This window comes from Taurulus bubalis (genome assembly GCF_910589615.1).
Source record: "Taurulus bubalis genome assembly, chromosome: 8".
NCBI lineage: Eukaryota > Metazoa > Chordata > Actinopteri > Perciformes > Cottidae > Taurulus > Taurulus bubalis.
Window position 1 is genome coordinate 11,178,322 of NC_136596.1, and position 137,551 is coordinate 11,315,872.

A 137,551-nucleotide genomic window follows, 5' to 3' on the forward strand; every position below is an offset into this window, starting at 1 on the left:
GTTTAACGTGAACTATCTAACGTTAATCCCACATCTCTATACTGGCAGCGGTCTCGTCAGCTGCTGGTCAGTAATGTAAACAAACAGTCAGGTGAACGTGACAGCTCCTTGGCGTTCACGCGGCTGTATTATAAAATGTGTTAATGTAACTGTTACGTAACAGTTAACGTTAAGTTAACATATCTTGACACTGTCTTGAACAAAACTAATGTGTTTCAAAGATAAAGACAACAAACACATCCTCGAGGCGACACGAAGTGAGCGCTGGTTGAGGTTCATGCTAGCTCTGTTAGCTGAGTGAGGTGACCGGACCGGACCGATGACCGGACCGGCAGGAGGTTTTCCGTCGTTTGGACGTTTTAGCAACAGTCACAGGCAACAGTGGACTCAAACTCACCGACAACTTTACATTTAGTTAACGCAGAGGGTTTGCATTTGTTGTTGAGCCGCTCAGTCCCACTATCCAAGGACAGCCTCCTCCTGTCAAACGCGACCCCGGTTATGTCGTGATGTCGGACATATGAGCATCGACGTGTTGACGCTCACACACGGCCGGAGTAACGGACAAATGCAGGTTTTAGACAACGATAGTATCACAAAATTGTTTTCTGTAAAGCTCGAGTTTTTAAAGTGGGACGAGCAGACAGTGAAATACGTGGACACAGCGTCCCGGTCCACTGTCCGTGGAAGGAATATCACTAATATATGAATACAATCCTACATTTTCTTCAGATCAGTATTCCACAGATTAGCATACATGAGTTATGAGTCTGTTAAGATATGAATCAAACAGTCTCTGAAGCACCACATATAGTAGAAGAGAACCGAATCTTCCTGTATAAATGTCAGATTTACAAGGAACACCTGAAGGCGACATGAAACAACGTAGCATCATCAGGTCACCGCCCCCAATATTAAACTGACGTCACGAATTTGTAATGCTTTTGATTATTATTATTAATAACCCCAAATATATGTTTTTTTGTAGTTTTTATTTACCAATGAATGATATAACGGATGATTATGCAGGTCAGAATAAATATTTTACATATTTACAAAAACCTCTGCAGTACTATTGTGTCGAACACGTCGAATAAATAGGTGAATATTCAGCTAAGAGGATATATAGAGAATATTCAACTACACCACGATATGTGTAGTGTCAATCAATACAGCATGGCTTGCTTGCAATACTAAACAGATCACGTGCTCTGCCGAACCCAGACATGTTAATGATTGTTTTGGACTGAGATATGTGACGGTATTTGCGATATGTGGCCTCTATAACCACATCATCGACACCCCCATTTTTGGTAGGTTTACTATGGTTGTATTTCGTTTTGCTGTCTCATGTGAGTGTAACATAAAGAAGATGCATCAATAAGGAATCCCTTGACCTTGAATTAGAGTAATATGTGCGGTTTATGTCCCTCTGTTTCCATGAAAACATGTATATATTAATTAACTAAATGAACCTCATGGCATTTGTAACACAAGTTACTTTTTGTCAAAAGTTGTGGTTTAATAGACACACCCAGTCCAACAAAGTGTGAGAAACATGCAGAGTAATGAGCCTTAAGAGCAATAGGAGGGTGTGGCTTTTTTAAACAGAAAGAACAGATACGCTTGAACGAGTTTGCCTTGCAGAGCGGGGCAGGAGTCACGATCCTGAACAGACAGCCATTTACTTTCACTCTGCTGGGCAATAATCCAGTTGCACAATCCTACTCCCTCTCTCCCTCTCTTGGGCATTCCTTCAGCAGTTTGAAGCAAGACTTTGAGGGGAAGCGGCTTCCAGCACAGAGAAGTAACCACACAAGAGAAAAAGCTCAGGAGAAACTACAACTCGCAGCCATGAAGGACAAAGTGAGGAAAGGAGGAAGAAATCAGGCCAAGGCTGGTGAGGAAACCCTGCAATGTTTTTTCTTTTCTGCTCCTCTTTCGATGTGTCTCTTATGTTGTTACACTTTCCTCTTCCTTCTTTTTCTGGTGCTTCCCCCGCTGGAGAATGTGAGGCGGGTGAGAGATTTAGCACTGCCCTGCTGCTCTGAACATGGCTGGTGCAGTTTCTTCACCAACTTTTCAATCTGCTCCCCACTTTAAACTGTTTTGCTACATGTATTCACACAGACGAACGCTGAGATCAACCTGAAATCCCTAGACAAACTGTAAATTCTCAGTTATTTTAGGACAACGAAGACAAAGATTAGCTTGTATTAAAATATCTGTATACAGTTGTTTAACCTATTACAAAAACCTTCCATCTATTGTCCAACCATCTTATCTACCTCATAATTGTTTCTCCCTTTTCCACATTCTTACCTTGGCCTTTCAACTTCTTTGAACTTCTGCCACTCCCCTTTCACAAGACAAAATGATTGAATTAAGGAAGAGTAAGTGTTTGCCCGTCTTCAAGTGGGATTACCTTGAATCTTTGAATCTGTGCGCATATAATTTAACATGACTTTCCTACACATAGAGAAGGAGTCTTTCAGCGTGTTTAGTTCATAGCAGATGTTCTCAATTTTACTTTCAGCCAAAAAACTCTTCCCATATAGAGAATATACACAGGACCCCCTAAAGTATGTGCCTTGGAATAATTTGATGTTGTATCTTTCTTTATTAAACTATATTCTATGAACTATTAAAGATTACAATATAATGCATTGATGTATGAAGCCTTTTATGAAAATAGATGTATTCATTCTTTGTATCCTGATCATAAATGAATGAATCTGAAGACTTTTTACAGACTCCCTGGCAAAGTCCCATGGACCCCTGGGGGTCCCAGGACCCTACTTTAAGAACCACTGGTTCATACTACAAGCTAACCTCAGAAATAAGTGCCAAAGTAAACTCAACAGGGCTAAAAAAAAAAAAAACTACCTGTTGTAGTAAAGCAGCAATCCCAGTAGAGAGGAGGGACCTTCTTCCAGCCAATTGTTAACAGAGACGCAATTTTTTGGGGGCTTTCCAGTGGTAAAGTAGTCCCAGATTGACAGCAAGAGCTGGGGATTTACAGTAGAATGAATTACAATCTTCAGAGATTAGTGCAAAATGAATATTTTGCTTTGCTGTGTACATAGCAATGGTGTTTTATGTGTATGTGCAGGCATCCATGAACGCAAGCTTGCTCTACTGCCAAGCTTTAGGTTTGTTAGTTTACATGTTTGTACATTCCCCTGTCTACTCATGTCAGCACTGGGTGTGGTTGTCCCATCACTCTGGGATGACATGAAGGCCAGTAAAAATAACAGGTTTAGTCACATTGTAGGTTACGGCACACGCTGGGACCTGCCCTCCCTCTGGTTCTGCGTGTGTGTAAAAAGACAGACACACCCCACTTTCCCCTTACAGTTACTTGCATACATTTGCCCTCAGGCACTCTCACACACACAGACTGTTCACTCCAGCTCACGATCCTTTGAGAGGAGATTAGCGTTATTGTTTGATTCTCAACAAGAAACTCTTCTCATTTATTCATGCGTTTTTTTGGAAGCAGCGTAGCTTTTCGGGATCAGTGAGCTAGGAACTATCCCAGCATGTAATGAGCAGAAGGCAGGAAGACAAACTAAACTATTTTCTTGTCCAGTGCGGTGCTCTGTGGTTATCCTCAGTTAATTTTGGTTCTCCTTCAAACAGATGAAATGAGCCTGGTTGGCGGACAGGATGCTGTTGGCGTTAAGCAACATGAGGACACATCTTTCCCTGTGAAAATCCAGGGAGCAGGAGTCGAGTCATTTGAGCTGCAGGTACAAAGTCAGACTGTTGTTTCCATTCTGTCCCCTCGTATTCACTCATTTGAAAATAACAAGATGGAAACCAACAGTTTTGCGGGAACTATTCTCATAGATAACATATTTATTATTGGCAGGTTTATGATCTATATTTTGATGTGTTAAACCATGTATCTATGTAGGTCCATGGATTTTGGCTTGTTCAAGATGCAGTAATGAATCTGCTTTCGAGGAATGAGGTGTGTCCACGTTCCAACTTGTCGCTGGCACTCGCTGGTACAACTCTGGACCCGCTTACAGAGCTGCAAAGCCTAAAGGGGCTGAAACCAGGAGCCATCCTTCGCCTGGTGGAAGGTGGGTTTTTTGAGAGCCTTCCCTTTTAGTTCAGCTTTATGGTCAGTCTATATTTTTAGCATGCGTTTCTTTAATAGCTTGTCAGTACTTATGTAAGTTTAGTCTTGCATGCATTTTAATAGGTTAATGATGTTCTCAATATATATTCATTATCTTCATAATGAGTTTTGACACAGTTGTTAGAATCTTCAGGCAGTTTTAGCTTTTTAATAATAATCTAATAATACTCCATAAATTGTTGTCTGGCCTTTTAACAATATAGTTGTATACTCTCTTACATGTCCATGTATGTTTCTACATATCTCGGGTCATTTATGGTGTAATATTTAATTATAGAATTGAATGGAATAATCCTGTCCATATTTTCATCACACCCATCACCCGTTCCATTACACACACACTGAAGTCTCTCTCACCTCAATGTAAATAGCTCACTCACCTTTTATGAGTCATCACAACAAGGTTTATAGTTGCAGAGATAACAAGTGTGTGCCAACCAATTATTCAGTTTCTCACCAGCTAACTGTGACTGAAACAAACTATTCTGCAGCCAAGCTGTTACTATGTGCAGTATATATCCTGTCAGACTTGTGTATGTGTATGCATCATTGATTAATTAGTACCCAAGTGCAAAATATAACAAACTATTAATTTTGTCCTAGAGTAGAGTATTTGTCCTGTTTATTATGGCTGTTTAAAAAGAGTGTCCACCGTTTCATGAAGGCCATGGCAATCTCTCCAATACAACTGTGTGTCTTTCCAGAACCCTACACCGCCCGCTCAGCCAGACTCCATCTGGCTCGTGTGCTTGACCTGCTGAGAGCATCTGGACCTCAGGATGCACTGAGAGAAGGACGCTCACCAAGCCTACTGGAGACACTCACATACACACCAGGTACACACACTGTACACACTAAGACAAAGGGGTAATCCAAAGATACAATTGGCAAACAAGCTCATACTGAAGATCTCCCTTTATAACCTGTGCAGACTCCAGCTTGCCGAATGGAAAGAGCCTGAAACGCTCTTTAAGCAACACAAAAACAGAAACAACCAACCAGGATGGAGCTCTCCATGAGAACCTCCTCCCTGGTTCCTCAGAAAGACCCCTCATGGCCCTGCTTCCACACAGCTCCCAACTAGAGGTACGTAAATACCTGGAATCTTGTTTCATTCACTGTTTTATTCACACAGACACACTGACTCATTGTGACTTTATATCCGTCTCATTAGTTGCCCAGCTACCTGAGAGACTTGTCTCTCAGCTGTTGGAACCCGGCTCCAGGACACAGGAAGCTGCAGGGAGACTTCCTGTACATCACTGTGGTGACAATGGAGGGACGACGGTGTGACGTCACATCCTGTCCTAAAGGGTTCTTCCTCAATAGGTAAAGATTTTTTATTTATTTTCGTTTCATGGTTGCAATAACTTACAGTAGAACATGTATGAAAGGCTAATGATGGGCGTAGCTGTCTTATTTCCACTATGTTTAAGTCCACTTATGTATAAATGATTTAACTTTAACTACATGAATGTTTCAGTTTAATTATCAATTATTTTCTCTTCACCCTTCTTAATCTCAGATCTACAGAAGAAGTGTTTGATCCTCGTCCTGCACAGTCTTCCCCAGTTTGTCACAGTTTCACCGACCTGCTCTGTCACATCAGCCCTGCCTTCAAACAAACTTTGACCACGCTGAAAAATAGGTTACTACTTATACATTAAGGGAGCATAATTACTACAGTATTTTGCCAGAATCCAGAAACAGTGGGGTTTCAAATTCAAATCATTAAATGATCATAGTAACTGATATTGTAAACCTTTCTTCCTTCAGGTCTCAGTTACCTCTAGTAGAAGGGATGCCCACTCCTTACCCCACTCTGAGCTGGCTTGGGCCTCCCTGCGCCTCTCGCACTCATAAAAACACCTTCAGCCAACTTGGAGTGGATGAACAGCTAGCAACACAGGTTATTTACGACATAGCATATTGTTTGTTGCTGTTCATTGTGTAGCGTGCTGGTGGGAGTAATGTTTTGTGTAACTATGTGTGATATGTGTAGGCTCCAGACTGGAATGAGGAGTTGCAAGCTATTAGAGATCTTCCACAAGGCAGTCTAGAGGAGCGCCTGCAGAGGGACAAAGCTCTGCTCCAGGTAACCAAGAAAAACGGTTCTCTTATAACAGGACTCTTATCATCTGATTTCAACTTCTCCCCCTCTAATCTTCATTCATACCTTTTTTTTGTTCAGCTTAACAGTGCATTTGTTAGGGCTGCGATGCAGGGGGCAGAAACTGTTGTTGATGGCTTTGTGGATCCAGTGAATGGAAACCCCGATGACCCCGCTTTCCTGTGGGGCGGCCTGTTCATGAGCCAAGGGGCAGCAAGCACAATCTTTGGAGGGGACAGGGGTCGCAGGTGAGAGAAAACCACATGATCGATGACAAGATACAATAGATGTAAAGCCATTTGCTCTTAAATTGTATACATTGTTATATGGCTGCCAAAGATTAAAGGAGGTTTTGTTTCACTTTCAGAACAACATTGATTTTCTCACTGATTATCCAAATGTTTGCTCATCTTCTACTTGCAGGGCTGCTCAGAGGCTGGAGTTTAAAGGAGTACAGGCCTACAGTGACATCGAGGAGTTGCGGGGTTTGCACACTCTACCTACGGCCATTGTAGACTACAGAGGAGTACGTCTGTCTGCTCAGGGTCTAGCCCCTGGGTTGGAGGGCTCAGAGCAGGACCAGGCAACTGCTCCCGCCTCAAGGTAGTGGACCCAAAAATTCAACAATCCACAGTTATAGTGGTGTCACACTGTGAGGCAGACATTTTGGTGTTTCCAAACTAATTGTCTTCCTTATTTTGCTCTATAGAGGTTTGCTGTACGGGGTAAATGCAGGACCCCAAGAATCCCCCCAACGAAGACGGCTCCTAGAGCGCTTGGCTCAAGCTGCCAAATCTCTTTCTCTCCAGAGACATATTGTTGTGGGGCCCAACGATCACAAGGTACCACTGTTCACCTCAGTGGACGCTCAGGGACTGTTGGGCGCTGATGGGAGGTTCTACATACTGGATGTGTTCAGGACCTTCCCAGCTGATGCCAACTTCTGCCCAGAGGTGGAGGCAGAAGGCCAGACAGTCACTGAAGAAGAGGAGAGTAATACAAGCTGTGCAGAGGACGAGGAGAAGAAGGGTTGTGTAAAAGAAGGTTGGCCTGAGAAGTATCACTCAGACTCTGGGCTTCCAAGGAGCTTCCCTCACGGACTCTGTCGACTGAGGCCAGAGCTGGTGCAGGCCTTCATCCAGCACAAGTGAGTTATACATGAAATGAAAACACTTTGAACTCAGTATTAAAAGTTTTTCCATCACGTTGAAGTTTTGATTTTTGCTTTGTTAAGACATTCCCAGTTCACTCAGCGTGTCAGGAAGACATTGGACGAGAATGGAGGCTTTGAAGAATGTGCAACAGCTTGTAAGATGTGTTTTAGTAGATAACTAACTGAATGGAAACCAAAATTAAAGTTAACACATCAAGAACTGTGTCCATTATATACTGTGTATTTACACGACAAGTGTTCCTATACCTGCAGGTGATTCTCGAGCCACTAACGCAGTGCGAGCTGCTTGTAAAGAAGTGGGCTCAGTCAGCAACATCATCTTTGAGATGCGCTTGAACCCAAGCATCTTCTCTCCAGGTACCATGAGAAACTGCATACACACTAACGTGCACAGTCATATCTTTTGCTGGAACACCGTATGACACACATCCTGTGTTTTGTGTTTAGAAGTATCCTTCCCTCCTGGTGAAAGTGAGTCAACAAAGCTGCAGGAGAGGTTACTGAGGGAAGCTGCTGCTTTCATCATCACACATCAGATACCAGCCTTTGTACGTGTTTACATACAGTACTACAATATGCACATCTACAGAAAACATGCAACCGACTCACCATCTGTCTGTTTGTGTGTGTGCAGGTGGAGTTTTGCCGACAAAGCAATGAGGCACCAATGGATGGAGTCTCTCTGAAACAGGCACTACACCAGAGAGGCATCAATCTCAGATATCTGGGCCATGTAATCACGACCATCAGCCAATCAGAAGACAAGGAGCGCCTGAGGCATATAATGGTGTGTTTGATTTGCAAAATAGTCAAACTTAGCCTTGGTGACTTAATCGCTTTTATAACAACTGTGCTTTATAACACTCTTCTTTTCTTTCTAACCAGAGATTGGTCATAGGAGAAATTTTCACCCGCTCAACGAGAAGAGTGTTCAACAATTTCCTCCAGGTAATTTGCAGTATTCTGTACAGAGCATTCCTACTAATTCTTGTGTTGGCACACCGCAAAGTGAGGTGAAGGTGTGTGTCCCACACTGAACTGCAGCCTTCGGTCATGTCCTTGCAGGGTGTGGACGTGCCTAGTCTCTCAGCAGCTGTTAGTCACTTCCTGTGCTGCCTATTTGTTCCTCACTTCACACCAACACCTGTGTGGGATGAGACTAAGAAGAAGTCAAGGCGGCGTGGCCGAGGGCCCGGGGCCTCTGAAAGCACACCCTGGAGCATGCTCGCAGGGGCCGAGCTGTGGAACCTGGTCTGCCAGGATGCTGCTGAAACATATAACATCTCTGACAGCCTTGGGTAAGGACTTTGTTTTCTCCTTTTGTTTCTTAGTTACACAATGGCTCAGAGTCAATGTTAGAATAACTGAAATTTTTACTTGACAGCTCCGGTCCGAACCACCTGGTGGAGCACTACGGCCTTCAGAAGCTCTCTCTGCTCAGGGAGTTCTGTTTAAAGACTGGAGTACAGGTAACCGTCACAACAATACATATATTATTAATGATGTAATGTTCACTGAGAGGAAATTGCTAAATTCCAGAGACACTGTATAATTAAAGGGGAAAGTATGTTTGTTATTTCTGTGTCTTCACCAGTTGAGACTGAGAGACTACGTCCTTGACAATCAAAATAAAGCTCCCATTGGTCCAGATGACATCCTCAACATCTTCCCTGTTGTCAAGTACATCCACATGCCAACTGTGGATGCTTCAAAAGCATACAGAGCTGCACAGAACTTCATCCAGAAGGGTGGGTCAATAAAGCCGGGTCATTTTGCTGCAGATCTGTAATCTTTGTGCTCAATGTGTGTTTTAGAACACAATCTAAATAAAAAGTGCAACATTATTGTGTGCTCCCCAACTGCAGGTCTGCTGGATCAGGCCCATGAACACCTGAAACAAGCAACCTACTTGTTTGGTAGGGTGTGTGATGACCTGCACGCTGAGGCCTGTTATTGCCACAGCCTGTTGGCCAAGGTGGCCTTCGTCCAGGGCAAGCCAGCTGAGGTAGGCTCACTGCACCACAACTTATTACAGCTACATGCACACGTGTTGCAGCAACATAAAGCAACTAAGGAAAAGGCCAAACTTTCTGTCTCAATTTCATGAAGCAATGAAGTGATTGTAATTAATATTAATATACATGAAGCTGGCCATTCATTCTTGTCATTGCTGCGACTTTCTGTGCTCTCAAGGCTCGCAGTGTCCAGCTGAAAGCAGTGGTCATCAGTGAGAGAGTGCTTGGCTTTGACCATCCAAACACTATCCACCAATATGTGAGTAAAGCGACACATTTTTCATCCTCAGGTATCGCTACTCGAAATAGAACCACTGGTCACTGTGGAATAGATGTATCCTAACTGTACCCCTGGGTTCATTACAACACATTTCTGTCGGGCTTTTATGCCATATGTGCAAAGTGTGATTATTAATATTTTGTTGTTATGTGCAGACCCTCTTGGGTGTGTATGTGTTTGCTGGAGGGGAGACGGCCTTGGCCCAGAAGTGTCTCCTCAGAGCTCGTCTGCTAATGCTAACAGTCCACGGAGAGGACCATCCCTACACCGCAACACTGGATGTAGGTTACAACAAGCACACAAAGGGCTTTTCACAACCTCTTTATAAACAATTTGTACTTTTTCGACAATGAAAACCCTCTCATTGTTTTTTTGCAGAGCTGTCTTGGGTTGGTGCTGACCGGAGATCAGAGAGGGAAGTTCCTAGAGAATGCCCTCAGACTCAACACCTCCTTCTTTGGCCCCTCACATCTGCACACCGCTCTCAAGTAAGACACCATATTTTGTATAAAAAGTAGGGTAATTTTGTCCCTATTTCCTAGCATCCTCACAATTTCACTCTTTGGTTTCTTATCTGTGCAGTCAGCACCTGTTGGCCCAGTGGATGTGCAGTAAGGGAGACTACCGAAGTGCTATGAGCCATGAGAAGGAGTCCCTCACTGGTTTTACCTCCATGGTCAGTACATCAGCATGTGCGAGCTGCACCTGACAGAGATTGGTGTATGTGCATATCATCTTACGATCATTTTCTCTCTTAGTTTGGAGAGGATCATCCTCAGTCACGCTCCAGCAAAGAGTTTCTGTGCACTATAACCAAGCAAGCGGTGAAGGTGGAACGCTCGCTCAGACAGGCAGGAGCTGACTGCATGGAGCAGACAGTGGAGGTTGGTCCAGGAGCTCATGTGGTCTCTGACACCATCAGCTTGTTTGAACCATACAAGGTAAAACAGTGTGTTTACTGGTGTCCCTGTCCTCTCTGTCCTCAGAGTCTAAATCCCACTTCTGACACTATGCTGGAGCAAATGGCTCTGGTGACAGGGATCAGGAGCCTTACACACAGGTAAATATGCACAAGCTTAAAACTTGTTGAAGCACTGTGTTGAAATGTAGCTTGGACAATATTAGTTTGTTTAAGCTGATACTGTAAACCATCTTAAATCACCTTTTCAAACACATTTGGCTACAGCAGCATGCATGTGTGTTGTAAAGAAAGAAGCCACTCATGAATTCATTGTTTTCACAGAGACGGACTCCAGGAGTATAGGAAGAAACACAACGAACTAAAGGCAGCGGTGGCAAAGGAACTGGGATTCATTGTGACCAACAAGCTCGCTGCCTCAGAAACTGTGAACAGAGAAGAGAAAAGCTCAGCTCAAGAAACAGGAAGCAGGAAGGAAGCAGAGGATGGAGGAAGCCCAGCGGTGGAGAATACCAGCGAGGGCCAACAGGAGCAGCCAGTGGAAGAGACCTTGACAAAGAGTGCTGCCACAGCTCCAGTTAATGGTCATGTGGTGGAGCCAGCTGAAGTGAAAGGGCATGAGGAGAAAACAGATGTAGATGCAGAAGACGGTGACAGAGCAGCTTCAGATGCTGAGGTCAAGATAGTGAATGGGGAGTCAGAGGTCAGGGCTGCAGGACAGGAAGCTGAGAACAGCACACCAAATGACGTAAACAGCAACACATCCAATGGGGAGATCAAATCTGATGCAACAGTTACTGAGATGAAATCAGTGTCAGATGAGGTTAATGGTGACTGTGACATCCCCGTAAGCCCGCCAGTCCTGAAGAGTAAAGGAACCTGGGCAGATGTTGTTTCAAAAGCCAATGGAGGGAGAGACATAGACACAGCAGACAACATAGATCAAGTCACTGCTAATGGAACAGCTCAAGAGTGAAAATACCAGGAGATCTAGTGTTGTAGTCAAGTTTTTCCGAAGTAACTGCTGTAAGATAAAACTTTTTCAAGATCATAGATGCAATTTGATCAAATGCATATGGAGCTGGCAACAGAGAGTGAGATTTTGAGTATTTGTTTTGGAGATGTTAATGCCGATGCTGGGAGAGGTCTGTACTGCTGAGTGCTGTTTTTTCAACAATAAACTTTTTATTCTGGTTCACATGTGAAGTTGCTTTTTGGGGGTATTTGCACCGTAGTGTATCGTTGCATGTAAACGTGATGTTATAGTATGATGCTATCAAACCACCTGTACAAGTGATGTACCCAGAACAACTCAACTGGAAACTAATCTAAATGTATAGGCTGTAAGAGCCATATTAGACTTATAATAAGATGTGTTTAGTGATGTGGGAACAAACATATTAAAATGCCCCTTTAGTTACGCTACTGACTACGTCATAGCAAAATATCCCTCAGTCGAGCAGCAAGGCCGAGCTCCTCCTTGTGGCACAAGCAAGACTGTGGCAAGCGTGTGGCAGGTGTCAGGACTGATAATATAAATCCTTAGATTATGCAGATATTCTCCATTACTCTTCATGTCTATTAAAGTTCAGGTTAGCGAGGTCAGTATAACACAGCTATGCAGCTGGAGTTGGTTGTGTCTATGAAATGTCCAGTTCTCAAGGGAAGTCAGTCACACGCCTGTGCACTTCAACACCCACAACTGTTTATCAGTGTATTGACATTATGGAAGCAGACTGGTTGTTGCACGGTCCAGTCTTGTGAGAAAAGATGAGAACACAGGATTCTCCTCCTTTTGACAGGATAGAGCGAATCAAATGTTAGGACGAGGCGAAACGAGGCGAGACGAACCTGTGACGATAACCTGTGTATGAAAAGGCCCCACTTCCGTTTGTGGGGCAGTTGTTCTGTGCCCAACCTGCGTGTTGGCTGCACCACTCACTGCTTTTGCAATTGCAGATCATTTAGTAAATAAATTTAGAGAACGAGAAGTTGTTGAACACACCAGGCATCCAATAATTGACACACGCACAGGACTGTGGCACCTCTCTGACTAGTCTTGGCACTCCTGTGACAACCTACTGACACCTAACTGACGCTAGCCACTTCCAGTAATTGCACTCGCTGTCTCTTTCTTTTTTTTTTAACCGTTGTGCCAAGTTGAGCACAGAAGGAATCTTGTAACTTTATTTTTTATGAGTAAACCTTCTAAAGTGAAGTTACTTCCTCTGAAGACTGATTTTGCGTCAAGCTTGCCAATACACAGACTGTAAGAATAGCGGTAATGTAGATTATCAGCAAGCAGAGCAGGCACTTTCCAGGTGGGCCAACAGGCCTTTTGGGCTTAAATGTTTTGTCTGACCGGCTCGTAACAAGATCAGTCTTTTTCTTATTTGACACTAGGCTGGCCCAATCACATGTTTAAATCCCTGCCTCTTTGGGCTCAGTGGCTAAATCAAACAGTGTGTCTGCAAAAGTAAAAGTAAAGTGTGCCAGTAGTAAACACCAAACACAAGAGAGGTGCAGCGAAACAAAAGGTTCATTTGAGATGAGCCAGTTCTGCGCAGAATCGATCAGTGGCGATCGGCGCGCAATGCATGCCGGTTAGATTTGTGTCCGTGGTCAACAATATTCTGATGAGAGCAAGGTGGCCGCTGATTTTAGAGCCAGGCGCCGCAGTAGCCACATCAGAGAGCTGATTGACTCTTAGATCTGACAGCAAACACCACGTGTTGGAGAAAATTCTTATTTTATGTGTGGTTGTAATACTTAACACTCGGTTGTTGACTAGTAGTCAAGAGTTTAATCTAAAAACATATCTTGTATGGTTGATAATACAAAATCGTATTTAAACAACACACATCAAAACCAGTAGTAATGTATTTCACTGGCAAGGGATGCAGCTACATGCACATTTCTACATAAATATATATATAAACACATATGAATACATCCAAACGTGATCTGTAAACTACAAGTAGCCTAAAGATCGGAACTAACAGGAAGTCATTTTTTTCTGGGACTTCCTGTGTATACTTTGAAGGCATCTGAAAACTGCCCGACTTGACCGCAGTTTTTTTTCAACGCCCTCTGCTGCTCACGTCTGGATTCCAGGCGAGGCGCAGCTCTTTCGAACGAGCCTGTTGACGGGCCCTTCAAGCAGAACCAGTTCTAGATGCGCAACAATCCCTTGAGCTCCAAATGAAGGCCCTAAAACAAACTACCATGATAGTATTGCAAGATTCAATCCTCAATTTGAAGCAGGACTCATTTATTTCGAAAAAACTGCTTATAAATTAGCAACAGTAGAAAACATTAAGTAAAATGTCCATTTCCTGAATCAGCTCTGTGTTTCCCTCTGAATTATCTCCAAATCAGAGCAGTGTTGGTACTGTGGTTCAGGCGGCTCTGCCCAGGTGGATTGTGGGAGTCTGTTAAGGCTGCCGGTGGGAAAGGTGATGACTGCAGTGTCACTGAAGACATCAATCAGACGGGATGGACAGGGCAGCTGTCTCTCCTCACACACAGACACTGCCTGAGTGATGTAGCTGTAGTCCCGCTTGAACTCTCTCTCAAGTGTTCTGTTGGGACGACAGACAGAAAACATCACCTCTCCTCTCCTCCACTTTATTAAACATCATCGCCCTCATTCATGTCTTATACTAACCTGTCCATCATGCCATTAAAGCTGTTTCCAATGATTATCATCAGAGGAAGACGTTGCACACTCCAATTCTTCCACAGAAGGTTGTTGTACAGGGCTTTCCCACAATGCATCAGGTAAAAGAGCGTGGGTTTAGTCGCCAGACATTTCCCCTCCTGCACAATAAAGTGAAAAAGAAAACACTGATTTCCTACCTTACGCGCCCACCTTACGTAAGATATGAAAATCCACTTGCAGCGACCTGAAACTTGCTGGAGATAAGTCCTGTTAGGTTCTTTATTTGTGTAAATTAATCCCCTTGGCAATGCTGTCAAGGGTTTGCAAACACACAACAGCATTTGTACTATTAATTTGTTCTCCATGAAGTATATCTGCTTACCGCTTGTTTTGTTTAACTTGTCTGACAAGGCAAGGCAAGTTTATTTGTACAGCACATTTCAACAAAAAGGCAATTCAAAGTGCTTAAGTAAGTTAAAAAACAAGAGTTGCCAACAACTGACCTCATTCTCTGCGAGTACAGTCAGACCCAGCTCTCTCAAAACACTCCTCTCTCCAGATGAGAAAGCAGGATCATAAACAGAGCAGTCCTTCAGTGGAATCTAAGGGGGAGGGGGGGCAGTGAGACAGGTCTGAAAATGAACAGGATCTCATGGTGACGGTTTGTTATATCGTTGGATAAAAATATCCTTGAACCTGTTCTGCGTCCAGCAGCAGCAGCAACATGGCAAGCTGGAAGCGAGCTGAGACACAGGAGGAAAAGGAGCCAAGGCCATAACACACACACTCCAGCTCTTTGCTCCCCAGCTGGTCTGCGGGGGCCTCATTGTCCCTGTTCTCTAGAAGTTTTGATAGGGCTGCGGATCCTGCCTCTGAAGACAAGAGTACTGAAAGGGTCACTGGTCCGCAGGTCAAATGATTACACAAACAAACAAAATATGTATTAATAATTCCACTTGTCCAACTTACTCACTTTTCCACTCATTCCAAAATTCCTCGCATCTTAGCTCGGACCTACAGAGTGGGAGGATGAGCAGAATTACTCAACTCCGCATTAAACATGAATAATATTCCAGAAGACTGCTGCATAACTGGGCTTGGACTGCTTACACTGTGTCTCGTATTCGTTTCACAGTTTTCCCGATATCCAGCTGCTCCTGGCTGCATATTGAGGGCACCTGAAGTGATTTTGATTTCCGCGCTGCACCTTTTCGTCGCCGAGCCACTTGCCACTCCTCTCCGGTGTCCGACATGCTATTTCACAGTTGCCTCATTTATACATAAGCAGACATGTGACAAAATAAAAACAAACAAAGTTCTTATTTAAGTGCGGCCATGGGATGGCGAGTCTGAGGCAAATAGGACTGTTTTGAGTGTAACACACGCAGATCCTGTTCCGGTGTCATGACACATTTTGTATCCCTTTTTGTCAAATTACCGGTACATTTTAGTGAATAAACGAACTGTAGCATAGATAATCACAGACGAGTAGTGACAACAACTCACTATGAAGTGAGTGAGTTGTTGTGTTAAAAAATGATTCACTGTTTCGAAGCGTTTGACACAAAGTGACGACACCTGCTGGCCACACTTTAGGTACTACATGTGCATGTGATTATGTAGTCTGTGAATTAAACCTGAGAAACAATAGTCAGTGCATGAGTCAGAGAGGAGATTTTTACTGCATTAGCCTTGTAAAATCAGAGGACATTTGGAGTTTTAAATATAGCAATTTTTGAATTACGGTAAAGCCCTGATGTAACACACTGCGTACAGTGGGGGGCAGTACAGATTATATACGTTGGTTTGTGATCCGCCATTAAATCAGAGAAGGAGAAGAAGCGCAGCAGCGGAGGACTTCATGGGATAAACAGGGTACAAAGTTTGGTGTAACACCGGCATTTACGGCGTCAACCGGATATACTTGTGTATTCGTAAAACATGATGTGAAACGAATACGATAGTTTAACTTCCATTACTGTCACAGAGGAATTAACATAAAGCTGATTTCCGGATAACGAACGTTTCAGGTGAGTTACAGAAAACCGTGTTTGAATTATTCCCCAACACTCACGGAGATAGAGCGAGCCGTTTAACTAGCTTACGTGAGCTAACGTGAGCTAGTGAATAGTGTATGAGCTTGTCTTCACATTGTGTTTCCTCCACTGAGGCAGATCGTTGTAGATCCATGTGACGTTAGTTGTTCAGGAATGTTTACGAAAAGTACGTTGATGGTGTTTCACAACTAGCCAGCTATTTGAGATTAGGCTGTTTGCATCTTTCTTTGAGTTAAAATACGCGCGAAATTGTTGTTGACTGTTGGGCCAGATGTACATTTTATAACGTTATAAATAAAGCATTCAAAATAAACCAAATTTACAGGATGGAAACCGTCTCGACGCCTTTGCGAGCTTTCAGCCACCTCTCTTGGCTTTCATCAGTACTTTAACCGTCTTGGTACTTTGTTTATTGTGATGTCCAGAGATGTCCATGTCCCATCTGTATGGGAGGAGAGAGGAGGAAGAGGAAGGTGTTGAGGTGGAGAGCTTCGAGGTGACAGACTGGGACCTGGCCAATGAGTTCAATCCAGAACGTCGCAGACACAGGCAGACCAAGGATCAGGCCACCTATGGCATCTGGGCTGACAAGGACTCAGACGAGGACGAGAGGCCTAGCTTCGGAGGCAAGAAGTAAGACCTGGGTTTATTTTTGTTGCTGCCCCAATACTGTTGTGGTACCTGAATCTGCACCCAACCATAACCCTAATTCCAAACGGTTGTCTTTGCTCTGGCTAACCTAAACCCCAATGGGGGAAACACAAATCTAACAGGGAAATGCTATCCAATGGGGAACCTACTCAAGTATCCATTGTAGTCATCCCAACAGAAATAGGCCAACTCCTTTATTTAAAAAAAACATTTTCCAACCAAATTGTATTTTTTATTTTTTTTTCTAGATCTAAAGACTACAGTGCTCCAGTAAACTTTGTGAGTGCTGGTCTGCGTAAGGCTGCAGCTGAGGAGAAACTGCAACAGCAAAAAGAAGAAGCAGGCTCCGATGATTCTGAAGATGATGGTCCTTCAGCTCCTTCAGCACCTCCCCCTCCTCGTGGCACCGCACCCAAAAAACTCCAGATGGTAAATTGTGTTGTGTTTATATAATTTACCCACTGCAGTGTATTCTGTCACATTATTCAAAAACAATGTATTTATTTATTTTTTGCTAGGGTAATTTCCGGGGTAGCCAGTCCCAGAGGTTTGCAGGTGGCATACAGTCTGGTAAAGGCATCGGTAACTGGGAGAAGCACACAAGGGGAATCGGACAAAAACTTCTGCAGAAAATGGGCTACCAACCAGGCAAAGGCCTGGGAAAGAACGCCCAAGGTGGGTCTGAGGAGGCTTTGTTGTGAACATTTAGTAAAAGTATTTTACAGGATTTTCAGACTAAAGTTGATCTACTCTGATTTTGAACTCTCTTATTACTGCAGGTATTATAAACCCCATTGAGGCAAAGCTTCGTAAAGGCAAGGGAGCAGTGGGTGCTTATGGCAACGAGAGAACACATCAGAGTCTTCAGGATTTTCCTGTGGTTGATTCAGAGGAAGAGGAGGAAAAGGTAAAAAAAATATTTTTATTTTTTTTAAATGTTTCCTCTTTTTCCAGCCACACTCTGTTCGATCAAATGGCATAAGTAATATTGTAAAGTCATTCAACATTATTCTCAATGTGTAGGAATTTCAGAAGGAGTTAGGCCAGTGGCGTAAGGATCCTGCAGGGTCTGTAGGAAAGAAGAAACCCAAGTACTCCTACAGAACCGTGGACGAGCTGAAGGCTAAAGGCAAGCTGGCAGGGCGCAGTACAGCGGCATCAGCTGGAGAGTTGGCACAGGTCAAGGTATGTTTGCAAAGAGTTTTATAAACACTTCTTTGTGTCTTTTCTCACAGGTATGTTATCAGGGCACTTTTGAATCATGCAGAATGTTATAATAAGCATTAGGGTCTTGAGTTAAATGTGCCTTTACACTTCGTACAAGCCCCTGTGGATGACATCATAATATGAATGTAAGAAAAATGGTCAGCTGCCATTTTTGTCTCTGAATCTTATTTTCCTCATAACTGTTCCCATCTTCAGGTAATTGATATGACTGGAAGAGAACAAAAGGTTTATTACAGTTACAGTCAGATGTCCAACAAGCACAGTGTTCCAGATGAAGGCCCACCAAGCTTGTCCACTCAGGATCAGAAGGGATCTGGCTTTGCGCTCCCTGAACTGGAACATAACCTGCAGCTACTGATAGACCTCACAGAACAGGACATATTACAGGTATGAAGGAACCCAAAAAATATCTGCCAACTCTGTACCACTCTGCTGCTTCTTCTTCCACATACTGACACGCTGTCTCTTTTGCGATCTTATTTTCCACCTCCTGTAGTCCACCAGACGTCTGCAGCATGAAAAGGATGTCGTTGTGACTCTGAGCCACGAGTCACGAGCACTGCAGAGCAGACTGGATGCAGAGCAAGATGCCATTCAGAGAATTGAGGCCGTTCTGGCATTGGTGGGGCGTTTTCCTTCTGGGGAGATGGCGCCTGGGGAGGCACCCACTCTGCAGGTGCATATACAGTGAACACACAAAGACAAACCATGACAGTTATCAGGCTGTTTCAGTTTATTATTACATCCATATAGGTAATTGTTTTGGTGCGTTCCTTCTCTTTCTTCAGGAGTGCGCCCAGATCTTTGAGACTTTACAAACAGACTATTATGAAGAATACAAGACTATGGGATTGGCAGACTTGGCTGTAGCTGTTGTTCAACCATTACTCAAAGAGAAACTTCGCTCTTGGGACCCATTGAAGGTATGCTTTTTGCAACTAGCTTTTTTCCAAGGTACCTTTTTATACCGATCACTTAGTTTCTCTTCAGATTGTACTTTCATTATTTCAGGACAGCTCTTTTTGTCTGGAAGACATCGGTCAGTGGAGAGCAATCCTCGAATCTAGAGACTTCCATAGCAGTGCCCCAGATTCAAACATGGACCCTTACCACAGGTCATTTTAAACACACAAACTAAGCTGTGCTCACACATTTACATTATTAGATTATATTAGCAAGGTGTGAAAGCTTATTTTTGATGACTTATGTTTGGGACATGTGTGTCCTGTCTTTGTCGGTCCAGATTGTTGTGGGAAGTGTGGATCCCAGTGATGCGGCCCTGTGTGACAGTCTGGCAGCCTCGTATAGTGGGGCCAATGGTGGACTGTGTGGAAGTATGGGCTCCTATTCTCCCCCTGTGGATCCTGGATCACCTGATGGAGCAGTTGATCTTACCCCGGCTACAGCGAGAGGCAAGACACCTCTCCACTTAAAGACACACTTACTTAGACATAGAGAAACTCGCATGTTTTTGATCATTTCATATTTGTGGATTATTAGCTTCTACATGGGGGATCTGTTTTTATTCATTTCTGTTTACTGTTTGATAGGTGGATACCTGGAACCCTTTAACTGACACAGTCCCCATCCACTCCTGGATCCATCCTTGGCTGCCTCTGCTCCACTCACGTCTAGAGCCTCTTTACCCACCAATCAGGAGCAAACTATCCAACGCCTTGCAGCGATGGCATCCCAGCGACACTTCTGCCCGCCTCATCCTGCAGCCTTGGAAAGATGTTTTCACACCAGGTGCATGGGAGGCCTTCATGGTGAAAAATATCATCCCTAAACTCGGTATGTTTTTATCAGCCTTAAGATGGCCTTTTCCCTGCAGTCTTTTCCTTCCATGTCTCTCCTTTTGGCACTGCTTTCTCTTCATATGACGGCTTCTGTGTCACCTTCTCAGCTCTCTGTCTGGAGGAGCTGGTTATTAACCCTCACCAGCAGCAGATGGAGCCATTTCACTGGGTGTTGGACTGGGAGGGCATGTTGTCCCCCTCCAGCCTTGTGTCCCTGCTGGACAAAAACTTCTTTACAAAGTGGTTGCAGGTCAGTTGATCTATTTCCAGAGAACGAAAAAGTAAAAAAGATGCACTTACCGCATTTGATTATTGTTTAAATTGGATGAAATGTTTTGTTTTTGTAAATTTGTTATGTGTTTTGGGTTTTTCTTATTTTAGGTCCTGTGTTCATGGTTGAGCAACAGTCCTAACTATGAGGAAATCACTAAATGGTACCTGGGCTGGAAAAGTATGTTTAGTGACACTTTGTTGTCACAGCTGCTCATTAAAGAGAAATTCAACGAAGCTCTGGACATCATGAACCGCGCAGTGTCTTCAGGCATGGGTTGGTATTAATACACAGTCTCAGAAAATAAACATATAAAACCTATTGAACAACATTCCTCTTTGAAATTATGATCATGCCGCCATTTTTTCCTCTGCTTCAACACAACGTACTATAGCACTCTTTATTTTCTTAATTATCTACAGGTGGATATATGCAACCTGGTGCACGGGAGAATATTGCCTATCTAACACAGACCGAGAGACGAAAGGACTTCCAGTATGAAGCGATGCAGGAGCGCAGAGATGCTGAGAGTGTGGCTCACAGAGGCATCAGTGCTGGTGTGCCGACTAATTTTAAAGATCTTATCCAGACTAAGGCAGAGGAGAACAACATTGTCTTCATGCCCTTAGTGGCCAAACGGCACGAGGGAAAACAGCTGTACACTTTTGGCCGTATCGTCATCTACATAGACAGAGGGGTTGTTTTTGTGCAAGGAGAGAAGACTTGGGTCCCCACGTCTTTGCAGAGTCTGATAGATATGGCCAAGTGAGGGTGGACTGACTGACTGATTGATTGATTCTTTGTCCTGCTAAGCGTTAAACTGCATTGGTAGAGCAAACGTTTGCCTTTTATGTTACTTCAGTGTGCTGATCCTTGTCAAATGTGTCTTAAAGTGTCACTAGAACTGTGAATAAATACAATTTGAATGTATGTGGCCTGTTTTTGTTTTTATCAGATGTAAAATGTTCAAGTACTGTACTTTATTGTTCATATGGGATGTATATGATATTGGTTGGTTTTCAGAAGGTTTTGCATTCACCACAGGCAAGGCACTTCCCTCTACCCACACTACTTTAACTTTAAATGTTATGTTTTGATTATTTTTTTTGTTATGATAATTGTATTGTACCTTTTATAAACTTTCATCATTGTCAAGAGGACTAAAGTAATATTTGTTTTTACTGTAGTGCAGGTTTTTTTTAAATGACTTGCAATACCGGTTATTTCCTTTAGTGGAGGTGGCAGTGTAGCTGATGGTTCCTCTTTCTAGCCAGTCGGGTTTTTTGTCAAAAGCGGGGATTCCGTCCATCTTCGTTGCTTTGCTGTTCAACAAAGTATCCAGTACATGTGCATTTGCGCACAATTCTTTTTATAAAGCAGACGAATTTTTCCAACAAGGAGGTATGTGGCTTTTATACAGATCACACCAAACATACAATACATTGACGGTAATGTAACTATGATTGCAAAGCTGCCTTTATGAACCGACAAGCTAACAACGGCTAGCCAATGAACTAACGTTAGTCAGCCGCTGCAGAGCTAACGTTAGCTAGCATGGTAAAAGAGAAGCACTGTGGGCAAGTTACGTGACTGTAGCTAGCTAACAGTTTAGCTACCGGTTTGTTGTATAAAGCCTTTATGTTCACTGTCTTTATCCAGACATGTCGTCGGAGGCCCTGAAGAAGCGAAAGTCAAAGGTTATCCGCAGTGAAGGAGGAACCCCAGAGATAAAGCGAGGTCGCGCAGAGGGAGAACCGCAGGTAACGAGGGTCACGGAGGGCAGGGAGACACCAGCAGACGACTGGGGCAAAGTCTTGTCAGCAGCAGCAGAAAAAAAAAGAAGAAATACGCCTCGACAACACCAATGAAGCCGAGATACAGAAATCCAAACTGTCGAGCAAGTTTGTTTTGAAATGTAAACAACGTTAGACGCAGAAGTACGAACATTTGGATTTGGGATTTGGATGAAGGTCTTCATGTGATTTGAAAAGCAGAACTCATGTTGATAGATTCAATATGGTTTGATGTACCACTATTTCTAAGCACCAACGGTAGATTGTTACCAATCAGATACAATACACATATGAGTTATCAATGTTGAAGTTTAAATCTAGTTCAGAGTCTGGGACCTGACTTAACTCAGTCACTTAGCACTTCCCTTTTAGTTGTGTTGTAATGGATTCAGCACTTTCACGCACAGCACCAAGAAGAGCGGGCTCAAGTTGAAGCATGATCGACAGTGGTTCGATCAACTGTTTATTGATGTAGGCTTTTCTTTCTTCAATTTTCTAGGATGTGCGAGTGTACAGTGAGGAGGTGGAGCTGGATGGCAGGGACCCTGAGCAGGACTTCCTGCAGTACAAAGAGTCCTGTGAGAGTTTGGCCACACTCATGAGTGAGATCCAGGAGCTGAAAGCCAATGGAGCCAAAGAGGGTGTAAGAATGAAACATTTAGGATAGTATGCACATCCAAATGACTCATAGATTTATTGTCAATTTTTGTCAGACTAGTTACACATCAGTGATGTGCTGGCTTTATACAATTTGTGGTAATGATGAATCTAATACATCACAACATTGTATATATGATTCTGTGTCTACACCACAATGATGAAGTCTAACTAGTTTTGTCTGTTCTCAGTGTGCTGAGGTCGAGCAGAGGCGTATGCAGAGCTGCATCCACTTCATGAATCTGAAAAAGCTCAATCGTCTGGCTCATATGCGACTAAAGAGAGGCAGAGACCAGACCCACGAGGTAACTCACACAACCTTCAAAGGCTGTCCAAATTCCATGAGATATTAAAGGAAATATCATTTATTTTATTTACTACATTTAGTTTTGTGCTGATGAGGAAAGGCAAGTTGAGCATCAAGAACGTTGTTTCTACTTTTAACAGCTAACTGCAGTAGCTGCCACTGTCGGCAGATAAATCCTTTACACCCTCGGGTTTGTTTTTCATTTTGACTTCATTAATCCATTTTTTTCTTCCTTCAGGCAAAGCAGAAAGTGGATGTGCTGCACCTTCAGTTACAGAACCTGCTGTATGAAGTTATGCACCTTCAGAAGGAGATCAGCAAGTGTCTGGAGTTCAAGTTAGTACAAAATATATCCTTCGACTTGAGGTCAAGGTAAATTACTACCCATGCAAATATGCTGAAGTTACCCATTTTTATATACAACAAATATAGTTTAAGAAAGATTTTAACATACCTTTCCCTGATCCAGGTCTAAGCATGAAGAAATAGACTTGGTGCCTGAGGAAGAGTTTTACCAGGATGCGCCACAGGATATTTCCAGGCCTCAGCTCACAAAAAATGATCCTCACCAACTCACACTTGCACGACTGGACTGGGAGCTTGAACAGCGGAAGAGGTATGCAAACTTGCTCAAAACATTAGTGGCATGCTGCTGTAAAAACAAAAACGGTCTTAATTATTCAGGAGTATAAAGCAGCGGTTAAAAGTGTGTGCTTGGATACAGGTTGGCAGAGAAATACAAGGAGTCACAGACCACAAAGGAGAAGATTCAGAAGAGCATCGAGGTCAAGAAGGAACATCTGACAAGCTTGCAGCCAGGACTCAATGCCATCATGCAGGTACTGTTTGGGTGCCATATTACAGAGGTTTTGATGGGACCACACTATCACTGTCTTTGTTGCAGTCGCAGCAGCTCAGAGTATTGATTTTGAAAGTGTTTCAAAAATGTATTGTTCTTTGAAGAGTTATGATATTGACTGCATAATTTATTTCTTCATTGAGGTCTTAACTGCTATACCACCAATGGACCTCACGTATGGATCCCCTGAATGACAATATGATTTTGGCTCTCCTCTTTCCCAGGCCTCTATCCCAGTGCAGGAGTACCTGTCCATGCCTTTTGAACAGGCTCAGATTCAGACAGAGGTTGCCCGTCACCTGCCTCCACCTCTCTATGTCCTGTTTGTTCAAGCCAATGCCTATGGCCAGGCCTGTGGTAAGTCGTCAATAGAGGAAGGAATAGCTTATGTTTAAAGACATAGTAGAGTTTATTTTATGGGATATAAATAGGGTTGGGTACCGAGAACCGGTGCCAATATGGCACCGATTCCAACACATCCGGTACCTACCGGACCGAAAAGCAACGCAGATTTCGGTGCTTTCTTCCAGTGCCTGAGCCGATTTTAAATACTTTTTTTTTTTTTTTTACACACTACTCTGTAATGTTGCACGGTATATAGATACTAAAAAGGTAGCGCGGTACCCGCACGTTAAAAACGATAAGATGTTGATGTATCGATACTATTAAAATAGCGCGGATCAGAGCGAACTCCGCTTTCTATTGTCCGCCTGCATGCAGAGCGGGGCTCGAGGGGGCGGGGCTTCCAGCGCTCACACACCACACATAGCGCGCGCACGCAGAAATCGCTGCAGACACGAGCTTTTGAACGTCAACTCTCGGCTTGCTGGAACAAATCTCTCCCAGTTGATAGTAATGATAATGTGGAGTCCAGTAAAGCAGCAGTTTGTAGAATCCGACAGTTTCTGAGTTCTGTTGCACACGGTCCCATCAGGCCACCTGATGCTTGTGTCTGTTCTTTTTTTAAATATATATTGTTTATAGTTATAAGTTAAAAGGTTTGAAGCTGCAGTTTGAAGACAAGTGTTTTGTATGTATTTATTTATTTATTTATATTTATAGTATACTTTAAAAAGTTAATATATTGTTCAATTTGAAGAAAAAAAATTGCCTTGGCAATAAAAAAGTATCGGTTTAGTCACCGGTATCGGGAAAAACCCAAACGATACCCATCCCTAGATATAAACCCTGATTGTCATTATTTATTTCTGTTTCCATGTCAGACAAGAACCTGTGTATCTCAATAAGTGGTGATGTGGATGAGGCCAAGGCCCTGTCCAAACCTCCAGAAGATTCCCAAGGTACAAACACTACTTTACATGTATACACTTAGCTTTGGTGTGCAGTTCATCTTTTGTTTTACTTAATGCTACTTAATATTTCAAGATGATGTATTTGTGAACGATGCATCTCCAACCTTATTTATTTATTTATTTATTTATTTATTTATTTTTTGTCCAGATGATGAGAGTGACTCGGATGCAGAGGAGGAGCAGGAGAAAACGGTGAGTCTTAGGCTGTACTTCCAACACGCATATTAATACCCTCAGGTCAGTGAGTTCAACGATTTCTTATTATATCCGTCTTTGCAACGGAAGCACAAATTGTTCCAGCTGTCATACGTTGTGATGAAGTAAATGTGTAGTTTGAATAAAATGTGTTTTGTTGCAACCTCTGTCTGGCATATCTGCATATGTTTGATTGGCTTTGTTGTCCACCTCAGTGGAAATTTGTCTTGTGCTTCTCCCAAGTACAAGGTACATTCACTTCACATAATTTAAAAGATACATAGATACAATAGTGAAAATGAGAAGGTTGCAGCAAATAAGCTAGATAAACAAAACAAGAGAGCAGGAGACCTTCCAGCCTTTCATTTGAAATGTAGCCTCCTTTTATCTATAACAATATAAATCAATATGTTTCTCCTGGAAGCAGATATAATATTATGCTAATTGTTTTTCTAATTGATTTGATATGTCACAATGTCAAACATGCAGTTTTCCTTGCTTTCTTTATCTTCATCTTTTTTTGGGGATTGCTTTTGATTGACAGAAGAGAAGGCGGCCAACTACAGGTGGCCAGCTGGATGACAAGAGACGGGAGATGCTGAAAAGGCACCCTCTGTCCCTCTGCTTAGACCTCAAGTGTAAAGGTAACTCATTCTACAGTCTTGATGACTTCAAATTGTAGTGGCTGCACAAAATAGGTCTGTGAATTTTGTAGCACATTTACTAGTCATCTGTAATGTATCCATAGCTGTGCTGTGTTTTGTGGTAACTCCACACCTACCAGATAGGAAGTGAAAGTGTTACCCAGTCTGCTATGATGTCATGACGCTATTTGACCCTCGTGTTCCCTCTGGTGGCAGTAAAAGGAATAGTGACTATAGATTATAGGGATATCTGCATTGCAGACGTAACTCTACCTAAAGGGGGGGGGAAGAGAGCGAGAGACGCTTTCAGCATTGTGGGTCTGCAGCACCTACAACATGCTGTAAGCAGATTTTCTCATCACCAGTCGTTCTCTAACCTCTGCTTGTGTTTCTACTGCTTCTCTCTCCCCTGTTGTCTTCACTGCTGCCAGCTGCAGCAGTCAGTTTACTGCAGTAAAAGCAAAAGGTGTCAGGGAGTGTCACTGAGTTCACTGTGATTGCAGAGAGTGGAGCGTGAAAGATGACCATCAGCACAGTGTGTATCCCCTGGGTGCTGCCAGCTGCCGCTATGACCACACCCTGTTATTGGAAACCCTTGGGGATGTTCACAGGGAGGATTCATAGAAAGAGGGGGATAGAGAGAATATTGAGCCAGTAATGGATCTGTTAATCACTGTGTGTCATCCATCATGTCTCCAAAGACGGCAGCATCCTCCATCTCTACTTCTACTACCTGATGAATCTGAACATTATGACCGTCAAGACCAAGGTCTCCACCTCCACAGACCTCACCACAGCCATCAGTGCAGGGTGTGTGTGTGTGTGTGTGTGTATTTTATCATCTCTGTCTATTGCCTGTGTTGTTTGTAAAATGTGTGTCAAGATGGATGCCTCGTCTACTGCAAACCAAATCTACTCACTGGTCTAAATAAAGTAACCTGGACTTGTGTCCCTGAGATTAAAGTCTAATGATGTCTTCTTTTGCAGGGACCTGCTGAAATCAGACACTCTACTCAGCTGTCTCTACACCAGCGACCAGGGACGCGAAACACCCAATCCAGCTAATCGCTACCAGTTTGATAAAGTCGGGTGAGGATGTCAAGTAATTAAAGCAAATGAGAAGATATTAAGCGAATCACAAGCCAGCGGAATTAACCAATAATTTCCTATTAGGATTGTTTCCTTTGCTGATTATGTGGAGGATCTGGGCCATCCCTACATGTGGGTTCAGAGTCTAGGAGGACTACATTTCCCCAAAGATCCTTCCGAGGTGTGTGTTGAAATCAAGTATTATCCCAGATGTGCACAGGTTCTGCGAGTTACATCCGCATCACGTTGATAAATGCTCATGTTTTTCCAGGGTGTGCGTGTTGGCAGTTCTCTGAGTGCCAGTCACATGGAGAGCACCATGAAGCTGCTGAGGGGACGACTCCTGTCCCGATTGGCTTTGCACAAACAGTTTGCCTCTCTAGGTACGTTATTATGTAAACAACCACGCATTTAAATACTCCTGAAGAAGAGATGGGGCATTTTGACTGAGTTTGTTTCTGCTCCTGTCCTCAGAGCACAGCATCATCCCGGTATCCAGCGAGTGTCAGAACCTTTTCCCTGCCAAGATCCTTTCGCGTTTAGCTCGCTGGACCACGACCACTCAACAGGATTACATGGTGTGCACACATAAACACACATATGCACAGACCTGTTTTAAAATAAAACAATATTCATCATACAGGACATGTCACACTCACTATGATTATTTAATCTTTCTTGGTAGGATCTGTCATATACTCGTCATGTGACTGCTGCTGGGCTAGCAAATGAGACTGACCTGTACTTTATGGCTGTGGTGGAAAGGGGCACAGGTAAAATACTAGCACTGATGATAGAATTGGCCAATACTTATACATTGATTTTTTTTATGTGTGTCTTTTAACCCACCTGCCTTGCTCTTTATCCTTCTCAGCTCGCCTCAATGCCGCTGTGGTAATGAATCCCCGTTACCCAGAAATCTCTCCTCTTTTCTCACTCTCCCTCAGCTGGAAGGGAGAGCGAAGTGGACGCACCGACGACAACCTTCGAGTATGAGCATTTTTCAATATTGATTACTTGAACACATACGCTTGTGCTCTGTTGATACACAAGCTCATTTTCCGTCTAAGTGTTTCAGGCTCTAACTGACTCATCTTTTCCTTTTTTAGGCCATGGAGAGCGAGGTCAATGTGTTCAAAAATGAACTGCAGGGGCCCCGACCAGGACACCAGCTCCTGACCAATCAGTTTTCACGCCTGTGTGTGTGCCTGGATGTGTATTTGGAGACTGAAGGACAAGATGACAGTGTGGAGGGACCGCTAGAGTTTCCCAGAGAAAAGATGTGTCTGCGCACTGTCAGGTACACAGTCACAAGAAGCTATTGGGAGACAAGATGTGGTCAAAAGACAACTTGGTATCTGAATAGATTTACTGTATCTCTGACATCTCGTTCTTTTTCTCAGGGGTCCAAATCGTCTGAAGCCATTCAAGTACAACCACCCTCAGGGATTCTTCAGTCACCGCTAGAATGGTCCGTGTGATTCTCAATGCTGTACTTCACAACTCTAACTCCCTCAAGCTTATCTTTGTGGCTCTTTGACACACAAAGTATTCCTTTTTAAAAGTATTTGTACCTGTTTGAAAATAAAAAAAACACCATGTTATTTTCTTGATTGGCTGTGTGTGTGTCCATGCTTTGTTGTGCATTTCCCAGTTGTATCCCCCTCCACCCTCACCTCTCTGTGCTGCTCTATTTATAGGCACTAGCTGATTATTATGCCATTGTGGTTCAGTCCTACAGCGAGCTGAGTCATTTCCCCAGAGAATTATGTCCATGGAATATGATATTTTGTAGTTGTTTCATCCTGCATACTTTAATGGAAGAAAAAGGGCTTGTTATTCAGGATGCTGATGTTCAAGGATTACTCTCATTTTAGGAATAGATATTAGCAGTCTACAGAAGTGTACGGCAGAAATATCACTCATTTTCTTTTACATTGGAGTGCTAATCCAACAGGATTTAACTGAATCCAGACATCCACGCCTCAAAGATTTATGGGTGTTTGTAATTGGAAGACCCACTGGGGCTGATTACTAGTTGAGTTACTACAATCAGGGACTCTCTTCATACGTGTACCTTCCTAGTTTTAGTTTAGTTTTTTTTATTATCTCATTCTCAAAAACAAATTCTCTTCAATGAAATGGATGTTTGACTAAATCTTTTCGATTTGATTATTTATGGGAAAATTGACTGAGTAAAAGGGCACATTCAAATTGAAACTAGCTTGTCTTGGTGCTACAACTTTATTTCCCAAAGCCTTACCGAAAGCTGATGCGGTAAGTATTATTATTATTATTATTATAATATGAGTAACATTCAAATGTTGTGACTAGAGAAAAAGACATTTGTAACTTCCACCTGTTGTGTTTTGGGACGTGGTTGATGATCCCATTAATACAAAGCCATCTATTACGTGAAAAGAGATAGAAATCAAAGAGAACCCTGAAATCCTACCAATGTCAGCCGAAGTGTATCCAAAAAAAGATGAGGAAATGCTTTTGTAACCGACTGCTGCACTCATTAATAAACCATATACAAGCTTAGCTATACCTTTTCTGTGGAAGAATAAATCATGGCAAATGAAAAAAATGACAGGATTTGTACCGTTAATTTTGTATGGTTTAAAAAGTGATGCTCTGTTCTGTATTAATCTAATGCCTGCTCATGGTACTGGGTGGTGTTCAGTGTGTGAACTTTCCTCTTTGGTGTGGCAGAGCTGGAAATAAAGAGGCAAAACTGAGTGTTCTGTACAAGCAAGCAGCAATGCTCCTGATTTATACATGAGCGTGGTCTCTGGGTCGTGAGGACGGGTGCAGTGGCTGCTGTGTACAGCTCCCCCTCTCCTCAGCCGCAATGCAGTGCAGTTACTCGCCGCATTTACCTTTCAGGCCTCAAACCGTATACGATTACTCTCAACACTTCTCCTTCATAAATCCTCACGAGGTCAATGTGCTATTGATTTTTTTTTTTTTTGCAGAAGTAAACTGATTAGCCCAAAAGCCTTTTGTGTTTGATTTTTCATTCTTTATTTATCTGTTTCATATTGCATATTCTCAGCAGTTTATACGTAACACATACTCATCATTGTCCTAGCATTGCAGACCAGTGAGACGTTGCAGTTCACCTGTCAGGAGAAGCTGCATTAAGGTGCACAAGCAAAATTCAAGTCTGTCTTAGTGACGTATCTGTAAATATAATATAGACATTTGTATCTCCTTAAATATACGTGTTTATATTCAATATCTGTCACAATCTTTAGCTTGACATTATTTTGACATCTCTACCCTTGAAGGCCTGTGTAGCAGTCCGCGTCAGCGGGATTCATTTTAAATGCACTTGTTATTCGTTAAGGGCAGTTGTCACATTCAGATAAAGAGTTAAGAGCATTCTGCATTCACTACAGTCATACATCAGAAGCATCGGGGGCGTGTAATGGCCATACTTGGGGAGCACAAGGTTATTTGCTACAGAAATCACTATTGCTTACATACCATCACCTGCTTTGCTTTGGACATTAAAGCGCCGTCTGAGCAGCTGGGTATATCCAGCCCCTTTCTCCTCAACCCCCCCTCCTCCTTCATAGTTCTTTGGCATCTCCTCCTCCCCTCATGCCTTGAATCACAGCGTATCAGTCTCACTTCTTGGCCTTCTCCTCCTTGCTCTCCTTTGTCTCCGTGCCAGAAGATTTCTCCGCCTTCCCTTCATCCTTTACCTCCTTACTCTCTTCTTTGCTAGCCTCCTTTGTTGCCTCTAGCTTCTTCTCATCTTTCTTGCTCTCAGTTTTCTCGGGTTCACTTTTAGGCGCAGACTTCTCCTCCGGCTTCTTCTCCTCTGGCTTCTTCTCCTCTGTTTTTACAGGCTCTGCCTTAGGGGCAGGCTTTGCCTCCGGCTCGGCCTTCTCTGACTTAGGAGCAGAGGGTTTCTCCTCCTTGGCGGGGGGAGCACTCTCTTTAGGCTCAGACTTGGGAGCAGGTTTGTCCTCTGAGGGCTTGCTGGGAGCAGCTGGTTTCGAAGCGTCATCCATCTTTGGCGCTTCCTCTTCCTTGCTCTCTTTCTTTGTATCAGCTTTGTCTGCCTTCTCTGGCTCTTTCTCCTTGGGCTCTTTCTTCTCTTCCTCCTTCACAGGTTGTTCTTTCTCCTTCTTCTCCTCTTTGACGGGCTGAGGCTTCTCCTCTTTTTTCTCTTCTTTAGGTGTGTCTTTGGCAGGGGCAGGCTTGGCCTTCTCTTTCTCTGGTGACTTTGGTTCAGGGGTCTTGGGACGAGGAGATTTAGATTCAGGGGATTTACTGGTCGGGGATTTTGACACCGGTGACTTTGACTCATCTCCTGCTGGGGATTTTGACACAGGTGACTTTGACTCATCCCCTGCTGGGGATTTTGACACAGGTGACTTTGACTCATCTCCTGCTGGTGATTTTGACACAGGTGACTTTGCCGGGGATTTGGGCATCGGGGATTTGGGCATCGGGGATTTGGCTGCTGGTGATTTGGATTCTGGTGATTTAGATACGGGGGATTTGACAGCAAGAGATTTAGGAGATGCAGGCTTTTCTGGAGATTTGGACTTCTCCTTTTCCTCACCTGCCTCTTCTTCCTCACCCTTCTCCTCTCCCTCCTCAACCTTCTCCTCTCCCTTTTCTTCCTCCTTCTCTTCTTCTCCCTCTCCTTCCTCCTCCTTATCTTCTCCTTCCTCACCTTCTTCCTCCTCTTCTTTGGTTTTCTCGCCTTCTTCTTCCTCTTCTTCTTTCTCTTCTTCTTTCTCTTCCTCATCCTCCTCTTCATCTGCCTCCTCTGTCACCTCTGTCACCTGGGTCTCATCTGTCTGTTCCTCCACTATGACTTTATCTGAGATCTCATCTCCTTTCACTTTCAAGTGGGAGGAGATTCTGCTCTCCAGGTAAGAGTACGGACCTCCTGCGGACACAAAGCGATTCTCCTCTCCCTCCAGTAACTTCCTGTTTTAAAGACAAAAGACACACAGTCAGCAAAAAATACTTTTGTCATTAAGAAGCCAAAATATTATTTGAATTATGTGTAAACCCAGACCCACCTATACGCAGCAATCTCAATATCTAAAGCCATCTTCACATTCAGCAGCTCCTGATATTCTTTCAGCTGGCTGCCCATCTCCCATTTGGTGGTTTTCAGCTCATTGTCCAGCTGGTTGATGGTCTCCTGCAAAAAAACAACGTGGCATTACAGGTCAAATGTCATACAGATGGTATAAAAATAAGTGAAATATTTGTGGTTTTCCATTGTGTGGGATATGTGAGATGTTTGTGTTAATTCCCTGCCTGTAGGGAGTTGAGGTCATCGTGGTGTCTGTCTTCATTTTCCATACGCTGCCTCTCCAGTGACTCCTTGGTTCCCCGAAGGGTCTCTAGCTCAATCGTGCGGCTCTGGAGCTGACGGCGGTACTCTATGATCTCCTCCTGGCTTCCACGAATTGCACCTTGGTTGGACCTAGCAGCTTCAGACAGACGCTCCATACGCACTGCAGATGTTGCATACAAAAGAATGTATTTAGAAGTCACATTTGCTGTCGCATACCATTGACTAGCTTATCCAAAGACAGTTCGACGTGACTTGCCGTCGAGATCAATTCTGCATTCTTACTCAGGCATTCATAGTTTGTCCTTTCTATTCTATAGTTTCTGAGACATTTGTCCTCAGAGAGTCTCTACTGGGAGCCTGAGTAACCTTGGCAGTGTCCATCTGTCATTCAGTAGACTGACTCAGCTCCCTCCCTCCTCCAAGCATGTTGCTGCAGTCAGCTGGACACCACACAGGGAAGGTCATTCAGTGTGCTCCTTTCACTGGTTATCAAGTCAGCATGTAGATGTGCAGCATGGGTCAATCTATAGTTCATTAAGTTCTGTGACACGCAGCTCAGATACAACCCTTCTTGGCCTTTAAAGTTGTTGATCGTGTATTTGTGCAGTACCACAAAGGTCACTATAATCATAAAGAGGATTCTCACAGGGGTTCATCCATCATCTATATATCATATCTACTTGTATAGCTTAGCTACTTGCATTCTTATTGAACTCAAATCGCCACATCGAGAGGATGCCTTGTCTGCCCACAAACAGTGACCTTGAACGTTTCTATTCGTAGGTTCAGGGTAAGAGAGACACAGTAGGGCGAAAGCAAGTACACACCCACTGTAACCCAGTGAGAGTGCAAATTAATCTTAGTCGCCTCTCTGTGTGACATCTCTCTCCTGCAGTGCTTGCCTTAAGTACATATTATCATTCTGCGGCAACGATGCACCCGCAGAAAGGTCCACTGGTTAAATTATTGATATATTTCTATATATATTTCTATGTATCAATATATATATATATACATATATATATGTATATATATATATATATATATATATATATATATATATATATATATATATATATATATATATTGATCTATCGGCATTATATAGTCATGGTATCTGCATTGACTTGTATGTGCAACCTAGTAGGTTGGGATAAAAGTTACCAGATCTTTTAATCGGAAAATATTTAGAATTCAGCATACTTAATAGCTTGAGTGTTGATGGTCTCATCCAAAAGTAAGTGCCCCTTGTAACCTTGATTTGATACACTCATTCACCTAAAATCACATAATGCATTACAATTGGGTTACAATTATGCGACAGGGTAATTTAAAAGTCCCAGGGATGACTATCGACTTCAGCACCACGGACAGAGAACACTATACTGCACACGGAAGTTTGGCTTATTTTTGTTTTAACTTTCCCCTTATTGACCCAACTCACCGTTGAACCATTCCTCCGCCTGAGTTGAGCTCTTGGATGCGTGACCGTCCAGCTGCGCGCGGATCTCTCGCAGTGCGCCGGTGACGTCCGTCTTCAGAGTGTCTCGCATGTCGAAGCTCACCTGCGCGCCATGAATCTGCTCGAGGAGCTCCGCCACCTCTTCCTCGTGGTTCTTCTTCAGGAAAACAGCCTCCTCCTCCATGGCACGAAACTTCTTGTCCAACTCCGTCCGCGCCAGCCGGCACTCCTCAACATACTTTTTCATGGTGCGCGCGGCCGCATCCAACTCTTCCCGGTTTCGCGCCTCATCATCCAGCCTGACCCGCAGGTGCTGGATGTCTTCCTCCAGGTGCTCGTGCTCCAGAGTTGCGCGGGCCTTCTCCCCGGTCAGCTGCTGCAGGAGACCCTTCAGGTCGCCCAGCTCTCGCTCGTAGTGCTCTCCAACCGAGGCGCGCCCGGCCTGGCTCTGCCGCAGAGCTGCCGCTTCCGCCTCCAAGTTGCGGTTGTGCATCTCCAGGTTGCGCACCTTGTCGATGTAGCCGGCGAACCGGTCGTTCAGAGTCTGCAGAATCTCCTTCTCGTTCCTCCGTGTCATGTCGCCATTGAAGGTGTCCAAGCCGTCCACGGAGGGTGGCTGGCTGTAGTTGAGGCGGCGGCGCTGGGAGTGAAAGCCGCTGGAGGACACGGTGGCAGGCCGAGCCTTGCGGTACGAAGTCGGGCCGAAGAGGTGGTGGTCTACCGTGAAACTCATGGTGGCTGGGCCGGATGAGAACTGACTGCAGCAACAGCGAGAGCTCTGGGTTTATATAGGAGGGAGGAGAAACTCACTAGTCAGCACCAGGACACACTCTATTTAAAGAGATATCTGCCTGCGCAGGAATATATGTACCCTAATCAGTGTAGTTATTGATGAGTTGTATTTTTACTGAAGGTGTTAATAGGGTGTTTTTCATCAAAGCAACAAAGCTTAATAATAGTTTTATAGCATGTAAAACATGTTCGAACATCAGTTTAAACTTAATTTAAGACATGTTGTGTAGAAATACACTTGGAATAATAGTTACTGTAAATGATCAAGACATGAGTCATTGTCGGCCTATCCCATACTGTCAAGTATTGCTCTTTTTTATAAACAGCCCATATCAATTACTTTTGCAAGAAATTACACATTTGAAGACATACATTTATATTTTGGGTATGCGGTGGCTAAAATCTGTGTGAACTAATTGTGCAGTGTGTTCTGCTGATGCTCTCTGTAGCTGTATTGCTGCAGTGTGAGTTTGCAGATCCACGCCAACCCCTCTGGGAGTCAACTCAACTGCTGTGCCATTGACAGACTCTCTCTCTCTCTCTCTCTCTCTCTATCTCTCTCTCTCTCTCTCTCTCTCTATCTCTCTCTCTCTCTCTCTACAAAACACCCACAAGGTGTGTTTCTCCCGATATATCCGAAACATTACTTTGAATCTATTTCTTCTTTTTTGTTGTTGCAGCAGAGTACACAATCTCCAGATGTGCACATGCAGTGGCACTGACATAAGAAACAAAAACAGCAGCAGCATTATAGTGCATGTGCACTGATCTACGGTGATACAGCACTCACACAAAACCCAACTGAGCTGCCTCTGCTGATCTAAAGGGATGTCTGTTGTTCTCACTATTGATTTCTAAAATTTAGGGTGAGTGAGTTTACTCCGCATGCCTTAAAGGAGCATGGACGGTGAATACGCCTTTCCCTTGAGACACTGTTGAAGAAAAGCCGGTTCAGCGCACAGTAATTTCTCTGTCTCAGCCATTCTTCGTCCCTGCATGCAAATACGTGTGTTGTCAGCCCAATGCCACCCAGGGGACTGTGTGACACTCAAGGCCCTAGCATGCAGCAATCAAGTCTTAATTAAGGTGCTGAAATCTTATTTTCAAAGGTGAAACACATTACATTGTATCATTCTATTTCTGAAATGTCTTAAATAGTGTGCAACATGTTAGTTTGCTATTAGTTAAATATATATGTTCCAGTGTGATTTGCACCACATCTCACATGTTCATAGGGGTGGAAGGCCATGGGACAGAAATAGCATGGATCATATCCCCTCCCTCCACTCACTTCATGTTTAATAAATAAGGGAGCAGAGTAGCATAATTCAGTTGTGACGTTATCAGGATCTTGGTTACAGTATAGCTCATGTTCCTCAATCTCTTGTTATTTGAACCAAAAGTAAACAGCTGAAGTCTACAGAAAAAAAGTCATTCTGTGTTAGAATATACCTGCTGGAGAATAATCTCAAACATGGACACATTTGAGGTTTTATTAGTGAGTGCATGCAAGAGTATATTCGTAATCTAAACAGTGTTACGCCTCACTGTTGGGGAGCTGTACAATTCAGGCCGATTTTGGACTGTTGTTGTTTTTTTTAATCAAAACCAGTCTGCGCTTTAATGTGATCATGGGTGGATTCATCACAGTAGCAAGTTTGAGGTCCTATACCATGTGAATGGCATTGGCAGAGGGATAGCAGAAAAGGAGGTGGGAGGCTCCTGCTATGTAATGACCTTGTCCTTGAAGGGATGGATGGACAGAGGGAGACAAACAGAGATGGAAAATAGCAGGATCGATGCAGAGGAAAATGTCACAAAACGTGAAACCCATCCTAAAGGGGGGAGAGAAAAAAACGTGTTTTGTGTACATGGTTGTGTGTGCATGCCTATGTAGCTGCAAGTGTGTAAGAGTATATTGTGGAGCAGTGGTCAGGACTTATGCTTGTTTTTCCATGGTAGTATATTTAGAGCTTTCTGTGATTTGAGACAATGAAAGAAATAAGGAGCTGGGAGGTTGCAGTCAGGGAACAAGATGGTGCACTAACGGGGATGATAGAGGGATGAAAAGACAGGACTGGAATTGGGTGAGAAAAGGGAGAGTCACCTTGGGAGGGACAACTAGAAAAATGGCTGTCCTGGCAGTCTTAGGGATGACTCAGCAGCAATACAATTACGGTCTTGGCTTGCGTGCACTTGCTTTGTGCTGAATACATTAAGGTGGTGCAATTGTTAGTGTGCCTGTATGTTTATTTTAAGCGCTACAAAAGTAGTAACACAAACAGCAGAAGCACTTCACAGTTGGATGGCAGTAAAAAAAAAAAGAAATCCTTAAATTGAAGTTTCCAGAACACAAGTAAAATTAGCTCTATCACAGCACCACCTGCAGGACGGCTAGCAGACTGACGGTGTAGTTTCCTGATTTGTCCACAAGGGGCAGCGCAGCTTCACTGTACTGCACGAAACTCCCTCATGTTTACTTCCTGTGTTAGATAGCTCCCCTTTGACCAAACGAGGGAAAGTTTAAAACAAACACCACGAACTTGTTCACAAAGCAGCGATATAAGATGTGATAAAATGCATCAACCACTGTCTTTATTAGAAAGATGGATCCAGGAAAACAACGAGTTGGTAAACACGTGGAAGGTAGGATGTTAGCAGAGTGTTTTCAGCGATACGTGTTTAAACGTGAGCCTCTACCACATTAACGTTAATAAATAGCCTGCCGAATATATATTTTTGGGGAAATTGCAATTAACAACCTGTCTTCTTTGGTGTATTGATTATTTTAGAAAACAAAAATAACCAGAGGTAGAAGAGGCATCCATATCTTTTCATGTAAAGTTATTATGACAATGTCATCGTATAACAGCCTGCATTCAAAGAGTATTGAAAGTAAAATATACTTCAAATATTAAAAGTAGAAGTAGTCCTTATGTAGAATAGCCTCTCTCCATGAATAGCACATGCTACATTATTATTATTATTACGGATGTATTAACATGTAAGCAGTATTTCAATGTTGTGGGTGGTTGAGATGGAGCTGATTTTAACTAATTGATATACTGCTGAGTTATACTATTTATATGTATCAATTAAATACCGTTTGTCATATGTTTTGCATGTGCAATCTCTTTTGAGAAGTAACTTAAAACGTTATCTAATAGATGTTATGGAGTAAAAAGCACTCTTAGTATTTCCCTCTAAATGTAAGTAAAGCATGAGTACCTCTAAATTGTACTTGGAGTAATTAAGTAAAGTTTCCAGTTGGCTTTCACTTCATTGTTTCCGCAGCAAGAAGCAGGAGGCGATGCTTCGACCCGAGACCAGAACCAGAACCTCACCCGTCTGATATGGTGTTCCTCTGAGTTTCACAAACTTTTAATCAAAATCCAAGGTGCTCCATCTCCTTCATAATGGTCACATCAATTTATTTTGGGGTAGTGGGATTTGATTGTAGCCACACTCGGAGGTCTTCAGGAACTCAGGCTTAATTCTGGTGGAGAGCTTGGCTGTTACCTCTATGCGTCCTTTCCTTTCCCCACGCCCTTCTCCTGCAGGTATCCCTCCTGTTGCAGATCACACACGGTTGGAGCTAACAGTGGTGTACAATGCCTGTGTGTGCTCCATTGCTCGGTCTCAGTTCTCAGAAGCTGAGCTGCTCCTCACACAAGCCACAGAGAGAGGTAGGCTGAGGACCATGGATGTAGATGACACAGGAACTCACGCCATACATTCAGTTTTGTTTAACAGCTCTGTCTTTACCAGCCTGCTCTTGTCCTCTGTAGTTCTACAGATGACAGGAGATGGCCCTGTTGCTTCAGACCCTCTTGTTTTTTGGAGAACAGCTCTCAAATCACTGGGAAACACAGCTTTGAATCCCTCCGTACTATATCTTCTCTGTCTGCAGTGGGCAATATGGCTGGCCACCTGCCAGCTGAAAACTATACAGGGATTTCAAGTAAGATCTTGTTTTTAGGCTGTGTTCCCTCACTTATGTTGTGTTGTTTAAAGCATCTGCATCTGTTTAGGCTATTGAGGTGGTTGTGATCTGTCCAATGTGGACCAAACAACTGTACTTAGTCCTCCTAAAACCAATAATCTCAGTTAGCAGTCAGTTTCCAAGTGAACTCCACCATGTTTGGTTTGTGATGTAACCAGTGAGAAGGCTATGTGCTATGGATATGCTCCATATATATGTATACATGCATAAATGCATAAGCTAATCAACTCATCATTTTAGTGTTCAGGCCATGATGTCATCTTCCTCTACATATATCATGGAACGTTGTTATTCATGATACAAATGCCTCATAGCGACTACCATACCAAGTGTAGTTGGTACCATTTACCATTCATATTCCAATCCCATAAATAAATTGAATATTTTGTACTTTTGTTTGTTTGAAGAAATACATTACAAACCCAAACTTTATTAAATGGAAGTGCAATTTCCCCCTCTCTCTTCCTGTCTCTGCCAGCAAAATGTATATTTGCCGGTGTCTAGTCCCCAACTGTGTGGTATACTGTAAAACCATACTTTATTATTTCCTGTAATGCAGGATGAGCTGTTCTCAGTGTTTGAGACCCTATCTACTGGAGTTTGGGGTGAGGAGTTGAGCGTGCCAAGTAGCAAGTCCTCTGACGTTCTTCTACTGGTGATGGACCAAAGAAGGCTTATTGATTTGTTGCAGATCTGTACTTTCATTGCCCAAGGTCAGCAACATTCATGTTTTACATTCCACATATTGAGGGAAAAGATAGTTGTCTATGACCAGATATATTTATTATATGAAGCTTAAGCAAAGAGTTAATGTCTTTATTTTTCCTAAATATATATTTCACCTTGGTCTAATCTTTTCACTTTTTTGCACTCTTGCCACCAAGAGAGAAATGAGGCACACCAACTCAGCACAGGAACAAATGTATCTCATTGCTAGCGTTTGTATTATTTTGTAATTAATAATGATATAATAATACTAATAATTAATGTATGTTTCATTAAGGTGCAGAAAGATTGAGTGAGGGCCAGAGTTCAGAAGCGCTGTCTGGTCTGCAGACAGCTTCCTCCCTGCCTGCTCCCAGAACTCTGATAGCCTGCACACACCTCCTCTCAGGCGCCTGCCTTGCCCATATGGTACACATGCAGACAGAGTTTTGACAAACGGGACAGAAACAGACCAGGAACTTCTATTACTCATTGGCAACAGGTTTGAGCATTTGCACGCAGTGAGAATGTGTGTTTAAATTTGTCTCCAGAGCCGCCCTCAGATGGCCTTGCAGTGTTACAGGGTGGCACTGGAGACAGACTCCCGGTGTGTGTGTGCTCTGTACCGGAGCATGCTAATTTACCGACAGCTTGGCAACACACAGGCTGAGATACAAGCTCTTCGTTTGCTGCACTCTGTGAGTACCACAAGTAATCAGTACGTACAGGGAAAGCAAAAAGATGCCAAATGTCTGTTAAATGTGTCTTATTGTTTGTATTGTAGAATTATATACATTATTGTTATTGTTAAGTAAAATATATTTGTCGTAGTGGAATAGCTCTCAGCAGGTGAGCCAAAACTTTTATCTGTGTACTGAATCATGAAGCCTCTCTTGTCCCACAGACTTTAATGCTGCCCTCTACCACGGAGCCTGCTCTGGCTGGTACTCATCTCCTCCCTCCGTCCTTACTGCTGCGCAGCCAATCACTGAGCAGCCTGCTCTTAGTTCCCTCTGCCCTCTCCGTGCTTCACAGTCTTGCCCTGAAGTGTGTGCTCCATGAGAGGTGAGAAGAAAGGTCGGTTACTGGTACCTCAGCAATGCTAAAACCCAGAAGACGGACATAGAGATGAGAGTAATGAACGCAGTGCACATAGTAGTTGTTAAATGTGTGCTTTTCCTTTCAGGGTGTCCGAGGGTGTGGAATATTATTTGGACCTGCTGGCTACACTTCACTCAGAAGATCAACATGGAGTAAGACTGAAAACAAACACGCAACATTATTTAACAATGAGCGTTGGGTATTTTGACATTTATATTCATATTTGCATGCTATGTGCTCCTCTTTGAGAAGTCATAATGTGTTAAGAATACCTTTATTGATACATTAATTGACTTCTGTTTGCCGCATACCTCCGTCTCAGGTGCATGCTGAGGGCCCTCCCCTTCCCAAGTTGCCTGAGCTTTACCTGCAGGCTGGCGCTGCCTTGCTCATGGCCCGACGGGCCGCTGATTGCATGGCGCTGTGCGATGAAGTCATCACTACGGCACTGGAGCTGCTGCCTGGGAAAGTGGTGTTGGAAGAGCCGGAGGAGAAGTGTGAGGCTGAGACCGGGGCTCTGTGTGCAGAGGGTGGAGATAGGGTGGGGATGCTGCTCTGGGTGGGTGCTGCCTATCTCCTCCAGGGTCACTGCCACACTTACCTGAGGGACTGGAAACAAGCTGTTACTCACTACACAAGGTCTGTCAAAGGAAATCTTTTATAATTCCAAAACACTGATGACAGGTACGAATGTCAGACACATAAGACTGTGCTCTGCATTACAGGTGTTTCAACCTGCTGGTGAAGGTGCATTTTAAAAAGAGAGGTGAGTACTTTAATTACTTTTTTTGATACTTTGGAGATTTTTTATTTATTTATTTGAACCTTTATTTAACCAAGAAGTCCCATTGAGATTAAAAATCTCTTTTTCGAGGGAGACCTGGCCAAGACAGGCAGCAGCATAAAAAAAACACATAGTTACAGACAGAAAACACAGAACAAGACAAGTTAAAAGAAACTAAAAGCTAAGAGACAGTGACGTAACAGAGTTAATTTAAGAAACATTTACATTTTTGGAACCTGCCACTATTTTCTTTTATTTTCTTCTTCTTTCATTCTAGATTTAAAAACAGTAAGTGGTATCAGTTCCCTGAGCTTTAAAACATTCCGCAACATATTCCATGATGAAGGGGCAGAGTACACAAAAGCCCCTTTTCCCATTTCCGTTCTGGCATTTGGGACAGTGAGCATAAAAAGATACATTTTACATATTTTTTTGTACGCAGCCTGCAGCAGTGATACTAAACTTGCGGCCTGCGGGCCAGAGAGGGTGCTGGGTGGCCCGCTGACCTTTTTTTAAGTCAACTAATAAGCAATGGGGATTTATTTTGTACTTTCAATGTAAATAAAGTGCCAGAGTACATAAAAAAGGATTAAAATAGACTAATAGAGCTGGTTTATGGTCCGTGCTTAGCGATGAATGTCTGTTGTGTGTTTACTAACTGGCCCTTAGCCTCCTGTCATTTTGCAAAGGTTTGGTATTCTTGCCCGACAGCTCCTCTTACATTTTAGTCTGTTGTTTGTTTAATTGCAGGTTGCCAACCACAGATTCCCAGTGCAGACATGGTGGGCATGCAGGGAACAGATCTATATATCCTTCAGAGGTTAAAGGGGCTTTCACTTGCTGGTAGGGGCATCAGCTTCACCCAGACAGACCAACTGAGGGAGGCACTGAGAGACCTGCAGCTCAGCATGCAGGCATTCCCAGGTAAACGCCACAGCTGTAACCTAACCTACAATGTAACAGTAATAATGTCAATGCAGAGGGTAGAAGTAAGTTACGGCCAGTCAAATGCACTTTAGGCCTCTACTTGAGAATTATGAACTACTATTTGAATAGTGTTTATCTGTATATCTGTAATGTCTGTTCAGAATGTGTTGGTAATGACATTACAGCAGAAGGCTCTGAATGAATGTGAAACTAACTTTCCACAAATCATCTCTGTTCTTTTATGAGGAGCAGATAAATGTTTACTGAAACTACAATTTTCACCTCTTATCTTTCAGCTTTTTATACACAATACCAACAGTCCTGCACATGTATAAGCCAAGAACTGTGTCAATTGGACATGATTGTACCGTAGAACTGTAGTTAATCTGTATTTGGTTTGTGAGGTCCTTTGTGAGAACATGTAATAACGCAGCATTTACTGTCTCAGAGTGTACAGGTGCAGGGCTGTGGTGTGGTGAGGTGCTGTGGAGGCTTGGCAGGAGACAGGAGGCAGTAGCTTGTTGGGAAAAGACCTGGAGCTTCACCCCACAATCACAGTATGTCATACAGTATGTGCACACTTCACCCCTGTCCACACAAAATGCATATCTGGTAACCTGGTTACACGTGTACAGCTCTAAATACAGGTGTGAATGTGCCCAAAACCGTAGAGTGAGGTGAATGCGGATCCATCCCCAACCATGCTTAAGATGTTTTTTGCTCAACTTAATGTACATAAAAGACGAACACTAAAACAGTTCTATTTCTATTAGTTATTCGTTAGACAACTTTAAAATCGTACAACCAAAATGCATGCAAAAGAGAAATGTTTGATTTGTGGTGGTGGTTTACCAGAATCTTATTCTGATTCTGATTCTATTCCACTGTACCTACAATATATATTAATAAGAACATGTTTGAGATTTTAACTGTAGGTTGATGCATCACAGAGGGACTACTATAATGTCCACTAGCTGTTTGGTCAAGATTGCCATGTGCAAATGTACATTTTCTTTCTTCAGCAGAGGACACACTAGAGATAAAGTCAAATATGAATAGGGAGGCTAAGACCTGATTACCAGTTGTTATACAAAATGCATTTGAATCGCATTCTGATGCCACATGTGAACTGGAGTCTGTCACATTTGGATCTAGATACTATCCGATAAGGTGCTGATTTAAGATACTAGTTCGATCAAAGATTATGCCACTAGTTGTTTTGAAGCACATTTACTGTGCTTTGATGTTAATGCTTCTTCTTACTGGTTTATGCCTTTTGTTTTGCAGGAGTCTATCGGTGTATCTACAAGAACCTCAGTCTGGCCCTTTGTTGGACTCCACGGAGCTGCGCCGCAGAATACAGGATATTGGTTCTACCTTGTCAACCTAGAGATACCCTATCACTTACTGAACAGGATCAACTGTCTCTGGCCTGTGAACTGAAACCCATACACAGAACAAACATGTATCTACTGGGACAGTGAAATGAAGCATCTGGAAAGGGCTTGCAGTGTTTGAGACTGCGAACACAGTGTGGGTGGTAAACCTAGCAGTTGGTTTATGGATGAAATGAACATTACTTGACACACAGTACTTTGGTCACTGAGGGTCTGGCTTGTAGGAAATACATTGTGTATTTTGGAAAGGCAAGTGTACTCAAGACTTTAACTTGAATAAATGATTATGTTTGTTACGGTAATGCACAAGACCTAGTATTAAATACCATATGCTGTGATGCTGCTCTAAAATGCCTCTTATATATCGATGTATCAATTGTATGGAATGCTCCTCCAAATATAACGCACAAATTAATTCTTACTGTTATTTACACGTATACTGTTATGATCACGAGTTAAAGCCCAAATTCATGTTTATAAGACGCCAATAAGACGCTTCAATAACAACGCGGTGCAAATGTATTGGATGACATAAGTTAGATGACAGGCTTAAATGACCAATTAGAGGGAAGTTGTTGAAAATAGGAACCGCCTACTAATTTATAATTGGCCAAATTGCCAAAATATTCTCGAGGACGCGAGACTCTAGAATCTCTCATTGGTTGCCGAAACTGATGGCCAGCCTTCAGCCAATCAGAAAGCCGAATGCGTGCGGGTCTTGGTATAATTGTAAAGAAGAGAACGAAAACTGCTGCTCTTTCGTGTGAAATCACAGGCAACGTTCAGTAACGAGAACCGGCTAAGCCTCTGAAACATTTAGCTATAATTTCTTTATTTATTAATAGTAATCCAGGTGGACGACCATGGCTTCGGGAGGGGAGTAAGTAAAAACGTATTTCAGTCCTATTAAAATGCGGATTTATGAACAATGGCTGCCAGCTAATCATTTTTAAAAGACCAACCGTCAGATAAGAATACGTTAGTTTATAGAAGTTAGCTCAGCTGCTAACACAGGAGAGCTAACGGGGTCAGTTACTTCAGCCTCCGCACTTTGGTCCGTGGGTTGAATAACACAACAAATACACTGACAGTTGGACGTTATCCCGATGGATTGTGGACAGTTATCGTCCACACTGTTAACGCCGTGGGCCGTTTCACCGTTTTAAACGAGCCGGCTGTGGGACGGAGACGTGACAAAGCGCAGTCATCGCTGTCGTGTTTGGTTGCTAACGTTAGCTTTAGCATAACTGTCAAGGCCTTAGCCGTCACACCGACAGGATGGCCTTCTGTGTTCATGGTCTTCGACTGGGTTCACATGTAGCTAACTGGATCAAACAACGATTTGAATCTAACGAGTAACTGGTGTAAACTCTGTTAACGGGCCAACTCTTACACTAGAGGACACGTTGACTCCTCCAGACTGAAGCCGTTCGGGCAACAAAACAAGTAGCTAAATGTAGAATGAGCCGCTAGCTACTAGCAGCTAACAGGTGCGGCTTATTCTACATTTACTTGTTTTGTTGCTTAACGGTCGTGAAATAACGCAGTGTATCATCCACGGTGCTCGTGTCGCTAGTGTCTCTTCAGTCATGGTTGCGTTGTGCCGCCAGTCTGTTTGTAGAGGAACCAGCTCAGCGAGCTGGTAAAGTTGTTTCAGTTCTTTTGCTGTGTCATCTGCTCGTTAGCTGGCCGGCTAGCATTAGCACGCGAACCTCAAAGGGAAACTACAAAACCGTTTCTAGACTTCACTTCACTGGAAACCCTTTGGCCATTTGAAACTTAACGTTGACAACTCGGGGTTAGTCCTGGTTATTGGCTGCTTTCACGTACGATAACAGCAATACATAATTACGTATTCTTAGTGTGTGTGTATATGTATATATATAATCTACACGCACTAGAATATTGGGTTTCTAGACTTGACTATTACATTAGAATTCATAATATCACGCCATTCTTATTCCTAGATTTGCTCACGTGCCAAAAAAGGGGACAATACATTAAAATGGCAATTGCCAACACAAACGGTACTCGTGCCTCAGTACTAAGTATACATGATCTCTCTGCAGACATGGTTGGGTATTGGGTTGAACATGATGCCAGTAATGATACATTTAGAGCTGTTTGGGTAAGGAGTTCAGACATTGATCCCCTTCACACAGAAAGCCGCTCTGCTAGGGGTGCAGAAAGTGTTTCCAATTCCAGTTTTTTTTTAATGAAGGCATTTTTTATGAAGTTGGTAATTATTTGTTGTCGTATAGTGATGTTAATGGTTTTGTGTACGTTATTTCTATTACCCAATTACTTACTAACTTGAGTGGCTTGGTTATTGTAGGACCTGAGCGAAACCTTTTTTAACCTGTTTTTTCTTTTGTAGATCCAAAAATGATGATCTAGCCACTGCAATTCTGAAACAAAAGAGCAGACCCAACAGACTGATTGTTGATGAGTCCATCAATGAAGACAATAGTGTGGTCTCTCTCTCTCAGGTAGACATTCAGATGGCTTCACAAATGGCTAATGTATCTGCAAATTCTAAACCCTATCATCTGGAGTTATGAATTAAGTTACCATCTGTCATCTTGATGATTTTAAATGTAATACAAATGTAGATGCACAAAACAATTATTGTTTAATGCCTCTTTAAGAACAAGATGGACGAGCTGCAGCTCTTCCGTGGAGACACAGTGCTGATGAAAGGAAAGAAGAGGCGGGAGACTGTGTGCATTGTGCTGTCCGATGACACCTGTTCCGATGAAAAGGTTCGCATGAACAGGGTGGTCCGCAACAATCTGAGGGTCAGACTGGGAGACGTCATCAGGTGGGGCAAATATGCTCTTCTTTCTTCACACAATCCTTTAAAATAAATAAAAAAATGAAGTGTTCTTAAGTCAAATCTCTCATTCAGCATTCAGCCATGTCCTGATGTGAAGTATGGAAAGAGGATTCATGTCCTCCCAATAGATGACACAGTAGAAGGAATTACTGGCAACTTGTTTGAGGTCTACCTTAAGCCATACTTTCTGGAGGCTTACAGGCCCATCCGCAAAGGTGAGTTAAAAATATAATTGTCAGAACAAATATTTAATTTGACCTGGCTGATCAAATGTTTCAATGAATGACATGTACCTCTCTTAAGAGTGGTCAAATAAAAGTTTTCTTTTGCCGTGTGAAGGGGATATTTTCTTGGTCAGAGGAGGCATGCGTGCCGTCGAGTTCAAGGTGGTAGAGACTGACCCCTCTCCCTACTGCATCGTTGCTCCTGATACAGTCATCCACTGTGAGGGAGAGCCAATCCGGAGAGAGGTGGGTGTCCTGTACACACAATGCATGGGTTAAAATCTACCAAAATTAAATTGCATTTTAAATTTGAACATCTTGTGTTTGAACATGCAGGATGAGGAGGAGTCCCTGAACGAGGTGGGCTATGATGATATTGGAGGGGTGAGGAAGCAGTTGGCTCAGATTAAAGAGATGGTGGAGCTGCCTCTTAGACACCCTGCACTGTTTAAGGCCATAGGAGTCAAGGTAAGGCAACAAGCATACACGTCTGGTCTTAACTGTACAATTTTAAAGTGAGTCTGTCACTTAAAACAATATAATGGGTTTAATGCACCTATCCTTAATTTTGTTACACACACACACGATGTGCTACAATCATACTTAAGCAGGAATAACTGGCAAATATGAACTCACTTCAGCCATATATTGCTGTGTAACTGACAATATTGAGGCACGTTAGGAGTCTTCTACATTTTAAAGTGTTAAATCACAAGAAGTCAACACCATGCATGGAACTGTATGTTGTTAGCTGCTTTTTGTAGTTGTGTCGTCATTAAGGTATTCATTTCCCCCCCTCTTTTCAGCCCCCACGTGGAATCCTTCTCTATGGACCCCCTGGAACTGGAAAGACTTTGATTGCCAGAGCTGTAGCCAATGAAACTGGAGCTTTCTTCTTCCTGATTAATGGTCTGAACTCCCACCTATTTATCCTCTATAGAGACTGATTCCTAGTCATTTTAAGACAATACTGGGTTGGTCCTGGACAGAATCCTTTATAGTTGGTTTTGATTCTGATAAATACTTATCCTAAACAAGCAAAAACCTATTTCAGTGGTTGCTTGGCTAAACTATAAGCAACCAAACTCAAATTGTGCCTCATTTTATATCATTACACTCGCCTCTTCAGAACCACCTAAAAACAGCAGAGCTTTATGAAATAAGTTCTTATCAGCTAGCTACAAGGAGTGAAATGCACATTTGTAAACTACGATTGTAAAAGAAATTGTCTCATCTCCTAAAATACAGGTTCAATTAGGAAAGTTATATTGTATAGTGAATACTCAGTTTTCCATCCTTGCACTGTATGCATGTGCCTTGGACACGCTACTAGAATGGTTTTATCTTGTGATTATACATATTTCAATCTAGTGTATGAGGTCACCGTTTCCTCTGAAATGAACATGTTTGGCTTTCTGTTTAAGGCCCTGAGATCATGAGTAAGCTGGCAGGAGAGAGCGAGAGTAACCTGAGAAAGGCCTTCGAGGAAGCCGAGAAGAATGCTCCTGCCATCATCTTTATTGATGAGCTTGATGCAATTGCTCCTAAGAGAGAGAAGGTGAGTGGCAAGAACGGAAAACTAAATGTATATCTGAATAATGGTCAGTGCCTCTTTTTTTCTTCTCTTCTTTACATGTTTTGGTATTTCACTTTGAGCAGTAATCTGTAAAATATAGTTTTTGGGCACTTAATATCACACTGATCACTTGCCAACATGCTCAAATTTAGTCCAGACACTAATGTCTAGATCAGTGATTGTCAACCACTGTGCACCAGTACACCAGTGTGCCGTGACAGATCGTCAGGTGTGCCGTGAGAAAATTTCCAATTTCACTTAATTAGTCCAAAAAAATATTATTTAGCTGCCGCAAATAATTTTCCATTGTTGAGCGTCTGAGCCTGCAATATAGTGGCTGGCCTAGTAGTTTACTATAGAACAGGTCTGCACCTTGTTCTGCTATTAAACAAACTAAACGGCCGTATGTTATTGATCCTACACGACAGCTTGTAATTTCTGGGTCGCGTCTACAACTCTTTCCGCCCCGATGCGATGCACACAGGAGAGCACACAGTGGACAGAGAGAGCGGCGAAAAATATGTTGCGTGTTTTTCACAATGGGATTTGCTGCTTTAAGCTATCACTATTTTAAGCTATGAGCTCTCATGTTTAAAGCCCAACAGTTAAGGTATTTGTAGGTCAAGACAAACATCCAACAGGCTGCAGCCTGGCGCTCCATCAATGACGTTTCTGAGGCTCTGGAAATATTCTTCCAAAAGCCCGAAAAACACACTCAAGTGACAAAGCCTGCTCACTTTGTGGTCATCATTAAAATAAATGAACACTGTTTCCTTTAAGTCAGTATTTATCAAACTGGGGCGTATTACAGGTGGGGCGCAAGAGGAAATGCTGATTTTACCGTACGCCGTTAATAGGTCACATGTACGACTCGCCGATTCTTGTCATTTCGCCAAAAGCCGATCTTTATGAGATCTCCGTGAGGTTGTCTTTTCTGCTGTTGCGTCGCTCAACATGGAGCATGAATTGAGAACGGCTGTATCAAATCTACCTCGTTTTAAAAAGAGTTATAGAGGAAAGCAGCTCACTGCAGCCACTATTAATGATACAACGTTATGCTCACACATCTGCACTCATTCTGTTTTGCAAAAAAATAGCTTGTTGTTTTCCACAATAAGCTATTTAGTTGTAACTAAATATTAGTTATTTTTTGCACGGATATAACTATTTTCATTTTTCTAACAAAGTGAACACTTATTTTTGTCTGATGGAGCAATCTGGTTTAATTGAAAGTGATTTCAATGTTCTATTATTAATAAAAGCACAGATGGAGTCACTAGTACTGTGAAGTATTACTTTGTAGTACTGTGAGGTGCCACGATGTAGTATGTCCGTCAGTCACTCCCCCCCCCTAAAGCTGTAAACCTAGGGGAAACACTGAATACTGTGACATTCTGTAACTTTTTGGGTTGTTGGTGTGCCGCAGGATTTTTTTTATTGTAGAAAATGTGCCGCGGCTCAAAAGGTTGAAAAACACTGGCATAGATAACGTTTTAAAATGTGATTTGTATGGCAACTATATGTTTTTTGTTTTTTATTGTTAGACTCATGGAGAAGTGGAGAGGCGCATTGTTTCCCAGCTGCTGACTCTTATGGACGGACTGAAACAAAGAGCCCATGTGATCGTCATGGCTGCCACCAACAGACCCAACAGCATTGACCCAGCGCTCAGGAGATTTGGTAAATTATCTGTTTTAAACATGTGTTCAGATATTAGTCTGAACTGAAAATTATTGTATACAACCCAGAGCTTCTGTGTGCCTGGTTCACTAAAGCATGTCGTCATATCATTGATAAAAATGGCTGGCTTCTGTTTATTTTGTGGGCTCTGCAGTTCAATAATAATAATAGGTAGATGGGTAATAATAATAATAGTATGTCTGTTTCTCACATTCCTGTGCAGTCTCAGTTTTTTAAAGGCATGGAATGTTTCTGACAACCTTGACAAATGGTTAAAATGGAATCTTGCCTATTCAAACACTGTTTAAAAATTGTCTATTGGTTACCTGTACGACTCGTGTACAATTTGAGATGTTACTTCTGCTGCCACATCATTTGAGCGGAGGTCATAATTCCAGCAGACTGTCTGTTTCAGTTGGAACTAATAAGTGTGTTTGAACCTCCACCACCTGTAGGGCGTTTTGATAGGGAAGTGGACATTGGCATCCCTGACGCTACCGGCAGGTTGGAAATACTCCAGATTCACACCAAGAACATGAAACTGTCTGACGATGTTGACTTGGAACAGGTTTGTTCACATGGTTTTCCTCTTGTGAGGTGGCATAACACTGCTTCATATGTCACGTGATTATTCTGTCATTGTGTCGGATACTGGACAGGAAAGCAATATTGTCCTCCCTGTATCTTGTATGTAGGTAGCCAATGAGACCCATGGACACGTGGGGGCCGATCTGGCTGCTCTCTGCTCTGAGGCTGCCCTTCAGGCCATCAGGAAGAAGATGGACTTGATTGACCTTGAGGATGAGACCATTGATGCTGAAGTCATGAACTCACTTGCTGTCACTATGGATGACTTCAAGGTATGGGCTGTGATATGGTCTTTAGTGTATATGATGCAAGTAACCCATTTTAAATTGGCTTATATTGTCCATGTGAGCCTTACTATCATGATCAATGCTGTCTTACAGTGGGCCCTGAGCCAGAGCAATCCATCTGCACTCAGGGAGACGGTTGTTGAGGTTCCCAACATCAGCTGGGAGGACATCGGAGGTCTGGATGATGTCAAGAGGGAGCTGCAGGAGTTGGTGCAGGTATGAACATCTTCCAGTAGTAAGATCATGTTTGACATGGATGGATCGCAAACTGTAAAATTAGAATGTTTTGTCTTAATGCATTTTTCTTCCCCTCCTCAAATTCAGTACCCAGTGGAGCACCCAGACAAGTTCCTCAAGTTTGGCATGACCCCATCAAAGGGTGTGCTGTTCTATGGTCCCCCTGGTTGTGGTAAGACTCTGCTGGCCAAAGCCATCGCCAACGAGTGCCAGGCAAATTTCATCTCCATCAAAGGACCTGAGCTGCTCACCATGTGGTTTGGAGAGTCTGAGGCCAATGTCAGAGAGATCTTTGACAAGGTAAGAAAGTCATTGGGGTGTCTGTCATAGAACTTAGGTGCAGAGAAAAAATAATTCTGAATTATTAATGTATGGAACAACCACATCCTTTAATGTTTGCAACTAATTTCAATCGCCACAATTCATGACTAAAAATTCAAACCATATTTTATGCGTCTGTGACGTTTCCAGGCTCGTCAAGCAGCCCCATGCGTCCTCTTCTTTGATGAGCTAGATTCCATAGCCAAGGCCCGTGGTGGCAACGTGGGAGATGGTGGTGGAGCAGCCGACCGCGTCATCAACCAGATCCTGACCGAGATGGACGGCATGTCCAGCAAGAAGAATGTCTTCATCATTGGAGCCACAAACAGACCAGACATCATCGACCCTGCCATCCTGAGACCTGGCCGTCTGGATCAGCTGATCTACATTCCCCTGCCCGACGAGAAGAGCAGGATGAGCATCCTGAAAGCCAACCTCCGCAAGAGCCCCATCAGCAAGGTGACAGTGCTTGCTTCTTAGATAAAGTGTTTTTACAATACTCCCAAGTTTATGCCAAAAGAAATATCAGGTTTGCTCATGAAACTCGTGAAAAAAATGTATTGTAGATTTCTAACTTGTACTTTGTTTTTCGATAGGATGTGGACTTGGACTACCTGGCAAAGATGACCAATGGCTTCTCTGGCGCAGATCTTACAGAGATCTGCCAGCGGGCGTGTAAGCTGGCCATCAGAGAGAGCATCGAGAATGAGATCCGTAGAGAGAGGGAGAGGCAGACCAACCCGTCGGCTATGGTCAGTGCTTCTGCATACTAATAGTGCCTCAGATATGTTGCAATTGTATAGCACTATCATTTATATATGTATATATACACTTTTTTTTTTTTTTTTTTTTTTTTTTAAAGGAGGTGGAAGAGGATGATCCTGTGCCAGAGATCAGGAAAGACCACTTTGAGGAGGCAATGCGATTTGCTCGTCGCTCTGTCAGTGACAATGACATCCGCAAATATGAGATGTTTGCTCAGACACTGCAGCAGAGCCGAGGCTTTGGGAGCTTCAGGTACATTTCTTACATTGTGTATTTAAGTCTTCTGTCTCTAGTGGCATTAGAAATAATCTGCATTTTTAATAATATGTTTGTAAATGGCTTCATCATTAGTCATGGCATTTACCTAGAATCACTGAATACAAAAGATGTTTTTTGCATAACATTTGAATTGCCAGAAACACTTGCCATATCATCGAATAATCTCCCTACAAAAATGGAAAATGACTTCTTTCTCTTCCAGGTTTCCCTCCAGTACTGCAGGCGGCAGTGGTCCGACTCATGGCTCAGGAGGAACTGGCACTGGTCCAGTGTTCAATGAAGACAACGACGATGACCTTTATGGATAAATGTATACTGCCCCACAGTGGTCGGTACCGGGATCACACCTGTACAAATACTCACCAGATTCCACATTTTTAGGACTTTGTGCTTCTTTCATGTGTTCCTTTTTTTTGTATGACTTCCCTTGGAGAAAGCATGTAGCCGCTTGGTTTGTTCTGGCTTTGATGTGGTGGGGATAAGGGGAGGATGTTGGAAATGGAAGGTGAGTGACTGATGCAGATTAGGGAGGGGGGTAAGGGGGGGGGGAGGGTGTTATTGAGTGGCCTCATTCTCAGTATATCACAAATGACATGAATGGCTTTAGTAATGGGATTCTATGCTAGACTATAAGAAAGAAAAGAAAAAACATATTGCTTATGACTTCCTCTTTTTTTTTTTTTAAATAAACAGTAGCATATAATGTATTACAAATTTGTCAAGGTTATGATGTTGAAAATAAAATCTCACAAAATGGAAGTGTTATCGGTGTCTGTCTGACACTTAATTTTAATACAGAGTTCATGTACATGCTGTCTGATTTATTCAATAGTTTTACAGTAAAGATGGATAAGTTAGTTTTCACAATAGGTAGACACTTAATACTACCGAACAATAAGAAGGTCATGAGAAGTGCGAGAGTTTTGAGAGTTTAACCTTCTGCAGTGGTTCAGAGTATTTTCCCTTCACTGATGAAACATGAAGGTGACCAAAGCTATTCGGGCAGAGAAGCAGTTCTGTTACTGATCATAGCGTTTGGACTCTTAAAGTCATTTTTCTTCACTGCAGTTTGAATAAGCAAGTGATTGGAAACTTAATTTAAGCCCTTCTACAAATATAGTCTCTTCAATATTAAATCAATTAAACATACATTTTGGATTTGTTTTCTTCAGTGCTTGACAATCATCTTCAGAAAAAGCAATCTTGCATTCCTTGATTGTAGATCATTGATCATTGAAGGGAAAATGTGGGTGCTCTGCATCCCTCCACACTCTCTTGCCGTCCCTCTGTAAGCGGAACAGAAAAGACTGAGTTAGTTGTGCTCACATTGTAGCTATACGAGGATTTGTTCACAACATAGAAAATAGATCTAGACCCAGCATCCTATTGTGCAGCTTTCCTAAGGAAGAGTATCCACTGCTCATCAGAGACTCAATCTAAAAACGGGCTGTCAGCCATGCAGCGTCATTTGAGTCTACAGCAGATGAGTTAATGTTGGACTGAGATGGCTGTGGCACGTACATAAACATAAGTCATCATTCTATAAGGGCTCTTCCTGGGACGTCCTGTTGAAAATCTTGAGGTGTCATAAGATCAGTGACTTACCTCGACAGTTGGAACTATGAAGCGCTCATTGCGGTTGAAGGTTTCAATGAGCTTCATGTCGTCTTCTGACAGAGAAAAGTCAAACACCTGCAAGTTCTCCTGGATCCTGGAGGGCGTCACACTTTTAGGGATACACACGACTCCCCTCTGAACGTTCCACCTAACAGAAAGGACACCAAAGATTTAAGCCTGAGGTCAGTGAGTGAGCTGATTGTACATCTGAGTTAACAAGTTACTTTGAAGTTGAGGCTTTGAGTCTGACCTGAGTATGAGCTGCGCAGGTGTTTTCTGATATCTCTTTGCGACAGCAGCCAGTCCAGGATCCTGTAGCACACTTGGTTCATCAGGGGAGGCCCACGGCCGGTCCCCGCTGCCCAGAGGACTGTAGGCTGTCACACAAACTGCTACTGACCTGTGGCAGAGGTGTCTACACTTAATAATAACACAACAGGACATTTTTTGATGGAATTTACCTCAAAGAAAATTCAATTCAATAACTGCAGTTACACTGACCGACAGTGAGACAGGAGATCTGCTTGAGACAAATAAGGATGGCATTCCACCTGTGGCACAATGAGAAGGTTAACCGTTTTTTAGGCTTATTTCTTATTTACACATTCTCTATTGTCAAAACTGTTTCAAATGTGTTTATGGTGGCCTCTGAGAACGCTACATTGTACCTGGTTCACCACAGGTTTGTGTCTGGCCGTGTTGATGATGTCATCAGTCTGCCTGGCGTTGAAGTTGGACAGTCCTATAGCTTTGACTAGACCTTTGTCCACTAGGCTCTCCATGGCTGCCCAAGTATCTCTGTAGTGGGTGTCAGAGTAACAAATACTACCATCTTCTCGCCGAGGCATTGACTCCTTCCCGCGCCTAAGACATCCACATACACAAAGACTCGTCAATGTCATTTCACTTTGATCTACGTAACGCTCTAACCTTGTGGAGACAAAATCCGTTGACTGTGTGCAGCTGCTCACTGAAATGCCATGGGCCAGTGGATAAGGTACAGGTCCAAATAGGATAGACCCAGGTGGGACAGACTGGTCCTGCACGCTTCCTCAACATCCTCCGGGTCATGTTTGGTGTTCCACAGTTTGGATGTTATGAACACCTCCTCCCGTCCCAGAGCCTGGAGGGAAGAGGATAATGGGCATACAAGACATTCACGTTTCAATACCTGATAGTTAATGCTAGTTTTAGATGTAGGCTTGAATCAGAGACTGAGCATTGCAGGTGGATATTTCAGCAACACTTGCTCTGATATTTACATTCAGTACCAGAAACAGAATATCTGCAACGATGTCGACTCAGTTTGTTCTTTTTATTGATTACAACTGTGTGACATGGTTGATAGCACCTGAGTGAACAAGTATGTGGATCTCGAGTTGAAATTTGTTTTGTCAACTGCTGTTTCCAAGGTCCAGAATGAATTTGTGATTCAAGCTGAACGAGAGTTTCTCACCTTCCCAGGGCCGACCCTGGTAGCCAGAGCCTCTCCCACCTCCTGTTCATTGCTGTATGCTGCAGCACAGTCAATGTGTCTGTACCCACAATCCAAAGCTGCCAGCACTGCCTGCTTCACCTGAGAGCACATGGACACACACACAATCCAAACACTATTTTTCTTCCAAAACAACAATTTCCATTAAAACAAAAGCCTGTATAAGGGCTTTCTGGTTCTACCTGTCCCGGAGCGCTCTTCCATGTGCCGAGTCCGACCATAGGCATTCTCTGCCCTGTTGAGAGAGTCACAAAGGCGCTCATGTTTCAATCCGAAGGACCTGATGGAGGGAAAGACAGACAAGTAGTGAGAGGTGTTCACATGTAGACTCCTATAAAACTGGCCCTGTCATTGTGACTAACTGTGTTAATGATTATCACTCGCATCTGAATTCATTAACTCTTGCACAACAGCATGGGTTGTGTGTGTGCACACACACTCAGCCCATCACATTCAGCCGACAAAGCAAACAAATACCAGTCGGTGACCTGATTTTTGTCCTTTGTTTTGTCACTTTCTGCTTTTCAGTGGAAATGTAAACCCTGTGTGAACCCAGCCGTAGTGCCAGAAATAGCTGATACAGGTATATGGCATTAGTCACAGCGTGGTGTCACTGCAGAACAAATCAGAGCCTTTCCATGCTTCACTAATTGTCTGCTACATCCTTACCATGTGATACACACACACACACACACACAGACACACACAAGACTTCTCACGGCACGGACACACACACACACACACTCACACACACACACACACACATTTCACATGATCAGAGTCTGTTAACACAGATCACCTACCCTGACTGCCTCCTGAGCCAGCAACAGTTCAGAGCTCTTGGTAATGCTCTAATGCTGTGTAGCAATTAAAGTGAATTAAAGTCTCTTTATTCTTCAGTCCAGACTTGTGTTCTTATTTGGGATCGCTCTGGTAGATGTCCATCTGGAGTTTAACAGGCTACGGTGAAAGTCTGCCTTCTTTTGTTGATCTATAACTCAAACTTATGGAACATGTCCAAACTAGGTCATCGAAAGAGCACAAAGTCCAACGTATATTGCCAATGTTTGATATGGCAGGTTTCCTTTATTGGTTTCTAAGACCTGATATCAGATCAGTTAGTTTGTTAGCATGCACAAAATACAGAAAAGTGCCTCCTGTGACTAGTAATAAATATGACAATTGAAGATTTAATACAGATGCATCCATGTGTTATTGTTGAAGCTGGTCCAGGTTGAGCTTGCTTTAAAATCCAACAGAGAAATGTCTCCTTGGTGGAGGATAGTGCTTTCTAAGCGCATCACGTTTCTCATGCAAAATGTTGAATCTGAAATGTATCTAATGCTGTATATTATTTAAACATAACCCTCGTGTGGTGTTCGGGTCTGTGGGACCCGTTTTCATATTTTTATCAAAAGAAAAATGATACAATTAATTACTTTTTCAAACTCAAACTCATTGGCCTTAGCTCATTTTCTGTGAAGAACATAAATCAGAACACATTTTCAATGACCACACACTGTACACCCCCCACCTCTAGGTCTATGCTCTGATCTCAGGGGCTATGCTCTAACCTTAGGGTTCTATGCTCTAACCTTAGGGTTCTATGCTCTAACCTCAGGGTTCTATGTTCTGACCTCAGGGTTTTATGTTCTGACCTCAGGGTTCTATGCTCTGACCTCAGATAGTTCCAAAATTAAGACTAGCCCCAGGACCAGAACAAGCTCATCAGCAGCCAGCAAGTGAATAAATATGGATTGAAAAAAATAATTAATTAATTCATAAACATGATCTAACAAAGGTAAAGGGCAAATATTAACCATATATGAAGTTTATATTACTTGTAATTGGGATGACGTAAACATCTGTTGAGTATTTTAACATAACATTGTGTGATTGTGCAGCGGTTCCACCAGACCCACGAACACTGGCTGAGTAAGAAAAATATGAACACCACACAAGGGTTAAGGATGATAATTTGAGGTGCAAGAACAAACCAAAGTCAGAGAAAGTCAAATAACACACTTAAGTTCACACATTTGGTTTATTTGTTTAAAGATCATAAATATTGTCAAATGCACATAAGCAGTGACAGTCTCTCAGCAGCAGCACTTTCGGCTTGCAGCCACAATCCAGCGTCCCTGCAGGCTCCGCGAGGCAGGACGCTCACACACTCAGACAAGTCATTCAAGTCTCTCCCGTCATCTCAAAGTTTAGTCTGTACCTTTTATGACATCAAAGTGCAGTTATCAACAAGTTTCATTCAAACATTTCCCCATACACGTGATATATGACCTACTAGTGCTGCCTGCATAAACCATACTCACACATACATCTTATCATAGCTATAAACTACAGTAGGAAGAGCTGAAGAGCTGACGACCCCCCTGCAATTGAGACGGAGAATGTCTGCTGCAATATTACAAAACCTGTTTCCTAAACAGTACAAGTCGAGTTTTCTACTTGAAAAAAACAGATATTGAATGTACACATGTTGAGAAGCAGTTATCAAATCACAAACTGAAACCATGAAACCAAAAAGTAGACACCAAGGTGGTGTATTTTTAGCACTGCTCACAGTAGCACCGAGACATGGCCTTCAAACGCCACAAGAGACAGCAGAATATACACAACAAAGATGGGGTTCCCAGAGAAAGCTCCACTATTCTCTTTGGACTTCAATTCAATTCAATTGTTTCATTCCTCTGGGAAATCCAACCTATACTTGTATGGCACTTTACATGCACTAGCAAAATACAGCAGTTTTGTATCAAATCTCTCCCTAAAAATGTCCTTGCTCACATACAGTTTAATATGGTCATTGACGTTACACTTTTACTTCCTGTTATTCCAAGATCACCTGCTCCAAATGTCTAACACAGCATAGGATCGTCTGTTGTGCACTTAACTACATGGCTGGTTGTGTTATTACAGTGTGTAATAACACGTGTGTGTGTGTGTTCAAATATGTGGTATGACACCAGACTAAGGCACCTAAATGTCCCTCAGATAGCAAGCCAGGCTATTCAGGTCAGAAGGGAAAGCACCCATGTTATGTGCAGATTGTATTATCTAAGCTTACACTGCGGTTATTGTACTTGATTGTCATTCCTAGATTTTAAAATGCAGCTGAGATACGCTAATATATGCAGGACTCTAAGTGTGCTGTGGTGTTAAACGCATCAGAATACAATTGATTTAAGCTAATTGACCTACACACGTTAAGCAGGATACTTTATTGGACTGAAAACATGAGAAAAACAAGTGAGGGGGGTTATGTTAAGACCGGGGTTTGCACTGAACACACTGAAGCTGCTGGTACACTCAAGGTCAAAATAAATAAACCAGACTTGAAACTTTCCGTAAAAGAAAATCCTGGAAAAAATGCTTCTTTTACAAAAATCTCACACTTCATCCTATCATAAAAAGATGAGGATCAAAGAGCAAAGAGTTGGACAGCATATAAAATCACTGATAAATCCGTAAAAAACAGAGTTAAGAAAAAGACTGGTAAAAGTCATGATTGTGCCGAGTCCGTCCTCAGCACCACTCCGTTGCTCAAGTGTGTGTGTGTGTGTGTGTGTGAGTGTGCTTGGGCCAAAACAAACACAAATAATCACATCCTGATACTGTCATTCGTCTAGGCATTCTTCCTTTATCCTCCCACTATGACGTTCCTACAAACAACAGCGTCTGTTCAGTGCTGCATGCATTAACTCAAGACATGGGGACTGGAAGGGGAACTACAGTGAGGGTCAAAAATGAAGTATCAAGGGTTGGGTTTCTGGGTTGGGGCCATTTAGTTTAGAGTGTTTGGTGGTGAGGGGTTGGTGAGTCCTCCTATGACTGGGGGAGGTGTTGTCTGATAATCTCTCTGGACTGAGGGGGAATCCTGTCGGGAAAACGAACAGAAAACTCCACAATGAGGTCGCCGCGCTGTGATGGGTTCTTGGGGAAAGGCAGGCCTTCCCCTCTGAATCGCTTCGCCATCCCTGGCTTGATGATGTCATGACAGGGCAGCGAAATGATGCGGTTTTCCAGCGTGGGAATGCTAACTGTGCAGCCACACAACGCCTGTAGAAGGAGGAGATTGAGAGGGTTAACATCTTGAAGTGACAAAGCCATGAATATCGCGACGACTTCATGGAAACATGAAGTCATCGAGATATCCATAGAGAAAGAGAGAAAGTAGACAACATCGTTTTTGTATCAACTGCAGCTTTGGGGTCTACATAACAGCATTTAGAACAGAAAACATGACTTGGCAGTGGAATTGTTTTCTTTGTGCTTATGTGTATGTGTGTGTGAGAGAGAAAGAGAGAGAGAGGGAGAGAGAGAGAAAGAGAGAGGGAGAGAGAGAGAGAGAGAGAGAGAGAGAGGGGAGAGAGACAGTGTTTCAGTGTTGGAGGAGTTACACATTGTACAGGGGACTAATTTTAGCAACGGTCTCATGGCCGGGGCTAATGAAGTGAGGGAGGAATTGGCTGAGCTTGTAAATAGTTGGAGGGCTTGTCAAATGGGCTGGCAGGACAAGTGGAGAGAACACACACACACACACACACACTAACACACACACACACACACACACACACACACACACACACACACACACACACACACACACACACACACACACACACACACACACACACACACACACGATATCCAATCCGAGAGAGCGCGAAACTAAACAAGGAGACCTGAGTTTATCACGACTACACAGGCTTTCCAGTGAGCATCACTCGCCATATTTGTGCTGAATAGAATCAATATTTAAATCCACAACTCTGTGAATGAACTTTAGGTGAATAAAATACTTTTCTTATATAATGCATTTCTAAGAAACTGTTACAGAACAATTTACGACACAAAATAAGGACAGTAAATAAATACTATAAAAAGGTGTGAAGAAAGGAAAACAGAGAGCCATTGTGGATGATCTAAAAAGTGAACAACAATTTAAGGACTAAAATTAGCCGGAAGAAAAAGAAGATATAAAAAAACCATGCGATTGTGACATAAACTTGACTCTGGCTGATGTCAGAGCTTAGCATGTCAACATGCTAACACTTGCCAATTAGCAGTGATTTATTTTTGATTTGATTTGAAACACTAGGTACAGCTGAGGTGTTTTACATGTTTTTGATGATAAACCAAAGTTTTGGGCAGATAGATTAAAAGTTAGGGGATCAGAAAAATGATTACAATTCATCCCAAGGGGAGCATAAGTATGTGTAACACATTTCTTGGCAATCCATCCAAAAGTTATTGGAACATTCACTTAAATCGGCAACTGTCGAACTCATGGTGTTGCTAGAGAAACCAAAAAGTTCCCCTCTCTGTTTTTTCCCAAAACATTTGATACCAATCACCTCGATGCAACCAGCCTCCATGACTTGATGGTGATTTTGCTTGCATTGGCTTAACCTTCCACACCCGGTCCATGTTATTACCTTGTATCAAGACTCCAAAGGGATTCTTTTTTTCTTGTCTAAGTTATTTTCAAACAGGGATGACCAAGTTCAGCCAAGCAGAGCAGCTGCTTCAGAGGACAAACAAGTTTTCCAGCCATGACATCAGTCTCCCTTTCCTCACGACATACATTAGGAGGTGATTTAGCCGGTGACTGATGGAGACTCGTGCTCATCCTCTTGTTATGAACAGCTCCATTCACTAACATGAGTCTTACACACAGAGACAGGTTGCCATGACGCTTGGCACACACTGCCAGCTGATCTGAGGGCCCACTGATTGCATAAGCCTCAGCTCAGACAACATAGCTCTAGAGACACAAACACACACACTGTGGTTTTGCTATATTTGTGAAAAAAATCTGTAGATATATTCCCAAGGGCATATCCTGACGTTAACCATCTCGGTTCCATCCTTAACTCCACAGTTTTTGATCAGCTTTTCTTTTTTTGCTGAAAGGACAAATTAGAAGTGTCCTTTATAATCCAGTGTGTCCTCACAAGGCTGTGGGGCTGTCAATTCAATCGACCTGAATACTGGTTGTTATTGCTGTATTTCATTTAACTGACAGGAGTGAACCACATGATTGCTAAAAAGAAAAAATGCACATGCTACTTTACTCCCACTGATTTAACATCTGCTAAAATGTTGGATACTTGCATTTCTAATTGATATCAGGAGGTAGAGCTGAAAAGAAACCAATTTGCCAACACAGTTAGCACCTATGAGTGTTCGGCTGCTGAGCTGAGTGCAGTGATGACAGGAGCTTGAAAAGCACTGCCGCAGACAATACCACCACACTGCAGACGCATCATCAAATGAATGCCAAAAAGAGCCAGAATAAAGATCCAGATATAGGTCGGTTTCAGGGAAATCAATGTGTCAAATTCCCGCTAAGCTCTCTAACTGCTTCTGATTGCTGTCACAGTGAAGACATTGCAGGGATGGAAGTTGCCTCTAGCAGAGTCTCCCAGGAGTTTAAAGCTTGGTCAAACGAGTTTGGCAGCACGAAATGAAGCTGCTCATCCAGGCATGCTGCAGACATGGTCCAAAACGGAGCAACCAAATATCAGTGGAATCAGACAGCAGTCGAAATAAGACAACATTTCTGCATTTGCTTCCTCTTCTGTTTTTGTCCTTTAGAATGAGCTTGTTGGCTAGGTGTATTATCTGCTGGTGCATTGAATAATGTTTGCAACAATATTTGTGGCAGGTTATCTGGTGTTTCACTGCAGCACAGCAGAGAGGAGCAGTGGAATATGAGTTCTTATTTGCTTTGGATACTGAATCAACTGACCCACTTCCCTAAATATTCCCCAGATACCACCCCCTCCCCCCCATTTTAGCTGCACCAGACTTAAGTCTCTTATCTGGCTGCCAGAGGACCAGAGGCCTTAGCTGAGGGAGTTCTGCAGTTCAAACTTAATGATTGCAGTGCAGGTTTGATCAAGTAACATCTCCTGCTTAATGCGACTTAATAAACTCCAATGTGCTCTCGTTAACTCGGCTGTCTTCATAGATGCTCTGTGTGCAGGCACCCTTGTTTACCAGTGAATTACTTCTGTAGAGTCGGTGCTGCTTTTAGAACTGTTCAAAATTGGTTTGAGTGGAAAACAAACAACTCCCTTGACATCTCCAGCTCTTTGAGAACACCTGCCATTAGGCTGACCATGAGGAGCGCAGCAGGACAGTGAGTGGCAGCACTATTATACCATTAAACCTTGTGTAATTCACAGACAGTTCAGAGCTGTGCTGGACCCGATGCCCTCGTAGGAGCGGCTAATTAAATATCCTGCCAATCACAGTAATAGCAGCCTGGATAGTCGCCACAGTCACACTGCATCCATCTTTAACCGAGTGTGTTCGCAAATAAGATAGAAGATGCAAGAGTGTGTGCGCGTGCATGCATGCTAATTCCTGTGTGTTTTTTCATTCATGTGTGCCTGCTTGCATGTGTGTTTATGGATATGTATTCGTATAGCAGTGCAGAACAAGTGAGGACGATGGCTCTATGCCGGTCACACAAGGACACCAAATTCCTGCTGCTTCACTCACACTGCAGCGACAGAGATTCTGCAGTTCACTGATCCTGCACTCCAGCAACACACATACATACAGACTCACTCTTCACTATGTTTTGTATCTGACCACCCACCCAGGACATTATCCTTCCATATGAGTTACAGTCACAGCTCTTCACCGTTTGCCCAGGTTGAGTGACAAGAATGATACAAAGAAAAGGAGCGGAAAAAGGTGTGCCATTTTTGAATATTCATCAAAGCCTTTGCAGCTCCACGAATACACTCAATTTTTGCCAAGTTTGCTCCACTGGGAATCAAACTCCCAAACGCATCTGCTCATCTACATGCAGAACCGTGACAAAGAGACAGGACAGAAGATAGAAAGAAAAGCAGATGGCAAGAGAGTAGAGATAGGTTAGATAAAAAGGGACAGACGCACCTCTTTTAGACTGATCTTGCAGTTAAAAATTATATTGGAACCGTCTCTCTTGAAGTGGACGTGCCCTTTGTCTTTAAGCAAAAAGGCTATGTCGGCAGGAATGTTCTCAGGGGTCTCGTCCCCCTCCTTTGGGAAGGTGATCTTGGTCCCCTCCTTCCATCCCTTCTTGATGATAATGTTAAGGATCTTGTCCTCTGTCCTCATGCTGCGACCATCTGGGTTCAGCCTGCGGCGGGTGATCTTCATGCGCTTGGTGCAGCCATGGAATATCTCTTCCAGAGAGACCTTCAGCTCGTGGACCACCGGAGGGTCCTGGTGCTTTTTCCCAGTCCCCAGGCGCTCTGACGGCACCCCCCTCCTCCTGCGGCCCTCCCCTGGGAAGCTGTTGTTCACCGCCCCTGGAAAGCCGAACTGTCGCCCGATGTGAGCGAAGGGGTCATCCTCATCCACGTCCATGTCCTGGTCTGCATCATGGTCGTTGTGGAAGGAGAACCCGTTAGAGCGACTGTGGCCGCGGTTGGAGCCAAAAAACATGTCGAAAGGGTTAGAGCCTCCAAAGAAGGAGGCAAAAGTGGCGTGGGGGTCTCCATGGAAGGTGTAGTGGTACGTTGAGCTGCCAGGAGCGCCTGAAGAGCTGCTGCCTCCTGTCCTCAAACCTGAGAGAGAAAATGGAGAGAGAAGAACATGAGTCCTCAGATGCACATGCACACTCTATCTAATACCTACTATGCTGAAAAACACACATCAATATGAAATCAGATACCAGACACAGGACAATGTTCAGAAAAGACTGCGTGTGGGTAGAAACAGCATCACTGATCTTTTAACAGTGCTGGAGGTGTGGAGGAACTCATAAAATACCAGGTCACTCCATCCAACACACTCACACAAATACACCTTTTCCCACACATGCACAAAACTCCTACAAATGCAAACTGCAGCAGCCGCATCTATTCATATCTCAACCACGTAATGATCTTAAGCCATCTGTCTGTCAGCACACAACACACACACACCCACACACATACACTACACTAGCAGCTGAGGTAGACTATAAGGTATTGGAGCCAGTAAGTGTTGTAGACAACCACACACACATTTTTGGACTTAAACACAAACAAGACAACATGGAAGAGACACATTATTATTACTTCAGTGACTGAAGCCCTCCACTGCGATATTAGAAGCTGTTGAGCTATTTTAATAACAACTTAATACATCATAACGCCTGCTTTCGCTCAATGGACCTAGACAGACGCAGATGAACAGATGGGGTAAAGCCCAGACATGACCCCTCCCTCCTCACCTTCCTCTCCCAGCTGATCATAGACGACCCTCTTCTTGGGGTCACTGAGTACCTCATAGGCCTCTGCAATCTCCTTGAACTTCTCCTCAGCGTTGGCATCCTTGTTCTTGTCAGGGTGGAAGCGCAGCGCCATGCGCCGGTACGCCTTCTTGATCTCCTCCTCGTTGGAGCCCTTGGGGATGCCCAGGGTCTTGTAGTAGTCCTTCCCCATAGCTGCACACACGCATACACTTTCAGGATTGGGACCCCCCCGCCCCCCCGCCCTTCAGCTCTGGCGGTGGTCAGTCACTGGTGGGATACAAGGTTGTACTGTTAGTCTGTTGGTCGGTCCAGCATCCACCTGGGAAGAGTGTTCAAGACCATATGTCCTGGCAGAGGTCCAGAGTGCACTCAAGAGCTCTCCTTCAGGGCTTTACTATGAAATCTATTTGGTGATATTTGGAAATGGAAGCTGGTTTTACCATCTGTTGCTATGGGGATGTGGTTGCTGTGTCGGTGTAATATAGTGCAGAGGGATCCCCTTCAACTGATTTATCAATTGGCTTCTCCCTCAGCTCAGCCTTGCAGGTAGCATACAGACAATACTTGGGATCATTTGTTTCACGTGCACTTATTTTGAAATGTGATTTTGCGTAATAAATACATTTGACTTTTAGCTATTGGCTGATACCACAGATGATCTGCCCCCAGATCTGTTAAACCAGCTGGAGACACACAACCTGTCAGACAGCAAACCTCTTCACTGAGACACTGCGGTGCCAGGACTCTCTGAACAAGAGAGAGCAAAAGTCCTGATACACCTGCCACATTGTATTATTATATTATATTATATTATCTGCACATATATGGCTATATATAGTCTCTTTTTGGCAAAGACCTAGCCGGTTCTCTATTACAATATATAAACCCACAATGTTAAAACCCGACAATTTAGTCACCACCGGCATTCTCTCATTTCCACCATATATTGGTTTTAAACAGACTGATAAACCCGATATATTCCCATATTAACCCATACAATTAAAAGGAAATGTTAGTGAAGGAAACAGGTTCAAAGACGTTGAGATCGGGACAACGCGAAAATAGGACGCAGATAATAGAGACAAAGGGAGAATAAAATTAAATAAAGAAAATAAAGAAACCCCTACCAGAATGCTCAACAATATCTGAAGAATATCGCCACCAACATAGTCCGGCTTCTCTCCCGCTTTCCTTCAGTCTGGATCTCTGCTGCCGCCCCGGCTCAGCTGGTCCTTATAAATTGACGTCAGGAGGATCACAGGCTCTGAAATAACCGGTGACCAAACACTGAGGCGCATCTGACGTCTCGCTGGAAAACCTCGGACAACTGCCCGTCCAGCCTGCCATAAACCTACATCCATCAACTAAAGGACTGAACTCACCGCGAACGGGATTCAGAGAGAACACAAAGGAGGGGAAAGGTCATCTTTTGATCGCGTCATGAATACCCATCATTTAAAAAGCACACTCAACTTATTAAATGAGGTTGCATTGCGAGTTTAGGAACAGCAATATTTCCTAATCATGGTTGGTAAATTGGTCAACTCCCCATCCGTGGTCATGATTTCTCCCAGTCCGATCCCCGCGGTGTAAAATCTGCTGCAATTGAGGCAGATTTATTTTAAAAATGAATAAAACAAGAGATTAGTTTTCTTACCGTCCCCACTGCTTTTTGTCCGACCGATACTGCTGCTGTGTGTGTTTGAAGTATCCGTTTGCAGTCTGGAGGGCAAAGCCAGCCCTCTCAACCCGGAGGGCTCTTTGTTCAAGCTCTACTCACAAACACAGCACCCTCCCGGAGTTACATTAAAGGTGAAGTTAGTCATGTATTTAGAAGAATTAGAAACACAGCAGTGGCGTTGCTTTGATAACTCTCCTCTTGCCAGATGCATCAGTCTGAGCAGGCATGTCCGAGGCTGTGCAGGTAACAGTCATATTTGGAGAGAGAGAGAGAGAGAGAGAGAGAGTGTCCTATAGCTGACAGAAAAAATAATCACCTGGTAAAAAATAAAGATGTGCGTGTGCGATCGTGTAGTCGTGCCTGTGTTGAGTTGGTATAAACACTGAGTCATGTGATGACTCCATATACACACACACATTTAGATCTCCTATCTTTGTAAAGACCTTAGATGTCCCATCCTACTTTCTACATAACTAAACTCTAAAATGAGCCTCAACGTTAACCTTTTTCTGAACTCTACACAGTGCCCCCAAAATAACCAATGTCTTGACCCTAGTGTTGTACCAACTCACCCAAATTGGATTTATAACCGTGACCCCTAACATCAAACCCAGGCACGCTGTGAGGCCTTCTGGTACTGACTTTGAAATGTCCTTAACTCTCAACCTTGAAAGTAACCTCACAATGAACTTTGTGCAGTGTGTTTATTACACTACACACTAAACTAGTGGAAGGAAAGTCTTAAACATTTTAACATGGAAACCCTCTTTTTTACCTGAAGACCCTTATTATAAACTGATATTCCCCAGCTTATTCAACCTAACCATACTTTTAACAGTAACCCTGTTCCCACAATCCAGATACAAACCAACATGAACTTCTTTCCAAATATCCTTTCAGTTTGTATTGTTCCTTCATTGCAAGGAGAAACCATGTATCCTGAAGGCCAAGTGTTTCTCCCTTCACTGTTCAGAGCAGATCAACAAGCAGCCCACTATCTTTCTAATAAAATCACACTCATTACAGCACTGGAGGTCTGAGTCATTATTGAAGACTTTTACCGTTAAGTAGGTACTGTCAGCGGGGCGAAGTGCTGCTGCTCTGCTGGGTCAACGCAAGAGAGAGAGAAAGAAAGTGAGAAATAAAGACTAATTAACATTTTAGTCATCACTCCCCGCTGGACCGGGGAGGAGCTGGGAGAAAAGTTGGTTTCTCAGTTGGAAGAGTGTGTCTGATTCATTCATTCACTCTCTTTCACACAGCGAGCGAGCGAGAGAGAGAGAGACATTCCTGTGTGTCCAGCTGAGTGTGTGCTTTGGCAGCGGATAAGGACGTCAGGCCAGTGCAGCTGTCCCAGAAGAGCAACTGCTCAGCAGTGGAGTGTTATTCATGTCTGTTCAGCCTGTGATGGACACAGAGACATGTACACACAGGTTACACAAAAAACTTACTCGTTTCTGTCGGAGGTTCTTGCATTACGTGTCAGATTTCTGAGAACGTAATCACATCTCTGCGATTGGCGCAGAGTGTTTATTTTACGCCTGCAGCCTAATTGTCAATGATGACCGAGGGGAGCTGAGCCACCGCATGCTGCTCTGATTGCTGAGAGTACTCAAACAGTCTAGGAACAACTATTCCTAACCAGGTGCAGGGTTTCCATGGTGACGCAGGAATCTGCCAGACAGTGATGTGTCTGCCACCAATACTCTGTCTCAATGGGTCCTCTGAGCATGTGTATATGTAGATGGATGTGTGTGTGTGTGTGTGTGTGTGTGTGTGTGTGTGTGTGTGTGTGTGTGTGTGTGTGTGTGTGTGTGTGTGTGTGTGTGTGTGTGAGAGAGAGAGAGAGACCATGGGGTGGGGCTAACGCTTGAGAGCAAGCCGTCACATAAATATCATCTGCCCCAGTGAGCTGAGAGACGGGGGAGCAGAAGGTCGATGAGACGGCGATAGGAGACAGATGAGGGGTTCACAGAATACACGAGACGCCGTTTTGGAGTGTGAAGAGGAATCAGCGATAAGCGTCTGTAAGCATCTCCCACCTCCTCTCTCGCAGACTCAGAACACCCCGTCCTTTCCACCTCCTCTCTCACGTCTACCCTTTCTGTAACCATAGAGACCACCGTTGCCTGAAGAGAGGTTTTCTCCCAGACAGATTTGGTGGTGTTAAACGAGGACGCTGGATGTATTCGTGCACACAAAAGCACACCGCTCAATTTACAGACCCCCTCCTGAACAATCCTCATTCAACTGGGGACATGTTCTGTACCGTCGCACTGAAAGAACAACAGGATGCGGATGGCAATTAAATCACAAAGACACAGTACGTTCTCGTCATAACAGGCTTCTTAGAGAAGCAGGCTTACATTTCCGTTTGACCATCTGCAGTGTTATGCATGGAGAATGCAGATTGTAAGACAGTTTTGTTGTGGAGGTTACACAATGTATCATGTGTTACTGTCTGGACCTTTTCCTTTCTTTACAGCTCGATTCATAAAGCAGTTATGTGTCCCTCCACCCGACCTGTCCAGGGAGCACAGATCAGTCTTCCTGCTCTCAGAGGCTCCATGTACTACATATGGTCCCCGATCACGGAGTTGAGTTAGTAAGTACAGCTGTGAGACATTCAGTTCCCTTTATTGAACTTAGATTTGTCTCTTTTGTACAGCCAAGCCCTGTAGTGTCCTCCTCCAGCAGCCCTGCAGACCCATTCCTGATTACTGACTCATAAAAAATAAATGCTTTTGACATTAACAGTCACCACATAACACAGGCAATAAGGCTTCAGGCTGCAGCAGCGCAGCATGATTATTATTGAGATGGCACAGAGCAACAGAAGTGGTGAACGGACGATGCAAATTAAAATGTGAAAAGTGTTGGACGTACAGCGCCGTATGGCGGTCTTATAAATCTGAATTACAATCTGCCTTTGTCCTCACATGACCTACACATTTGTTTATATAAACAGGTGTAGGAGCCAAATATGGTGTTGGAAATATCCAGACGTGTCTCCGTTTAAACATTGGGTCTAATTGTTCTAATATCCTGGGCTTAGATATAGAGGTACTGAAATCGTCAGGTGGTTTTGACCCCGGAGGAGTCTCATTCTACAAAGAAGAACATGTCTGTAAATGTTGTAATGGTAATGTAGGGTAACTCAGGTTTACAACCAGGTCACTACTGAGAGTGACAACTCAGTAGATTATAGTACGAGACTGGGCTCCTTTAACATAAGGTCAGTTATATAAACTCTCACAGACAACGGGTCCTCACCATCTATATAGTCTCATACTAGCGCCAACAACATAACACTGCAGGTCTCTTAGTAATATCAACAGCATCAGTATTACAGTCCACACACTACTTTATAAGGAAGCCAAGTAGTGTGGGACTTTGTAAGTGGTGCTTAGTGAATCTTCTAGTGCTTATTCAGGCTGCAGTCGTTGTGCCCAACAGCGACAGATGAAACAACTGCAGTTTATGGTCAAGAAGTTTTAAGTAGCTGAGCAAATTAAAATAACATCTCTTTGGCAGAAACAAGGAAAGCACTTTAGGCCAAACATAAACAATACTGATACGAATGTTCTGTTCCTAAAGATGATCACTTCTTAGAGGCAGCCCCTGTATGCATCTGTACAACATTTATGATTGAGAGATTGTAGCTAGATGCTAGCATCAACAGCCCAGCATTGAATTCTGCTTCAATAAATATGTGCAACTTTCTCTCAAATCAAGAAGAGAACAGAAGGGTTGAAGACCAACAGGCAAGTTATATAAAAAGCGACAAGGCATAAACATGAGTAGAAAGCAAAGTGCAAGTAATGATTAGAGGTTAGCACATAACATTTCTTTTGGCTCTGACTGGTTTTATGACCCTTCATTGAAGATTACCAGTCAAAAAGTATTTTTTCACAAAATGCACTGCGACCTAGCTGATGAGACATGTAGCTCTCGCTGATATAAAAGCAATCGCAATTCAATGTTACTACTTGAAAACCTTGTGCTCCAGAAAGAGTTTCTCTGTACAAGTCACCTGTCACTGTAGACTAACAAATGTCCACTTGGATCTCCAGCAGTGTCAGGTTAAGTCACGGTTAACGGATAATGTGTAGGTATCTGAGGTCAGGGTATAGGAGGTTGGCTAGCAGGGCCAGCAGTCGCGGTCCATCTCTGAGACAGTGTCCTGGGTAGCGGATGAACTGGACAGCTTTATTCACAGATTCTTCCAAGTCTGCGTACTGCTTATTGCTGGCCATGGCCTCCAACACCCCCAACATCTGCACCCACAGAAAACACGAGAAACAAAAGTTATTTTTAGAAGATAAATGCAGATAGGAAAATGAAAACACTTAATTTGCAGTGTATGCTGCATACTTGCTGTGCTTTCACAGAGAGCTGCAAGTCACTGGTGGGTTGGAGTCGAAGCTCGTTCTCTGATGGCATCTGGATGGACATGAATGCTACCAGACTGCGTACAACCACCCTGAACCTAGATGTACATTGGACAGGAATTAACGGGAGGGTTATCAACAATTACTCTAATAAGAAATAAATGTGATTTTAAAAGGAAACTTAAGGCAGCAATAATCAGAAAGGAAATTAGTGTAGATTAGGTTTTTTTTTTAGGTATTTACGAATTTTTATTATTTTTCTTTGAATGTATATGTTTTTCCTAAGTCTGTGTTTTAGTTCTCCAACATTGATCAGGCTGTACTGCATTTTATGATTTGTATTGTAATGCTTTTGCCTGGAACCCAGGAAGAATAGTCTCCACTACGGTGTAGACTAATGGGGATCCTTAATAAATAAATAAAATAAAATAAATAAATGATGAATACATATTTTAGTGTTTTCATTGGTGACTGAAATGCATGTGAGTTTACCTATTAGAAACAGGAGACCTCTTCCCCAGGCCGATTGCTCCTAACAATCCAGAGTTCTGTCTTTCTTCTCCCAGCTGAAGCAGCCTGGTTTGCAACCTCAACAGACATATGACGACTCCTGACACTTCAGTCTGTCCCACCTGTGGCTTCAGCTGCTCCGCTGACAGACTCAGCGCTTTGTGCCACCAAAGGAACAGCTTGGCTTCATCACCTGGACCACTGGGGACACACAGAAGCACACATGTCGACTTGCTAAATGGACTTTTTAAAAGCCACAACAAGCAACCAAATTAGAGAATGAGGGGTCAAACCTGGGGAATACTTGATTAGTCCATGTGTTAATTAAAGCCAGAGTCCTCCTCTCATTGGCTGCTGTGTATTCAGAGTTGAGACGCTGCAGGATGAAGGCGTAGAGAGTCAGGAAGCTGCCCCCTGATTGGCTCTCAGAAAGGAAGTCATCCACTGTGAGCTCAGGCACCTGCAGCGATGCCAACACAGGACCCCAACCTACAGACTCCTCCTCAGCTGAAATAAAAAAAAAAACTAAATTATAAGAGTATGTACAGCATACTAACATGTGCATGGGTATGCATGTGCACAGGACAGAGATATCTGTAGAACTTTTCTCTTACCGTAACAGTAAACTGTACAAGGTTTTCCCAAAATAATTGAAAAAAGTTGCAATTCTCTGTTAAATAAAACTTTGGTTACCGTGGTTGAAGTACGCTGTAATGCATGCCTCCATGATCCTCGTCATGTGCCGCACTGACGCAAGACAGCGGGAGCAAGCTGTGAGGAGAGGCAGAATAGGGAAGCCCCTCCCCTTCCTGTCCAGCCAGGTAATGACATGAGCAGCAAGCGCCTCGCCTGTTGAGACACCGACCCCATTCAGCAGAGCCAGAGCTTCGCTGAACAGACTGCAGAACGCCATGTGCCTCTGCTCCAAACCCGTCTCTGGAGACAGAAAAAAAAGAGGGGTACAATCAAAGTGATGAAAGGATTCATTACTAATGGTTGATGTTGAGGAAGCAAGGAGGACGACTCGCCTGGTGGGTTGAATGTGACGACGCTCTCCAGAAGAGACTCCAGCTGAGCCTCCAGGCTGCTGAGGCTGATGCTGCCTCCCTGCTCCAGGGTCACCAAAAACTGCACACACCAGCACACATACACTCCCGCCTTCAGCGTCTCCTCCTGAGAAGAAGAAAAGTAACACAGATTAGCAATAGATATATAAATATATGCATTACTTTCTCATTTAGAATATATTGTGCACATTATAAGAGATATTCAGAGTATGTGTCCCCAAACTAAGAGCTCCTGTCCCACAAAACAGTTTAATTCTGAGAGTACAATTTAGGCATCAAGCATTTACATTGCTTATTCATTACTACTGGTTAACATATGGTTCATCTGATCCAAAAAAAGAGATTTTGACTGATTCTTATAGTAAAATATGTTAACGTTACCAAGGAAATCCATTAATAATTTTCTGATATTTAACATTTTATGTTGGAATGATTGCATCTAGTTTCCACATATTTAGCTGTACTCAGTTTTACCTACAGTATGTTTGACAGAAAGTGTATTTTTAAGGATGGGGTTGAAATACATTGCTGGATCTTAGAGCGGTTCTGTGTCCAGTAAAGCTTAGAAGTGTGTTTTGCCACTTTGGAACATTATCAAGTGGTGTTTAAGATTTCCTTCTGCTGCTCTACGTCAAGAGAAACTATATGGGTTTAAGTGATACATTTATGTAATTTGGCTGAGTGATATAGAGCTGGCAAAGAAAACGGAATTGTTTAAGTCTAAATTTAATACGGATGTTCCTTGCCTCCCACTTTCACACAAGATGTATCTGCCTGAGGCAGAGTAGATAAAGGAGACGCATTTATCTTTACATTCTTCAACATAAGGGCTCCTCTGTAGAATACAGCCATTCAATGTCAATCATACTGTATCTAGTATCGCCATCCATCCTATGTATCAACTTTCATGAAATCTCAACTGTGAGATGATATATAACATGTATACGAAATCATCGGTGAGTATGTTTTGTCATATTTTTCTGGGCTTGAAACCTCGACTGGGCTGCCACCTACTACATACAGAGCTTAAATGTAGGAGGTTAAATCAACTTTAAAGTACTGTAGCTATAATAACTAAAAACTAGATCTTAAGAGGTTTATGTTGCCTTCATAAAGCTCAGATTTGACTTGTAAAACAAGCAGGTTTGTATTGTCCCACCCTGTGTGGAACTTCTTGAGGGAGGGGCCGGAGCCCAGCAGCACTACGCAGAGATTTCAACAGCAGTTGAAGCGCAGAATCAGCACTGAGCAGCAATGAGGGCGGGTAGTGGGTGCCGACATATCCCAGAATGCCCTGGTATGAGGACAGGTCCAGTTGGTGCCAGGGCAGAGAGGTGGATTGAACCAATAGACTGAGTAGAGGGGAGTCCTGGAGGTTGAGGAGGAAATAAATAATAATTTGAAAGTGACAAGAGGACTGACAGGGATTGGAAAAGAAAATATTATGGACTTACCGGCTGACTCAGGATTTGTTCTTCTTTTGCCAGAAAAACTAGCATGTATAGGAGATAGACTAACATGGTGTGTGACTCCTTCTGAGTACCCGTGTCCTGTAAAGTTGGATATGTTGCCAGGGTGGGAGGTGTTTGCAAGTGGTCACTTAGGACACTGACCCAGTTGACGTTGCATAACACTTCTCCCAGAAAGAGGAAGCAACTCTTGGGACTTCCTCGCTCCACCTGCAGGCACAGGAAAGAGAGAAAATGATCAAAAATCCACTCTGACTACAAAACTAGAAACAGTGTACCTTAACTGACTGCTTTATGCAAGATGCACATTCATTGCTAATCCAGCTATCTTGAAAGAAATCAGATTATCCTAAATATAAATACATGCATCTTATTAAATTTTGGAGAAACAAAGAAATGTGATACATAATGAAAATACTGTTATTGACTGCAGAAAAATAACATATTGGTAAACGTTTCAATGGTTTCCCATTCACGGATAAGCAATAATAAGCAGCATTTTTGTTTGAATTACTTTATATGTTTAAAACTGTGCAGCTTCTGTACAGCAGCCTCTAAATGTCTGTGTGGGTCTTGAGAGAGGATCCAGGAACAGAGAAGTCAAGCTAATAATAGGAGCTACTGTAGCGGTCCAAGACCGAGGTCTCAAATTAACAAGCTCCCCTGTCTAGACCAGTGTGCAGTGTAGGGGGCCGGGGGTTGGCAGTCGGAGAGCAGAGTGGCTCACATTGAAAAGCTGCTCCATCAGCTGAGTGTCAGGGTGCAGGTGTCTCCAAGGAAGGGTGCGGAGGTGTGTGTGGTACAGGTAGAGAAGGTACTCAGGTGTATGGGGAGAGGTGCAGCTCTCACAGTAGTGCATCATACACAGCCACAGTGCACCTCTCTGGCCGGGGAGCAGACGATCTGAAACATACACACAACCATATTTTAAATAACTTTAACAGTGCAGATGAAAAGAGTAGCAGCACTTAAAAACACTCACTCATGTTTTTCCTGATCCGATGTGAGGTCCCGGGATGTCGTATGTGTACAGATTGTAAAGCCCTCCGAGGCAAATTTGTATTTGTGATTTTGGGCTATACAAAATTAACTGAATTGAACACAGGACTGCTGGGTACCCACCTCTGAACCTGTGATACAGCGTGTCAGTGAGTTGAGCATACAGGCCAACCAGACATCCGGCCGCACTTGCGTCTGTCTCCAGCCAGGGGTAGCACTTGAGACTGAGACAAAGAGACACCGATATTGACATCTTCTTTGTTTTTCATTTTCCTTTCCCTGGAAAGCACTAAACTGCGCTCTACATGAATCAACCAGAGGAATCATCATACAAAACTCTGGCCTGATGAGAGACTTCATTGAGACTTTTCTAAGTTCCAACTAAATAAATATCTATTGTGGTCTTTTGTCTTTTTGGTTCATTTTGTGTGCTTCAGAGATAAGAGTAAATAATAAAAAAATCCACTGTTGGTTCATTCATCATATTCATCTACTATCCAACCGCAAAAAAAAGGGGCAAAGATAACACATAAAAAAACGTATGGAATGTGAATGTTTTTGATTCGCTGTCCCCTGTGGAGTCTGTGCTGCATCTGTTCTCACATCTGTTCCCCATCATCTAACACCAATGACTGCCTGAGATCTGAGAGTGTGGGATGCTTACCCGCCATCATCAGTGTCCAGAGGAAAGATCCAAGGCTTAAATAACTTCACAATCTTACTGTGTAGGTCCTGCAGAGCTGTGGAAGTGCAAGATAAATGTCACTTTCATACTGACAGAAACAACAAGTATTACGGTCCTCATTATGTGCTAACAATTGGCGGTTACCTTTCATTATTTTGCTGCTGCCCACTGACTCTCTGGCACAGCCACTGAGCTGTACGTTGATTAGACAACCAGCCAAATGTTCCCAGAAGGAAACCACCTCACTGATGTAGGGAGTCCAGGCTGAGTAGAGGCCAAAACTACGGAGGTCTGGCTTACTGAGACGACTCCGCAGGAAGTAATCACTCAGCCAATCAACGGTCTCATCCACCTGTTTGAAACCAATTAAATCACACAGCCTTGTTGGGTAAATAATTCATTTTTAAGCATCATATAGTATAGTGAGACAGATAAGATGACTTTTTTGCAATAATCTGTACAACAAAACCAACATTAGTTACCTGCTGAGGGGAGAGGCTGATGGAGGGTCTGTAAAGAGAAGCTGGGGATGCGACAGCACGGCCAGAGACATCAGTGGTGTTGAGTGCTAGTTCAGTTTTGCTTTTAGTATTCCGGGATGGAGGTAAGCAGCCCAGCACTCGCAGAGTCACCTTCCAGCAATCAGGATTCAGCAACTGGTTTGAGGAGCCTGGTGAGGTTTAGAAATTCCTTTGTTTGTCGAAGAAGTTGCAAATCAAACACCTAAATCCAATATTCTTGAAATAAAAATACTATATAAAAGATTTTAGGTCTCTGAATTTGCAATCATTTTCTCTCATGAGGGCCTAAACTCTGTCTTGATAAAACACAAAAATGTACATACTTGTGACGAGCTGATTCAGTTGCTTGATGGAATGATTCAGCTAACTTTAGTTTAATTAATTAATTAAATTTCTTTTTGTTGGGAAGATGAGTAGGAGGCATTCTTTCAGAAGCATGAATGTGTTTTGATGAATCACTTGAATGAGCAACAAGAGGACTAATTGCTCTAAATTGTTTTACCAGCCAATGTTTAACATAAAAATGAAAAGACCAAAAAATGAAAAGCTGCTGTTCATGCATTATAGTGTGTAGTCCAATGTGGGCGCACGCACGCACGCACGCACGCACGCGCACACGCACACGCGCACACACACACACACACACACACACACACACACACTCTCTTACTGGTCGTAAGCAGACGCAAGCAGTCACTGTAGTGATCGGGAAAACGGTGGCGTAAAAGCCAGGTCCAGTGTTTGGTGAAAAGGTGAAACGGAGTGAGAAGTTCCGGCTCAGGGTCTCGGCCGCAGACGCAGAGAGCTCCGTGGACCAACTCCAGCAAACGGGTTCTCTCCGAAAACACAGGATGTGCTTCATTCAGCCACTGAGACAAATCAAACTAGACAGGGAGAGGTTGAAGGGGTTTACTGTAACTGTGCTGCTTTAGGCATTTATCAAATTTCGTCACTGTGTTGCATCTGTGTCAAGGCCAACCTTTGTGAGCAGCATGAAAATGACATCAACACTGTCCAGATGTAAGGATGTCACTACGTCTTGGTAGAGAAAGACGAGCTGATTGGGTGCTGAATTGGGAGTGAAGAAGGGGGAAATGAGTGGGCAAAGACGCCTCTGCTCCAGGATTGTCTTCAGGACACGACCACATTCCTCTGCATTTCCCTGGATAAACACCTGGACACAGAACACGAGTACAAAGCAACTCAAGCCAGCTTCATTCCTTTAAGGAGTAACAAGGGCGAACCTGCCCATTCACAATCAGTTAGTCACAGCTGTGTCCTATTTAATCCCTAAGCAGCAGTGTTTCTGAATCATACCGGGTTAATCTAACCCATAGATATTTACTCAGTGCTTGATATAAATATTGTACTGCCCTGTGTGTGTGTGTGTGTGTGTGTGTGTGTGTGTGTGTGTGTGTGCACACACCTGTCCCAGTATCTCCACACACGAGGACAGATACTGCCGTGTTGGGGGGTGTCGCAGCGTGTCTTCACACACAAAGGAGACCATCCGGTAGAAGGCAGACACCCCAACATGCTGCACGACCGATGATTTCTGTGTCTTATACATATTCACCAGAGCCCTGGACACAAAACATGCATCAGTCAAAATGTATTGTGATTTAGTACATGTTTTTTTTTAAATCAGCACCCTCTGTTTATACTGACGTAATAAAATTCTCCGTGTGGACAGCAGCCTGGGCCAGGCTTTGAGGTGGAGGAGCCATGGCGTCGGCTTGAAGCTTCTTGACGTCCCTGCGCAGTGACGTTATCTGAGTCTGCACTGCCTCCTGCCTCTGGACACGCTCACACTACGCAGTTATGGAGACCACACACAAACACATTAACATATAACGGCAAACACATTATGAATATATATATATTATGTTAAAACTTGTGGCGAGTGGCTGGTTGAGTGGTCTTACAGTGACAGTGATGTTTGCGGGTCCCTGGCACGGCTGTCCACCCTTCCCTTTACACTCCAGGGCCATGGTGACTTGCTCTGGTTGGTTCTTATACAGTAGAGGAAGGCTCTCCAGCAGCTCCTGCTCCATCGCCACCTGTTGGGCTTCACGTGCAACTGCAATCCTGACAACAAGATTAACAAGTATTTACTAATCACAGCGTAACTTTGTGACAAACAAGTCTGTGCATTTCTGTGACTGATGATGAGAAAATGTTTTCATGTCTGCATGAACTCCATGTACCTAGCCTGCTCCTGCAGGATGCTAAGATCCTTCTGCAGCAGTTCAGTAGCAGCTTTAGAGTCAGTAAGGCAGGTGGTGGGGACTTCAGCTACTGGCGCCTTCTGCTGCCGCAGCTCTGGAGCTGGACGGGGGACTGGATGCTTCTGAAGGTTGGATAGGATACGATCCCTTGCTGCACACAGAGAGACACAAAAGAAAAACATTGAAAATAGTAACTAAAAGAAGAAGAAAAAAAATATAAATGGTTCACTTTTACATTGACAACTGAAGTAAACCATTTTGTCTAAAGTATCAATTTTGGATAAGTACCATTGTTGAGGCTGGTGTAGTCAGTGAAGCCGGGGTTTTGAACTTGCAAGAAGATTGGCTCACTCTGCACCTTTTCCCAGAGAGACAGAACCTCTCTCTCGTCATACTGCAGACGCTCCTGGTCCATATACTCCAGCCACAGTTCCTACAGCACAAATTCAAATTCAAGAGCTACATGATGTACCACTCCATAACCACATTTGACAAACCTGCTACAATTACTGTACCACATGTTTTACATAAACAAAATATAAACACACAAAGATAAACCCACCTGCTGCCGCTGCATGACCTGTGCCAGTCTGTGTGGTTCATACTCCGGAGGAAGAGAAGGAAGGTACACTTCCTGCTTCTGCAGAGTCTCATCATCCAACCATAAGGCAAATACACCAAACAACCTGTATGCAACCAATGAGCGGAGATCTGAGAGCCGGTTACCACATTAATGGTTGCTACTACCTGCCAAACAGCAAGTAGGAATGTATTTTGAGTGAACACATCAGTGCATCAGTGACCTACCTGACCAGCTCTGTGTGTAGCTGAGGAGAGGTGAGGTAAGGGGGGCGGGGATTTTCGGGGCTTTCGTCGCCCTGGCTGTCTGATGAAGGGGTGTGTGGTAGGGGCACCCTGAGGGCCTGGCTGGCAGCATGGTGGAAGTCAGACACCTCCTGTATTCTCTGTCTCAGGTCTCTGAGTAAAGCAGCCTGAGAAGAGGCTTGGAAGAACCTTCTGCCGATACATCCACCTGCAACCAGCCTGATGGACAACACAATGAGAGACAAGGCGCCTTCACATGGATTCTGCGTTATTCCTGGTATCTCTGGCTAGGGATAGTACTGTGCGTGTATGCAACATACCCATACTCAGGTCCTGGTTGTCTGAAGTAGAGCTGTAGGAACTTCTGCCAGACCAGGGGAAGGAGGGGGTGGTCAGGCGGCGTGGCTAGGGCCTGACACGCCCAGCGGTAAACCTGCAGTCGCTGCAGGGATGGTGCTACCGGCAACTTCAGCCTCTGCTGGGCCATCTGGCTCAGACACAGACGCACTGTTAACACTATCTCTACGTACAGCAGTACATAAACCAGCAGTACAGACTGCTAAACCTGACCTTTGACTTTGTATGTACTATGTTTATGTTTAGTTACAGCTCATCTCACAAATATTGGATTACGCTGATGTTGTATATTTCGCAGCATTCAAAACTATTCTTCTACCTCTTGATATAGTTTATAATTGACTATGCAGATTCATTCTTGTCTGTCTTTTCATAACCCATTTTGTACAATGTACGGCACTCTCATGAAAGCTGGTGTGATGGGCCATTTTGACATGTCATTGCAGGTGTAATTAATAACATTAATTATGTCCTTGCTCTATTTAGGCCATGCATGTTGGTTTAATGGAATGGTTGTGACACACTAAATATAACAGGACTATAACTACTTTCATTAATTACATTTGTGTTTACCCTGCTATGACATGTCAAGAGTTCTAGTCTTAGAGAAGATTCATGTTGCAGCTTTCTGAACCATTTGAAGACTTGTATTACTATTGCTTGCTTTAAACTACCAACAAATGAAACACTCAAGTTTGAAAGCAGTTTTCAAAAAAACCTGAAAATGTACAAATCCTGAGTGTCTCTGCATGTGTCAAACTGCACAAATTAGCTAATTTCAATCACCTGTGTCTGTCTAGCAACAATCAAAGGTTGCCATGGTGAGGGAAACATGGTGAGAGTCAAAAACCGCAACTGTACATTTGGTTTCATAGTTATGTCTGCAACCAGCACAATAATTCCTACATTTTTACCAGACGTTATGTATGAGTGGAAATGTGAGCAAGTTTAAGATTTTAAAGCTCCTCTCCAGCTGTGGTGTGTCAACCAATTTTAAACTCAGAAAAGGTCTGAAAACAACCTTGAAGGCAAACTGATAATTCAAAATCTTAAAAAGATATTGAAAAGTTGACTTTTGACTTTAATGGTTTAATGCTTTAATGGTTCAAAATCTTGGAAACTGTTAAAAGTTCAAATGAAGTCTGTAACCCCAAAAATGTGGATGCAAAGTATAGCATGTTTAAAAGGATTTGACAATTTTCTCCATTGAGTTAAATTGTAAATTTCTTAAATTGTTCTGAACATGTTGATATTCTAATGGTTTCTGTTGCAGAAAGTTTGCAGAAGTAATTAAGAGTCAAAAAAACTTACAGAAGAAATAGAAGTTTAAGAATAAATATTTGGATCACAACAGGCCCTTTTCAGAGCAGCCATTTTGACATGTCATTGCAGTGTAAAGACAGGTGTATTGAAAAACGTTAGGCTCGTTTGAGGTGAACTGTGCTTCGTCTGGAAAGTGGAAGAGAGCAGCGGAAGGCGTTGGAAAAAAACTGCGGTCAAGCCTGACGTCACAGAAACTGTTAGATCCGATTTGGAGGCTACTTGTCGTTTGCAGACCTCGTTCGGATTTATTCATACGTGTTTGTAAATATATATGTATGTGGAAATGTGCGTGTATCTGCATTGTATTTGTTCTTTTTCTGACCACGTGTGCCTGACGTCGGATCAAGTTGTACACAAATCTAACCAGCATGCATTGTGGCTCATCTCGAAAAAGCCTAATAATTATGCTCCCATTCTATTCAGTGTGTCAGTCATTCCAGTGAGCCAACATGCACAATACCAGCATAATTGTGCAACATTTTGTCCTCCACTAACTGTGTCCTGTATTGTGAAACATTTTTCTAAATGTTACATTTACATCTCAACGAATACAAAGCTTTTTGTGATTGTGTCTGTATACCTTTAAGGCTTGTTCTGGGGAGATGTTGGGCTCCGACAGGAGCTCTTGTTCAATACAGCGTCTCAGCTGAGAATCCTCCTCAAACATGCCCTCCATATTCAGCACCTGCCAGGCAAACCACACCTACAAACACAGACAGTCAGGAATGAGAACTTTACTAATATGATAATGAGTACTTGCACATATTGTTGGTGCTTTAGAGACCCTTACCTCCGCACTCAGGGATTGGCCCTCTATGAAGGAGGGTGTGGCATTTCCAGCAACCCAGCCAACCAGATAGGAGAGCAGACCTCGATCTCCATGGTAACCCAAGGCATTCTGCATGACGTATGAAAATGGTGAAATGTACAGCTATTGTTAGTGACACTATGCTTATTTAGTGGTCCTAGCTCACTGGAGTTTTTTTCTGATGGAAACATTTTACTGGGGATTCATCGTACAAGTATACTTTCAGAATATCATCACTCATGATCAGTTCTATCGCAGTATGAACTATAACTCATAGCTTAAAAGGTGGAAAAGGTTCAGCATCCCTCACCACCAAGCTCCTGCTCTTACTGTAATGTGCAACCCATTAATGTTAATGTAATATTTATCTTTAAAATGTTACTAAAGGCCGTTTGCAATTCAAATTCAGCATCTGCACTTGAGACCTAAAGAGTCCATAAATAATGCAAACATCTAACATGACTGAGTAAATACCTTATGCTGTTGGTAGAGAAGTTTCTGCACAGATTCCTCCTGAATGCGTTTGAATGCCGCACAGCAGATCTGATCCATGAGGAACAGCACTGTTTTGTCCCGATACCACAGGTTCTGCTGAGTCAAAATCCCCACCCAGAACTCCAGCACCGCTGCAGCACCGACACGGCCGGGCTGTGAGCTCTCCACCACGTGGCTCTGGAAGATACAACACACACATTTATACATGTACTCTTTGGAAAATATGTATGGGATAAAACAACTTAATCATTTCACAAGACGTTGTTGCTAAAATGTAAGCTATCATTAGTTTTTTGTGTGTGCTTTTTTTTTATAGTATATAAAAGTATATGTTTAGAGATTAAAACCTATTTTTAGATCATGCAGTTTATCCTGTGCACATGGAACAAACATGGTTTTGGGGTAAAAATTCCAGTGCTTATCCTTTTTAATACCCCTACTGACATAAACAATGTAAAGACTTTGCATGTAAGACTAATTCTTATGGTAATATTCCACTTATTTATTTTTTTACTATTGTAAACATCCTGAATGTGAATTTTCTGTGACGGCTGAAGACTGGCAATACATATGTCCAATAGAAGCTTGTTGTGACGGACCTGAATGACACTGTTCAGAAGTCGGACAATGTCTCCATAGTTGGTTCCTGTGAGCAGTGGTGCGACCCGGTGAGTGACCTGCTGCGTCACACCTTGAGGACACACGCTGTCGTACTGCAAGAACAACTGGATACAACTTACAAACCTGCAGTAAACAGAGGGACGACAGCAGAGGGAAGAATAATGTAGGTGGTGGGAATAAGGTGGCTTCTACAATAAATATCTCTTATGGGCTGTGTGTGATCTTTCTTACTGTGAGTTATTGAGCAGGTAGAAGCTGAGCGGGTAGGTCGGTGGTAGGATGTTGTCCAGAAGATGCACCGCAGCTCTCAGGTGGCGAGATTGTATCAGACTCTTCAACAAGCCGACTCCATCAGTGCAAAAGTGTTCAAGACTAGAAAAACACAAGAGAAGATCTAAATTCAAATTCCATGTTGAAATCAACCACACGTATCAGGCACCGTCCGAGTACACACCTATGCCCCACTGTCGTCATGGCAATGGACAGGTAGCATCCAATAGGGATGCCTGCTTTTACAGCCCTGATAACAGAGTGCATGCTGGGAGAGTGTGTAAGCTCTGGAAGTGGGTTGGACGCCAAAGCAGAGCCCGACCAGACTCCTTTAGGGTTCTGTGCGTTGCCATGGAGCTTCAGCCTTAGCAACAATTGCCAAGCCCATTGACTGAAGGATGCTTCAGGAGAAACGCCCAAACGAAGGACACTGGCAAGGTAAGACACCTAAAGGGAGAGGGGTCAGAGAGAGAAAGATGGAAAAACCAGCCATGGTGCAGGACACAAAACATCTGCGAGGAAGGAGAGGTTCATCACCTGTTTGATTCCCTCTGATATGAGGCCGCTGTACGGTTTGTCAGTGAGGTACTTTTGATAGGCTTCAGCCACCAGCAGAGCCACTTCACTGTGGAGAGAGGACGACAAGGCCAAGGAGCCATCCTGCAAGGGGAGACAAGTTTAACTATAAACCCATGATTGCACTCGTGATATCTGGACACGTACTTTTTAATGAGTCATTGGCTACCTGTGTGTAACCCCAGTTAAGACCCTCCAGTATGACGCAAGCCAGCCGGTTCTCCACAGCAGACAGAGGATGTTGGAGCAGCCAGGCTCCGATCACACATATTTCCTCTGGCCGTGGTCGCCACAGACTCAAAGGCAGCTCTTTGCACAAGTACAGGGCCACCTAACGCACACAAGAACCCAAAACTAAGTCAGAGCTGAACGACAAATAAGATACTTTCCTCTCAATGTAGACAACCGCAAGCAGTTAAGTCTTTATTGAATAGCAATACCAACCATTCCCACAGTTTGTATGGTCTCTCTCAGTCTCTCCAGAAGCACAGATATAACGTAGGGATGGGCGGTTGCTATGGCAGCCAGCAACTCCCTCCCCACCTTCGAGTAAGTTTCTCTGGTAGTCGCACTAACATAAGACACCTGGAGCAGAGATAAGAGGAGATGTAAAAGAACAAGGTACTGTATGTTGTCTAACAAAGGGACCAGGTGGATTACTGTGGTTCTATATGAAAAACACAGTATATAAAGTATCCGAGTATTCAGTAGCTTTGTTAAATCAATTCACATCTTTACTGTTTACATCCGTCTTCTAGTGTTTTCCTTGTGCAACTCATACCTGGTACATCAGCAGAGTTATGGTTGTGATGAATGCGGGGTCAGAGTGCTGAGTCGGTGTAGCCATGTGTGCTAGTGCGGTGAGGAGGGAGATGCCATCAGAGCTGTTCACTTCACAAAGCCAGTGCTCAAACCTCTCTTGGTGTTCTGGGTCTGCAACAGACACATACAAATTGAATATGATGGCGGCAATTATCAACATCGAATAAAAAAAAATGTTGTCTGGTTTTAAAATCCCAACACAGGAGATCTACCAAGTGTCTTGGAAATTAAGTTTAAGTAGTTTGAGAAACGTTTTTTAAAACTTCCTTACAAAATTGTGTACATTGAAAGATTTGTGCAGGTTAGAAGCACATGCTGGTACCTCTAAGAGCCTTAATGCAGGACCTCGTGTCAGTAGCAGTACCGAGTGTTTCCAGTTCTGCTGTCTCTGCGCACTGCATAACATAAAGGACCCTCCACAGCATAGGGCTGGACAGTGTCCCATATGGCATCTCTGACATAAACAACCAAATTCCCAATCTGTAAGAGACAAAACAAATGTAAACTCATGTATATAAATGATTCCCAGTTAAATGGAAACTTGAAGCCAATTCCTCACCGTTTGTTTCTGAGTACATGCAACACAGCTCTGAGGAAGAGATTGTCATATTCCAGCTGCAGTTTGTCCAAAGACAAAGAGTGTGCTTGAGCGCTGGATCCACCTGCACCAGTTACACTCACATACTGGGCCCAGTGGTCACTGACGTAGCACACTGTCATTCTGAGGAAAGAAAGAGAGGAGACAACAGGATGAATATTGAATGTTAAATACTGTATGTATAGTTTGACTGTATATTATTGGTGCACTGACCGTATGATGTGTCCTATTCTTTTAACTAGCTGTCTGTATCGTGCTCTGTTGTAGGTTTGAAGACCAAGAGACAGAATCTCAATGAGTGAGGAGGCAAAAGCGAAAACACGCATCATCTTCTGGCTGGAACAGGCCTGGGGTTGATACACACCTGGAAGGAAAGTGGTGCGTTAGTTCATTCAGTGAGTGATGGACACCAACAGATGGACAGATGGACAGAATCCCGCACCCTGCTTGCTCATTCCCAGCATGTGTGCGTAGAGCTGCTGGAACGGGAACTGGGTCAGCAGGGAGATCAGATCCTCCTCACAGAGCAACAACCAGCTGCTCTCTGGGTCCTCATCCTAAACACAGAGAAAATAAATGCACTTGGAGCCTAAATGAACAAACACTGTCATGACAGCCTTGATTTCACACCTGTTTAACCTGCTAAAAGTGTTTTTAAGGCATGACGCAAAGTGGAAGCTGTTTTTTTATTTTTTATACGGGATCTTGACATATTACTGTTTTGCTAAATAAAATGTGTCCCAAAGGTTCCCAAAACAAAGTGCTTTCTGAGCAACACATTTGCACTGACAGCAGTCGTCGTTTTATGCCAGAAGACTGATATTTAAAACAGTCAAAGGTGTTCAAATGGCATTGATTTTACAACAGCTTAGAATATGACTCAGCACAGCAAAACAAAGACCAGAATTGTGATTTATAAATTAATATCACATTTTCTTGACATGCAGACTTTTTAACATTACAGCATCTATATACATATATACCTACAACTGAAATTGTCCATCATATGAAATTCACCCTGTTTTTTTTTTTAGATAATTCTTGTTTTTTTTAAAGCGTTTTGTTTGGCCCGCCATGGCCCATTTAAAATATACCTCAGGGCCCGTTTAAATATACCTCCTCTCCCGCTTCATCAACTAGTGTCCAGTTTCCAGACTCAGGTCCAGAAGCTGCTGAGCTCTGGCTCTCACATGGCTTCAGATGTCCCAGAAACTCTGCACGGTGTCTGAGTCAAAACACAGGAGCCACTGGTTAGAGATGTTAAGTTGTTAGACCCTGAAAGGATGCACACTCATGGAAAACTAAAGACTTAGAGCCGGAGTGCAGAGTTCACGGTCAGTGATCAGTAGCTTAATTAAGGGTCTCTGATATTTACCCTGCAGGCGACATTAGGACGGCCAGAGCTTGCATAAAGGGCAGCACTCCACAGGTGTTCCCCCAAACTTGAATCTGAGGCAAAAATTGGCAAGACAACTTCAGTCACTATGTACATCCAATGCCATGACAACACTAAATGATGTCTCTAACTAACCTGAAGGAAGGGTGCAGCCCACTTTCCAACCCCAGCAGGACAGCATAGAAGATGACACAGCAGGTACAGGTGCTCTCCGGACCCTCCAACATGCAGCAGGACCGCCACCTGGAGAATTGACCAGAACCATGTAAGTAAACACAGCAACTCAACCAATGGAACAGAGCAAGGGGTGTGTGTGTGTGTGTGTGTGTGTGTGTGTGTGTGTGTGTGTGTGTGTGTGTGTGTGTGTGTGTGTGTGTACCAATCTCTCCAGCCAGTGATGGATGTCTGTCTGGAACTGTGTGTCATCCAGGACTCTACGAGTGAAGCTAAACAGGACACTGATGGCCTCTTTCAAGGGCTGGAGGGAACAAGGCTGTGTTTGGCTGCCAGAATAATCTGATAACAAAAATATACACAAAGTTGATTGACGGTCTACACTTCACAGTAGGATTATGCATGAGAAACATGTTTGTAACAGGCATGTTACAGCCACTCCATGTCATTTAGAATGTATACGTCTCTCACCTTTCAGTAGACGATACAAGTAGGATTCCACCTGGAGGCGTGACAGTAGAGCAGTGTATGCATGTAGCGCCACCTTCTGATGGAGCAGTTCACTGCGGGCTTCAAACAGTCTCCTCAGCTCAGCCAGCACACTCTGACTGAACTCTGCCTGCTGGAAGCGGTGGTACCCACACACCTTAGACTGATCTGCACACACACCCTGTAGGGAAGGGATTACATTGACGGTGTCATTACAGCAGAAGACTATGAGTTCATAGTTATCTCTTCACACTGTATTTCTGCTTTTTGTTTTCACCGCCACACCTGAAGAGTAAGCTGTTCATCTTTGAAGCTCCAGAGACGATTCTGTGTGCTCTTGCAGTCGGAGGACTGTGTATGTAGCAGTGTGTGAGATTGGGTCAGCTGTCTACGACAGCGCCAGTAATTCTGCAGAAGTTCGGTCAGTTCGTGGTTCTCCTGCCGGGCTAGAGCACAGAACTGGGCAGCACACACTTCGACACCCTCTAACCAAGCTTGCAAACCTCCAGCGGGCTCCCAAACACTCAGCTGCTCCAGCGAGAACGGCTGTAGAAGAAAAAAAAAGAAGTGAACTCACATGTTAATACATGTGTAACTGTAAGGACACAATGATTTCAGTCACATAATCGCCATGTTATTATCTAGGTCGGGCCAAATTTTACAAAAGAAAATATCAGAATATTTGAATATTGAGGGATGACAAACTTTAGAGAGAAAATAACACATACTGTGGATATTCTCAGGTAAAGGCAGTTATTGTTCAACCAGCTAGAACAGTCTATCTATAGAACAATAATAAGCTACACTTTAAAAGCAGGAAACTTACATTTAACTGAAATCAACCCATTACAATAACCATAAAACAGTTAGCTATTATCATGGCAAATGTACTGACAGATTAAAAAGTCTGCTGAAATGGTGAATTAGTGTGCAATTACATTTGAAAGTTAACTTATTTTATCATTAATTAGTTTATGACTATTATTTTGCCAACAACAAATACATTCTTCATTTTTTAGAAACTGAGCCAAGTTATAATGTTTTACCTTTTAGATGTTGTCGTACTGTTTCAGGGAAACGACATTGACAATGTTTTAAAACTGAGGTGTTCGACAACAAATAAAATGTATGTATAACACACACTATATTTAAACTTACTCTTTTACCATTTGAAAAACCCCACAGCTGTACTCATAATCTAATGTATTGTTATCTCTTGGTCTATGAGATTACCTGGATTTCTGGAGCTGTCTTGGGTAATTCTGGGTAGAGTTTGCTTCTAGAAAGTTCTGCTACAGACTCCACAAGCTGCAAACTTGGGGGGGAAGATTCCTGCTCAGGAAGCGCCAACACTGCAGGTCCCTTTTCCCTATTTTTCACAGCTTCCTCACAGAGCTGTATCACAGAGCCCTCCTCCAGTGTTGGGAGAGAGGGGTACAGTGCAGGGGCACTCGGGGCATTTGGGATCTGAAACTGAGTTGAAACCCACAGCTGATTCCACGACTGTGTATCTTTTTCCAACTCAGTGGTCTGTGCTGCAACTTTAAGCTCAGCCCCATGAGCGGCCACCTCGTCCTCTTCCTCGTCTTTTGACTCTGTCAGATGCACTGTGTCCTGTGATGTCTGAGGTGACTGTAAAGTCTCAGTTAACACTGATGTTGATAACGTATGTGATGAGGAGGTCTGCTGTGTCTCACAGGGGACATCTGATGGCTGTGTTGTGGTCTCAGGGGGTTGCTCCTCCAATGGCTCCTGATATGGCAGACTGAGGGGGACATCGGTGAAGCCAGAGGTGAAGGCCTCATCAAAGACAGCGGAGGGAGCTGTGGCTCTTTTGTCTTCCTCTGCCTGCTTCTGCTTCCTGACCAGCTGAAAACATAAAACAACAATCAGAGAAAACAACATAATTTACAACTCAGCATATGCTGTAGCTACTATGACAAATAGTATGTGAAAGCACAAACACTATGACGAATGGGGCAAAACTATTACATTATTTAGACTCAGCCCAGTGTCCTAAGGATTAGCTCTATTATTTAAAAAATGAATAAATTATTTATTTGTGGATGCTGGGCCTTTATGTTTGGTTTCCATGTTATGCAGCTTTTTAAGTTTCCTCCTAATTTCTAAAGACACACGTATGTTGTATTGAACACTGTAAATAGTCCACAGTTGTGAGAGTTTGGGATTGACTGGTGAGACATGTCGAATGTTGAAATGGGCTTTCCACCTGTGTGACCTGAAAAGAAGATACATTAAGTGTCAAGGACTTGTTTAATCACCTGAGTTTTTCCGCTGGTTTTTGCCTTGGTCTTCTTTGGTCTCGCAGCCTCCATCTTTAATGTCTGCTCACATCAACTTGTTCCACCTACCGAGATCCCCTTGACATGCAGCTGACTGAGATGTCCTCTGATGGAAACGAAGCTGATCAACTGACATCAAACAGTCCTCACATGTCCACACAAACAGCAACCATTAACTTAGCTGGATTAGTAAGCGAGGTCTATCTTGTGATAAGCAGCCAGTGGCTGGCTGTGTTGCAAAGATAAACACTCGCCACGGGTTGTAAACAAAGCCCTGCATGGAGAAAAGTCTCTGTCGGAGAATAGCAAGGCAACAGCTAGCATGTATTTTAGCGTAGACGCAATATCTAGAGAATACATGTTTGTAAAAACGAAACCAGTGCCTGATGATAAACTCCACGTAGCTAACGTACACAACTGAAGACGAGTTGACAAGGCTCAACTCAGCTAACGCCAAGCTTTCAGCTCATTATTAAGTCATTTATTTACCAGCAGCTCTAAGTTTTCAGTTGTGTTGCTCACATGATCAAAATAAGACGTTAACACGTCGTCCCGTCTGCTGGTCAGCTGTCATTTGTTTTGTTTGTTTCAGGAATTCCGCAATCGCGGTCACGTGACAACTCCACCTCTCTACGGAAAGTCAGAGAGCCCAAACTGTATATTATACAGACTACGAACACAGTAAACACAACCGAAAAGCACACTGGCTTTCTGAAAGGTAACACATGCTACAGATGGACATCACTCTTTAATGCAGTGTGTCCCAAACTGGGGGGAAAAAGAAAATAAAGTGTTTGTATAATATATTTATTGTCATACAGTCAAGTATGAGGTTACTCAAAAGCACAGACATTTTCTATACATGTTCAACAGGCCTGAACTGAGTTATTGGTGCTGTCGCAATAGCTTTTAACTATTAGTGACATTAGAATCTTAAAACATTTTCTGTCGTACAAGACAGTACATGTGGCTGGCAAATGCAATTACACTGACTTACTACATACTTCGAAATGAGATGCCCATCATCTTCCTCAAGTGGAATGACAAGATGATGGCAGACCTTTAAGATTGACAGAACTTGTCGCCTGTGTAAAAAGAATACAGTTGTTGAAATATCCCTCAACACATCAATGATAAAAATGGCTAAGAAATTGTAGAATATTTCCAATTTATGGTTAACCTTAAAACATACAATGACTTCATTATATGTTCTCTGAATGGACTACTCTATTTAACTAAATTAGTTAAATCTTGAAGGTTTTGTCAACATTTATAAGTTTAAATGGAAAGAGGACGAGAAGGCGGGCAGGATTGAGTTTGGTTAGTAATACTTGTCAAGAAATCAAGATATCTTATCCAAGAGAAAGATCAAATCAAGACATGTCAGTCACACAAATAAACAGTCCTCCCCAGTGCAGAGTTCCCTTTGAACCTTGCAAGACAATCGATCCTGTCATCTGGTGTCATAATTGTTTACTTTGATCTCAACAAAGGTGATTATATACAAGACAAATTATAATAACAATTTTAAAAGTAATCTAATTACACTGAAATTAATAATTGCTCAATCATGTAGTCTGTAATAGACTTTAAAAAGCACCTTACCATTACCAGCAAATGTTCATATGAAGGCTCAAAAAGGTCACAAGTCAAAGGAAAAAACATTTATTTACAATTGTATACTACAATGATAAAAAATAAAGAAAAAAATCTGTGAGCACGGTCAAGGACTGTTAGGAGGAGGCTGTGTGTTTGCGAGAGGTTTGACAGGGTGGTTGCTTTGTGTTTTTATGGAGGGTTGGTGAAGGACTGCAGGGTGGGGTTATCTGGACTTCTGTGTCCTGGCTGTATAATGTTTGTAAAGGAAGTTGTTCTTGCTTGTATGTTTGACTCAACGCCTCGCTGAAGGCGTCAGGTGTGTGGTGAATGTATGCTTGACTCAGAGCCAAACTGAGGATCTCTGTCTTTTCCTTGTAGAAGCGCAGCTCTATGCCTTGACGGCGAGCCAACACCAGCTCCCTCTGCACCACCTGCAGCTCTTCCCCGAGTCGCCCCGGTGACCTCTGCTCCCGTTCGAGCCAATCCAGAGCCATGCTGCTGCGTATATACTCATCAAATCCTCGCTGAGAGTAATAGGTAATCACACTCTGAGGGGGAGGAAAGAACATAAGCAATCATCAGAATGTAGCAGCAGATGTTAAAGTTAGCTGAAACCAGGGATGAGATATGACCTTGGCAAGACCTGTACCTGTCGAGAGCACTGCCTATCCCTCAGAGCCTTCAAGGTCCCATTCCACTGCAACAACTGGAATACTGTCATCATCTCCTACAAAGGGAACAAGAGGGGGAGAAAGTCGGGGAGAATGAGACACACACAGACACAGAGAGAGAGAGAGAGAGAGAGAGAGAGAGAGAGAGAGAGAGAAAGTATTGTGCAATCCCTTAAGTAATGACTTGAATAACAAACCCAAACATCCAGCTCTGTGTACATAGGTCTGACAAAGATAACATATTAGCAAGGTATTTCTTGAGCTCACACCATAACTGTGGATGATTGGTTTGAATAGATTTTGTAAATCTCTATGCACCAGGTAGGTTTCACCCTGATTTATAAAACACTGACTGTCTCACTGACCAGCTGCCATGTGTTAAGAGCTAGTGGCATTAGTGTCAAACATAGAAAGCCTATACATTAACTGAAATTGACCTAATGAGACACAGATGGAAACATAACACACAAGTTGTCTGGGGTTGAAGTCCATGTTGTATCTGCGCATCTGTTTCCAGCTTTGCATCCACTCAGTGCTACTTATTGAGGATTCTGTATGACTTCCAAGATAACACCTCCTGGATTGACTGCATGTATACATCATCTGAAGCACCGGCAGCCAAATACCTTATCACTGATGCTGAGTGTGCAGAGATTGTAATGTATGTGTGTGTGAATACATTACATCGTGTGTATGTACAGGTGTGCACGTATGGAGGTGTTTATATTACTTGGAAGCTCTTTAGCAGGAATGATAATGGACCCATTTCCTTCTGCCAACAACCCTCTTACTGCAGACGTATGCTTATTTACACAAAGGTAGACATATTAGATGTTTCAGAGCATGACTCCCTGCCTGGGTCTAACTGAGGGTGAGATGGCATGGGAATAAATGACCAAAACCATTCTGGGGGAGCAATGATAACAATGGCGGGTGGAATAACCCCCCAGTGGTTGTGATTATTGTTATGTTTGTCTTAATAATTCCTAATTCTGTAAAATGATACTGCTTTAATTGGGGTCCAATTATAAATAGACAATTTAAGATCCCTTAGCAGCAAAGTACCCCTTCACAAAGTCTGAATCCTTTGAAGTAAATATATATTTCACACAATTAGCACATGGTTTATGAGCACAGCTAGAAGAAAAATAGGCTCTGGCTTTCTGTTTTACCTGAAACTCCAGCATTGTCTTTCCTATGTGGGAGTGGAGCAGCAAACTGTAGGTTCCTATGCTGGTGCTTGAGTCACAAGCATCTCCTACAGAGACCTTTACAGAGACAACAGTGCAGGTCAACATTTACGTTGCAACTAAATTCTTGTAATAAAAATGAAATACTGTGCGTTTGCACTGGTTCACACTCACGGCACTGTCTGTGGCCGCCTGCTGCAAACTCTGAGTGATGAACGGAGGGTTGATGCGTCGACACGGCAGCTCGTTCACAAGTGAGTTCATCAGCGCCACACGAGCTGCATCCCTCCGAGCTTCAGCCGGAGTCTCACACACCTGCGGATGAGGAGACGATGAACATAACGGGTTAAGATGTGAAATAGAGTGCAAGAAGAAGTGAAACGTTGTCAAGTCAAACAGAAGTTTCTAGGTCTGCTGATATATGTGAGCCTAAGGTTGACTGGTTTGAGTGAACAAGTTTCGCCCACTTAGTCAAATTGTGATTTTTTTTACACTTCATTACAGCTAATCATGGGATCAGACCTCAATTCATCAATGAGATTAGAACATAAGAGGCATTCACAGATAACCAATCACATGCCTTCTCTGAGCTGGGGGCTGCTGTCTGGGTCACAATGAGCCCATTGAGAGGCATTGTTGGATTTAAACGGCACAACATCAATTTAACTACATCTTAAACGTGTTTGTGACTGTGTGCTTATCCCTACTAAATGACCTTCAAGTGTTGCTTGTAAGCTCTTACCTCTGACAGGGAAGTTGATGTCAGACAACAAATACTTTTGGTCAGAAAACTGTTTGTGTGAATCAGGGACTGTTTTATTATTTTATAATTTAGTTTAGATCTAGTCTGTGCTGTTGCAAAATGAAGAGAAACAATTGCAGATTAAACTGTATTAATACATGTATGTAAATGTAGTAAATAATAGTTAATTTGAAACAACTGGTGTTTCCACGCTCTTTGCAATTTCACCGTCAAGAGAGAAACATCACCTGCATTATGTATCTTCACAATACTTGGAGTTTATTTTTGGTACTTCCAACGTCATGGAGGACGTGTGGAAATCCTGCTAGGCAGCACAGATGATAATAAACACACCTTATAGTTACCAAAGCAGCTTCCTCCTGGCAAGGTGACATAGCAGACATATGGAGGACCAGGGGCCGGGGCAGACTCGTACAGCAGCAAGCTCGCTGTGTGGATGGCCGTGTCCCCAACAGAACCATCGGATTCACTGGAGGAATCATTTAACTGACCGGTCTGCCTCTGCTCCCAGAAGTTATGGAGCATGGCCACTACATTCACTGCACATGTATAATAAGGACACATGTCTAAGTGAAGAAGGATTAACTTTCATTTGTAAAATATTTCTATATATAACAGTTTCTTTGGTCTCGCTCTGAGTAAACATGTAAGAATGCGTGTAAATGTTAACGTAAATATAAAAGCCACACATTTGTAAATCAGACAGTGTTTGTTTAAGTAGAATTAAGAGCTGGAAGTGGCAGACCATAAGTTATACAAATCAGGATTTTGTAACACTTTGAGCTTATTCTGACCCTGAAATCGGTTTAAACGTTTCCTGCGTCCTTCACTTTGTGCCAAACTATTGGCTGTAGCTCAGGCTATGGCAGCATGGATACGAAGACTGACACTTGTTGAAGGAGTACTTTGCAAGAAATATAACGAAGTAATGAGAAAACAATCGGTTACAACAGTTTGATTCTTTTATCTAAAACAAAAAGATATGACCATTTCCTGTTGAAAGCAACATCAAAGCTCCTCAGTTACTCACAGTCTTTGGTTGTGGCGTCAGTCTCACTCTGTGACAGGTATGACATGATGCTCTCCTCCATGTCACTCATCTTCATTCAGTGTTTACTTCCACAGCTGCACAAATAAAATCAGTCCACTTTTCTCATCAAAATGATCCACCAAAACAGCACACATGACGCTAGAAATGAACAACCGACTCCGCCACCACAGCTCAGGATGGGAACATCACAAGGAATGAACTCAAAATGTGAAAGCCCATCTCCTCCTCCCCTGTGTGAACATCCCACCAGGGTTTCTTATTTGAAGCGGACCACCTTTGTCACCCTCGCTGCCCATTAGCTCAGAGGGCCCCTCACTCTTTCTACACACACACACACACACACAGAGGTGCCGAGCTGGAATGCTGAGCCCCTCCCCTCCGGCCATGCAGCTGGCTAATCCCTGAAGAGAGTTGGACAGTTAGAGACCTGCACAAAGTTGCCAAGTTAAACCACAGATGGCACAATGTGCCACCTTGAGGAACAGGAATAATATGAATGTGTGTAAGGTATATTACTGGAAGCAAATGTGTATATCAAATACACTCAGTGCCCTCCATGTTAGGGACAATTCTACCCAACATGAAGTGCATAAGATGTGTGGGGGTGGGATACTTTTGACTTCACACACTAATTTGAGACCACAGAGCCCAGGGTCTGAGCTCCATTCACCCGCTTCAATATGAATGCCCATTGTTCAAGTCTGAATTCACACACTCTCTGAAAGCCTCTTACATATAAATGAACCAAATTCTGAGGAAGTGGTTTCTTAGCTCCCAAGTCCTCTTCTTTTACATATCATGCCTCAGTTGAGTTTTGTCAGGGTCACAGAGCGTTGGAGTATGCATGTCCATTGCATGCTGAATGTGTTGGTGTGTTCTGGAGCATGTACGTTCTCACATGCTTTTATCAAACTCTGTTTCTGATTGGTTGCTGGGAAGGTGGAGATAGCAATTTATTCAAGCTACTATAATAGTTGGGAGATCTTTGAATAGACTGAGAATAAACACAAGGTTTTCATTAACTTTCATTCTGTTTGATTCTTAAAGCTACACTCCCATGAGTCCTTCAGCAGTATACCCAAAATTAACCTGAAACGACTCATGGTAAATGTTACTTAATATATGTATATCTATTGTTTCCATCATGAAGTTATTATAGGAGCATAAACTAAATATAATATGCTAACTTGACTACCAAGCATGTTTAGCAGAGGTGCATATGATGTCCTGTCAGAATTAATTATTTCTTCTGAGACCATTCTTTTGAAAAAAAAAAAACACAGAAAAACCCACCTCATTATTAATTTAAAAGGTTTATTTATCAATCATACAGCTTCATTATAAGGAGTAAATATTTAAATGACACTGTACGTTTAACATGATAGTTAACTACAGTTCAGATAGAAAAACTGCTTGTCTTCTTGACAGTGATGATCTGCTGAATGCATAGTTTTCTCTCCTCCCTTGTGTATTTCACATTGCAGTATGGAGCAGTTGAGGTGTTGCAGAGACACTAATGCTGAATTTTTCCATCGAGGCATTTTCAACTCTTCAGACAAAAAGAGCAGTCTGGTAACCAGAAAAAAAAAAACCACCACATGTTGACGCAAATGCATTCTGTCCATCTCTGCAGTTATCCCCAGAAGGAGGCACAGTCTACACTCGACTTGATATCATTTGCGTTCTCTCTCCTGGCTTTGGTCACCAAGTTGGCTTCTCCTTTCTGCAGACGCCTCCTCTGTGCAGCCTTCTGCTGTTTGCCGAGCTGTGTCCGCACCTTCTGACGGACTACCTCCTGCAGGACACACGAAAACAACGACAGCTGGTTACTACAGATTAATGTACAGACGCCCGTCTGTCTCGGCAAGGCAGACACAACAGTATGTAGACATTTTTGTTTCTGCTTCAAGTCAACAGTCAAATTCTTTGACAAATTGAAACACCATATGAAAGCCCTTTAGCAGCACCTACAGGACATTTCAGTTCTTTCCAAAACTGATACTATGATTGCTACATTTAGTAAAGTGTCCAAACTTTCAAGTGATCACCTCAGTCTTTGTATTTTATAATTACACTGTATTAGTGTATGGCGCTCTCACCTTCACGCTTGAATAATACAATTCACTGCAGACAGCTGTGCGTGTCAGTGCTTTCTTACCGGTGGTATTGTGGAGCAGCCTCCTATGCTGCCCATTGTACCCTCACTGTCTGTCCTCATCCTCCTGTGATCGGCCATGTGGAGAAGACTGTCTGAGTCTCTGCAGGAGAACACACACAAACAACCCAATTGCTATTATGGCAAACCAAAAAAAAAAAAAGGAAATTACTGTATAATTTACATGTTTTTTACATTACATTTCATTCAGCTGACGCTTTTATCCAAAGCGACTTACATTCTTGCTCTATACACCATAGACACAGCAACGGGGAGCAATTAGGGGTTAAGTGTCTTGCTCAAGGACACATGGACATGGACTAGCGGAGCCGGGGTTCGAACCGCCAATCCTCTGATTGAAAGAGGGCCATGTAACCACTGAGCCATCTTTGCTTAATTTGATACAAATTATACTAGATTTTATTCTCTGAAAGTTATCAACCAGGCCTTCGTATTAACAGATGTAACATGATTTGTTGGCTCTTTACCACAGCTGCATGCGGCGTGTTCAAACTTGATATCATCTTATCAAATGTGTTTCATGTTGGATATTGATTATGAGAACTGTGTTTACCTGAAGGGTTTGAACACTTTGTTGGCAGTAGAAAGGTCTGGACACTCATCCCCTGCCTCATTCAACGCTTCCTCCAAGTTCTTATCTGGCTCTTCATCACTTCTTGCAGTAGATGTTGTCTCAATCTCTTTTTGTTCTTCCCCGTTTTCACTCTTATTCTCCTCACTTTGGATGTCTGCATGTGAGTCGCTGACTTTCAGACCTTCTAGTTCCAGCAATGCATGCTTATATTCCTCCATGTGCACACCCTCTTCTGCTTTTTCTAGCTCCCCATCTGTTTCCTCTTCGTCATCGTCCTCCTCCTCTTCTTCGTTGTCGTCATCATCATCGGGTCCAGCTGGGTGTAGCATTGCACCATCTCTCTGCATGTCTTTGGTGAAGCCGCTAGCTGAGACGTCGACATCTAGAGAACTAGTCCGCCTGTAGGAATAAACAGTGACAACAAAAGATCATTTAAGACTTGCTTTTCACTTCCAAATAGTGACAAGATAAACAAATTAACAATGCAAAATGTAATTTTTCTAAGCACTTGAACAACGTTCAAGTAAATACAATCCAGTTGTTTCATTGTATAACACAGAGCAGACAACATGAGGTTTTCCATCACGCATCTTAAATAAACACCAAGACAATTGTCATTGTATGTCAGGGGTTTTATGGCAACTGAACATAACTATGCATAGTTACCTGATGTCTTTGAAGGTTGGAAAGAGCTCGCTTTCGTATTGGTATCGTCTGGCAAAGAAATCTCTGATACATTTGACATCTCTGTCAAAATACCTATAATCAAATGTAGGAAAAGTGAACAACGGATAAATCTTTGTCCGTTTTAATAATTGTAGGTGTTTGTTAATTCTCAATTTCATAACTGAGACACCAACCATTCAGCATTTGCATGTGTGGTGGACACCATTTGAGGGAAGTCAATCATAGTTATGTGGTCCTGGTCGTCCAGCATAAGGTTGAACTCGTTAAAGTCTCCATGAATCAGGCCGTGATTGGCCAGTTTGACTATGAGCTCCATGAACTCATTATACAGGGCAGATGGATCCTGCAGCTTATGCACCTGACACCTGAAAGACAACAATATACACTAAATGATATAAAGGGACAGCAAATAGGAAGTGTGTGCTATTGCTATCACTAAAGTAATATATAAAGCAAGAAAGAAGGATGGCTGGTTTACATACAATGGATATCCATTGATGAGCTCCATCACAACAGCATGTCTGTTGTAGTCTATAGGTTTAGGAACAGGAAAGCCCCGCTCATACAATGCCTGAAAAATTACAAGACGACATTTTAGCAATTGCTGGCAACATTTTCTTTCTAGTCCACACAATTTGCATACTTTCTCTGATTTGTTAGATTACCTTCATGTAGGCAAACTCCTTCATGGCAGACAGGCGAGAGAGATAGAGCCAGGACATGTTCTTCCTGTGATGGTGGTAATCTCTCTTGTTCTTCAGGTTCCTGAAGGAGGTACGACCTAATCTGTGAAGCTTCAGCGCGTACTGCTCGTCGTTTGGACTTGCCACAATATATATATCTACAGGAAGTGAGCACAAACAAATATTTCTATGAACAAGAGAGTTTCTGCCATTGTCCAAGCAGCCTGGCAAACTGACATAAGTCATCAACAACTAGGGAAACATTACACAAACTGTTGGCATTTGAAAGACTACAGTGAAGTGGATTTTTCAGGATCTATTTATGTTATTATGGGTAATAACGTATATCTTGATTTTTACAGTGATTTATATGAGAAAAAACTAGAGGGATGAAAAATAGTTTAATATTATTTAAGAAGAAAGAAGAAATTATCCTTTATTAAACGTCTGGCCACTGAGCCCGCAGTTTCGCGTGGTGACACTCGAAACGTCTCTCTAAGTTTCTAAAATATTCATATTACCGCGATTATACAGCGCAGAAATATAATTTTACGTCTGGCGGAAAGAGGAGACTTCCTGCTTCCGGGTGCCTGCCGAGGCAGAGCCCAGCATAATTTTAACATCATCAAGCAAGCGAAAGGGCAGCAGTGTGTCATCTGACGCTGGTAAAAAAAAAAACGAAAATCCTTCTCTGTGATTTGTTGAATCATATGTTCGTCGCCAATTCGTGAACTAAACAACCAATGTACACTCAGGAAGTCTCAAAGGACTACCCACCGGAGCATATACACACGCTACAGTTTTTAGTCAGAGAAAAGCGACATCATGACGACAAAGAGATTCAACACGGAGGAAGCAAGACGCATGATTCTGGAGAGCAGCGAGGACGACGACATGGCATCGCCATCAGAGCTCGAAGGCTTTAGTTCTTCTGAGGAAGATGGGTAAGTGTTGTTACTAAACTTTGTTACGTGTCTGTAAGACTGCATGGTGCAAACTAGTAATGTGTACACTGTGCAGGAGAGCACGCCACGCGGTGCACACTGCTGCTCACGTTACTACCAGTCATGATCTGAGTAATATTTACACATAGTATGCGGAGCACTCTGCTCAAATTACTACCACAGTCATGATCTGAGTAATATTTACACATAGTATGTGGAGCACTCTGCTCAATCGTTACTTCATCTTTCTTTCAACTGACTAGTGTTCATTTATTTTACAGAGAGGAGTACTAGCCACAAAGAAGTCACCGAGAGGCTCCATGAGATGGATCCGTGATGGCCCCATCGTCTATGTGAAGTGGATGGACACGAAGCCCCTTTTTATCATTTTGGTGAAAGGTCTGAAAGACCATATTTCTACTCAAAAAACGATAATAAAAGATTTAGTTTTAGACATTTATTTACATGTATCTACCATTTTATTCATATCTTTCACTGCTTTTGTGAATCTAAAACCTTTGGTAAACCAATTTCCATCACCTAAACAGAGTTACCACATGAGTAAAGTTAGGTTTTTTCAAGTGATCTGAATAATTTCAAAAAAAATAAATAAATAAAAATAAAAAAAAATCGAGATTCCATTTTTCAGCTATAGTGTCATATTGCAACATTTTTCTCTTTACACTTTTGCCTTATGACAATGGTGCCTCCTTATATAGATAGCTGAGATTGTTATGCAATTTATGATGTAAAACATGGGTATGTATCTTATATGAAAGTGCCTTAAAAAGGTGAATCTAAGAAAATGATGTAAAATTGAGAAAACCGACTGAAAATGACCTCCAATGTTCAGTGTGTTAATCCCGTTGGGGAAATTCTCAGCATTTGACCCATTCTTGGTTAAGGAGCAGTGGGCTGCCCTGTGAGGCGCCCGGGGAGCAGCTACCTTGTGGTTGCGAACGACCACTCATCCCCCTGAGCTACAGCCGCCCCTAAAAATATTGTCTGTTAGAGAAAACGTATGGCTATGATTTCATTTCATTTTAAGTGTTAGGCCTACTATTTACAAACTAGTGTGCATTTATCTGGGATGAATCTAAGTCTAAATATTCAACACTTTGCTTGCTTGTGTGAACCATTATGAGATCAAATATAATATAAATAAATAACTATTATCATGCCACTGATTTTGACAGAATCACACAGGCCAAACGAGAGGTGGCTATGTGAACATATGCAGACTATGTGCAACTTATTTCTTACCTGACTCTTTACCCACACCTATCTGGTTGCCAACTGAAATGAGAACTTCTCTGGAGCAGAAGGTCTTCAGAGCCAAGTAGTCATATCCTCCATTGTTCAACCTGTAACCCTGCACAGCTGAAATCAACAGACACATGCCACATTAGAAATATGACCTAAATGTACTATGTAGTGAGGTTCAGAGAGCATTCCTGTGTATTTTCTTACCCTTGGAGCGTTCATACGCCACAAGTTTGTGTTTGACAAGCTCTCTGAGGACCTTGTTGCAGCCGCCGTGTTTGAGGTTCGCTATGGAGGCCAGGAGACTCACTGGAACAATCTCATGGTTCTTCATCCCCATCTCAACCTGTGTGTGGGAAAGTTCACAGGAAGAATCGGATCAGAGCGCGGCAATTCAAGCCTGCTAGCAGCAATAGTGCTGCAGAGCTGAATTGACATGAAATGATCATGGCTTGATGAGACCGTGGCCTGGGATCATTTGGGGCATTTGACTGCTCTTACCCTAGGGCTAGTTTAATGGCCATAGGACGCACTACTGTGACTGTGGAACAGTGGCATAGTGCTGTCTTTTATGCAAGGATGCAGTAAGTCTTTAGTTCAAATGACCTATGTTACTATGGAGCAAGGAAACAATGCCTCCTTGCTTTGTCTAACACAAACTGCTGAAACTGAGACGGTCTGTTTACAACATCCTGCGTGCGTGTTGGGTTCTTCTCCCTTTCTGCCCTTTCTAGGGGCATGAGCGAGGATTGTTTTAAGATGGACTTCACAATGTGAACGTCTCTCAACTTTCTAGAGTGACAACACAGACGAAACGTGCATACAACGGGAAGCAACTGTTTGATAGCCCGGATATGAGTTAATGTCAGAGCAGGTTGACGTAGGTTAAGTAAGTTAATATAGCGTTAGCTCGCGGCGGGTTGCTGAATATGGCCGTTTAGTTAGCCTAGCACAGGATACCGGTGAGCTTAGCTGACGTTAGCGCGCTACTTACCGCTGTGAGGACTCGGAAGTCATCTCGAGATAAGTATCTCAACACCACGACGTTCAGTTTCCCCATGTTTCAACCCGATAACGACCAGAAAGTGTTTTACTATTACTCTTTGGGCTCAGCCGTCCACATTTCTAGTAAACACACGTGCAAGTCGGAAGAGAGGGTAACGGAATGACGTCACTTCTGGTATACGTTCGACGGCGTCAACTTGACGCAACAGCGCCTGGTATCTTTACCGCAACAATATACTTTATTTCTATAATCTATGACAATAAAGCGGAGGCACGGAGTAATAAAACACCACATATCATTAGCATCATATATAGTAGTGGTCCATTTACTGTCATCTATCATCGGTGGTGAGTTCAAGTAGTTCCGCCTGCGCATATGGCAAGATGCATTAACATTTACTAGATTAGATTAGATAGACTGGATATTCATTACTGATATCTGCAACATCATTTTGCTCAGTTAAAATTCTATTTTAAGTTATTGGTAAGTATATTTTGAATTATCAAAACTTTAGATATCCTTTATTAAATTAGTATGATTCAAATTACTTTTACCATTCATGTGTATGGAGTTTTTCATTACATATAGCTACAGTTCAGTTGAGGATATCTGCAACTAGATTATGACTTTAGTTGTAATTCCAGTTACAGATATCTGCAATTGAATTTGGATTTGTGATTATTTAATTAAATGATTTATTTGATAAGGGGACAGTGCACATTAGTAAAAACATTTCAGTAAATGCGCCAGAGTTAGCCAAGAGGCTATTTTTCATCTGTATTCCCGAGAAGCAGATGTTAAAAAAACAACAACCTAAAAACAGAAATAAGATTAACTATACAAGCTTATAACATTTTAACATATTTTACAATGCGTGCACAAACAATGAATGAGTGAAAATATTAAAAGACATAGTATCCTCATTCAGGAGACATTGTCAAGTACTAACAAGACAACACATTATTCCAGTTCAAGGTTTAATTAGTCAGAATGACATTGGAGATATCTTGAACATCTTTTATGTTTAGTGCATAGAGTTTGGGAACATTAGGAAGTTCTTTGCATAACTTCGGCCAGTTTTGCAGAAGTCTGATCAGGCAGATTAACTGAAACCCCCTCGCTGTGTAGGGTCTTTCATCAAAAAAACCTCTCTTTCGATAGTCACCAATGGCAGAAAGTGTGGATAGAAAATATGCCTTTGTCATAGCAGAACTTTTGAGACAAAATGCACAGGTATAAATAATAAAAGGAATGATGGCCAAATTCCATTTGGCTGCTTTAATTTCAGACTCCTGGTATTGTGCATGGCTGGCTGTCACTGCCACAGCAGAGTACAATGCACCTGTGTGTTTCCTTCTATGAGAAGTCCCTCATGTAAATGAGTTGTGGAGGATTATTATAATTGGTAGTATTGTTTGGATGTTTGACTAAACATTTTATTTATTGTGATTGTGTTAGATAGTATTTATTGTTTGGTAGCTTGTTTGGTATTTTGTAATCGTGATAGAGCAGCAGTGCTGTGAGTCCAAGAGTTTCCCCTCGGGGACAATAAAGTATATCATACCTAAAATTCAAGAAATATATCTAAAGTGATGCTGCAGGAAACACTGCATCATGCCAATGCAATGTGTGTGTGTGTGTGTGTGTGTGTGTGTGTGTGTGTGTGTGTGTGTGTGTGTGTGTGTGTGTGTGTATGTGTGTGTGTGTGTGTGTGTGTGTGAGAGAGAAAGAGAGAGAAGGAATTAAAATTATTTAGCACCAGGTTTCTGTTGCCATAGCAGCTGGATTCTATGCATTCTGTGGGCAGGTACGTTCTGAACAGAGTATTTACTCAGGACTGCCCTGTGACAGACAGCACTCTGTTCTGTTCACACACACACACACACACACACACACACACACACACACACACACACACACACACACACACACACACACACACACACACACAGAGCATGCCTGACCTCTCTTTGGACAGAGGCACTTGCTGAACCGCAGAATGTTAAATAAACCAATGGAGGAATTCCACTGAGTCAACACAGCCTGTGGAAGTGGAGCACTCACTCTCTCTCACTCTCTGTGTGCGTGCGTGTGTGTGTGTGTGTGTGTGTGTGGGAACAAAATCAGGCAGAGGTGTTTTACTGACCTTTGCGTCATATAACTGTAGATCCTAGAATGAATTGGCTCTTTTATTAGTAATCAATTTACTCCAAAACCTTCTAGTTTATTACCCAAGATAAATGTGTGCAGAGAGCGCAGTGAGACAACGAGCTCTGTGTGAGTCACTCAGTGTCTCTAAGTGCTCTGCAGGTCTCGTGAATGTTTGTTTCAAACAGTTATTCACACTCTCCGCACTGCGTCATGGTAGTGTTCTGTGTCTATGACAACTCAGGGCTCCTGTCTGTTAACTTGTGTCACTACGGTGTGCTGTGTGCTTTAACAGGTGTGTCTTGGTTGTAATATATATCTATACCCCACTTTACACAGGTGTTGGACAAAATAATAGGGACACATTACAATATAATGCATTCTAATAAAACACCACCATATAGATTTCCATCTCACTGCTGCAGGAAACACTCGATTTGCAGGGTTCATCCAAACATAGGCGTAGACATTCTACATACAGAAGTTAACTTCAATGTCGTATTTCAAGTCAACCGTTTTAATACAAGACATTCATTGTTTGTAAATTAATTCAATGCAGAAAATCTTTTTGCATTTCTTGCAGTTCTTAAAGCAGAAACTAGATGGCACTGTGACACAAGTTTACTATAGCTGCTAAACCGCTGTCTTTTGTCTCACATAGACCTTTTGTTGTCACTGGTTTAATTCCTCCTGTGTGTGCACCTGGCCTTTTGTCTGAACTGAAGTATCTTTGTGATATTATGCAGACACAGTGCTTTTTAAAGGGCCAGGCCTTTGATTACAGGGTGAGTGTAAGAGGGCAGTGGCAGTGTTAACTGGACAGTGTACACTGAACCACTGGGTTTGTAATGTCACCATTTTGCTCTGTTCCACATTGTGAAAAATAGAGATGTTCCGCTAAAAGTCTTCAGAGTAAAACATGATTGGAAACGATTGACTCTCATATATGCTGCTTATGTAATTACATTAATCTTTTTAATGAATGCAATCAATTCAGCAGACCTACAACTGCTCTAAACATAATTGAAATGTATAATTTGAACGATCAATGAATTTACTCTATGCCACTTATTTACTCTGCAGCTATTATTATAATTATTTTGATTCTCAAGAAGTGGATTCTTAATGTTTTCATTTTGTTCCATGCTGAAGGCAAATAAGAGCACATGATAACTCTCAGCCTTTATTGGTTAATGACCAACTATGGTTTTGATATGATTATCATATCCTGCAACTTTCCGAAAGGATCAAAAAAAAAAAATCCACAGCTATAGCATACAATATTTTGACGGTTTAGAGTCTAAAGTTTACAGAGATTTGATTGTTTCGGTTGATAGGATGAAGGTTTTTTTTCTGATACAACTTGTAGTTTGCTCCTCTGGCTCTCAGCAGCAGAGTTTTGAGGCATAATTTCATATTAAACAGCCTCAGACGGACAGGCAGTCATCGGTTTCACTGAGTCCGGACAGTTACTTGCACACAAGCACGGACCAGAGTGACCGATGGTGTGTGTTCACGGGAGTAGAGGGAGAGAGTGACCGCCTGTGTGTGGAATTATCTGGAACGTGGCGGAACAGCCATTCCTGCATGCGCGTGCCCAAAAACACACACACACACACACACATACACGCATACACACGCACACACACACGCATACACACACATACACACGTACACACACACGTGCACACACACACATACTAGCACACTGTGAGATAGTGTCTTCTTTCCAGATGTGCACATTTTGCAATGCTTCAACAACAAAGCAGCTCTCTCAGCGCTCATACCACGACATCTTTTTTGCCATCTTCTCACTTTTCTTTGCCACAGTTTCGGTGATATAGAATCCAATACATCTGATAAAAAAGTGGCTATATGTTTTGAGACGGATTCACCATCACCTTGGGTTTATGTGAGCACGAGTGTGAGCTCACCGGTCTTCAGATGTATTGTTTAAAATGTGATGACCCCATCCATTTTCTACGTGTGGAGGACTGAATATCCTCAATAGACCTGCAGTAAATCGGGATCCTTTGATTAGAAATTAATGAGCTCCTCGTTAGCGTAAGATGAAAGTGAGAGCTGGATAGGTCAAAGTGATGAAAGGACCTTTGCAGTACCGACTGAAGTGAAGTGATCTCCACATTTGATGTACACATAGTGTATCAAAGCTACCAGCCCTTCCCCCTATTATTTCATTCACATGAAGAAATACATTGCTTATGATGTTTTAATAATGCATAAAAGCTTATCTAGCACCACCCAATTTACTCCCGATATATGGTACTATTTCAACAGTACGTTGCATATGTATACACTATGTCTTTTACAGGATGATCCCACAACTGAGAATACTCAGCTGACCTCTGAACAGCCAACGTCGAGGTAATAGTCATGCTGTTTATATTGTTTACTTCTGCACATATTTGAACATGTAATGCATCTTTGTAGATAGGTGAATAGGAGAAAGGTTTTCCAAACTGTTTTAAAAGTACCGTCTCTTGGTGTTGCTGCAGAGTGAACATGGGATCACGGGAGACTGGCCCACAGAGGATGTCTGCTCCACAAACAGACATAAACAATGTTGAGAGTAAAACACATATATACACAACAGCACACACTCACTGTGTCAGCCTGTTGAATTGCTTTATTGTTGTTTTCCAGCGTTAAGCTTCAGGGAGAGAGTGCTAAATTGAGGCAAGAATTGGAGAAGCTTAGGTAGGTCTCCAACAACAAGCGTGGGCTTTGTTCCGAGGGTATCATCGCTGTGCCTTTAGCCAGCTGCTGTGTGTTTAGAAACATCAAATTTGATTAGATTAGAGCAGAGAAGGGATCTGCTTACTCTGCTTGCTCTGCTGCAAGGCTCCTAAACAATAATCTGCTCTCAGGTGCTGGTACGAGGAGCAAGTAAACGAGCGCCTGAGGAGAAATATGAGGAGGGAAGGCATAACCTTCCAAGCCCAGCTGATACAGCTGACACACACACATCCAGAAACGATTATTTGCCTCAATTAGCTCTTTATGTGTTCATATTCTCTCCTTCTGGAGTTTTAGTTATTGTATGTGATGCAGTGTGGATGTGGAGAAAGCCTTGATCAACCACCAGCACACAATTAATAGAGACACATAATAGATGCAGGAAGTTTTACAGCTTTATAGCTTTTACAAACAAATTTTTCAGTGAATATTTTGGCATAAGCTGTATGCAGGATGTGTAACTAAAGCACATTGTAAGCTATTGACAATGCTTCTACAACAGCGTAAGATATACACACAAGTTTATGTACTATATAAATATATGGACACAGATCAGTTTATGCAACGCTTGCACCCTAGTTTTAAAGCCATGGTTTATTGAATATTTATTGTTTGTGTATATGTGTTTGGCCTGGCAATTTATGTGGATGCGTTCGCCTGTATGTAAGTATACAGTTCATGATTTAACTGCCTCTCGCTCTGAGCTGACTAGACCTGCTGAATTGTGCTCCACTGTCAGGCAGGCAGTTTGGCTCTGCGCAGGAATGACAAGATACTTGGAGGGCACGTTTTCATAGAGATAAAGAATAGTAGCAGTACAGTGTACACAGTGCCACATCCAGTGTAATTCTTATAGGATGCTGTTTAAATGCCATTCTTATTGTGTGTGATTGATCTGTGTGTGTGTGTGTGCATGACCAGCAAGCTGTACTTCCCTTTTAGCTTCAGTGTTACAAACCAAACCCCCAAAAGGTTAGTAATCATGATTTTTTTCTATTTGACTGAGCACATACTATCAATAAGTAAAGGGAAAGTGGGTTTGCTCTTCTTGCTCTTCATTTTTTTGAATGAGGATGTTGGCACCTTTGAGCAAGTCCTCACATCTTTAAGTGTCTTGCCTCAGGTTAAGACTTGGCTTCAGGGTTTAAATTAGGCTGATATTTAAGATTAGACGATTTGTGTTTTTATGGATCTGTTTCATGGTCGCGTGCAGTGACTTGTTTGAGTCTTTTCATCACTGTGAGGTTCAGGCAAAGAAATAGTCCTTGCACATAACTCATCTTAAAACCATATCTGAATATTTTTAGGGATTACACAAACAAGATAACATGCTAATTGTTTTTAGTTGTTATGCTTAGCTAACAGTCTCTTTGCGACAAATAAAAGAATGATATCAATCATCTCTTTTAACTCCGCTAATAGGGCAAATAAGGGTATTTCCCAAAATGGGGTACTATTCCTTTAAGGTTATGTATGTAATTGTGAGGAATAAAGAATGGATGCAGTCAATTGAATGTCCTTACAAAAATGTGAAGACAAATCCATGCTTGTGTGTTTTTGTGTGTATGTGACATCCATCATGTGTAAAAGGGATGCAACATTGGACCTTACCAGATAATAACATGCCACAGTGATAAAGAATGCTGCTAACTAACAGCAGTTCACAGATGATCCTCTCCATCACGCACACACACACACACACACACACACACACACACACACACACACACACACACACACACACACACACACACACACACAGCCCTTGCTTGTCAGACCCTTGTGATGGGATCACAGAGGGATTGGTCACAGCGCAGGTGCAAATGTGTACTCACACACAAAGGTACAACCACCCGGGCTAAACATGGCAGTGTATCACTGGAACAGGAAAGCTGCTCTTTATCTCAGAGGTTGCTGTTGTTCAGGCCATCAGATAGCAGCTACATATTGTGTGGGTGTGTGTGTGTGTGTGTGTGTGTGTGTGTGTGTGTGTGTGTTTGAATCTGTGCACACATTTCAGTGCATCTTTGTGTCTAGTTTAATAGCATTAACTCCTGCAAGCGTGAAATGAGACAGTCTCCCACTATCTGTCTTGAAGAGCAGGGCTGAGAGAGCTGAGTGGCTGAAATGAACTGATGGATCAAGCAGACTTCCAGTCAGATGAGCCCATCCATCCATCCATTTTCATCCGCTTAGCCCAGGGTCGGGTCGCGGTTACAGCAGGCCCAGATGAGTCCGTTAGCTTTAAAAGAAACTGTGCTGGTGACAGTAAAGAGACATCTCAAAGTGTCCCACAAGAAATCCCAACATTGTCCCTATTGTATTCTGTCCTTGATAGTAATTTGTCACTTGATAGCTTGTTGTTTTTTGGTTTTGCACAATCATCTCAAAGGGAATGCTGCGGATGACATATTCCTGATTGCTAAGAAAGGCTTCCCTCAGCTTCAAAATCTTTAGGTTGCTGGTTTAGTCTTTGGAAAAACGACACAATAGTCACCATGTAGCCAGTTAAGCCCCCTTTTATTGTGTTTTCCTGTCACATCTATTGATTCATTTTTAGACTTCAGACTGGTAGAAGAAAGGCATTTTGTGTGAAATTGTTTTGCAGTGTTAGAAAATGTAAACATAAGCTTGTTAGATTCTCATGAACTCAAACAAATGCTGGGAAAATCTTCTGGATCCTGACAGCAGTCTTGGCTAGCGATCAATGAGATTACTTCATAAAACCCTGAACATGTTGTCTAAGCCTCGCCTGCAGGTCATTGGGCATGCTGACTGAGATAACTGCCAGAGATAGCAGATATCTGACTATTGCAGAACATCTTTGGGGAGGTTTCGAAGCTCACTTGTTGTGTCCGTCTTCCAGTTCTGCATGAGCTGTTGCCTTGGGAGAAGTGAAATAACACACACACACACACACACACACACACACACACACACATTTTACACACAGGCATCGAGACTGTGCATCACAGTAATCACACCGCAAGGGATGCCGGGTAATTTGGTTAAAGATGTCAGGAACGTAAATCACCTCCAATCAGCCCTGCTCTCTCATTGGTCAATACTTCCACCTCCAGAAGAACTTCATTGGTCACTCGTCCACCCGGCTGTCTCTGCAGGTCATGCACTATTCAGCTGTTGCTCACCAGGACACTTTGGTAATGAGACTCAATTCAAGCTCCAGTATGACAATCAAAACCAAAATAACATAACTCGACATGACTGAGCTCTTTCATGTGAGTAGAGAGGGACAGAAGTCAGTTTCTCTAAAGGAATAATTCAACAGTATTTTATTTGTTTTCTTGCCAATACTTAGATGAGAAGATTGATATCACTCTCACATGTAGTTATTGAACCAGCAGCAAACAAGATATAACATGTTAATCAGTGAGCTTTACTGGTGCTGGTAGGCAGATTGTTTTTTCACCTTTGGACCGAGCCAGGCTTTCCAGTGCTGTGCTAAGCTAAGTTGTGCTGTGTGCGTGTTCACTTTGTTTTAATCGCTGTGCCACTTTAGCTGCTGCAAGATCTAGATATTTATTCAATTTCAAATAAATTTCTACACTCATTTTGCAGCGTATAGCAAAGCAGTTTGTCTTACTTACAATGCAAAGATTGAATCAACTATTGAAACTAATTGTACTCTCTGCCATATGTTTCACATTATAAAACAAGGCTGGTGGAAAAATTTCAACCCCCTGACTGTAGGCTTTCTGTAGCGTATATTTCTGTCTCTGCAGTGTAGTGGAATGGTGGGAGAAGGCTTGTCAACTGCGTACGTGTGCGTGCGTGCATGCATGCACACACACACACACACACACACACACACACACACACACACACACACACACACTTTTATATATATGTATACACCGTACACACACTTTAGATGTTCAGGGCTTTGATTTTATCCAGCCTGCACTGGGATAGACAGCTAGAGATCTTCAAACAATACCTGGATAACACTCTGACACCCTCACTGCATATCTTGTGCTAATGATTACTTGTTAAGCGCAACACACACACACACACACACACACACACACACACACACACACACACACACACACACACACACACACACACACACAGAGAGGCCTGAACTCAGACTTAATGATTCTGTGAACGCTGCACATCTCACAGTATTTTCCATTCGCTCTCTTTCCCCTCGGGCAAGGACCTTCATCACCCCACTGACCATTGATTGGGACGATACAGGGCATTAATAAATTAAACGAGTGCACGTAGCCAAGAGACACAAGACACACGCACAGGTAGAAATATGTATGACATTCCGAGAACGTCAAACTGAGCGTTATTTGGTGGTGAATGTTTGCCTTTGTTGACGGGGGCAGTGGAGGGGATGGACAGCGAAAAGAGCATACAAATGAACAGCCACCCACGGGGAAAAATCATCCCACCTTGGATGTTTACTGCACAGGGGCCGCTCTGTGTGAGACTGTGGTTCTCAATAAATATTCCTGGTATGTGTGCATGTGGTAGTGTACACTCTCTGGAAGGGGTGCTATGTGGAGTGGGTGAAATGCAGTGAAAGAAGAGATGCTGTGTGTGTGTGTGTGTGTGTGTGTGTGTGTGTGTGTGTGTGTGTGTGTGTGTGTGTGTGTGTGTGTGTGTGTGTGTGAGTGAGTGAGTGAGTGTGTGTATGCGCCCTGTCCAGGTGGATGTATTCTAGGTCAGGCTGTTTGTCAGAGCTGAGACCAGATCGATGTGGCTCTAATCTAAGGCAGTATGATTTGATTGATTACCTCATATTCTGAGGCTCTGCACATAGACCTCCACTGGGTATGATGGACACACACACACACACACACACACACACACACACACACACACACACACACACACACACACACTGGTCAGTTCACCCAAGCAAAAGAATAGATTGGGATGAAATGAAATAAAAGCAGATTGGTTTTGCTGGGCACAAGGCTGGACAGTCCATCCAAGCAGGTCAGGAAAGATGATGGGAGCAGAAAATGTTCATTGATACCATCTTTCATGTGTAAGGTGTCGATGCGTTAGTGTGGAGGGATTCTTTTTTTCAGAAATTGGTTTTCCTTAGCTGCATTGGCTGTGCTATTTTTTGTCTGCGTGTGTAATGTAAATGTGAGCGTGCACGATGTTGACAAAATGTTTGTTTTTGTAAAGCCAAGAAACACTGACAGATGAGAAAACGGCTTCGTCTGAGCGACTGGAGGAGTGTGTTAAATGAGCAGAGCTGCTTGCCCCCATAGCGTGGCGGGGTGTTTGCATAATTTACCATGTTTAAAACGTTAACGACACCTGTAGGCTATGTTATAGTGGATCTGCTTGTAAATGAATCAAATGAGATAGTGATGTGTGCATATAATTGTGGGTATTTCTGTGAGTTAACAGATTTTCTACGTGTGTGTTCTCGTTTATTTGCTTAGTGTAGCTATGTGTGTGTGTGTGTGTGTGTGTGTGTGTGTGTGTGTGTGTGTGTGTGTGTGTGTGCGTGTGTTTGCGTTTGAATGTGTTTTACATACTTTGGCTTGCATGGTATCAGCAACCTCGTTTGAACCATAGTTAACAGGCTTTGCTGTATGTTTGCCTGCTGGGTTGTACTACCCCGTCTTTCCTAAAAACGTATTGTTTGAAAATTCCCCACGCCTCATCCTCTGAGTCTTTCTCATTTTCTTTGAGGAATTAAGCCTTCATCTCCTCTTAAAGTAAATGCAAACTTGTATTTCTAACATGTTGATACCAAAGTAGTAAGCAGAATAATGATGGAACAATTTAGCTTTAGATGACAGAGATCTAATATATAAGAGTTCATATGTATCCTATTATTTTTTTTGCACTATTGCATTGGTAGTGTTAACTTGTATTAGGTTATTTAGTGGCAGATATTCTCTTTCGGGTTTTGGTAACTGCTCTCATGAAAGTGCAGAGAAGTGTGTCAGGCTGCAACTCTGCTTCCTGGTCTGAACTCTGGGTTGTCCTGGATTAGGTCCGCTAATAAACTGTATTTGAATGCGGAGTCTAACTGAGTAGCAAATTGTGCTCCTACAATCAAACACCTTCATTGTTCATGTTGCTCTCCTGTAAAAAATAAATAAAAAAAAAGGCCAGTTTGCATTTGTCTATTTGTAATTGTGTTCAGGTGAGCAAGGCCCAAGGCTTCACTATGCCCTGGGGGATATCTCTACAACACAGACACTCTTACACTTTGATGTGTGTTGAGGTCGGATGGAGAGCATCAGCCTCCAGTATGTAGTGAGTCCAGTTGCAAAGTCTTTCAACTGGATTTTGTTTCTCTTTTTTAGCCAAAACATCTAATCAAATGCTCTTTCCTGCATCACATTCAAGGTTACATTGATGCCTTTCATCTTTCTTCATAGAACTATGCAAAGTCTTTTCTGTGACTGTATTTAAACACATTCTGGACTTCAAACACAGCATCACAAGAATCCTAGCACAGCTCAGGTTCAGGCCCAGCCCCCAAGGTGGACGAGCGTCTAAATACACATCTCCTTGTCTGCCTTGTAGCGGTCCAGACCTGCTCCCTCGCAGCCTCACAGGAGCACACATGCAAACACACAACTGAACATAGACACGGGCCCTCTGCTGGATTTATGACAGCTAGTTTCACTTGCCAAATGTGTGAACCACTCCCTGTCTGTCCCGACCACTTTCCCTCTCTCTCTCTGTAACTCCCCTCTTCCCCCCTTTTGGACCTGCCTCGATGGCTCCATATTGTCGTTTTATCTCTCTCCCAATTCTCCCCCTCCCATCCGTCACTCAGACTCCATTGCACCATGGGAGAAGAAGGATGGTGCTTCATGTTGTGCCCAGGTTTGCCTCTCTGAAGTAACTGTGTGTGCGTCTGTGCGCTTGCATGAGGGCATGTAGAGAGAAAGGAACATCTGAAAACACCATTAAAGAGCAGGTGTCCTTCCATCTGTGCTGATCATAGTTACCTTTTTCCTCGCTATCCGAGTCTGTCTCTTGCTGTCGCAGCCATCCTGTCCTGACACAATTTCCATCTTCACAGAGACATCCGCTACAGGGCAGCATGACTCTACTGAAATTACATTCTGCAAATGTGAAAATGAGGAAAAATGAAGGAAAAGGTGAGGATAGGTCCAAAGAGGAGGGGCGTTGAAAAAGAGTAAGAAAAGAAGAAGTAAATCCATGAAGGTGGAACTGACTTGGAGACAGAGAGTTAAGGAACAAAAGAAAGAACAAGACAATAAAGGATGCTACGGAGGGAAAATAACCAGTTTTTACAAGGATTTAGTTGAAAAAACAACAACAAAGAGGTTTTATGTAGAAGTAGATATTAGTATTTGAATAAAGAAATGGGGTAAAAACATTGAGAGAAACTGGGAGCCTAGGGGAATAGAAATGTGGCAAAGGCATTGGTTCGGTCCCCACTGCTGATATACATGCAATTTTATACAGTGTTTGATGTGTGTGTGTGTGTGTGTGTGTGTGTGTGTGTGTGTGTGTGTGTGTGTGTGTGTGTGTGTGTGTGTGTGTATATCAGGAGAGCCAGAGGAGCCTATATAGTTCAGGCTCACCATTAAAACATGTCTAAGGGCTGCAGGAGGCAGCTGAGCCTCCCCCATGGGAGGACACCTCACTGCCTGGATGGATGGACGGATTCTATGAATGTTTGCAGGGATACATGGATGGATGAGTGGTACTCAGATGTTGAGATGTATTGTCAGGTGGACAGACTGATGTATAGATAGAGATGTCAACCTGTAGATGAATGGAGAAACACGCTTTAAATATTAAGCTTCAACACAGACGTCAGTGTGATCTCGCTAGGCAGAAATTCTCATAATTATTTTCCAACCCTGTCAGAATAGCTGTCATTCACAAGGCAGCAATTTCAGAAAAAAACAATGCTCACTGTAGCAGCCTAACTGTGAATGAGACTGGGAGGCTTTGTGGTAATAAGTAGTCGTTGCTGCATGATTTTCTTTGCTTTGTACTTTCTAAAACATCAATTTGTGTGCAGACTTAAATGTTGTATTTTCTCAGTGATTTTAGTTCCTTTATGTATGGCATGTTGGGGTTTTTCCGCTGCTCAATCACATTGGACATCAGTACACCGTTTTTTTCTTCAAGATCAATCTTGGAACGACAGGTATAACAGGTGGATGACGCACAGATTGCCTCTACTATAATACTTTAATCAGCAAACAGGCCGCACATTATTATTTATGAGGGATTTCTTTAGGGGTTTGGGGAAATGGCTTAATATTTATCTATCTATCCATTATGACTTATGTGTTTTGGATCAGTGACTGACATCAATACAACTGGTCTCTGTGTGTGGGGGTATTAAATTCGCTCTGTCCCAAAGAGCCCCATTACCTGCTCAGCTATCATTCATGTCAACCCACACACACATCACATCACCCTTCATCAGCCCTTGTAAAATATAAAGACTGAGCACTAATAATGATGTTGATTGTTGTTATTCAATGCCACCTCCTCTGATCTGACATTTGTGTCTGTGTTGTCAAATATTCTGTGTGTCTTTTCTGATTTACTGATGGCCTCTGGTTCAGCTTAGGCAAATAAGATAATTGAAACAAACCAGTCGGACAGACCATTGTGGGCTTTGTCTGCATCTCAGGAACAGAAAAGGAAAATGTTTGACTTGATTTTGTTGAAGATGTCTGATAAAGGCTTTAATCGGTGTAGGTGAGGCTATGCTGGACTGATGTAAACAGGTCTTCCAGCTGATTTAGCAGTTAACAAAGCATCACTGATATACCTGGAAGCACTGAGATGAGAAGAAAAGGTGCACATGCACATTTGTCACACTGGTAACCATGGTTGCAATGACACACTTCCCCCCCCAACAATGGCAGCCGGGTACTTGACCCACTTTTTTTGCCCTATGTGTAAAAGGGTGCCAAAGTCTCTCCTGTAACCCACCAACCTCAGAGAATCATGGTACGACACGAGCTGCTCGCCTCAGAATCGCGTCTGACATCTCAAGACTCCCTGCAGCTCCGGGTCACCCAGAGGCCAGCCAATCAGAGGGCTTGTAGAAAAGTCTTCACCAGACCCCCCCCTGGCAGTACCAAGAAGCATAACAGTGTATCATCTTAATCAGACAGACATCTGGAGAGAGTGTTTCTGGAGCTCCTACAGTCATTCGTCCTACCTCGTGGTTTTATAAATGGTGCAAATATCTGTTCTGTTGCCCCTTAGATTGAACACAACACCTTATTTAATCTGAATTATCACACACTCATGGGAGTGAAAGGCAGAAATAAGAGTGAAGTCTTCCTGTCTCTCTGTCTATGTCCCTCAGAGCTGATTTAAGGAAGCAAACAGCACTTAGAAGCTACGAGCTCTGGAGTCAGGCGTCTGGATGTATCAGCTCAACCATGCGTCTGTGTTGTGTGTATTTGTTGTGTGAGTCTGTGTGTGTCTATGGGTCTGATTGAATGCATAATTCTGTGTGGTGTGCTGTAACAGGCACCTGCTGGTGCACTTTTATGGGACTGACCTCACAGACACACTCTCGCTGCGCTCCAGAGGCAGGTTTAGTGCACTCAGTATGTTGGTGGAAGTGAGATGGAAAAATGGTCCATGTAGCCTGAAGCAGAACTGTTTGTTTTATTTGCCACCTTTGTACAAACAGGTTCCCTCATTCACTGCTGTAGACACAAATTGTTCTATCTATGTGACTAAAAAGGCAGTGATGGGAATTTGAGATGTTTCTTGAAATTGCATTGTTATTTGAGGGGTTTCTGTACCAATTTAGCATTGACCTTTACTATAACATTCTCAAACGCAATATGGACAGTTCAGGATCAATACTGATGAGAACCTGAGGTATTGTCTTCTTTATTCTGAACATTCTTCTTCCTTGACCACCAACGGTTCGGTGTGTGTTATGGTAGTTGTGGCTAATGTAGCCTCAGGGTGCTTCCCTCAAACAGAGTTGTGGAGCCGACTACAGAGGTCTGGTAAGCTCACTACTTTTAACAGCACACGCCCAGATATATCACATTTCGTTCAGCTCTCTCTGGAGCGACAAAAAGCTTGACACAACTTTTTCCACATATACTTCCCAAGACCCGTAGACTTTGAAGTGTAACATTGGGGGAGTTCCCCAATAATGTTTGCTGCATTAGTACATGATTTGTCCTTATCTGTGTTTGACAGTGATTGGGAATTTGATTGCATTTGCAATTGTTTTCATATTCGGAAAAACTTTAATAAAAACTTTTGTCATGAAAATATGCCCTGCAGCAACCACATGGGACCAATCCCTGCAATTAAAAATTCCATTATGGGGGAAAGCAAATTAATTGTTTTGGATTAATTCATCTATTTGGAATTGAATTAATGACATAATTGTAATACAGCAGTTAAAAAAAAAAGGGTGAAAGATAAGCTTTGAAATAAGCATGTTTTAAAAAATGCATCATTCATAGGGCCAGTAGTTTTTTTGGGATAATTAATGCAAATTAAAATGCATTGTGTTTGTAAAACATTGTGTAATTATTTGTTTATCTCAATTCATAAGCCTTTCCAAAGGCTAATACAGACAATTTGGTGACAGTTTCCTTTTCAAATGTCAGTCAGTCAGACTGTCTCTCAGTGGATCAGAGAGACCACCATCCTGACATGCGGCCTCTGGAACATTGCACTGCCCTTCTTTTAGCCCGTCTGTGTCCCTGAGCCTCATCTTTACTCCTTCAGTCCTCTCACTTAAAGCTTTTATCCAAACCCGGTTCAGCTCTTCTTTCCTTTCCTCTCCTCAAATTCTCCCCCTGTCTGCTTCCCTTTCTTCCTCTGGTTGTCTGGGACTCTTTCAGTCCCTTACATTGCTGTCTTCCGTCTGACAGCCTCAGAAAGGAAACACAAGAGGGTAGAAGATGGAGGCAGAGAGATACTTTCAGCCTTGTTGCTTTTTCACCCTACTCTTCCTTGCTTTGCTGTCCTCTCTTTTGCTTAATGTTTGAAGGAGCTTTTATTCCACAAATTCTCTGCGCTCTCATGAATAACACATGAGAATCAGCGGCAAACTCTCTCCCTTTTGTTTAATCCCCATCCCATTTGGCTCTCTCTCTCTCTCACTCACACACACACACACACACACACACACACACACACACACACACACACACACACACACACACACACACTCTCACACACACTTCACTCACAGATGGCCTGGTCCAGGTCATTTCCTCTGTGGATAACTAGATTTACCAGTCTGTTGTGTTCTGTTGTTCTGACAGATCTGTTTATGGACAGAAAAAGGCAAAAAAGCAACCAGCTAATAAACTCCACTGTGTGTGTGTGTGTGTGTGTGTGTGTGTGTGTGTGTGTGTATGTGTGTGTGTGTAGATCCTCAAGGACTTTTACGTCTGCAGCAGCAGAACCCCTGCTGATGATCACACTTCCCCTACAGTTCCGTAATAGTGGTAGTAGTAAATAGCATATCAACCACCTCGTGACAGTATAATGTTTAGTTAATGTGTATAGCAGATTATTCCATTATGGCCCTCTGTGTGTTGCTGAAAAGACATAATGGTGTTATTTCTCATTTCTGTCACTGTGGTTACCATTTTTCCTGCTTTATGTTGTACACAGTCATCCATGCATTCTACTGAAAAAGCTATTTCCCCATCAAGTCTGATGGAGTTTCCAGTGAAATTGCTTGCGCTGTTTAATACTCAGATATGTCATTTTTCCGAAAACATTTGAGCCTCTGAAAAGTAAATGCCTTTGGAGATGAATGAATAAAGTTCCTCAGCAGGATGCTTGTATCCATAAAACACTTTTTGAAGCTAGAAGGGAGCTATTTGGCGGCGGCGGTTGTTCACTCTTTTGTCATTTTCTGTCGACAGAAGTGTTATGTAGGCTAGAAAGTGGGATTGTGTGTCATTTAAGCATCTGACGACTACATGACAGCGTTTCTCTCCAACTTTTTTACGGTACACACACACTCACCTGTCAGGGCATTAAAACTTGGGAAGAGAAAGTAACATCTGGCGAAAGCCGACTTTATGTTTAGATTAAGCCTTTTCCAGGTGTGTATTTCTATATATGTGTGTGTGGTTGATCCAGGTCTGCCTGTGGAAGTAAGTGTTGCACGGAAATAACCAAGTTTGCCAATTAACTGAGCGTGAAGTCATCAGCCCACACAGCCCCGTTGCAATTTTAATACCCCCACGCTTCTAAATAAACACACACAGGGGCATGCACACACATACACACACGTCTCCAAACTAAACAAACCGTTAAAGTTAACTATCCCTCCCCAGGGTGTCGTCTGTCGGGAGGTGCTGAAACATAACATATTTCATGTTTTTGACTTAAGCTGTCAGTCAGCTGCCAGCTTTACTGTAAGCTGCACTGCTCCAGTTTGAGATCATGGATCAACCGACAGGCAGAAAGACACAAAGACAGACAGGGCTGCTCCGCTGGATATTTTTCTCTTTCATCATTCAAACCGGGAAGGTGTCATGCTGCGAGAAGCTAATTTAGACATCATAACGTCCCCGCTTAAAGTCAGTTTAGCTGTAATTAGTGGGGTGGACACCAGTTATCACAGCTCCGTTTCCTTTGTTATTTGCATGACATGGCTCGATGGATGCTCAAAAAATGACCTGCCCCATTCATGGATGGCGCTTGTGTTGGTGGATTTGCTGTGTACCAGGTGGAGACAGGACTAGTTGAATTCAGATTGATTACTATTTGTCCTCTGAGCACCTGCTCAAACACGTACACACTCACATGTCCTGGTGGATGAATTCCCAGTCCTATATTTGAGCTGCATTACGAATGCATACGCAGTGTTTAGAGTGGCACAGAGCTCCTTTCATATGGAGATGCATCTGACGAACCCAGGCTTCGACCTGCCACCTCCTATCTGGTGCAGCATTACACCCACAGCCCCCCCTCTGACATTAATATATCTCTTATCCTCCTCCCACTGTGTCCGCTCCTTATATTATAATAACTCTTTACAATATGCACTGCAAAGCAACTTCTATTAATAGTGATGACAGTGATGCTGTCCCAGTTGTTTGCCTTTGTTGGTAGCCTAGATACTAAATGAATGATTCTAAATGCAGGGACTGTGCGAAAGGACTGAAATGTTAATGCATGGCACACAGAAAATGAGAAGAAAAGAACTCCCAGATAGCAGGGCGACTGCTTGTCTGCCAGGAGATAAATATGATGGAGATGAATGTCAGTCAGGCTCATTGTTTGGCTGGCATGGTGTCGGCGTCTCATCATGTATGTCAGCGTGTGTGTGTGTGTGTGCTAATTATATGCACGCTCCAGTCTGATTGTGAGTCTGACATGCGCTCACCTTTGTCTGAGCGAGGAGAGAAGAGGAAGGAGGGGCGAGGGGGAGAAGAGAGCAGCGGGAGAGACAAAGATTTGGAAGAAGTTTAAGAGGAAACAGGAGGCTCTGATGAGGCTTTTGTAAGAAGTGTGTGTGTGTGTGTCAGACAGAACGAGGGGAAGACGCCTTGCCATGACAATATATCCGTTGCTTAGCAGGTGCAGTCTGACCTCCCCCCACCTGCATCTCTCTCTTTCCTATTCCAACTCTTCCCTCTGCCAAACAAAGGCAAGGAAGTCTGTTTCTACTGATGTCAGTCTGAACAAAGACACAGGATGAAACGCTACCCCGTCGCAGCGTTGCCTTTTATGTGCACGCCACTTCAAAAAGCGTTTCGTTGTTTTACTTACCACCATCACTGACTATCGTTTTTGATGCCATATATATTTATTCTATTTATATATATTCGTATGTAGGCCACTGTTGCAGTTTAATGTGTGCTACATCTTATCGTATAACTGAGGCAGATTTGATCAGCAATGCAAATGTTTTACTGCTGTGCCTTTACTTGACATATCCACCATCTAAAACAGCAACACCTAAACGGAACATATAGTCAGCTGATACATATATTTGCCCTCCCAACTTCCACCCCTCCCCACACACACAAGCACACAAACACCCTCAAAGAGGAGCCATTGATCTTCTCTTCCTCCCCTGCCTGGGCAATTATCTCCTAGATTATTCAGAATCCATCTTCTGCTCAGTGTAGGCCATGAACCGGGAAGCTAGAAGTGTGTGTGTGTGTGTGTGTGTGTGTGTGTGTGTGTGTGTGTGTGTGTGTGTGTGTGTGTGTGTGTGTGTGTGTGTGTGTGAGGATGTGTCGCAGGGAGGGACGGAAACTGTTTCCCTAATTGCTTAAAAAAGACAGGGAGCCTGCTCTAGCTGACATTTGCTTCCACCCTGCAAACAACAGCCTGCAGTGTAAATCAGGCACCAGTGTATGCACAGGCCTCTCTGCGAGAAACACACACACACACACACACATACACACACACACACACACACACACACACACACACACACACACACACACACACACACACGACCACCACATGGGCAGTAAGTCAAACCTGTCATATTTAGAGAGCCATTAAGGAAGAGTCAGCACCCCAGCTCTTATTAATGATGTCACCGTACACAGTGTGTCGTATTAATGATGTCACAGCAAGAAGTGAGTTACAGCAGCGGATGTTCATCAGCCTGTGTGTGTGTGTCTGTGTGTGTTTATGTTGGAGTGTGTGTGTAGAGTGGTTAGAAGAGGGTTGGAGCAGTGCTTCATTTGTAACACGGTCCGACCTTGATGCCTAGGAATGAAGGATGGGGGAGGGGAGGAGAGTCGGAGAGGAGGAGAGGTGTAACATCTCTTTGTCATCACCCCTCTCCTGTGGTTTTCCACTCGGCCCTGACGCTCAGCTCTGTGGTGCTTAAAGTAGCACAACCTCGCTTTGTGTGCATGTGTCGGAGCCGCTGTCCTTTGCTTTCCCAGTGTGGTGTGTGTGCGGTGTGTATACAGGCTCAGACACCAGAACAACACCGGAACATTCCTCTTGCCTGACCAGGATTACACCATGCAGTCATGCAGAGAGAGAGGGGGAAAGACAGAATAAAGAAAAGTGAGGAGAGTTTAAACAGTGGGTGTTAATAAAAGTGAGTCTCATTATTGGCTTCCAACATGGTGATGCTACAAGTGCATCAATAACAGCTGAAGCAAAGGAACTCAATGAAATGTTTTTAACCATGACGCACGAGTAATTTTATTAGATATTCTGGCCTCTAAAAGCTGATGTCAGAGCTTTACGTGAAGCTGATGTCAGTTTCAGAGGAGTTTAGAGAGGAGAGAGGTCAGGCAGCCGTGTGTGTGTGTGTGTGTTTGTGTGTGTGAGAGAGGTTATGTGCACACAGGTGCTGACTGCACGGTTCCACGCCACACCAAGGTTGGGTTAGTGGGAACAAACACAATTTACAGTGATTTATGCCTTGACTGGAAAGGACAAGGTTACAGAGAGGACTCCCTTTGTGGCTTTGCAAAAGCATGACAATAGATGTGTACACTATTTTTCTCTCTGGTTTTTGCTCTCCACTCCCCTCATCCGGCCTCTGCTTTTTATTTGACCGCTTTTATAAAAATTCAATATCCTTCTTTTGGGTGGAAATGCTGCTGTGTGTGTTTTAGAGAGAAGCGATGCTCTTCCTACTGTGTGTTCAGTGATTGCTTCTCAGAACCCCAGAACCCCTACTGGCAATAGTATTAGCACCTGGAAAACAGTGTGTATATATGTGAGGGAGTGTGTGTCCTGCAGCCTCAAACTAATGATGTTTTTGATCCGCTCTTTGTCTTGAAACAAAGAGGTGCTTGTGGCCATGCTCTTGTTGCACACACATGATGCACACTTATTGAAAAGACAGCTCTGTGTGTGTGAGAGTGTGTGACATGCGTGTGACAGCTGCGTCCATGTTGAAGACTCTTCATTGAAAATGATTTAGAATGTGTGTGTGCATGTGTGTGAGGCAGCTCTTCAAACAGCCCCGGCTCTAGTCCACTCACCTCTACTCTAGTGTGTGTGTGTGTGTGTGTGTGTGTGTGTGTGTGTGTGTGTGTGTGTGTGTATGTGTGTGTGTATATTAATGCATGAAACTAGTTCAAGGAGGTAATCTGCATAAGCGATGACTTCAGAGTGCAGATGCATTTTGAGGTAATTATCTCTATTGGTCAATGTTGCCTTTTTGCACACACACACACACACACACACACACACACACACACACACACACACACACACACACACACACACCCTCAATTGAGGGGTGTCTGTGCTTCAATTATCACCAAAGTCACAGTGGGCTGTGCTCACACAAACCAGAGCTAGAAATATCACTGCAAACAGCTGTAGACAAACAGAGACACGCTTACAGTCTCATTCACACATTTAGTGAGCCACAAACGACACACAAGTCTCATTACACACCTACACCAGCTGACAGTAAAGTAAATACAGCTTAACGTAACATCAGATATGACTTGGTTATCAGGCGTCAGGAAGTCCACCGACTTCGCCCTCTGTCAAGGTGAAACAATATGAATAAAAAAAAAGATTATTTTTTTTTAATAAAGTGCAGAGTATAAATGCAGAGAATTAAGACCATAATTGTCGATTGATTCAGTCCCTACAGGAATTGGTGATTGAATTACCAGTATCAATGTCAGTCCCAATATATGTGAGCGAACACATCACTGCGTAAATGAGTTATTTTCAGAAACTTACACGAGCCAAGTTAAAAACAAATCAATCCTCAATCAATTGCCATCACCAAGCTGCTCTGTAACCATGGTGGGAAGACTTTAGTGTCATTGAGTGTGTCTTCTTATACAGGATTTGTATTGTATATATTGCTCCAATCAAGCTCACTCAAGAGTCATATTCAACATTTGACTCAAAAATGTTAAATCAACAGGCTTCTTATATAGAATATAATTAAAGGATGTCTGTCTTCTTGCAACCATAAAACTAAATCATTAAGTCAACCTTCATGTCTGTCCTTGACTATGGAGATATCCGGCATTGTCATGCTGCTGGTAAACACTGTGTATCACAATGCATTCCACTTTACCACAAATGACACATTTTGGACTCTGTATCCCTCGATTGGATGGACTTCCTTACAGTGTAGAAGAAAAAGTCATCTCATGTTATTAATTTATAAAGCTCTTCTATTGAAGCTGTCAAACCCACCTAACATCTCTTCTCTCTTATAAATGGAGTACCAGTACACAGTCCAGGGACTCCTTAACCTTAGATAGCCCTCACATGTCGGACAGCTCTCACATAAGTCAGATCTGGAGGATTCTGGTGAAGCTGATTCAATGCAGCAAAATACAGCACAGCTGAGATGTAATGAAACTACAGCACACTGAACTCATATCTAATGATTGGAGGAGACCATGTGGTTTTGACTCTTTTCCAGTTGGATTCAGTGGTGTGAACTAGATCAGGATCTGTTAATATTGACGTGGGCATCTTCCTTTTTTTTTTACTGAAAGAGTAGAATCCGTGATCGACTACTCCTGTGTATTTCACAGTTTGATCAACCTGCAAAACTTCTCTGGCTTAATATGCCAGAATGAAGCTTGATTATTGAGCAGTACTCTATTCTTGTATATATATGTTTTATACATTAGGTTCACATAATAAAAAAATGTTTTTCAGAGGGCCATTCCCCTAAAACTGTTACACTCAGCTGAAATGAGCTGAAATATAGATAGACTGTTTGACAGACTCAATCTTGTGTTGTGATTCCAAAGGCAGTTCTTCATCCACAACTGTCTATCAACACTATAATTTGGGCCATATTGTTTTTTAAATAAGCCAAGAGAAGTCTGCAGGTTTCTTTTACCTTATTATGAGATGAATTTATGCTTCAGAGGACCCCATTTATTAGATGATGCTGTTTGATGAGAGTTTTGGATGATAGAGCAGCGTTGGTGCTACAGGGTACATATAATCCCACTCTCTCTCACACACACACACACACACACACACACAAACACACACACACACCTACACACACACACACACACACACACACACACACACACACACACACACACACACACACACACACACACACACACACACACACATACACTGCGTACACTAGACGGTAGTGAGGGTTATCTTCAGTCCCAGATGGGCGACTAGCTACTAGACCTTAAAGAAAATATGCACTCTGGGGTTCTCTCTCTCTCTCTCTCTCTCTCTCTCTCTGTCTCTCTCTCTCTCTCTCTCTCTCTCTCTCTCTCCCTCCCCCCCCCCCTATCTTCCTTGTCTGTCGGGGTTGACAGAGGACAGAATGTGTTGCTGAGCGCTGGACTTCAGTAACTGTGCAGAAATCTGTGTGTGTGTCCATATGTGTAGTCAGGGATAGCTATGGGAAAGGATTAGGACAGCTTTAGACAGGCTTTGTTTAATAAGCAGCACAACGGCTGCTCCGGATGGGAAGCCACCCAACTCCAAACACACACACACACACACACACCTACACACACACACACACACACACACACACACACACACACACACACACACACACACACACACACACACACACACACACACACACACACACACACACACCAAATAACACAGGAAAGATATTAATGGGCTAAAAAAGCTCGGACCCTGTAGGTTTTGTTATGGTTAAGGCTGGGCTGTGGTTAAGTGCGCTGCGTGTGTGTGTGTGTGTGTGTGTCTGTTGGGGTTCTGTTCCAGGGATTGGGGTCCCTGGCTGTGGTAATGGGACCGATGGAGCTGAAAGTGAGGGATGAACCAGGGGATAAGGGATGGATGAAGCGAAGGATGGAACTGTGCACATTGCCCAAGGAGCTCTGCACTGATTGGCTCAAAGTGACCAACTGTGTGTGTGTGTGTGTGTATGTGTGTGTGTGTATGTGTGTGTGTGTGTGTGTGTGTGTGTGTGTGTGTGTGTGTGTGTGTGTGTGTGTGTGTGGTATATACTATGTGTGTTTGTTTCCCTGCAGATGTGAACAGCTTAGCAATTTTCTCAGCAGACCAATTAGATGAAGGGAGTTTGGTCCCCATGTGTGAAAGCCTCCTCCTGGTAATATGAGCTTGATTAGTGGGTGTGTTAACTGTGTTTTAGCCAATGTGAATATGTGTGTGTGTGTGTGTGTGTGTGTGTGTGTGTGTGTGTGTGTGTGTGTGTGTGTGTGTGTCTAGTCAGTGAAGTGATGCTAATTCAGCTAAGGCAGCCCCAAAGAGGAAGAGCCGAATCCTATCCGTCTGCGTAATGTATGCAAATGGATTCCTACTGTGTTCCTCATAACAGAGATTTTACCATCAGATCCTTGTTACTCAACTAGGTCAGTGGGATCAGACAAGCAGAGATTTGGATCTAAAGACGAGAAAACACTTCAACCAGTGTATTTCTTAAAACAGCGCCTTTGTCCCATAGCGGCGTGACGCTAGAAACAGCGGCTCCAGTAATGGAGAGAGATGATGAAAGTGTGATGGGGGCGAGTGGGAAAGAGGGAAGGAGAAGAGAACGGTAAAGATGGAGAGAGGGCCAGAGGAGAGAGGTGAGGCCTGTTTCTGAGCACCACTCCTGGGAGCCTAAATGCTTCCTCATCAGTAAACAGTGAATAATTCATCTACATAGAGCACACACACACACACACACACACACACACACACACACACACACACACACACACACACACACACACACACACACACACACATCTGCATGTGCATGGACACACGCTCACACAGCAAAAAACATTCATGTCACAGACAGGCCATTTTACAGACAGCCAGGTTCAGTGTGGAGCTTTTATTATTCACTAGCTTATGAACTCTGTGGGACCCTTCACTCTTTGACTGTCTGCGTGCGTGTGTGTGTGTGCGTGTGTGTGTGTATCTTTGCTATGAAGGGGTTTTAATTTTTCTGAATCTGTAAGGGTGGAAAGGAGGACAGAGAGGAGAAGCACGCAATATTCCCCTATCCGTAACCCTGAGGCATACGCGCGCACACACACACACACACACACACACACACACACACACACACACACACACACACACACACACACACACACACACACACACACACACATGGAAATGGCTCGAACAGATGACGGAGAGTTGACTGCTCTCGTTTTATCCCAGAAACAAATATACAGTTCCCCATTTCTCAGGACCTCCTGTGTATACTACAAACACAAATTTCTGACATATGCATATACATACACAAACAAGCACACACACACACACTTGTAAACACACACAAACCGCAGAGCGGTGCAGATTCCTTCCACGTTCACAAACCTTCATTCCAGCTCAAACTCCTGTCTTTAATTCATATTTGTCATGTATAATAACGGGATGTCTTAGCAGAATACTGCTGTGTGCTGCAGAGTGAAAGAACAATATTTTATTTCATTTCCATAACTCCAGCCTGTGAATTATTATTATGCTAATGTTGTCAGGGAGCCGCTGCGACTGTGTGCGCTAAGGTGCCTGCCTGGCTTTTTTTATAAGCTGAAAGGAAAATACAATGAAACACAATAAGCGGCGGAATAATCAATGCTAAACTGTTTACAAAAGCGGCTTGCATCCCCATTCCTTCTCATTATTTGATCACAGCAGTATTTCACATTTAAAAATAAACCAAATATGAAGCAGAGGGCTGTGACATGGTAATGAAGTACAAGAAGAGGAAATAGGTTTTGTCTCTGGGTAATTTCAGCCATGCCTGTGTTTCTGTGTGTGTGTGTGTGTGTGTGTGTGTGTGTGTGTGTGTGTGTGTGTGTGTGTGTGTGTGTGTGTGTGTGTGTGTGTGTTGTTTGAGATGACTGATGTCTCTGACCAAAACCTCTGCCCCAGAATGCTATGGACACCTGTCTTCCCACGCAGGATCCTCCTGGACCCTCCCGTTCAATGCAGACCTGATTTATTAGACCCCAAGGGCTCTCTATCCCTCTCTCTTGCTTTCTCTGTGTGTCTCCTACTCTCCCTCTTTCTCTCTCTCTCTGTCTCACTCTCTGACACACACACACACACACACACACACACACACACACACACACACACATACACACACACACACACACACACACACAAACACACACACACACACACACACATACACTCACATACACTGAAACCCACATCCTGAAGGGCCAAAGAGAGAAAAGAGAGAAATGGCTCCTGTCATCTTTCCTCTTTTAACTGGGGCTCTGCAGTGGTCTCCGTCACAAAGCCCCTGAGGGGAGGACATCAAACAAAGGAAAAACCTTTCACACTTTATTGTCTTTTACCGCAGAGAGCTCATATCTCTTTTCTCACTCTTTCTTCCCTCTTTTTTTTTTTACTTCGCACATATTTCCCTGAATTCATCTTCTTTTCCCTTTTCCTTGGCCTCTGTGGGCTACATCTCTTTCTATATCTATATTTTATAAAGCTTGACGTTTTGACAATGCCCTTTGAGTGTGCCAGCTTGTCAAAAATACAGAGAGGGCAAAGAGGGAAAGAGAGGGGAGAAAAGGAGAGAGACTGCAGAGGAGAAGAGAGACATGTTGGAGAGCTGTTTCGAATCCAAACAGAAGTGTGTCAGATCACTTGGAGGTTTAAAGAGTCGAGGAGCCTGGCAGGAAGCCTCACCTACACAGAAAAACTCAACTAAATTCCACATGTTGAAAAAGTGCAACTAGTACTTGAAAAACATCACACAATGTGTTCAGGTGCTTAAACTGCAACGAATGACATGATGGATGGGTTTCTGGATTATCATGGTTGCTCACCTCGTACACACAAGGCCACAGGTGACCACATTTGATTTACTGTTCATGCTTTCTTCTGAAATGTATGTGTTTATGTTCAGTTTCTCCTTAAACTGAAGCTTCAGAGACGTTCTTACTGTCCTGCAGATTATATACCAGACATATCCTGATTTCTGGCACTTTTGCTGTTTAGTTTCCACTCATGGGGTTTTAAAAAATATTTCAGGAAGATTCAGGAAGAAAAAGTATCCTGTTGTGAAATACGAGTGATTATATTACTTCACTAATTACTCCAAAGCAAAAGTAAGTATAGTTACATTCCACATTACATTATTTTGATCACCCAACCCAGTTCCATCAAAGGTGCCTTTAAAATACTTCTTTATACTGCACAAAAATACTCTATGGTTAAGCAAACAGTCAGCCAATGTTTAATTTAGAGGTATTTAGTGACCATTAACATCCAGCTTAATGTTAGCTATGGCAAATGCACACCACACAACAGAGGTCCTGACCTCACATGAAACGTGGGTTCACACGCCGTCCAACTTTTAACCAAACAACCTGAAAGTAAGCTTACAATTTGCCAACGTTAGCCATCCAGCTAAAAACAAACATGTAATAATTTTCAAGTTGTTGAGAGTTAAATTTCTCCCCATCTAAACGCTAACATCCCAACTTTGTGCCAAACTAACACATAGTTTGGACCTATCATTTATTAGCACACATTCATGTCACAGATGTTTCAAGACAATTCACTTGACTGGCAGAGTTTGAGAACCCAGGAGGCTGTTTAAAAGCGCTTTCGGCTGTATTTTCAGAATCCTCAAAAACTCCTCAAACCTGAATAAATGAAAAATGATTCAGTCAGCTGCACGATAAAAGCAGTTTTTAACCCGGTTCCCAAGTGGTTTAAATATGTTTTAACATTCAGGTGATGGTTAGAAGAGTCTTAGGGGCTTCTCAAAATAAATTCAGAACAAGTGTTTTAAAACGACTTTTTAGAGAAACTGATGATTAGTGACTTGAATGTATGATGATGGTTGACATCATCATAGTTAGGCTTCATGACTGTAACGATCCAGTTTCTCTACTGAATTCAGAGTGACCAAACTGATAGCAACTCTCCATCAAACTCTTGACACTGAACAAGTCGGCCCCTAAAATGTATAAGTAATGGAGCATTCATTACTATGATTTGAAACTGTATTTCAAATTGTAACCCCGTACTCTACATTCACTGAAAAAAAAGAAAGAGAAATGTAATGTCAGTAACACCAAATTAACTGCCCAACTCTTATTCTACATGCAGCACGTAGCTGAATTGTTTTGTTTTTCCTATCAAAGAGGATGCTGGATTTGGAAAAAAATTCAAATGAAATGCGAAATTCTCAAAACTGCAACATCAATTTGGCTCCTCATCATACTGTGTCGACTGTTTTGGCATTGATCCATTCCTGTTTTTTTTTTAATAAATACTGATGGTAATTGTGGTTTTGAACAGGAACAGCACGGGATTGGAGCTTTCAGAATATCCCTCTGTACGACTTCCTAGTTTTTTCATTTGATCCTGATCTTAGACATTAAACATTTAGACTGAATCTGATTTTACAAAGAACAAAACGTTTTGGATTTTTGTTTCAAAACACAGAAAAATGATGGTGATACAATTGGGGAATATTGGAAGTAACAGCTGAAATAGAGCATCTTATTAAACTGATTATATTATCATACTGAGTCTTTGGCTTTGGAAAATAAATGTATTCATGCTTTTATCAATAATGCAAAACACACAGTGGGATGCCTTCTTACTGACTACCTGATCACATAACATAGTATACACTGGCACCAACCAGATAAGACACAAGCCCAAGGAATTGTTACACACAGTGCATCACACACATAGACACACACACACATTCAGTAGGACAAGGGCAGGGGTTAAAACAAATGGCTTGGAGCAGTAACTGTTTCCCCGTGGACTTCCTGCCCTTTTGCAGCCGACAGAATTTCTCTAAGAGAAGACGCTCGCGGCGTCATTATTTTCATCTTCCATGCAGGAGACGGAGCACTTCAGGAAGCAAAATGGCTTGACACAGCTGGTATCTTCTGGTCTGAGTTGGGGGTAGGCTAATCAATACCATTGAGGAAGATCAATCCTGCTGCGTGTCCCTCAGTGGTTTTCACACTGTGTGTATGTATGTGTGTGTGTGTGTGTGTGTGTGTGTGTGTGTGTGTTTGTGTGTGTCATTTCCCAAGTGGTCATACTGTTGGAGCTGTTATAAGACCTAATGAGAGACCTCCTGGCGATGGCTCTTAGCAGTTACATTCTGCCCAAACACAGAGTCTGGTATACAATCTGATTGTTTGTTGAAGACTAGACACAGTTTGTGTGTCTGTGTGAGCGTGTATTTGTGTGTTTTTGACCTTGTGCATGTGTACGTGTGGGGGAATGTGTCTATGCAAAACATTTTGTGTGTGTGTGTGCGTGTGTGTGTGCGTGTGTGTACTGTGATTGCATATGTAAGAGTTGTACCCAGGTGCACTGCCTGAAGGTTGGTGGGGTGGGAGGAGGGTGCATGTGTGTGTGTGTGTGTGTGTGTGTGTGTGTGTGTGTGTGTGTGTGTGTGTGTGTGTGTGTGTGTGTGTGTGTGTGTGAAGGGATGACAGGGTGTCTCATGAGGATTCTCCTCCCAAATTCCCAGAACACAAAATAAGGTCACATTCTAAAAATGTTAAGCCAAAAGGGAAGAAAGGAAGAAAGAAAGGGCTGGAAGGTACATTTATGTAAATTGTGATTTTTCCACTTATCTAGAAATGTAGAATGGAAACTGGAAGTTTCAGTTAAAGTTCTCTTAACTGTGCTGACTCAAGGTTTTGTTGATATGATGGACATACAATGAGAATGAAGCTTCTTAAAGACTCTTTCCTTTGTGTGTAGTAGCTCTGTTATTTTGTTATAACTTATGACAGTTTTTGGCACATAAATGCAATGTGAATACAATATTAAACAGTGTTTTTCTCAATATGAGTGGGCCCCCTGTGTGTGGGTCTGACTAAACTTTAAAAAATGTAATCACTTGCGTTCCAGACATGGCTCTGCTTTTGCTGACATATATTTTAGTTTGTAGGGTTGCTTAAAAATTGCTTAACAGCTTTATTAAAGCAAAACTAAAGAGAGCAGTAGAGAGGATAATGACACATTATTCAAATGAGACAAAGTGAGTGAGACAGAGACAAAGAGAGATTGAGTAGAAAGACACCTGCGAGGCCCTTTACCTCTTCTCCTCCATTATTTCGTTTATCCCTCTGGTGATTGGGTGTGTGAGTGTGAATATGAGCTTGTAAAATAATGTGAGAGCAGCTACACACACACACACACACACACACACACACACACACACACACACACACACACACATGTGCAGACACAATGGTGTCTGAATATTTCTCAACACACAGGCCTTGATGAAAGCAGGATAAATCATGTGTGCAAATATTTGATTCACAACCCGAGTCCATTTGAATAAACCATCGGTAGGATTTGTGTGTGACGTGTGAACATGTATGTGTGTGTCTGAATTTGCTTTGTGTCTTGTTTTTTGTATTTGTGCAAAGAAATTGGTGCCCTTGTGTTTTTCTGTTTGCTTGTCACAAAACAGAACGGATCTTCTTCAAATTGGAAGCTTTTAAGAAACCTGGGGGGATAAAAGGAGGGAGTGTGTGCTGTTAGTGCAAGCCATTTCAGCTGGAATAAATGATGATAATACATGAGGTGAGCATGTTAAGAAATACATGAATTACAACTAAATCTGCTGTCGAACCCAGCTGTTAAATTCTCATTTGGCGTAGCTTTTACTTCTTGATAAAACATGCAGTACAAATCTGTCTCAATTAATTAGACAATCGTATTATCATATTGCACCGATGCTTCATGCTGATGAATGGTCAGTCAGCAATGCTAATTTGAGTGGCCTTTTTTTAAATGGAGTTAAATGAGAAAATCAGACGTGGAAATTTGTCCTGATGGATGATGTCTTTTGAACTTTGATCATGGAGCCATGTGCTACTTTCAATAAACCGGACTGCATTCATCTCTCATGACATAAACACCAAGGAGCATTTTCAGTTCAGTTCTGCGGTAGATATAACCAGATTTTATTAAGACATGGTTCCACACTGTGCTTGCTGGCCAGTTATTTCTATATATTTAATTTCTATCTTTTCATATTCTGATTTTTTTCTGTAGCACAATGCATTTTTTATGATGCAAATATACAGCTTATTTTTTTAAATCTCAAGACGGAACATTGATCTAGATCAAAAACTGCCATTAAACTGCTTTCCATGGTTGTTTCCGTGCATTTCTCGCTCTAGCAGCCAGAAAGAGTCTTGGACGCTGCCACCCCACCCTTCACCCTTCCTGGATGGGCCTGTCTGCAGGGTGCCAAGCAGGGTGTCTGTGGCCAGTGATGTGAATTGACATGCTGTTTAAAAATGTATCCGTCTAAATTATTCAGTCTGTTATTTTAGTGTCAACATTCGGTGATGATGTCTGGTTGTCACGGAAACATAGTCCAATGATCTCGAGCCCACAGCTGAGTCCCCGGACGACAAGGGAGAAAGAGATGCAGCGTATCAGCGCGATCATTTCCACCCAAAATGAGGTAAAAATACATACTGTCACACCAAGTCAAAATATGTATGATACATGTCTTCATGGAGAGAGAGAATTTTTTTCATGTGCCCACTAGCGGTGAGACATTACAGAGGGGCCACGATAATGATATAAAATGTTATGTAGTGTATACTGCCAGTTGGGTCGCGTAGGAGAAATATAGCACTATCCTGGAAATACATACAGCCGGTTCTCTGGCCCTCTCTTTCTCTCTCTGTATGTCTCTCTCTCTTTTAAGAACACACCCACACAAAGGATGGGTCCCAGGCTGCGGCGGTCAAGCTATATGGATCTCCAGTGAGACATGAACACATGGAACAGTCATCTAGCTTCCAGATGCTAGTGTGGAGTTTCTCTCCATCTCCCACTGAGGTCCTCTGTGTGATGAGAGGCTGCATCCGGGGGCTGGCACTTCACTCACTGGTCTGCAAAGAAAAACCTCTGTTCATTGTCAGTAAGCTCTCCATGCGCATTGGTCTGCATGCCTAAAAGTGTTTGTGTGTGTTTGTGTGTATGTGTGTGCTTTATGTAGAGTGCAGTTTTCTTTGTGAGCGATCAGGCTGTCAAGTCAGAGTAACGGCTGTGGGAACAGCTGGAGGATCAGACGGTGATTCTCTCTTCCACCTAAACGCTGGGATTTACACACTGCTCAAAGCCCAGACACTCAGCGTTCCTGTGCCAAGCTGAACATGCATATGCATGCAATCATGCACAAATACACGCAAAGGACTCCTCCACTTGCACAGGTTGCATCATACATTTCAGGTCATTTCATCACCTGTTTATCATTTTTCTTCCGAAGCGCTGCACCTTAAACAAACAATGATTATACACTTATTGATTTACTCGGAGAGAAGGAGCGAGGAAGACAAAAAAAAGAGTCTCTTGTGTACAAATTGGTTTCTGTTCTCGCAGTTTACTTTTGATATAATATGCTACTGCTTCAGTTCATTACACACTCACTCAGCAGCACTTTAAGCCCTATTTAAACAGACTAATTGACAAACTCGGCACTGATTATTTCTCCCAGAAGCGGGAGGACTCAAATGTTGTGTGCATTCACACTGGTAATTGTCCAGAACACTGACAGTGTTCACCTGAACCGGAAGGCACTAGACTTTTGTGACGGCGGCGTTATCAGCCGTATGATTGCAGTGCAGAGCGGCGGCGGCCATTAGCGAGCCAGCCAGTAAGGCACAACAGAAAGACTGGCCAGCTACATAAACAAAGCAAAGAGAAGCTTGAACAACAACACACACAGAGGGAGAGCGACTTCTTTCTCTGCTTTGCTTCCACATTAATGCTCCCCCCCCCAGCCACGCCTCCGTCCGGGAGTGGAGGGGTGGGGGTGGGGGGGGGAGAGAGAGAGAGAGAGAGAGAGAGAGAGAGAGAGAGAGAGAGAGAGAGAGAGAGAGAGGTCACTCTTATCTGTCTTAAAAACTTGAGAGCCCTGCTGCTGTGTTTAAAGTCCCCCAACACTCACTAGAATTTAAAACTGAATAAAACAGTTCTTTCCATCACATTTACGTTTAAATAAAATGTTCACTGATCACTTGAGATTATGTGTGCCAAGCAGCTCAGGACGTATTGCCAGTCAGGATATGCTAATTCCCACAGCAGCCATTTGGAGACACGCTGCCTCCTGTCTTCACAGTGTGACTCCAAATCCCACCGTCCCTATCGCGCTTTTATCCCTACCTGTCAGCAGATGAGAGCTCCATACACCTGCGGCAGCTTGTGTTTGTGTGTATATGTTTGTGTATGTTTGTGTGTGCCTACCGAGGAGCTTGCTGTTCAAGCATATTCACAGCCAGCATTTCTGACAGGCCTAATGAATCTCCAGAGAACAACTACCTGCCAGCTCTCCCTTGTTCTGTCTTGTCTTCATTGTTCTCTCACTCTGTTTTCTCCTTCTTGTTTCCCCTCCCCCCCACCTCGCTGTTTGTCGACCTTAACTGACAGTGTGGTGGGTTTCACCTCCATCATCTAACCAGCCTCCTTTATCTGTCCTGGGTACACAGCGTACTCACCCCCATTACCCCTCCTAAGCAAGAAAAGGATGTGAGAGGGTCCTTGCTGTTATTCATGATGTGGATGAGATGAACTTCTCTCACAAGAGAGACGACTAATGCTTTGTTTCTCCAACTTCTGCTGTTGTGAGAAGGAACCTCCTTCCAGTGAGGAGGCTTTAATTATACTTACCCATGCTGTATTAGTCATGCCTCATCTCAGCTTGTCTATCCAAAATCCATTACCTATGCCTGAGGAAACCTTGTTAGTTCACAATTGAGTCCTAATTATACAACATTATGATACATATGCCTCATCTTGCTGTAATCACAGTAATTAGGGAAATAAAGTTGATCTACACAAGCAGAGAGGCAGAAGAACTGCGACTGTGGAGGACAAAAGATTTTAATTCACTCGGTCTAGCATCCAACTTAAACGTCCTTCAAAACACAGATGCGTGAATGACACACACACACACACACACACACACACACACACACATACATATCTTACATGTCAGTTAGAAAGTTGTGACTGCATCACTGATCTGTTGCCCCGCATGAACCGAGGTGGAGCGTGCACACACAGAGCATGAGTAATGAAACGCTTCACACTCATTTGGCTTTTGCACTTCAAATGAGATTGGCACAGCACAGTGTCTAAAACACAACCATTAGATCTATAATGACTCCACAGCCTACTCCCCGTGGACTGGCTACACACACACACACACACACACACACACACACCCAGCCCCCCAAATAGTATATGTATTATGCATTCCACCCATCTGCCACTCTGTGAGCACTCTATCCCATGGGGAAGAGAGGGGAGGAGAGGGGAGGAGAGGGGGAGGAGAGGGGGAGGAGAAGAGAGCGAGGAACTCACAGCTGGATGTAGGAGAGAGAACGGTGTTGAGCCTACACTCTCTCTCTCACTCTTTCTCTCTCACTCTCTATAGGTGTGTTTCTATCCATCTGTTTTGAACACATTTTTTATTTGCACATTAAAAAAAGCTAAACTCAAAATATCACAAAAAAGTTCAGTCCAAATGCGAGAGTGCACTGAAAACAGATGCAGCAAATCATGATGCACAGGTAGCATGGGACTTAAACACCTGTGTGGAGCGATGGGGAAACCAAAAAATAAATGCCTTGTTTCAATAACGTTTTTGTTTTTGTTGTTTATTTAAAAATGTTCCCATTGTTTCAGGATTTAGTTGTGTCCTTTTCTTCTGCAATGGTTTAATGGCACCTGACTGGAGTCTGGAGTAGTAACACTACCTACTGTTTATCTCCTGATATTCTGATAAACAGTCGTGGAGTGAAACATGAATGAATCACATTGTCTTTTCAAGATTACGGTTAAAAATTGCACATTTGAATGGACACCTGGCTACACTCTTATTCTCTCTCTCTCTCTCTCCCTCTCTCTCTCTCTCTCTCTCTCTCTCTCTCTCCTGTCAGGTTGCGGGCTGCTGGAATGTGAGAGGCTCACCAGTTTTTGGGCTTCCTCCTCACAGACAGGTATGAGCATATGGCTCCGGAGTGTGAGTGATTTATTGATGTCCATACTTTTTCTGTGTGTGTGTGTGTGTGTGTGTATGTGTGTGAGTATGATTGTGTGTGTGTGTGTGTGTGTGTGTGTGTGTGTGTGTGTGTGTGTGTGTGTGTGTGTGTGTGTGTGTGTGTGTCTGTGTGTGTGTGTTGAGGGGGTTGTGTTTACAACTGAAGGATGGGGATCGCCCAGCAGGAGATGCCGCTGACCATCTGTAGCCACAAGACTCGAAATATCTGTGAAGCTTCAGTGTGTGTATGTGTGTGTTGAAAGCTCATTCACAAAGTAACTTGCTTTTGTGTGTGTGTGTGTGTGTGTGTGTGTGTGTGTGTGTGTGTGTGTGTGTGTGTGTGTGTGTGTAATGTTATCAAAGTAGGTGCACAGAAAGCAACGTCAAACTAGATGAACAATTATCAGGTGATCAGATACACAGGCTTACAAATGTCCCAGTTTTTCATGTCATGCACTCGTGTCGACCAAAAGACGCCTCTTATCCTAAAAGGAGCCTGTGATAGAATCACAAGGCCTCTCCTTATTTAACTCGATGTTAGCTGGCAAAGTGACTGATTAAACAAGTTTCACAGCAGAGCCAGCTGGAGGCTAGAAGGGAGCAGTTTTAATAGCGTGTCTTTGTCTCACAGCTGCCAAACATTCACCCC

The 137,551-nt window shown here is 42.9% G+C and overlaps 12 protein-coding genes across 12 annotated transcripts; 5 read left to right on the forward strand and 7 right to left on the reverse strand.

Annotated features, from left to right (window-relative positions):
* The first annotated feature begins 1,791 nt into the window (after positions 1–1,791).
* On the forward strand, positions 1,792–11,846 carry LOC306740758 (clustered mitochondria protein homolog). The gene is made up of 28 exons (XM_079222986.1): positions 1,792–1,900; positions 3,643–3,752; positions 3,920–4,091; positions 4,855–4,986; positions 5,082–5,236; positions 5,325–5,479; positions 5,676–5,798; positions 5,927–6,059; positions 6,153–6,245; positions 6,342–6,508; positions 6,684–6,863; positions 6,970–7,407; positions 7,495–7,568; positions 7,687–7,791; positions 7,882–7,982; positions 8,069–8,221; positions 8,320–8,382; positions 8,500–8,732; positions 8,819–8,903; positions 9,029–9,182; positions 9,300–9,439; positions 9,628–9,708; positions 9,885–10,010; positions 10,108–10,217; positions 10,312–10,405; positions 10,488–10,613; positions 10,716–10,789; positions 10,973–11,846. The coding sequence occupies exons 1-28, from the start codon at positions 1,855–1,857 to the stop codon at positions 11,622–11,624; spliced, it is 4,275 nt and encodes a 1,424-aa protein (XP_079079112.1). The 5' UTR covers positions 1,792–1,854; the 3' UTR covers positions 11,625–11,846.
* Positions 11,847–13,915: 2,069 nt separating this feature from the next.
* srrd (SRR1 domain containing) lies at positions 13,916–15,571 on the reverse strand. The gene is made up of 6 exons (XM_079222679.1): positions 15,420–15,571; positions 15,283–15,323; positions 15,006–15,181; positions 14,813–14,911; positions 14,316–14,467; positions 13,916–14,229 (listed from the first exon to the last, which is right to left on the reverse strand). Exons 1-6 carry the CDS (start codon positions 15,560–15,562, stop codon positions 13,989–13,991), a joined length of 852 nt encoding a protein of 283 aa, XP_079078805.1. The 5' UTR covers positions 15,563–15,571; the 3' UTR covers positions 13,916–13,988.
* Positions 15,572–16,264: 693 nt separating this feature from the next.
* tfip11 (tuftelin interacting protein 11) lies at positions 16,265–21,226 on the forward strand. Its single transcript, XM_079222383.1, has 15 exons — positions 16,265–16,339; positions 16,792–16,999; positions 17,266–17,446; positions 17,536–17,692; positions 17,797–17,924; positions 18,041–18,202; positions 18,440–18,631; positions 18,741–18,920; positions 19,033–19,167; positions 19,256–19,359; positions 19,488–19,656; positions 19,795–20,038; positions 20,151–20,293; positions 20,425–20,590; positions 20,737–21,226. Exons 2-15 carry the CDS (start codon positions 16,794–16,796, stop codon positions 21,081–21,083), a joined length of 2,514 nt encoding a protein of 837 aa, XP_079078509.1. The 5' UTR covers positions 16,265–16,339; positions 16,792–16,793; the 3' UTR covers positions 21,084–21,226.
* Positions 21,227–21,975: 749 nt separating this feature from the next.
* On the forward strand, positions 21,976–28,784 carry thoc5 (THO complex 5; the record flags this gene model as incomplete). The annotated part of the gene is made up of 19 exons (XM_079221764.1): positions 21,976–22,074; positions 22,607–22,750; positions 22,956–23,069; positions 23,310–23,407; positions 23,541–23,687; positions 23,796–23,910; positions 24,155–24,287; positions 25,154–25,231; positions 25,392–25,435; positions 25,983–26,082; positions 26,784–26,892; positions 27,070–27,171; positions 27,256–27,352; positions 27,443–27,554; positions 27,646–27,749; positions 27,857–27,944; positions 28,046–28,161; positions 28,281–28,471; positions 28,575–28,784. 19 exons carry the CDS (start codon positions 21,976–21,978, stop codon positions 28,636–28,638), a joined length of 2,055 nt encoding a protein of 684 aa, XP_079077890.1. The 3' UTR covers positions 28,639–28,784.
* A 1,403-nt stretch (positions 28,785–30,187) lies between these two features.
* Positions 30,188–34,701, reverse strand: LOC306740347 (neurofilament medium polypeptide-like; the record flags this gene model as incomplete). The annotated part of the gene is made up of 4 exons (XM_079222483.1): positions 30,188–32,127; positions 32,223–32,347; positions 32,467–32,666; positions 33,951–34,701. 4 exons carry the CDS (start codon positions 34,699–34,701, stop codon positions 30,807–30,809), a joined length of 2,397 nt encoding a protein of 798 aa, XP_079078609.1. The 3' UTR covers positions 30,188–30,806.
* A 2,636-nt stretch (positions 34,702–37,337) lies between these two features.
* fancg (FA complementation group G) lies at positions 37,338–43,850 on the forward strand (the record flags this gene model as incomplete). Its single annotated transcript, XM_079221664.1, has 14 exons — positions 37,338–37,406; positions 38,055–38,157; positions 38,321–38,446; positions 38,549–38,721; positions 39,323–39,491; positions 39,767–39,897; positions 40,020–40,166; positions 40,373–40,533; positions 40,655–40,721; positions 40,892–41,208; positions 41,295–41,335; positions 42,104–42,277; positions 42,729–42,849; positions 43,568–43,850. 14 exons carry the CDS (start codon positions 37,338–37,340, stop codon positions 43,668–43,670), a joined length of 1,902 nt encoding a protein of 633 aa, XP_079077790.1. The 3' UTR covers positions 43,671–43,850.
* Positions 43,851–44,446: 596 nt separating this feature from the next.
* Positions 44,447–53,235, forward strand: vcp (valosin containing protein). The gene is made up of 17 exons (XM_079221746.1): positions 44,447–44,557; positions 46,055–46,166; positions 46,326–46,498; positions 46,586–46,728; positions 46,853–46,983; positions 47,074–47,205; positions 47,544–47,646; positions 48,162–48,295; positions 49,858–49,993; positions 50,449–50,561; positions 50,689–50,853; positions 50,962–51,084; positions 51,193–51,405; positions 51,577–51,885; positions 52,023–52,178; positions 52,289–52,443; positions 52,673–53,235. The coding sequence occupies exons 1-17, from the start codon at positions 44,541–44,543 to the stop codon at positions 52,776–52,778; spliced, it is 2,421 nt and encodes an 806-aa protein (XP_079077872.1). The 5' UTR covers positions 44,447–44,540; the 3' UTR covers positions 52,779–53,235.
* A 458-nt stretch (positions 53,236–53,693) lies between these two features.
* On the reverse strand, positions 53,694–55,845 carry akr1a1a (aldo-keto reductase family 1, member A1a (aldehyde reductase); the record flags this gene model as incomplete). The annotated part of the gene is made up of 8 exons (XM_079222865.1): positions 53,694–53,756; positions 54,076–54,235; positions 54,338–54,487; positions 54,589–54,638; positions 54,756–54,951; positions 55,059–55,210; positions 55,544–55,663; positions 55,765–55,845. 8 exons carry the CDS (start codon positions 55,843–55,845, stop codon positions 53,694–53,696), a joined length of 972 nt encoding a protein of 323 aa, XP_079078991.1.
* Positions 55,846–57,629: 1,784 nt separating this feature from the next.
* Positions 57,630–65,031, reverse strand: dnajb5 (DnaJ heat shock protein family (Hsp40) member B5; the record flags this gene model as incomplete). The annotated part of the gene is made up of 3 exons (XM_079221905.1): positions 57,630–59,656; positions 63,515–64,170; positions 64,821–65,031. The coding sequence occupies 3 exons, from the start codon at positions 65,029–65,031 to the stop codon at positions 59,423–59,425; spliced, it is 1,101 nt and encodes a 366-aa protein (XP_079078031.1). The 3' UTR covers positions 57,630–59,422.
* Positions 65,032–69,973: 4,942 nt separating this feature from the next.
* epg5 (ectopic P-granules autophagy protein 5 homolog (C. elegans)) lies at positions 69,974–89,482 on the reverse strand (the record flags this gene model as incomplete). Its single annotated transcript, XM_079221682.1, has 45 exons — positions 69,974–70,799; positions 70,897–71,011; positions 71,406–71,624; positions 71,717–71,930; positions 72,117–72,359; positions 72,452–72,596; positions 73,650–73,859; positions 73,945–74,169; positions 74,687–74,862; positions 75,082–75,182; positions 75,623–75,698; positions 75,788–75,995; positions 76,126–76,313; positions 76,835–77,048; positions 77,144–77,338; positions 77,591–77,747; positions 77,833–77,975; positions 78,090–78,252; positions 78,372–78,543; positions 78,681–78,825; positions 78,955–79,078; positions 79,200–79,436; positions 79,538–79,704; positions 81,478–81,600; positions 81,688–81,795; positions 82,180–82,377; positions 82,800–82,944; positions 83,053–83,193; positions 83,276–83,538; positions 83,629–83,751; positions 83,837–83,998; positions 84,112–84,252; positions 84,449–84,600; positions 84,812–84,969; positions 85,049–85,210; positions 85,301–85,451; positions 85,530–85,644; positions 86,204–86,312; positions 86,463–86,536; positions 86,619–86,726; positions 86,863–86,999; positions 87,129–87,327; positions 87,432–87,692; positions 88,380–89,015; positions 89,429–89,482. 45 exons carry the CDS (start codon positions 89,480–89,482, stop codon positions 70,617–70,619), a joined length of 7,740 nt encoding a protein of 2,579 aa, XP_079077808.1. The 3' UTR covers positions 69,974–70,616.
* A 1,755-nt stretch (positions 89,483–91,237) lies between these two features.
* On the reverse strand, positions 91,238–94,778 carry lix1 (limb and CNS expressed 1; the record flags this gene model as incomplete). Its single annotated transcript, XM_079223027.1, is given in 7 exon segments — positions 91,238–91,272; positions 91,275–91,596; positions 91,698–91,775; positions 92,892–92,987; positions 93,078–93,224; positions 94,006–94,211; positions 94,703–94,778. Coding segments are annotated over 7 exon segments (960 nt in total).
* Positions 94,779–96,041: 1,263 nt separating this feature from the next.
* On the reverse strand, positions 96,042–102,176 carry riok2 (RIO kinase 2 (yeast)). The gene is made up of 10 exons (XM_079221678.1): positions 102,045–102,176; positions 101,258–101,396; positions 101,051–101,167; positions 98,826–99,001; positions 98,643–98,731; positions 98,334–98,525; positions 98,140–98,232; positions 97,453–97,872; positions 96,882–96,981; positions 96,042–96,518 (listed from the first exon to the last, which is right to left on the reverse strand). The coding sequence occupies exons 1-10, from the start codon at positions 102,108–102,110 to the stop codon at positions 96,357–96,359; spliced, it is 1,554 nt and encodes a 517-aa protein (XP_079077804.1). The 5' UTR covers positions 102,111–102,176; the 3' UTR covers positions 96,042–96,356.
* Between the last annotated feature and the right edge of the window lie 35,375 nt (positions 102,177–137,551).

Coding starts and splice junctions, on each gene's coding strand:
- LOC306740758 (XM_079222986.1), top strand. CDS start 1,855: ATGAAGGACAAAGTGAGGAAAGGAGGAAGAAATCAGGCCAAGGCTG. Junction 9,709..9,884: donor CAAACACTATCCACCAATAT/GTGAGTAAAGCG, acceptor TGTTATGTGCAG/ACCCTCTTGGGTGTGTATGT. Junction 10,011..10,107: donor CCTACACCGCAACACTGGAT/GTAGGTTACAAC, acceptor GTTTTTTTGCAG/AGCTGTCTTGGGTTGGTGCT.
- srrd (XM_079222679.1), bottom strand. CDS start 15,562: ATGTCGGACACCGGAGAGGAGTGGCAAGTGGCTCGGCGACGAAAAGGT. Junction 15,324..15,419: donor AAACGAATACGAGACACAGT/GTAAGCAGTCCA, acceptor CCCACTCTGTAG/GTCCGAGCTAAGATGCGAGG. Junction 14,912..15,005: donor TGCTGCTGGACGCAGAACAG/GTTCAAGGATAT, acceptor CCTCCCCCTTAG/ATTCCACTGAAGGACTGCTC.
- tfip11 (XM_079222383.1), top strand. CDS start 16,794: ATGTCCATGTCCCATCTGTATGGGAGGAGAGAGGAGGAAGAGGAAGGT. Junction 17,447..17,535: donor CACCCAAAAAACTCCAGATG/GTAAATTGTGTT, acceptor ATTTTTTGCTAG/GGTAATTTCCGGGGTAGCCA. Junction 19,360..19,487: donor AACATGGACCCTTACCACAG/GTCATTTTAAAC, acceptor TTGTCGGTCCAG/ATTGTTGTGGGAAGTGTGGA.
- vcp (XM_079221746.1), top strand. Junction 49,994..50,448: donor CCCAGCGCTCAGGAGATTTG/GTAAATTATCTG, acceptor CACCACCTGTAG/GGCGTTTTGATAGGGAAGTG. Junction 51,406..51,576: donor TCAGAGAGATCTTTGACAAG/GTAAGAAAGTCA, acceptor TGACGTTTCCAG/GCTCGTCAAGCAGCCCCATG.
- riok2 (XM_079221678.1), bottom strand. CDS start 102,110: ATGGGGAAACTGAACGTCGTGGTGTTGAGATACTTATCTCGAGATGAC. Junction 97,873..98,139: donor CCAACCTTCAAAGACATCAG/GTAACTATGCAT, acceptor TTATTCCTACAG/GCGGACTAGTTCTCTAGATG. Junction 96,982..97,452: donor AAAGTGTTCAAACCCTTCAG/GTAAACACAGTT, acceptor GTTCTCCTGCAG/AGACTCAGACAGTCTTCTCC.